The sequence below is a fragment of the Drosophila guanche genome, unplaced genomic scaffold (genome assembly GCF_900245975.1).
Source record: "Drosophila guanche unplaced genomic scaffold, DGUA_6, whole genome shotgun sequence".
In the NCBI taxonomy this organism is placed as follows: Eukaryota; Metazoa; Arthropoda; class Insecta; order Diptera; family Drosophilidae; genus Drosophila; species Drosophila guanche.
In genome coordinates this window covers 4,920,990-5,042,885 of record NW_022995744.1, presented here as the reverse complement: position 1 = coordinate 5,042,885, position 121,896 = coordinate 4,920,990, and the positions used below count along the sequence as shown (strand labels likewise).

The window sequence follows — 121,896 nt, the reverse complement described above, 5'->3', positions numbered from 1 at the left end:
GCGGCGCTGCCATTCTCCCACAACCGGCTGAGGAATCCATTAGCACCAGGAGGGGTCCACATACAGAGGAACTGCCGCCCCTCATCGTCTGCTTTTCTGGCTTTTCATTCATAAATCCAACTTGCACTTTTGTTTACGTTGCCCCCAAGCCTGCGCAGGCGCACTGCGTCTTTGCGAAGGCTCCTATCTCGCCCCCACATTTTGGGGGACACCTGTTGGATCTTTGCTTCTGAATTTTTGGGAATAGGTAGCCCAAAATTAGCTGTGTTGTCAATCAAAATTCAAGGCAAATGTTGAAGCCAAATGACTTAATTGGCTTACATTTCGGACAGCCCAATTTTTGGGCTCTATAAAAGGGGCAGCCGCCTGCCTGAAATCGAAATCGGAAGAAGCCTTCAAGTTGAGATGACGACAAACTTGGCACTTTATCGCCTGTTGGTGTTCAATTTGCTGGAAATCAATTTGAGAAATGTTTTGGTGTTCCACTGCTGGTCGAGGCCGGGTAAGCAAAAGCAAAATTATGCACAAATTTATTTGTTTCCATTTATACTTCGTTATTTTCTAGACGCCTATCCCTTGGCTGTGATGATGAGTGAGAGCCACATCTATTCGCAATATATTGAACTGCAAGAGAATGCTGAAGGCTTGGCCAACATACACAAGGACTACTTGGACAGCGAAAGCGATGTCCCCAGAATGGCTGTGTTCCTGGACTTGGGTTGTCCTCTTGCGGATTTCATAACAAATAAGGTGAGGCATTGCCATTTAATTCCTACTTCATAATTCTGTTCGTTGCAGTCCAGTCGTGCCCGTCTCTATAACCGTCGCTATCATTGGCTGCTTTTCGATCAAATGGGTAACCTCTCGAATCTGGCCGAGCTCTTTGTCCGTGCCAATATCAGCCTGGATGCCGATGTGACCTTCATCGAGCAGCGGCAGGAGGAGGACGAAGGAGAACTCTTTGTGTTGCATGATGTCTACAACAAAGGCTGCCACTTGGGTGGCGTGCTCAACATAACCATTGATCAGAGTGTCCAGTGCAATGGCAGCAGCTGCTGGGTCAGGGACCACCTCAGCGATCTGCACGAGCGGACGCGGCTGCAGCAGCGCATGGATCTGACCAACATCACCCTTCGAATGGCTGCCTTGGTGGGGGATAACAAAAATAGTTGTATTTTGCAATGCATTTCTTTTTTATATATTCATCTTTAGGTCTCTGTGTTGCCGCTCACTTCCAAGGAGGATATTCTTATGGGATTCCTAAACAGCGAGCAGGATGCCCATTTGGATTCTTTTTCACGTATGGGCCATCGCCTCATCCTGCATATGCAAGAAATGCTCCATTTCAAGTGAGTTCTTGCCAAGTCTCAAGCCCTTCCTTTGAGGTTTCTATTCGTTTTCAGCTTGAGCTACATTTGGGTGGGTGAGTGGAGCATCCAGGATGCATATGGCGGAGCCATCGGCTTGCTGGGCAATGAGTCGGTCGAGCTGTGCAGCACTCCGTTTACTCCCAGCTGGGACCGCATGCACTACGTTCATCCCATGGCCGAGCTGGCCGAGTTTCGAGCCGTTTGCATGTTTCGTACGCCACACAATGCCGGCATCAAGGCGACCGTGTTCCTGGAGCCCTTCCAGCCCAGCGTCTGGCTGGCCTTTGGGGCTGTGCTGATGCTTGCCGGCTGCCTGCTGTGGCTGATCTTTCGCCTGGAACAGCACGGGATGCAGCGGTGTCTGGAGTTTATGCCTTCCCTGCTCAGCAGCTGCCTGATCAGCCTGGGTGCTGCCTGCATACAGGGCTCCCACTTGCTGCCCAAGTCCACGGGTGGAAGACTGGCATTCATTGCCGTCATGCTGACTTCCTTCCTCATGTACAACTACTACACTTCGATTGTGGTATCCACGCTCCTCGGATCCCCAGTGCGCTCCAACATAAAGACCGTGCAACAGTTGGCGGACAGCTCCCTGGATGTGGGCGTCGATAATGTTCCATTTACCAAAGCATATTTGACGGTAAGTTATCTCCTGAGTGTGGAATCTCTATACAATAATTCCTTCACAGTCCTCGCCCCGTCCGGATATACGCAGCCTGTACAGGCAGAAGGTGGAGAACAAGCGGGATCCCTCGACCGTCTGGTATGAGCCGGAGGAGGGTGTGATCAAGGTGCGCGATCAGCCTGGATTTGTCTACATCTCAGAGGCTTCCTTCATGTATCATTATGTGGAGAAACACTATCTGCCCCGGGAGATCTCTGACCTCAATGAGATCTTGCTGCGGTACGAAGGCGCCGTCTACCACATGATCCACCTGAACAGCAGCTATCGGGAGCTGATCAGCCAGCTCGAGATTCGTTTTGTCGAGTGTGGCCTGATCTCAAAGCAGCGGCGCTTCTTCACCAAAAGCAGGCTGCAGACCTACACCAACAGCTTTGTCATCCAAGTGGGAATGGAGTACGCTGCTCCACTCTTTCTCTCCCTATTGGTTGCGTATTTCATGGCTCTGCTCATTCTACTCTTGGAACTGGCCTGGAAACGAACTGAAAGACAGACCTTGACTCTGGGCAGCAATCTCTTGCCCCACGAGCAGTGAAACAGCAAAAAATCAACGAACAAAATACTATATTTAATCGCGTAAGTACGAGAAGTAGGAGTGGATATCCCGACCTAAAATTGTATCGCTTAAGCCCGGTTATTATCCAACTCAGTCCAATCCATGCATGTCCGAATTGGCATGCCTGTAATTCGAGTATTCCTATTAAGTTGTCAGTTAAGGTTGTCAAGTGCATGTAGGGCTAGGCCAAAACGATGAGCGTATTGGGGCTAAGAACTTGATTTGGACTTTCAACTGTGCACCAGAGTGCTAAGAATGGAATTCCACAGTGGAAAAATACGATAGCTGGGACTATTCTTTAACTGATTCCGATATGCATTATACATCCGCCTACTTGATTGATTGATTGCTTATGTCGCATTATGCTTGGCTCATATATAAACCTCTGTGAATTGGTAATCTAGCTCATTAATTCTGGTCTAGTTTTGGTTTCGTTTTCTGATAGAAATAACTCGTAGAAATGTGGGAATTGCACAGTTTCATGTTGTATAATCTTTTGCACATGGCCAAGATAAATCATGTCCTGATCTTGCACTGTTGGTCAGGGGAATGTGAGTAGTCCTGACATCAAATCGATTAGTTCCTTCTTTAGTTCATTTTTATTACTCTTTATGCACAGCCCTCGCACATTTTGCACTCTTAGCCAACACGCGAAATGTCTTTACACAATTCGAGGACCTCAGCACTAGGACTCCACTGGAGGTTCAACTCCTCAGTCACAATGTGCTCAAGTTGGGCGTCTTCATGGACAGCAATTGTGGACAAAGCGAGAGTATTTTAGAAGTGGCAAGTATTTGATAATTTTCGGTTTCTAAATCTGATTTGTTTCCATTTTGACAGGCCAGCCAAAAGAAACTCTTTAGCCATCGGTATCACTGGCTCATCTACGATCGTCAGCCGAGTGTCTCCAGAATGGAGACTCTCTTCCGGGAGGCGCAACTCTTTGTCGATGCTGATGTGACCTATGCCCAGCCTTCTCTCAGCAGCTCCCTCTTCACTGTGACGCTCTACGATGTGTACAACAAGGGCAGACAGTTGGGCGGAAAGCTGAACATCACAGTGGACCAGGAGATTGTTTGCCAGGGTGTGGAGTGCCGTGTCCAACGATATCTCAGTGATCTGCATGCCAGAGCTCGACTGCAGCATCGAAAGGCTCTAACTGGATTGATCATGAGAGCCACAGCAGCGGTGAGTAGTTCGCCCAATCCATTGCTGGTCCTTATCTGATTTTAGATCCACCCAAAGGTCAACTCTTTGCCTCTGAATACCTCGCAGGAGAAAATTCTCGCGTTTATGGAAACCAGAGACCAGATTCATCTCGATACATACGCCCGACTAGGCTACCAGTCGCGTCAGCCACTCCGTGAAATGCTGGACTGCAGGTGAGAAATTTAGAGAGCTATTAGAAACACAATCTACCACAGGGGTTTCCGCTTCTCCCTCTCAGCTTTGAGTACATCTTTCGTGATCGCTGGACAGACGATGGCAATGTGACGGGCGGCATGATCGGTGACTTGATCACCGAGGCGGCTGATCTATCGATAGCTCCCTTCATCTACTCCTTTGAGCGGGCTCTGTTCATAAAGCCCCTGACCAAGTTCAGCATCTTTCGCGATGTGTGCATGTTCCGTAACCCGCGATCGGTGTCCGCTGGCCTGAGTGCCACCGAGTTCCTGCAGCCCTTCAGCGCTGGTGTCTGGCTGACATTCGGCCTGCTGCTGATTGTTGCCGGCTGCATGCTCTGGGCTACGTTCCGCATGGAACGAGTCAGCGAATGGAAACCCTCGTTGCTGACCAGCTGCCTCATCTCCTTTGGGGCTGGCTGCATACAGGGTGCCTGGATGACGCCACGCTCCACGGGCGGACGCATGGCCTTCTACGCTTTGATGCTGACCTCCTTCCTCATGTACAACTACTACACATCGATTGTGGTGTCCAAGCTGCTGGGGCAGCCGGCCAAGTCGAGCATCCGCACGCTGCAGCAGCTGGCGGACAGCAGCCTGGAGGTGGCCATCGAGCCGACACCCTACACGAAGGTCTACGTGACCACCTCCGATCAGCCGGACGTGCACAGTCTGTACCTGAATAAGGTGGCAGCAGGCAGCAGGCAATCGCCCGATCGCATCTGGATGCAAACAGAGGCGGGTGTGAAGAGGGTGCGCGATAGCGAGGGATTCGTCTACATTGCCGGAGTGGCCACGGCCTACGAGTTTGTGCGGAAATACTTTCTGCCCCATCAGATCTGTGAGCTGAACGAGATACCACTGCGAGATGCCTCCCACACCCACAGCGTGGTACTCAAGAGCTGCCCCTATGCGGAACTCTTTAGATTAAAGTAAGAGCAGCCAAAAGGATCCTTTGGGCTCTAAAGTCTATTCCATTTATGTACTTCCAGTGAACTGCGTATGCAGGAGACGGGAATCCACTTCAAGCACGAACGCTACTGGATGCGTACCAAACTCCATTGCTATCAGCATAATCACTCGGTGGCCGTGGGCCTGGAGTATGCCACTCCACTGTTCATTCTGCTACTGGGATCGATTCTGCTCTGTGTGGGTGTGCTGGGCCTGGAGCTGCTCTGGCACAGGCACAGGCACAGGCACAGGCACTGAGGTGAGACGAGGCCCGACTTGCTGGCAAATTGGTGCAATTTGAAAACAAACAGCGACCGAATGTGGACAGGCAAATTGATTGAATGGCAACGAGACTCCCCCACCTATAAAAGGAGCAGACACTGCCCAACCGCTCAGACAGAGTGTCAAAGTCAACAAATGCAGCTGCAAGTGCAATTGGCCAACTTTCTAATGGACAACCTGGTCCAGTCGCGCATCGGTTTTATTCTGTTTTTTCACTGCTGGCATCCAGATGAAAGTGTGGCAAAAATTGAGAATTGAGAATCCCACAAATGGTGAATCTTCTTCTCTCCTTCTCCTTGCAGTTCGTGAGTTTGCCCAGCAGTTCATGAAGCCCCTGCATCCGCACCTCATCTACCATCAGTTCCAGCAAATGCACGAAGTTCGGGACTGGCAGGATCTGGAGTTGCGTTTCCTGGACCATTTGCAGCCCACACTGGCCATATATGTGGACATGAAGTGTCACAAGGCAGCAGGATTGCTAGAGGAGGTAACAAATCTATTTATTGTGGATTATTTTAATCTCAATTCTCATTGCAGGCTAGTCGTGAGCAGCTTTATAATCAGCATTACCATTGGCTGATTCATGGCAACGTATCGGAGATGGATTTCTATAATTTCTTTGCTCCCTTCAACATTTCCATCGATGCCGATGTCGGCTACGTGAAGGAGGTACCTGAATATACTTACAGCAACTCCTCGGTGGTCTATGCCAGCTTTGATGTCTACAGCAATGGCAGAACCATTGGCGGCCAGCTGAATATGACAGCCAGCTATGCCATGGGCTGTGACCTCAGTGGTTGTGAGAGCAAACGATACCTGAGCACATTGCATCTGCGTTCCAAGTATCGCAACAGAGAAGAGCTAACCGATGTGATACTCAGAGGTAGAGAGTCCTTAACGAGGAATGCTTTGTTTCTAATGTTTCTCTCTGTCTCTCTGTCTCTCCAGTGGCAACAGTGGTGACCCAACGTCCGCTCTCCTGCCCGGATGATCAACTGATTATGTTTCTGAGTCAAGAGAACGACACACACATCGACTCTTTAGCCCGTTTTGGATTCCACTTGACGCTGATCCTTAGGGATCTGCTGCACTGCCAAATGAAGTTCATTTTCTCGGACAGCTGGAGCAAATCGGATGTGGTGGGTGGGGCCGTGGGCGCTGTGGTCGACCAGACGGCAGACATCACAGCCACACCCTCGCTGGCAACTGAGGGGCGGCTCAAGTATCTGTCGGCCATCATCGAGACGGGCTTCTTCCGCTCGGTGTGCATCTTTCGCACTCCTCACAACGCGGGCCTGCGCGGAGATGTGTTCCTGCAGCCGTTCAGTCCACTCGTGTGGTATCTGTTCGCTGGGGTTTTGTCTCTGATTGGACTCTTGCTCTGGGTAACCTTCTACATGGAGTGCAAGCGAATGACCTGGGGCTGGCGGCCACTCGACTATCTGCCCTCGCTGCTGAGCACCTTTCTGATCAGCTTTGGAGCCGCCTGCATACAGAGTTCTGCGTTGATTCCACGCTCCAATGGGGGACGTCTGATCTACTTTGCCCTCTTCCTAATCAGCTTCATCATGTACAACTACTACACATCTGTGGTGGTGTCCTCGCTGCTGAGTTCGCCGGTCAAGTCCAAGATCAGAACAATGCAGCAGCTGGCCGAGAGCCAACTGACAGTGGGCCTGGAGCCATTACCCTTTACCAAGGCCTATCTGAATGTGAGTTTTGCAACTCTACTCTACTTGCCCACTCTTAATCTTTGATTTACTTTCCTTTCAGTACTCTAAACGTCCCGATATTCAGCTGTTTATCAAGCGCAAGATCGAATCGCAGTCTCAGAGCCACGACCTCTGGTTGCCCGCCGAAGAGGGAGTGCTGCGGGTCAGGGACAATCCGGGCTATGTCTATGTCTTTGAGACGTCCTCGGGCTATGCCTACGTGGAGCGCTTCTTTACGGCCCAGGAGATCTGTGATCTGAATGAGATATTGTTTCGCCCCGAACAATTGTTCTACACGCATCTGCATCGCAACTCCACCTACAAGGAGTTGTTTCGCTTGAGGTGAGCTCCCAGTGTCCTTCGATACAAGTATCCTGCACGGTTATATCTCCTTAGACTTTTGCGTGTCCTGGAAACGGGTGTCTATCGCAAGCAGCGCAGCTACTGGGTCCACATGAAGCTCCATTGCGTGGCCCAGAACTTTGTGATTACCGTCGGCATGGAGTACGTTGCACCACTGCTCCTCATGCTGATCTTTGGCTACATCCTGGTCGTTTTTATCCTCTTGCTGGAACTCGCTTGGCATCGCTATCTCACCCGGAACAAGCGACTCACCCTTTAAAGTCCCCTTTAAGCTGTTATTCAGAGCACGGCACACGGAGAGCACCTAGAGCACCCCGGCAACAAAAATAAAAACACTTTGGGCTCAACTTTTCGCCACGTCCCACGACTGTAAAATTATGCAGGGGATAGTGGGTGTAGGGGTAGTGGGTGAACGCTTTTCCATGCTTCCTGTTTCCCTGCCCTGAAAATTGCCGCACGCCTCGTTGAATGAGAGGAAGGAAGGATGATGCTGTGAACGGGGCGGCAAAGGACGTTGTGGCTATGTTTTCATGCGATTTTCGTATTTGCATTAAACAACTTTTCGTGTTTGGCGGTTACATTTTATTTTTCATTTTCACTTTTGGCAATGATTTTATTCATCCTTTCCTTCGCCTTTTATTTGCATTTTTATGCGCTTCGAATGGAAAACTTTATCCCCCCCCCCCAGGTCGCCATAGCCCATGTGTGGGCCTAGCAGATAACCTGATAATGAGGCCTATTAGGCAGCAGTTAACTATTCCTTTTCAGCACCAAGTTTCCCAGCCCACAGAGTGTGGGTGTGGGTGTGATTTTTGCTCGAAATCAATCATATTGCACCCAGACCATGATTTATGTCGCTTTAATGAAGTTGCCCCGCGGCAGACAGAAGATATTTGGAGGCGGACAGCTAAGGCTTTGTGAGATTTGCAACATAAAGAAAAAAGAAGACTCCCAGTAGGAGATGAATAGGCAGGAGCTTGAACAAATAGAAAGAAATTAAATGTCCGAGTATTGTCTTTAAGAAATGTAAACAGATTTGCGCTTTAATATAGTTTTATAGTTTATAAATTCTTTCCCGAAAAACCCTTTCTCCATTGCTCTTTCTCACTACAAACTGCAACTGGCTAAAGCTAGCAGACGGCGTTAAGCCAGAGCAGAATTCTTTGCCCATTACTATAATAAATTGGCTTGACAAATTGTCAACTCAATCTTGTTGTCAATGGGCCATCACTTGGGCCCACTTGGTTAATATCTCAAGGAGCACAGTGCTCCCTTGCTCCCTTACAACTTTACGGTGTCAGTGGAAATTGACAGGCAATTGTGAATTATTTACAACATTGAACAGAGTTTTCCGCTTCAGCCCTGTAGTCATCAAACCATTTTATTTTTCAATTTGTCAGCAACATGTTTTAACTTGATTTTTTTTCTATTTGTAACTATATGTTTTGGTTGGGGGAATGAAAAAAGAAAAAAAAAAACCACTCCCTGCTTTGCGGCTGCTGTGTTAAAATTGGTTTTGGCGGTTTCTGTACGTGCTAAATGAGCGCGAAACGGATTCGAATTGCCACATGAGGGAGGATGGGTAAAAGGAAATAAACCTCAATGAATTTATTACTGGGCAAAACCCTCAACTACATGTGTATTGCAATAAATAGATTTAACTGTTTGCAGAGGGGAGAGAGTGCATTTTCACAGCTCTCTCTCTCTCATCATCAGCAGCGCCCTGATTGTCAGTTCTCATGTCTGCGGTCTCCAGTGCGTTGCCTGTCATATACTCATATTGCCCTGACTGATATCTTAAGATTTATATGGCCCAATGCTGGGCACATCTTATCTGTAATTTAATCTGTGCCCCCACTTAACGATAATGACGCTGTCGATGGCTGGCGCTGGCTGACTATCCGGCTCTGTTCTAGTGGCTTTGTGTCCTCAGTTGGATTCCATTCCTCAAGCTGGCGGATTGAGTAGCAGGCGGAAATACCCGTACTCTCGTCTCGAAAGTGTGCGTATCCATAAGGTTGTTGTTTTTAGGGGATACTTTACAGCACTTCACCTCGGATTTATGGCAGCGAAAGTGTCTCGTCAAGTGTTTGCCTTTGCCGGGTGTGTGTCTGTGTGGGTTTACGTTGTTCTTAAATTAGCCAGAATTTCCAGTTAATCGTGTTGGCGAAGTTCAACTTAAATATGTTTGCATAACTGAACAGTTTGCGTTGTATTTACAACGTGGGTTAAATAACCTTAAGAAATATTACAAGTAATATTGATAATGATAGCCAGCAAGGTTATTTATTGGGAAAATAGATCCTTAACAAAGTGTTTACTTCTCTGTTATAGTAACTCTTGATATCTCAGTCCTGGCCCTCGTTCACAGGTTTTCTTTTCATTTGAGTTTTTTGCCATATAACGCATACGCCACGTGCGCTCACCCGATAAAGGCAACAAAGCAGCTCAGAACGCAACAAAAATTATTGTTGTTGTTGCTCGTATTTAGCGGCCAGAACAAAAGCCCTGAAAGAGTTCAATACTGGCATACAAACAACAAAAACAAAAGCGAAATGCAATTAACATTCGGTTTAACTTTTCATTAACGGCAAGCAGCCGCTCGCAACAACAAACAATGAAATATCTGAGAATTAGAGAAGTTTGGAATACCTTAATATGATGGAAAAGAATTTGGAAAGATGTCAAATGATTGGCACCTTTTCTGATTGCCTTATTAGCTTTAGCTTTTGACCAAATTGAATCGTTCTGTATCTATCTAATCGATGGAAAATTCCTGGGTATACTTTATCTTTGCTCGTGCAAGAAACAATCGCCAGCTCTGGGGGGGACCTACCTATTCTAAAGAGATTATCAACGAAACACTCACATGTTGCAGAAATCTTATCACAAATTCTAGAATAAACTTCCAGTAGAAACACCTCTGATTAAGGATGCCTCTCTCTTTAATCAAAGTGTGATATACCCTAAAAGCGAGTGTATTACCAGATCAGGAGAGACATTTGGCAAAGCAAAAAAAAAACGTGACGCTCGCTGACCGGCCTCAACTCTCTGCGGCTCCCCGAACGGAACCGAACCAAATTGAATCGAATCAAATCGTACAAAAATACTATATCTATACACATAAACCGACTGATCGGCACTTTGGCACTCGCCACTTGTGGCACTACTGCTAGCTGTTACTCCTCTTGTCGTCTGTCGTCTGTCGTCTGTGGGTATTCTATTCTGCTGCCTTTTTTTATGCTGCCTGGCGCTGGCAACTCGCGTGATACCTCGCACTTTCGGTCTTTGACGTCCATCATTGTTGTCGGTTGTCGGTTGTCGCTGTGTGTTGATTTGTTGGGGATTGGATTCGCGTCGAGTGTTGGGGAGGGCTCATTCAGATTCAGTCGCTCATTGAACGCCCCAACGCGCGAAACGTCGTCGTCGTTTTCGTCGTACCGCCGACACGTCGCTATCCAAACTTCTAGCCAATTGTTCTCCAAGTGTTGGCCAAATAGTGCAAGCAAAAAAGCAAGTGAGTGCCACACTCGAACGTGCTCTTACAAAATAATAGATACAACGAAAACCATTTATCAAAAGGTTTACCATTACAATATGAAATTATGAGTTAGAGAAGAGTTTTTAAAGCGGAGTTTAGGTTACATTTACGACTGTACAGATACAAAAAGTGCAGAGAACGAAAAGCTTTGAGCTAAAAAAATTAATTCCAAGTGTTAGGCAAGGACTAAGATATACTGAATTGTTTTTAAAATGTTTCTGAATGGGTTTATCATCCAGTCAATAACTTGCAGGTCCTCGCAAATGTCGTTCCTTGTTTAACTTTCAACAGAATGTTTTAGAGCTAAAGCTAAAGCTAAATGCCTCAAGGATTTCTTTTGAAAATAGGCAAAAGCCTCGACAGAAGTGAATGACACGACAAAGTGCTGTGCCATTGCCTTTGCATTACTATGCAAGCGTGCACAATCCAAGGTAAATGCTGCTGCTGCTGGTTTGGGGACTTCTTCTATTATCAGTTTACTTTCGATATTTCGAAACGTTTGTGCTTCGGTGTGGTGTCGAATTGAATATATTTTGGGTACTAAGCAAATTCACTGGGATAGCGTCGCACATCGAAGTGGGTCAACAACATTATAACTGCGCAAATGGATCGAGTACGAGTGCATCGATGCGTCACTTCCAAGCATAAGTGTACTCGTACTCGTAACCCTAAGCAACTCTAGAGAACTCCATTTAGTTGCTGATTTAGCAAACCCCTTGAATTGGTATTTGTTTAATTATTTATTTGCCAGTTGGCTTCGTCTCTTGTTCCCACACCGCACACTACTAATTTGAATAGATTTAATTTGTAATTGTTTTTTTTTTTTAGCTAAAACAGGTGCAAGGTCAACTCAAATGATCTGTGCAAATTATAACAGTCAGGCAGGGCAGACTAAGGTGTTGGATTGAGTTTGTTCAGGCAGAATGGGGACATATTTATATGCCCAGAGCGAATGAGGATGTGTTTGACTTGCAGACAGAATGGTTTCCGGTTGTACATCCCCCTGTACTTCCCCCTCTATCGATAAGCGACAGTCACAAGTTCTGTCGGATGTAAACAAATCAAACGATTTGCACTTTGTACCATATACATCGTTGCCAATAAACCAATGATCTATATATATATATATAGTATAGGTGAATACATATGGTGGTGACCCACTCAGTTTATTTCCCCTCGATGGTTTGTGCAATCTGTTACCAAACGGTGTACAATCTGTACAGCAACTGAAAGATCTATTTATCATAAATGTATCTATTCTTCTATTTAAATATCTAGTTTTTTATATTGAATGATATTTAATATTGCACATACAAATAGGGATCTGAAACTGCAATTGTTTACACATTTTGATTAAGGAAAACATATGACCTAGTGGAACAGTTGCTTCGTTCCACCTTCAATACTACAATTATTATTATTTGTTGCACGTATTTCTCGAGAAAACGTAAGTTCACTTTTTTTTACGTACTTCCCCAAAATGCCAATTGTGTTCGTTCAAGTTCAAGGTACCAACCACTACGACAGACATGCACAGCTTAACAAATTAAACAATTTGTTTAAATTCGACTCAAGAAAATATTAAGACATAGGAAACGAACAACGAACCACAGCGAAAGAGACGCTGCTGTTTGCTAAGAGAGAGCTCAAAAGAGTTACAAAAGCAAAGAGAGGAAGAGTGTCAGTTGAGCAAAGAGAGAGGGCAAGAGGGAGAGCGTGGAATTGCCTTACAATAACTGTTAATGCACTGAGGCAAAGCTGCAAATATTGAATTTCAGCATTCGTAATATAATAAAACCAAAATATAATTGAAAATAATTGAACTATTTCTCAGTGTAGTTTAGTTCAATTAAGTTCAAAGCGTCTCCGTGACATGAACAAATGCAATAGTAGATACCGCACTGGAGGGAACCAATTGAGATGCAGCGGCAGGTGTGGACGGAGCCACAATACATTATACATTAATTATTTCAGTTATTAATTAAATGCATTCTATGTATATGTATAGCTTGCGTGCCCGTTATGACGTCCAGCAAACAGCAAGAGGCCGAAGCGGCCGAGCACGATCCTCAGGTTGTGGTCGCACCTGCAGGTGGCCCCCACAGCCCTCGAAAGGATCGTGGCCTTTGGCGTGACCTGACATCCTACTGGATCCTTGGCTTATGCAACAACTACGGCTATGTGGTGATGTTGAGTGCAGCCCACGACATCATCAAGCAGTTCAATCCGGTAGGCAGACAAATGGCTGCGGGACTACCGTGAAGTTCAACTAAAACTTTTCGCTTTCCTTCCTTTTCACAGACCGATGACGATGAAGCGAGCGCCACGGGCAGAAATTGCCACTTGGTGTCCACTGGTGCCATTCTACTGGCCGATGTGCTGCCCTCGCTGTTTGTCAAGATGCTGATGCCCTTCTTTCCCTTCTGGGTGAAGTGAGTAGATTGAACTTGAGGCCTTTGCAGAATCTACAAATGTTTTGGCACCTTGCAGCTTTCGCATAGCCATTGCGGTGGCCTGCTCGGCAGCGGGTTTCCTGCTAGTTGGATTCGCCCACGCCGAATGGATGGCCCTGCTGGGAGTCATCATTACGTCGGCCAGCAGCGGCATCGGAGAAACCACATTCCTGGCATACTCTTCGCGATATAACAAGTGAGTGTGAAGAGTTTGTCCAACCCTCACTTGACCCTCTAAAATGTTGCTTTAATTCACTTTCAAGGAATGTCATATCCACCTGGTCATCGGGCACTGGAGGTGCCGGCGTAATTGGTTCCCTAAGCTATGCCACGCTGAGGGATCTTGATGTTAGCCCCCGCAACACCATGCTGATTATGCTGGTCTTTCCGGCCATTGAAGCCTTCGCTTTCTGGCTGCTGCTGCGTCGCCCACAGGTAGATATTCTGCCTGTGACCGCTGTGGAGTCCACCGAGGTGCTGATTAGCGACGACAAACCACTGGTTGGCTTTAAGGAGAAGCTTTCGTACATCAAGCATCTGTTCAAGTATATGCTGCCTCTGTGCCTTGTCTACTTCTTTGAGTACTTCATCAACCAGGGATTGGTGAGTGACACATGCTTAGAGAAACGCGGGAGGGACCTTCTTAATGCTTTTCCCTTTCAGTTTGAATTGGTTTACTTCGAGAACATCTTCCTGGACAAGGACTCTCAGTATCGATGGTTGAATGTGGACTATCAGATTGGTGTCTTCATCTCGCGCTCTTCGGTCAACATCTTCCAGCTGGACAAGATCTGGCTAATGTCCATATTCCAGTTCATCAATGTCATCTACTTCCTCACCGAGGTCATTTTGTGGTATACGCCCAGCATCTGGATCGTGTTCGTCATTGTCCTGTGGGAGGGACTGCTGGGTGGCGGCGCCTACGTGAACACCTTCTATCGCATGTCCAAGGAAATATCACCGGAGCGACAGCAGTTCGCCATGGCCATGGTGGTGCAGTCCGACTCCTATGGCATTGCCCTTGCCGGCTTCCTAGCCATTCCCGTGCACAATGCCATCTGCGGTCTGCCGGCAGCGGTGCGGAGTGTTGTCTGGTGATCAATCAGCCGAGAGGAAGCGCATCTGGGATCAGATTATGCCTTTAACGTGTCTGTCTGACTGTCTAGCTAATGAGTGTGTTTGTGACTCCTTATAGTATTATTAACTCTGTGTGACTGCAACCAAGCTGGCTTAGATGTTATGTAGTTATGTAGCCTCTGTTCAATTACTCTGTAAGCTTTCACTTAATAAATCGTTTGACTTTTAGTAGCAATTCGATATCAGGTTAACATTAAACGCATATGCCCGAATTTATCTGGGCAAACCGCCTTGATCTGTCAAGTCTTGGTTCCAGTTTACTCAACAGTAGCCAATAAAAAAGCTGCTTAAATGTCGTGCATTTACAGCTCTCCCTGCCTTAACATTAATTACAGACTCCAATCAAGTTTGTTGGTGGCTGCTAATTTGGACGAACACCTCGCAAACTGAACCTGAAATCGAGTCGAGTCGAGGCAAGATATTATGTGGATCCTCTCTCAAGCCGTCAGTTGCTTCAGAGCTGTCGGACAGCGTGCAGAGCGGTGCGCAGCACGCGATTAAAATTAGTTCATTAGTTTGAAAATTCAATAGCTCACAATGCGGGGCTTATCAGCATTTCTAGTACTTTTACTCTGCCTTCAACGGGTGAAGACAAATGAGACACCAGCAGCAACATCTTCAACAGCAGGGCGTCCCAATATAATCATTATAATGGCCGATGACATGGTAGAACAAAAAAAAAAGATCATTTTAAAAATAAAACCATATTTGTAATATTTTGCAGGGCTTCGATGATGTCAGCTTTCGCGGTGGACGGGAGTTTCTGACACCTAATATCGATGCCTTGGCTTACCATGGACGGATTCTGGACCGCCTGTATGTGCCACCCATGTGTACACCATCGCGTGGAGCTCTCCTCAGCGGCCGCTATCCAATACACACAGGTAAGATCTGCCTTCTCCGATACCAGGTGTCTTTATTGATCATTCAATTTGGGCAACAGGCACTCAGCACTTTGTTATTAGCAATCAGGAGCCATGGGGACTGACTCTGAATGCAACTTTGATGCCGGAGATCTTTCAGCAGGCCGGCTACTCCACCAATCTGATAGGCAAATGGCATTTGGGCTTCTCCCGACCGGAGTATACGCCTACACACCGGGGATTTGACTATCACTATGGCTACTGGGGCGCCTACATAGACTACTATCAGCGGCGATCGAAGATGCCCGCTGGCAATTACAGTCTCGGCTACGACTTTCGTCGGAATATGGAGCTGGAGTGCAGGGATCGCGGTGTCTATATCACAGACTTGCTCACCAACGAGGCGGAGCGTGTGATAAGGGAGCGGGAGGGGCAGGAGCGCCCTCTGTTCCTGCTACTCAGCCATCTGGCCACACACACCGCAAATCAAGATGATCCCTTGCAGGCACCTGAGGAGGAGATTCGAAAGTTTGCCTATATTAAGGATCCAAACAGAAGGAAGTATGCAGGTGGTATGCAGCCATGGTATGCAGCCATGGTCTCCAAGCTGGACCAGAGTGTCGGGCGCATTATCAGCGCATTGAACAGCACGGGTCAGCTGGCGAACAGCATTGTGATCTTCTACTCCGACAATGGGGCGCCATCGGTGGGAATGTTTGCCAACACCGGCTCCAACTGGCCGCTCCGAGGCCAAAAGAACACTCCCTGGGAGGGAGGAGTGCGCGTAACCGGTGCTATTTGGAGTGCACAGCTGCAGGGACGCGCCAATGCGTTCACCCAGCCAATTTATGTGGCGGATTGGCTACCCTCGCTGGCTCATGCCGCGGGCATCGAGCTGCCGCACACCCTCGAACTGGACGGCATAGACTTGTGGCCGCAGTTGGCTGGCCCTGCGGATGCACCGCATGTGCCGCGTGAAATTCTGCACATGCTGGACGACGAGTGGAGGGTCACTTCGTTCCTACTGGGACAATGGAAGTATATTAATGGTACCACTTCGGCGGGGCAGTACGATCAAGTGCTCACGTACCGTGAGCTGGAAGATCTGGATCCTCGGGAGACTCGCTATGTGGTGGAGGTACGCAACTCGCCCACGTCGCGCGTCTTGTCACGCCACGACATTCGACGCATGACGCAGCAGCGGGTGATGTCTTTACGGCGGTCAGCTTCCGTTCGCTGTGGAGATCTTCAACGTGGCTGCAATCCCTTGGTGGAGGAATGTTTGTTCGATATCTCGACTGATCCGTGTGAATCAAACAATTTGGCCTATTCCGAGAGGCACTCTGAAGTTTTGTCGGCGATGCGGCAACGCGTCAAACTCCTACGCGAAGGAGCCTCTCCTACAGGAAATCGGAAGGGCATTAGGAAAGCTGATCCATCGTTGCACAAGTGCGCTTGGGAGGCATTTGACGTGGAGATACCTGCATTGGGTGAGCACGACCTGCTGCAATTATGAACTATGGTTTATTTTCCTTTCTTTTCTATTAATTTCGTAGCGCCCATGGAATGCGATTATCAGGGCAGCCCCTGTGAATAACCGTTACCCGCTGTCTGCGTGATTGCGATACTATCGGCTAAACCCAGTCTGCCAACACTGGCTCACACGATTTTTTAAATACATTATTAAAAGATTAATAACTTTAGGATAATCATACTCGTTAATATTGTAAATTATATGTAGTTAAGATAAAGTTTTACAAACGCTCACAGTGTGCTCACATTCAAACGCCCCTTAAGTGGCGCCCGAACAGCTGACAGCCTGTTAGCATACACATGCGTGTGTGTACATAAATTTCCTTGAAGCCAAAAAGGGGGTTGTTGTTGGGCGTCGTTGTTGGAACAACCACAAAGCCGGAGAATCACACGACAGCAGACAGAAAACAAACACACCATGGAGGAGCGCGCTGTTTTGGCCAATATTGCTTCCATAATTACTAAGGATATGCTGATTGATCAGCAGCCCAGGGGCGAAGGCCAAACAGAGATTTCATCAAATAGTTACCCTCTGCTGGCGGCAAGTGATGACGACGAGGCGGAGATATTTGCAATGATGCAGCAAAAACGTGCTTCGTCTTCAGATCTGAAACGTAGAGAGACGACGGAGCCAGAGGAGCCACAGACACGCCACAAAGTTGCCAAATTGGAGTGGACATATGGAGATCTAAATCTACTCCATCGCTATGTGGATGCTCAATTCGAGTCTTATTTGCATATGCGCAAGCTATCGTTTCTGGTGAGTCGCAGAAAACACCCACCTGCCCCCTGGATGTGTCACTGAGTAACGCCCACCAACCCTTTGCAGAGAATTCAACAAGCATTGGAGGAGATACTGCAGAATATTACGCTGCCAGGGTACCCGAGCCCCCCACCACAGACACTGGTGTCGCTGGCCATGTGGAAGCTTGCCACCGACGAGCACTTCGAAGAGATTTCCAGGAAGTATCAGTTACCGTGGGCACTTTGTCAACAGGTGGTCCGCAGCTTCTGGAGCGTTATATCCGACAACTATGAGAGCTTCATCAAGTGGCCCAATTCCCTGGCAGCGCAGCAGAGCACTCTGCAGGCCTATCAAAGCCTTCCGCAGCTCAAGTGCTTCAAAGAGCTTTTTGGCATCATTACGCTGAAGCGCCTGGATGTCTTTCTTGAGTCGGAGCATGCCGAGGTTCCCGTGGTCCTGCAACTCATCTGCAATGCCGAGAAGAAAATAATCGACTGCTATGTGGAACTGGCTAACGAGTACACCTTCGAGGAGTCGCCAATTGGCCAAACGCTTGCGTTGAATCCCAGGACAATGCCAGCGGGCAGCTACCTCATTGGCAACAGTGTATTTCCGCTCAAGTCGTATCTGATGCGACCCATCGAGTCGGAATGCTTTCGCAAGGATGCGGTGTTCAACGATCTGCTGAAGCCTGCCTTCCAGCTGGCCGAGGAGGTCCTCGACGCACTGGCTCGTCGTTTCAACACTCTCTACGCCCTGGAGGCGCGGGATCTCAACGAAGTGCGTCTCATTATGGAGAGCATTTGTGCCATGCACAATCTCTGCGAGGAGTTCAAAGATGATTACTTGGTCCAACTGGCTAATTCGGAAGGGCAGATCAACTTCACCTGGGGCGGCATAGTGGACGACATTAAAGGGAGTGAGAGTAACACTAAAGGGTTGCGTCGGCGTGTTGACCTCATGGATGAGTTGGTGGCCATGGAGCCGGGGGATTAATAATTCCAATATCTTTGTAAGAAATTAAGCTAAGAATTATATTTGATGTCGTCCAACAGCTGTTTATATTTTCAACCATCGATAGTATCGATAGCGCTATCGTTTTTTCCTATCGCCGTTTGGCAACTCTGGTCTGAGGCAAAACAAATGCACGTGCGAAGAAATAATTAGCAACAAAATGGACGAGCATGACATATTTAAGCTATTAACGGCGGGAGTACGGTTTACCAAGAAGCCAAAGGTACGTATAAATTGTGCAGGTATAAATCAACACGCAGCGACTAATTTGCGCCCCCACAGAACCCTACAAAACCAAGCACAACAGTGGTCAGTTCTCAGGCTGATCAAGAGCTACAGCCGCAAAAAGTTAAGAAAGCAGAGGAGGAATCGGAAAACACAGAATTTCGGCTTCTGGGAGATGCAGCAGGCGCTCTTGGCACTGCGCCCAAGCGCAAAAAGGCCAATGGTGAAAAAAAACTATCGGAAGAACAGCAGGAACTGCAAAGGCTGACGGATCAGGCGAATGCAGCGAGAAAACAGCACAGCATAACAGCGCTGGGCAAGAACATTCCGGCGCCCGTGTTAAGCTTTGATGAACTGATTAGGGATTACAAGCTATTGCCGCGCCTGCAACAGAACGTTCTCTCGTACGGATTCTCCCAGCCCACGCCTATACAAATGCAAGCACTGCCGGTACTGTTCCAGAAGCGGGCTCTGATGGCCTGTGCGCCCACTGGCTCGGGAAAGACCTTGGCCTTTCTCACGCCCATTATCAATGGCCTGCGCTCTCACAAGACGTCCGGGCTGAGGGCCTTGGTATTGGCCCCAACGCGAGAGCTGGCGCAGCAAATCTATCGCGAGTGCTCGGAATTGACGAGGGAGACGGGTCTGCGCACACATTTCATTAGCAAAGTGAGCGAAGCCAAACAAAAGCATGGCGCGGAGTGCAAGCAAAAGTATGATATCCTCATCTCCACTCCGAATCGGGTGAGGTTCTTGCTACAGCAGCAACCGCCCCTGCTGGATCTGAAGGGTGTCGAATGGTTTGTGCTGGACGAGGCGGATCGACTGATGGAGGAGGGCCAGAACAACTTCAAGGAGCAGCTGGATGACATCTACGCGGCCTGTTCACATCCCCAGAAGTGCGTGGCGTTCTTCAGTGCCACCTACACGGTCCCAGTGGCCAAGTGGGCGTTGCGGCATCTCAAGAACCTTGTGCGGATCACAATTGGAGTGCAGAACAGTGCTACGGATACAATCCAACAGGAACTGCTCTTCGTTGGGTCTGAGAGTGGCAAGTTGGTGGCCATGAGAGACCTAGTGCGCCAAGGCCTTCAGCCGCCTGTTCTTGTTTTTGTCCAGAGCAAGGACCGTGCAAAGCAGCTGTTTGAAGAGCTGCTCTATGACGGCATCAACGTGGACGTGATCCACGCCGAGCGTTCCCAGCATCAGCGTGATAACTGCGTGCGCGCTTTCCGCGAGGGAAACATTTGGGTACTGATTTGCACGGAGCTCATGGGGCGCGGCATTGACTTCAAAGGCGTTAACCTGGTGATAAACTACGACTTCCCTCCCACGACCATCTCGTACATTCATCGCATTGGACGCACTGGTCGTGCGGGCCGTCCAGGCCGTGCCATTACCTTCTTCACCCAGGATGATACGGCCAATTTGAGGAGGTAACTCGGAAGCTTATGCTGCTACAAGGTGCACTCTTTTATAACGATTGGTTTCTTTTTCTCAGCATTGCAATGATCATTAAAAACTCTGGCGGTTCTGTGCCGGAATACATGCTGCAAATGAAGAAAGTTCGCAAATCGGAGGCCAAAATGCGGGCCAAGAAACCGCTGGATCGCGAGGATATATCCACAAAGATTCGACCAGAGTCTAAGATTGATGCGAAGACCCAGAACTCCGCAAAGCTGCAGAAGGTCCAGAAAACGGAAAAGTTTCTCAAAAAGCGAGACGGCAGGGAAAAGGCCACCAAAACGACAAAAACAATTGAAAATCGTTCAAAAAAAGCAAAGAAAATGGCTGTTGAGCCGAAACTGATGAAGCTGAAGAAAATGAAAAAAGATTTAAAAGCCTAGAAAGTTTACGTAGGGTTTGAATTAAATATAATTGTATAAAATATAATTTCGAAATGAGCGCTAAATTCTTCTGTATGCTTACAGCTAAGTGTACCAGTGCTGGTAAATACTTATTTTGTTCGTCCTACCATCCAACTATCGATATATCCAACTGAGATTTCGGTATATTTCTAAGGGGCAGAGGTATTTTTGAAAATGAGGAGGTATGTTTCTGAGTGTCAAGCGGTATATTTTATCGATAAGTCCGCGGTAACAATTGCAGATGTTGTTGTTAATGGACGCTACAAAAAAATTATGGACGATTTAAAGAAAATGTGTCGCATTTGCCTAAAAGAGGCAACAAAGACGCCTGTGGACATTTTTGCTAGACAGAAACCCGATGAGAGCTTGCCCTACGAGCCGGAAGACCTTCCGGCGAATCTCATAAAGGAGTGCACCGGTCTGAGTGTCGAAGAAGGCGACGGCCATCATCAGCATTTATGCGAGCCGTGCTTCAAGCAGCTGCGAAAGGCATTTCGATTCAAGCGCAGATACTGTCGGAGCATGCAGAGCCAGGCACCGGTGAAGAGAGAACCAATTGAAGAGGAAATATCCACAAGTCCAAACGACGCCGCCTGGCAGCCGCCACCGGTGCAGGTGATGAACGAGGCAGAGATCGAGGATGCCGCTTATCCCACTGTGCCCGTGATCAACGAGGTGTACAGCGAAAACACTGCGGGGGAATATTTTGAGATAATCGAGACAGAGGACTTGGATGTAAACATAAAGACCGAGGAGGCCGTGGAGGAAGAGGAAGAGGATGAGGACGAAGAGATTACCCCCAACCCGTCACGGAAGAAGAGACCTTTCACCATGAGGGTGGTGGATCAGGCGGAGGATACAGAGCCAAACGAGGCGGGACCACCGCCGCTCCACTTCCAGTGCATACACTGTCCAAAGACATTCCCCAAGAGGGCGCAACTCGTTCTCCACAGTCGCGCCCACAAAAAGAAGAAGCTGGCAGAGGCGGACGAATAGCCCCGCCTAGAATGGAAGTCGTACCAAGTAATCTGAAACAATATGTTGTATTTTGTTAGAGCTAGGAGAGATAAATGTTTTAGCTATAAGGAAGAAAGGAAGGATGTTGTCCTGTCCCTTGGACTACAGGACAAACTGACATGCTGGAATGCATATTTGGTGCGGGACAGACAATGGGAACGAACCCACAAATTATTTAATTTACATAAATATCTTTAAATGTTTTACGTTTTGTCAAACTAAATGTACTGGCTTCGATAGAGACCCCGCCACGCTCCGATAAATATGACATGGAAACACACTCAGTTTTATATCAAATAAAATCTTGAATATTTCTTAATCTTAATCTTAATCGGATCTTAAAATTACTAAAAAACGAGAAGGGACGTGTGAGACGCTTCTTAAGCGTTTTATACCCGGCACTCAGTACTACATCTGCACCTTAGCGGTGTTGCCAAATTTTACATATTTTCTTCATCTGTCATCTACATCTACAACACTTCTCACACTAACACGCTCCGTTAGCTCGCCGCCCTTCCCTAGACCCACACACTGCAGACTCGCGGCAGACACTGCAAAACGCACACGGGGTGGGTTAAAAGTCGGCAGAGGCAGGGGCCGAGGGAAGCAGAAGCAGAGTGTGAATGAAAGAATGTGAAAAGAACAACAAAAGCTGCGGGACAGCTTGGGTTTAGCCACTGCATATTAATTTCTTCATTCTGGCTATAATAATGATGCAATCGGATCCCAATTTGGTGATCTGATAGATATGGCCATTCCCTACGGAATGGCGTTTTTAGTTTTCTTTTATCTTCAAATTTGTAGATTTGTGTGAGCATGCAGAAGTCTGGATGCAAAATTTGGTGGTACTAGCTTTTATGGTCTCTGAGATCCAGGCGCTCAACAAGTCGGACGGACAGACAGACATGGCTCAATCGGCTCGGCTATTGATGCTGATCAAGAATATATATACTCTTTCCTTCTGTGTGTTACATACATTTACTTTGTGCACAAATACAATATACCCTATTTACTCTTCGAGTACCGGGTATACAAAAATCGTCTTTGGTTCGCTCTTCGAAGGCTGGTTCCCCAGCGAAGGGCACTGCATTCTTTATTTGTCCCACAAGACTCCAGTAATTAATGCACAAGCGAATTATACAAAAGAAAAATAAGACTACGCGAAAGAGTAGGTAGTGTAGTGTTTAGAAAATAGAGATCTTAAAATTTTTTTTTTTGTGTTTTTTTAATCGCTACATCGAAATTGGATGGTCGTACGACGATTAGTACGCATTGACCAGGTACTTTAGTTTACGTTGGGAATATATAAGAAGAAAAAAAAACGAGAACGGACGTGTGAGACGCTTCTACATTTTACATTGTTTCTTTAACACTTCTCAGGCCAACACGCTCCTTTAGTTCGCTCCACTCCCCTAGAGCCGCACACTGCAGAGTCACAGTAGAAGCAGAGACGCGGCAGAGGTAGAGGCCGCACATTTAAAATATAAAATTAAACCATATCATGAAGGACCCTTAAAAATACTCAAACTACTCAAAGACTAAATCAAGAAAGGAGGGCACGTTATGGTCCTGTGGCCCGAGATCGCAGCTTGTATTCGCGTGTGGTCTTCACTTCCTCGATTTTCTTAGTGTGTTGGCGCCTGATGTGCCCTTCTAGAGCGACCTTCTCAGCATAAGAATTGGAGCAGAGGGAACACTGGTACGGCAGCTTTTCAGGGTGGTGGTGCATGAGGTGAAGATTGAGACTAGACATTTGGACATAGGCACTGGTGCATTGGGAACACCGGTACGGCCTTTCTCCAGTGTGAAGTCTCATGTGAGCATCGAGATTGCCTTTCTGCGTATACGCCTTGGAGCATTGGGGGCATCGAAAGGGCCGTTCCCCAGTGTGAAGTCTCATGTGAGAATCGAGATTGCCTTTCTGCGTATAAGCCTTTAAGCATTGGGGGCATCGAAAGGGCCGTTCCCCAGTGTGAAGTCTCATGTGAGCATCGAGATTGCCTTTCTGCGTAAAAGCCTTGGAGCATTGGGGGCATCGAAAGGGCCGTTCCCCAGTATGAAGTCTCATGTGAGCATCGATATGGACTTTATGCATAAAAGCCTTGGAGCATTGGGAGCACCGGAAAGGTTTATTTCTTTTAACTGGCAGCTTCGAGTCGTTACTGTTCCCACTTGCGAATTTTGTATGCAGAAGCGACTTTGTCTCATCTTCATTCTGGCGGTGCGTGTCGTCGGCTGGGAACCCTTTGCACTTTCCAGGCCTTAGTTTTTTCGCTGGAGTGGATCCCTCGTTTGTTTTATTGCAAAGTCTCCCTTGTCTGGTTCTCTTTGGTTCTTCAATGGGTTCCATGGCTTTTTCTACTGGCTCGAGTAATTCGTAGTTGCCGATTCTGTCGTCTCCCATTGCCTTATTAGGCTCACCCAAAGTGAGTACATCGCCTTCTGGTATTCCTGGTCCCTGAGACTCTTCGTTTACTTCTGTCAGAATCCACTCTTCCTCCACCAGCGCGCAGAGTTCTTCTTCCGCTTTTATCACCTGTGCAAAGAAGCGGCGACTCTCCTCGAACTGGCGCTTCCATCTGAAAGCAGCTTTGGTCGCCTCAATGCATCCCATGCACATGAGCGTGGGGAATCCATCACCCAGCCTCAAGTTGAAGTCAGTGCACTTATTTATCATGTTCGCCAGACACAGCTGCTGCTCCTGCTCCTGTCCGTGCAGCTTAAAGCGCGTTTTCGTATATATGTTGACCATTGAGTCGGAAGTTGCACGGCATGCGATACACATCTTTGAGGTGTCCACTAACAAAACGTCAGTTAATGGTTTGACGTCCATATTAACATCAACAAATAATTTTGTATTTTGTAAAAATTTACCGCACACCGAGGTGGCCGAGAAATTATCGATAGAATATACCGTCAGGGCTTCGTAAACATACCAAAATATACCATTGCATCTTCAAAAAATACCGTAAATATACCGTAGTCTTAAATCAGATTCCTCGATTTTGATGTTCTATCTGATATTACTAGCTAGCAAAGACTTTCACCACTGAATAAATAATTTAATCCGATTGAAGAATCGATTTTGCTTATTATAAATACTCCTTTTCATTGGATTGTATACCTTAAGACCTTATATATTAAAATTTTGTTTTATTTTGTAATTTGCTTGTACAAATTTACCGCACTTTCGCTGCAGTGTGACCGTGGATTTATCGACAAAATATATTGTCAGCCCCTTATAAATATATCGAACATACCGAACATATAACATCCGTACACATTCCGTACATACCGCAAATGCTAAGTCGTCTTCCTCGACTTTGTTATTCTTTTTAATATTACTAGCTAGTTAGACGCCCATCACTAATACTATAATTAATAGAGCCCTTAGAAATATACCGAAGCTGCATAAACTTATGTATATTGATACTTGGGATATGGGTTCATGAACAAAAATACCTACTACAGCGAATGAGCTGAAAAAGTTCACCTTAACCCATTTATATGGGTGCACAAGTCTACTTTCAAAAGTAATTGGCGGGCTTGCATTGAAATTGCTTTTAAAAAGGAAATTTGCTGCTGCAAATCGAGCAATAGCAAGGCAGGGCACAAGTGTCATTGGTCTTTCCCGCTTATCGCTTCGGCTGAACTTAGCCAATAGAACTATGGAGCCATACCATAAGAGAACCGATAAGAAGCAAAGCCTGGGATTAAAAAAGAGCACATATCAGCTCATTTCAATTTATTGCATATTTAGAGCCCGTGGGGCGAGAAAATAAAAAAAAGGTATAAAGATACAAAGCAAAAATATAATCGAGCGATGCGAGAAGCGTTCTACATCTCCACATAAGTGGGCATGGTCATTACGCCGCAATTGTTCTTGCGTGCTGACATCAGGATGTAACCATCGTTGCCCCAATAGGTGGACCAAGAGTTCTTCACCAGCCAGTAGTCCTCGCCCTTGATGGTGCCGAAGCCCACGGCCAAAACGGCATGATCCAGGCCATCCACATCGTTCTTGCACTCCGGCTCGTAGTACACGCCGTTCGAGTAAAAGCTGAAGGTCTTTGGTGAGGCATCAATGGCCACGGAGAGGGGTCCGTGCTTCAGGAGGGCCAGCTTGAAGGCATTCGGATCATTGGAGGTGACATTCACAAAGCCCTTGATGGGCGCCACAAGGGTGACGTTGTTGATGCGACAGTAGCCGTCCTGTCCGAGATACGGTCCGTACTCCTCCTCGGTGGGTACGCCGCCCACCTGCATCATCCACTGATATACACGGAAGTCCTCACCGCCATCGCAGCCATTGTTGCCAAAGGGCCAGGAGCAATCGATCAATGCCTGCTGCGAGAGACGCACCAAATTGCCACCGTTCTTGAGAAAGAAGGCGCCCTCCAAATGGCCAATGGTGCCAAAGGACCAGCAAGATCCGCACACCGATTGGTCTGAAACAGAAACCAAATTCAATTTTAATTTAAGGATGAAGAAACGCCAGGCATTTGGGCCTACCTTTGACTGGGGTAACAGCACCGAACAGACGCCAATCGTACTGGTCGGGAATCTCATCCCGGTGCTTCGACACATCGTAGGGGAAGGGCTTGCCTGTGTTGTAGCCGCCAGAGGATTTGTAGCCGCGTCTGGCCTTCAGCTCCTCCTCGGTCTTGTCGGCCAAATGATTGACGGCCAGCGTGTAGGGCAGCTTAGCGCGGTTCTTCGAGTGAATGTAGCGCAGGTTCTGGCGGAAGATGTTCTTCCTGTGCTCGTGCTCCTTCTCAGTGCGGTAGCTCATGCCGTGCTTGTGCTTAAAGTGGTGGAAGGCCCTCTCCACGTGCTCATCGGTAGGTGACATAAACTCTTGCATCGGATTGAAGGTGGCATAATGGCCAGTGCCCGGCCCGGGGAAGCCCACGCACGTCAAGCTCTCGTCGATCTCGAACACCTCGTTGGGGATATCGTCGTGCTCGTAGCTGTCGTAGTCGAGGTAGTAGTGATCGTAGTGGGAGCCCAGGAGCGTGTTGTAGCCGCGCATCTCGTAGCGCACGGGGATGGGCATGCGGCTGGCCGGGTAGTGGGGCGACTTCTTGTAGCGCACCCACAGTGTGTACACGTTCTTCTTCTGGCCGATGGTCTCCTCCAGGCGGAACTTATCGCAGGTGAAGCCCAGGAAGGTCTCGGTGCCGATCAGCTGGAAGGGCTTGGCGTCGGGCAGAATGCTCTGAATCTCCACCTTCTGGTCGGATGTGCCGTTGACCTGCAGGCAGGTCAGCTTGTTCATCTCCTCATGCGTGGTGATGGGCGCCAGCTTCAGCAGTGTACCGTAATCGCCCTCCCCCGCCAGCTGGTACGTCTTCACCATTCCCCCATAGTAGTCGATGCGGGATCGCTTGGTGTTCTTATCATACCAAGCGTAAAATGGCTCCGCAATCTCGGCATATGGTATGTACAGGGTGCCCTTCACAATGTAGTTGGCATCCCAGCGCGGCGGGTTAGTGGCCTGACCTGAAGTAGCGGTTGTTGTTGTTGTTAATGTTCATGGAGAGAGAAAGAGCAGGAGTTTATCAAATGCAAACGGTAAAGGGCAGCCATTATTGTCTTGTCAGTCTCACGCCACTTTTCGCATACATACATATGTACATCGAAGTATTTACATATGTGCATACATTAAATTAGTTCTCTCACTTTTTGCAACCTTATATTTACTCACCTGACATCGCCAGGCCCGCCAGCAGCACTAGCACTAAAAACACTTGCATTCTCCGGAAATCTGCACTGAATAATCTACACTTTAATCTGAGTTCTGTTTCGATTCTGATGTTGTTATTTGGAAAGCTAAGCTCTTCTGCCGGCTTAACTTATTGTCTGCTCCGACATAAGCTTTCTGTAGCAAAAGCGTGAAAAACGCGTTTTGGGATTTCGCATGCCTCACGTTCACACTTGGAAGAACATTTAAAAACATCGCCTTCGTTCGATATTTTAATTGCAATCAGCTCAAAATCGTTGGCTCACATAATTGAGCCTGGTACTGCAGCTCAAACAACTTTATTAGATATGATTGAACTTAAATAAACATCATTGAACATGATTGAAGAACTTCACCAACTTGATTGAAAAGGACCGATCATGATTAAAAATGCTGGCACAGGCTTGAAAATGATTAAATATTATTAAATATGATTGAACACTTTAATTGAACATGACTGAACCATCATTGAATATCATTGAAAAACTTGTAACAATGTGTTTGAATCTATTTGAATATAACTGAACAAGTTGATTGGATCGGATTGAACTAGCATGAGGCCAACTATGGATATGAATCGAGAAATGGAAGGTAAGCTAAAGTTTGACAAGAACTTTTAGTTTTCACATTGCTGGTATGAGAGCTGCCGGCTTATAGAGAAACGATGAATCTACAAAACAAATTTAAAAACCTCTTTATCGCGGCTAAACACAATTTGTTCGCCTATTTAATAAAGGCATCCAAGTGGGTTAACTTCGTGTTTTCTTCGGTATATGTACAGTATTTCTTGAACATTGGCGGGTGGTCAGACGGTATAGTTGATCACGGTCACACTTTTTGTTGCAAAAGGCAAAAGGAGGAAGTGCGTATACGTATAAGGACAAGTGCCCGTTGCAAAAACATATTCGTTACGGAAGTTCGCATCGTACATGGCTCAAAATATAGTGTTCTATAAATGTTTAAGTGGTGGACGTGGTAGTTAAATGTACTTACTGCACCCAAAGAAGTGTGCGTTCATGATATCGAAGTTAAAATTGCATTACTATTTAATTGAATCGTGTGCACTAAATGGAAAAAGTTAAGTGATTAGAGGCACACAAAGTTAGGCAAATTATGTGAAAGTTTTAATGCGAATCAACGGGCGAAAGAGGCAAATACAATGTGCCGTTAATTGGAGCATCGACAAGAACAGGAGCTGGAGGACACACAACGAGGTAAAGAGTGCCGGATGCGAAAAATGCTGTAAATCAAATCAATCGTTGATTTTTCCTGATTAGCTTTCGGTCGTTTTTTTTTAGACTCTTTAGATTATACGTAGAAAGGATGGGTACATACGTATGCATGAATCTATGTGGACACATACATACAAAACCTATTATGTAGCTCTATGTTGGGGTAACACAATTGTTGGTACATTTTCTTCCATGGTCCCACATAGACACAGAAAAAGTCAACAAAAACAATTTATATCGTATACATACAACATACATATGTACATGTAAATTAACAATGAGCTGGAGCAGGATGCCGCATAGCCTTGAATGGCTTCTAGATTAAATTGCGAATGAAATGTAAAGAAAATTATAGTGATAAATATTTGAATAGAGGTTGGAATTACAATTTACCATGGACCATGGAGGTATTCACTTAAATCTAATGGGAATTGAGATTTGCGAACACACATTTGAGCCTCGGGGAGACCACAATTTTGAATTAGTTAAGTTCTGCTTCGGAGAGCCGAAAATGTAAATGTATTAGCCCTGTGTGCAGGCCAGAACACACAGGTAAAAAAAGAGAAAGAGAAATTTTATTGTGTGCACGTGTGAATGCATGCATGTGTGTATTTTTGCACAAATTCACTCGTACGTATGCATGTACGTGGGTGTGTGGGTTTCTACGCGATTTTGTCGGTGCTGTGTGTAACCTACATTTTTAACGGCAGTGTATGTATGTTGGTGAGGAGCCGAAAGCCGTTGCCGAACTCTCAGATGCAGAGGTTTCGAAATTGAAGTGGGAGGGCCCGCGGCATATGAAAATTTGCCTTTATCAGTGCCTAAAAGCAGCAGCAGGGCACACACACACACACACACAAACACATCCAAATACATACAAATAAAAGTGCATGCTTGCCAAAGTCTGCTTTTATGTGTGTGTTTGCTCGACTGACTTTGCTGCTTTGTGTTTTTGCTTTGCTGCTTGCTGCTAGAAGAATTGTTTAAACAAAACATGCCAGACTCTCGGATTTTTCTTTTGTTCAAAAAGACAAACAAAAGCCATCGTCCGAGACTCGGAGAGAGAATAATGTAAGCAAAACAAACATTAACAGAGAACAACAAAGCAAATAAGAGAAATAAAAAACATAAGAGAGTCAGAGCGAAAATGTTCACACAAAAACAAAAAGCGGGCTCTTTTGATTTTGAATTTTGATTGTCGGAAAAAAGTATTAAAAGTATTTATTTTCAATATAGAATTTCAAAGTACATGGCGGGAAATAGGAAGAATCTTAAATATTAAGATCTGTGCCTCTGTGTTTGCCTCTGCCCTCTGTGACTTTGCGGCGGCAAGTCGTGACTACATAAGGAGGCCACGCAGCCGAAGAGCCGAAGCAGTTTAGAGCGGCGATGCAGAATGCAGCAGGATGATGTTTGCGTTCGTTGCTTCCGTTATACCGTTACTGTATCATCTCTCTCTCTCTCTCTCTCTCGTGCTCCCTGCCCCCCTGTCGCTATCCACTAAGCCCAAGCCGTCTCGTCTAACCCTTTTCGGCCGCCTCTCTTCATCCATTGGACATGCATTTCCGTTAGCTGCCGCTGACTGAAAATTTATATGCAAAGAGTTGGGCACAAATTGCATTATGCAGTCCCCTTAATGGCTCGTTGGGACATAAAAATATCTCGCACTTACATAAATTGCTCTGCTCTTTGCTATTTGCTCTCCCTCTCTCTCTCTCTCTCTTGACCTTCCTCCGCCTCCTCCCGAAGTCCACGAACCGGGCCCGTAATTACATAAACACTTTTGCCCATCGCCAGGTTGGTTGGATATTTGTTGGGCCAGCGAAACGAAACTTTTGATTCTTCTACTCCACTCCTCCTCCTCCCCTACTCACCACAAAATAATGCGAAAATAAAGCATTGAAAGGGAGCTGAAAATTAAAATTGTTTTCCATTAACGAGTATTTATAGAAAACTACACAACAAATTAGCATTGGCAGGTCTACGAGTATACCTTTTAAATATCCTCCACCATCAAGTTGCTCCCATTTAAGCTGTGTAAATGTCAGGAGCAACATCTAGATTTTGATGTGTGCCCATCAACTCAACGTCAGCAGCCACACCTACATGCATATGAACTGTAGGGGTCCTTGTACATATAGAGTACATCAGACACTTGCCATCATCATTCACATCATAAGTGCCAACAGCAGGGATACCATCATCCTCAGACACCAAGGCGAAGCCCATTCTCCATTATAATTTCTGTCATTCAGCGGCGCACCTACCCACTCCACACACATATCCCACTTCTGGCTATTTTTATGCCATTTCTGCATTGTTCATTGTTTAGCTCACATTATCGCATTTTCCTCTTAAGGCATCAGCTACAGATACTATTAACATTGCCACTACGCCAGTCTGTCCTCCCCCTTCTCTTCCTTCTACTGCTGCTTCCAGTTACGCTTGCATCCACAGCACGTTGCCAAGTCAAATGTACCCTGTACGCCTCAGACATGTGCCTGTCAATATTACTCGACAGTGAAAGTAAGCAAAAGACGAAGAAACTATTGCAAAAGGGAGCACAGAAAATCGATTAACAGATTATTAGAATTGTGTCTTTACCCCTGCCACAAGACTAGGCTGATGGATCGGGAATAAACGAAATGTCTTACATGGTTAAGGTGTTCCTGCATTTGGATCGATTTATTTATCCCTTCTGGTAATATAGCTAGATGTGCAGAGGTTTTTAAGATGTACCGTAAAAGCTGATGTAAATATCCTTTGTGATGACCTCTGCTGGTTACATGTTTCGCCACCAACTGGTTGTATCCGGACTTCTCTCTGATTTGAGCGCGGATGGGAATGAGTTGGCAAAAGGAATAGCTAAAAGGATGATTCAGATTCTTGCCACACTTTCTGCCCACTAAGCTGCCGCAGCGGGTGACGCGCGCGTGTGTGTGTGTGTGTGTGAGTGGTGGCGGTGGCTGCCACTACTCGTGCATGGGAACTGGCTGCTATCTCTCCTGGGCACACAATCACTTGGATGCGAAGTGGCTTTTGCGTGTGCGCCGCAGTGCAATGGCTACACGGGATTTCTAGCTGGCAATGCCGCTGTCAGGATGTCAGGATGTTGGGCTATGAATTCGAAAACAATGGACCCATTGTGCCACCCGATGACGCTGTCTTCGGTTGCTGCCGTTGTAGTTGCTGTTGTTGTTGCCCGTAAACAATTGTCGCCCTGATGCCTGCTCTTTGCGCATCAGTAATTAAGAGTCTGTCCCTGGGCGTGGGTGTGGGTCGGTTCTAATTACCATTTATGGACACTATTGGTTCCCCTCTAAGCATGGCCAGAAATGGCGCAGAGCTGCTGCGCATTCAAGTGTTAGACCCACTGCCTGAAAGTAGGCACCGCAAACTGAAAGTCAGCCTTGTGTGCCTTAGGAGTAGGGCCAATCCTGCTTCGTCGTTATTCTTAATTTATGCGTATAGCCGGCAGATCTAAGCCAATAAACCTCCACACAATAGTCACATATTTACTGCAGTTCAAACTTAAGAGTATTTTGAGCATGTGATTAATCTTGGAAAACATTGATATTGAAATATCATTTTTATTTAGGGATTTTCCATATGTATTATGGAATAATGGATAGAAATAAGGAAATTCGTATACAATTTCCCTAATTTAACCGGAAGTCCGCTTACGTTTGTTTGCTGCCACGGTGGCTCGCTTCTTGGCTGCCACAGGTGTCGGCTTCTTGATGGGTGCGGCAACTGGCTGGCGACGCTTCGGTGCCACTGTGGTGCGTCGCTTGGGCGCTGCTTTGGTTCGCCTACGCTGCTTGTTCTTCTTGTTGTTGTTTTTGGTGGCGGCAGGCTTCTGGGTTTTTTTCGGCGTGGATGGATTTGCCTTTGGGGATGTTACTGGAGTGCTTGATCCAGCATTAGTTTCCGCGGAAGTATCTTCAGAGCTCTCTTCGGATGCGCTGCTGGCAGAGCTTTCATTGCTCACTCCCGAGTCGTTGCTCGGACTCGTTCCCGTTGTAGTTTGATTCGAGTTATCACTTGAACCTTCATCTTCAGATTCCTCAGAGCTATAATCTTCGTCGTAATCATAGTCATCATCATCATAGTCATACTCGGAGCTATCCGATGCATCTTCAGCGGCGAGTACAGAGGCACAGACCAATATGCCCACGGTTAGCACTAACAAAAATCTCATTTTGTTCGGGATCTTTAAAACGTTTTCAATTCGAGAATATAAAGTAATGAAATGGGCCCGACTTCGTGTTATTTATAGGGTTTTCGAAGCAGAGATACATGTTTTATCTTTTATTCTTTTATTTGTTCCAACGATTTAGTTTGCTTTTCTTTCAATTGTTCATAAATTTGTGAATTTTTTATATGGAGAGCTTTTCTATTGTTTAAACATCTGTGTGTGTCTTTTCATTGTTGATGGTTTTATCATTTGAATCAACTGCAAAGTGTTTTCAATTCTTTCTTGGAACTTATGCTAAGGCAAAGATCGAAGCCAGGAAGTATAGATTTAGGGTTTTCTGGATAGCTTACCATTAAATAAACAATTAATTAAAAGACATTACGTAAAACAACCAGTGAGATATTAATTATCTAAGATGAACATGTTCCCTTATTTATTTCAGTTTATTTACACACAATTACTATTATATTTCAAGCATCGTAGATCCCAAAATCCATAAAGAGGAAAAGCTTCTATTGGTACTAGTTATAAGAAAACATTTTTGATTTTTCTAGAACACTTAATGTTCATCCATAAACAGACATTTATGCTGGAGAACGTGGAACGATTTCTCAGTAAGTTTTTATTTAGATGATTCAATTATTATTTGCATTGAAATGTTTAACCAGAGCGCCTGCGATTTTTGGCAGCAGCAGCGTTGGTCCGCTTCTTGGCTGCAACAGGTGTGCGCCTCTTGGCAGCGGCCTGCTTCTTGGCCTGCTGCTGCCTTTTGGCCGCTGCAGCGCGACGCCTGGGTGCCACCTTGTTCCTCCTGTTGTTCTTGTTGTTGTTCTTTTTGGCGGCAGCATTTTGCTTGGGCTTGTTTTGGGTTTTTGGCTTTGGCGTGGGGGCAACTGGGGTGGCTTCCGATTCATAATCATCTTCAGTATCATCAGAACCGCCGTCAGTGTCGTCGCCATCTCCGCTCTCTTCTACGCCAGTGTTGGAACCATCAGCCGAGTCCTCAGGATAGTCACCCTCAGCCAAATCCGATTCATCGTATTCATAATCAGGATCGGTCGTTACTTGAGCCACCGCCACGTGGGCAATTAGTACAGCCAATGTGAGGACCAATAAGAACTTCATTTTGCTTTTTGTTTCGGGAACTTTGCGAACTCAAAATGAGCTTTCCTCCGTTCGCGCTTCTGGCATTTATAGTCTGGCCCAAAATTTTTATTTTGCATAGATCGTGGACAAATATTGTGGCACAAAAGTAAAGAGCAAACAAACACTTCTTCAGTTTGTCTTTGAAGCCAGCTGTGTGTGGATTTCTTTTGTTAGATTTGTGCTTTGTCGGGACTTTGTGATGGAAGAAACTTTTGGATGAAGCAACTTTTGGATCTCAAGGTGGAAATTGTGCGGAATAAATCTTGGAAAAGTTACTGGTGGATTGCGTGAGTCAAAGGAAGATTAAAAATGTTATCTTGAGCTGGATATAAATACTAAGGATTCATATTATGAATACTTCTGTGGTTTGGAGCACCATAACCATTGGTATGAATCAGAGGAATGCAGTGAGTTCTGATTGCCCGATCGCTGCATGAGATGATCCCATAAATTGGGTCCGTGTTCCATGGAATCAATCAGTTTCGCTTTAGAATCGTTGGAGAGAATGCAGCTCCAGGCTTTGATTGTTTTATTTATCCTCCTATCAATCGTCCATGGCATGGCCGTTTGGTCGGAGTGGGAGGACTTCCAAGTGCACCACAACAAGAGCTACCATTCGGCGGAGGAGCATCGCCTCCGGTTCCTCATTTTCGTGGAAAACAAACGGCGGATTGCCGAGCACAATGAGCGCTGGGCCATGGGTCAGGAGAGTCAATCAGTTTGCGGATATGTCGCCAAAGGAGTTCAGGGAACGACTACTCCGTGGGGTACAACCTTCCAAGGGCTTGGGGGATGTCTACTTTATGCCGCCGGATGTGGAGCTGGGAGCTCTACCAAGAACTGTGGACTGGCGGGCCCGTCATGCTGTGACCGATGTCAAGGATCAGGGGAATTTCAACACCTGCTGGTCCTTTGCTGCCACGGGAGTCATCGAGGGTCGTTACGCCATCAAATACGGTCATCTGCAGTCGCTGTCTGAGCAGAACCTCGTCGACTGTTGCCTGGGATCGGAGCAGGGCTACAGTACCTGGAGGTCCATGGGCTGCACCGAGCAGTTGGGCGGCATCGACACCGAATCGTCCTACCCTTACCAGGGAGACGTCGACGTCTGTCGCTATCGTCCGCGGGCAACGAGCGGTAAATGGCGCAGGCTCTGCTTCGAGGTCCTCTGGCGGTGTCCATCGATGCGCACTCGATTCAGTTATACAAGGGCGGCGTTTTCCACGATTCCTCCTGCAGCAAAGTCAACGTTAATCATGGCCTTCTGGTTGTGGGCTACGGCACCGATCCCAACACCGGCGACTACTGGCTGCTCAAGAACTCATGGGGCAGTCAGAAAGGCTACATCCGCATGGCACGCAACAAGAACAATCAATGCGGAGTGGCATCCGAAGTATTGTATCCCATTGTCTAGTGTGAAATTATTTCAGAATAATAAAGAATAAAATGAAATTTATTTGAGTAAAAGTTGAATATGGAATGGGCATTTACGAGTAATTGTAAAGCGATTGAAATTGTGATTAAATAACCACGAATTGCTCTGCTTATGTACGATTATATTCGAAACATGCCACAAATATTCAAATGTAAATGCTTGACCTTTTTTTCCGTTCAATTTCAGGCGGGGATAACGAGCAGTAGTTGCAGTGGCAGAAGACCAACCTAGATTCAAAGTTCGTGCCATAAATCTGCAACTTGTATGGAATTAATACCCCACCACCAGCGGCAGAAGGGGGTGGCGCAACAGGAGGCAGTCTAGGTGGTGCGGCGGCGTTGCACATGCAACACACACACACAACATTAGTTAGTGGGTCACTCGAAGATGATGACGTTGATGACCGCAACCGCAGAAACAACAGAAATAGCAGCAGTAGCAGCAGCAGCAGCAGGAAAACAAGCAAGCGCCTTGCAGGGTAAAATTATATAAAATTATCATGCAGGTCGACGGGTCACAGCGAGCAGCAAGTCGGCCCCTTGACGGTGGCAGACGGCAGGAAAAGGCAAAGGCAACGCTGCAGCGGTGGGTCGCATGACGTACACGACCGTAACGTGTGCACCAGGGGGCTGCTGGCCAATTTGTCCGAAAAAGGAGGAGACAAACGGAGCACCCAACCAACCGAACTGAGCCACTGACCAAGCGGGAACTGCAAGTGCAAGTGCAACTGCAAGAGAAACAGAAAACTGAAACAAAAGCGACATCAAAAGTGCACACAACAATTGAAACTTTTCGGCCCGAATGGCAAAAGTTTTCGAACAATTGCCACGGCGTTGGGGCGGGCAGCGTTGAACAGCGACGACAAAAATGTCAAAATGGAGAAGTTAACGTTGCCGCGTCTTTTGCAGCGACTGCAGCTGTTGGCGTTGCAACTGGCCACCACACCCAGCAGGCAGCCGCCACACCAGCAACAGCAACAGCAGCATCCACACCCACACGGCTGCCATCTGATGGCCATGCAGCTCTGTCAGGCCATGCTCCTCTATGGCTGCCTCCTGCTCCTCCATGCGTCCGTCTCCGTGTCTGCCTCGGCCTCGCACACGGCGCTGGCTCTGAATCTCTCATCAGCCATTGATCTAAACCAACTCAAACACCATCCAGAGCAGCAGCAGCCGCAGCCGCAGCCGCAGCCGCAGCCCGAGTATCCACAGACGGCACAGCAGCCGCAACAACCACAACGCGCACAGAAACGTGACGCTGCCAATGTGCCTGACGATGACTATGATGGCAGTTATCCGGACGATATCGACGAACTTGATGCCTTGCTAAATAATAAGTCAGGTGAGTGTGGGGTCAAGCAGCTAACTAAGACGCCCTCGGGCTTTTGTTTCAAAATTAAGGTCAATGCAGTTGGGTGCCTTGGGATGCTTTTGTGTGTCGAAATCCATCACAGAAATGTGTAAGGACTGCTAAAAACAGACTTAATAGAAACTATATCCTTTTGGCATACATTATTTAAGTTAAGTGTAAATATTGTTAACGAATTTGTTCCCCGATAACCAATATTTTCCAATATTTTATCCAGAACGAATTCCGCAACGTTTTAAATTCTTTGGCAATAAAAAGAAAACAAATTTCCTGAGTTTGTGGCTCTCTAAAAACGAAGTTAAAAAGTGTTTTTTTTGTGAATTTATTTTCACTCTTTCCAACATTTTTACGGTGTTTCCTTTAGCCAGACTTCCGTTGCGTTTCGGTTGGCTTTGCCATGACATTTTCCCGGAGCAAGCTGCAACTGGAATCCCCCAGAGATCATGAACGCCATAAATTGCACAACATCCAGTCTGTCTGCGTGGTCCAAGGTTTCCCCGTGGCTGTTGGGTTTGTTGTTGCTTAACTTTTAGATTTTGGCATGCAGCTTCCCTTCCACCTGGGGACTGCAGCTGCCGCAGCGGTGGGCTTGATGATTCATGGGCAGTCATGGGTTCATTTCATACGTCTTTAGGCACAGAATCACAGCAAAACAGCAGAGGGTTGGCCCCACAATACTGTTAGATTCAGTTTAATGTAACAGAAAGTAACGATTTCATCAAGAGCAGAATAATCTGACATTTGTATGCCAGCAGAATTTCGAACTTTATTTCGAATTATAAATGCAAAAGCTGCCCACGTCCTAGCAATCTGCATAACTGCTGGGGAGGACTTTTACTGCACATTGATGTGGATTAAATTGCATAATATTTATTATTGATGCAAATGGGTTTTTGTTTTCCGCATTGCAGCAAAGGGGAAGTACATTGGGGCGCCGTGCAACGAGCTGAAGTGCGACGTGAAGCTGCTACATGTGGCCTGCGACAAGGAGACGCAGACCTGCACATGCGAGCGGAACTATCCCGTGCAGCTGGGACCGATAAAGGGTTGCGCCAAACGTAAGATCAGAACTAAGTATTTACACACTTCTTTCATGGCATTTAATGATCGTTTCTTTGACAGCTAAAAAGCTGGGCGATCAGTGTTTCTACGATGAGACGTGCACCTACAACGACGAGAACTCCCTTTGTGTTCAGGTGCGCCACAATGCAATGTGCCAGTGTGCCAGTGGCTTCCACTCGGTCAGCTACACGAAGCCGACACGGCGTGTCTTTTGCACGCCAGGTAAGACCGACAGGCTCCGAGGCACTCCACGTCTGCAGCATAACGATTGATGTGTTTCCTTTGATAGATCTCAGCGAGCTGAGCTCGGATCTGCCCACGCTGCTCGGTGTCTCCACGGGCATTGCCGTGCTGGCAGGGCTCATCTGCATGGTGCTGCATTTGTTCAGCAAGACCAAGTATCCCAGGCACCGCAACTACGGGGATGCCAGCATTCCGCCGCCCATTCTTTACTCCAGCGATACAGGTTTGAGATCTTCGCCGCAAGGGCAAACGATTGGATTGATTGATTCTCTTGCCTTCAGGGATACCGCTGACAGTGCACTCGGCACGGCCGTCGTCGCGGTCTAGCATACGTTCGACGGGATCTATTGGCTCCTTTGGGCAGCGACGGGCTTCGGTGGGAGGACAGGCTAGCGGAGCAGCAGGTGGAGCTGGTGGTGGAGGTGGAGTTGGAGGAGGTGTTGCTGGAGGTGGAGGTGGAGGAAGCGGCGGCGGCGGGTCGAAGGGCATACTGGTGTCGACGTCTCGTACAGGTGCGGCTAGATCGGCCGCCATATTGCTCATATCGTGTCACATAGCGGCCGTGTCCAAACAAAATTCTCGCGCCTCATCGCGTCACACATCCGGAGCGGGTTGCAGCCAGCATTCGCGCGACGATCTCGACGAGAACAGTGGCGGAGGTGGCGGTGGCGGTGGCGGTGGCGGTGGCAGTGCGAGCGGTTGTCGCAGCTGCGAGAGCTCGCTCTCGATGAACCGCCAACTGCAGAAGCAACTGAACCATCAGCGGCATCTGCTCAGCTTCGAGCTGTCGCCGGCCAGGTCGAAGAATCAGGATAGATTTAGGACCCTCTTGGGCATGAATGGAATTGATAATAATTATAGAACCCATGACGATGATGACGACGACTACGGTCCCCATAGCATAGATCCCAGCACTGTCCCAGCACACACACACGCCGCACATGGCCATGACAGCGATGTCCATGGTGGTGTCGTTGTTGGTGGTGGTGGTGGTGGTGGTGCCAGCGGTGCTGCTGCTGGTTATAGTTACGGTTATGGTTATGGTTATAGCGATGCCGATACCTATGGCGACACCAACGGCACTGACGGCGCCGAGCTGCATCATTTGCAAATTGGCGCACTCCCCACGCCGGCGAGTGAAACGCCCCGATTTGCGGTAATTCAACTCAATCATCAGTCGTTCAGTCGCTCCTCCTTCAATCGCTCAACATCCACATCCTTCGTTGCAGCAGTTCAGCATCCATATCCACATCATGGTCATCTTTTCATGCTCCATTTATCCGTATCTGTAACCACAAAACAGCTCCAAACATCACAATGGAAACTAATTCTAAATTATGTACCTGTTCTCTCTGTATCTGTATCTCCACCCCACACACTCTCTCTATGTCTCCATCAGTTGGGGAGATACTCGTCCACCCAAGTGTGTTCTTTACCGTTGGATGGAGTTACATTTCTTTCATATCTAAATTCTGTTTGTTATTGGTAGAGCTACACTGTTCAGAGACTTGTAGAGATAATATTCATTGTACCCATTGGATGGTTAAATTCCCCATCTCCATGTACGACTTTCACACACATACCACATGAGGGCCTTGATTACCTTTCGAATCAGATTTAATTATTTCTACGTGTGTCCCAAGCTCATTTCATTTCACCATCATATTAGCCACATCCCAGATCTATATATCCCTCCCTATACGATTCAGCGCATTGCTTGCATAATTAGTGTTTAAATCGGTTACAATTCTATCTCCCGAACTAGTTGAAAAGTGAAACAAAATTTTATGTTCTCTTGATGATCGATGTTAAATGTGCTTTCGAGCTCTCCCTTCTGTTTCCAAATACAAAAGTTGTTTCTATTGTTATAATTTCTAAACTATAACCAGACACACACACACACAAAAGAACGCAGATACACACACACATACACGCAAGCCGATAATGATGAGGGTTCAGAATAAATTCAACAGCAAACAGCAAACGACCGATATTTTCCAGCTAAAAAATCACAGAAACTGAAATGATAATGAAATGTTAATCATTGTTTCGTACGAATATATATCATGGTTCCATTTTGAGAGGAGGATTGTTACCAATCCACAAAGCGGTGATCTGATGCTATCCAAAGATACCTAAGAGACAACCTCTGACAAGATGATATTGAAGCAATATGGCGGTGACTATGTTCAAAGCAAATCCTTCCCCTCCCCCGAACTTCCACACACTAACAATTTTGCCAATAACTATAACTCAAATGCAATGCAAATTAAGAACAAACACACACACAAAAACACACACAAGTACACTTTATGCATGCATTGAGGGGGCTCCTCCTGGTCCTGCCAGCAGCAGGAAGACAGCCACTCGGCGGCTGCTGGTGCTGGCCGGGCACGGAGACTCCCTTCAACTTATGGCTGACCTTTGCCCAAAACTATTTGATTGAGTTCACACACACACACACAAGCTCTATGACACACACACCCAACCAATCGATACTTCCACACGATATGGCCACTGTTCCTTCTACCTTCTTAAACCTTAAACCTTATACTATGTATCTGTGTCTGTTTGCTCGCTCGAATGTTCTTCTAGTTTATCCTTACTCTACTTCTTGTGCGCCTTGAAATCAAAATTCGATTGCGGCTTATGGCTTTTTGAAACCAGCAACAAATAACTTTGCCTGTGTGGACTCTCTGCATCTGCATCCTTCTCTTCCCTACGCGAGTATAAACGAGTACGAAGCTTGGCCAAACATTAGATATATGACTTGACACCCAAATGAGAAAGTTGTAGCATTATCTGAGCACTAGAGCTACAAATCTTTGGCGAAACTTTGTCCAGCTTGAACTCTTCTCTGCCTCTCTCTAAACTCTGAGCTAATCGCACTCGTTTAGTCTTCTGCTTCTGCTTTTCAATCGCTTCGGAATGAACTGTCGCTTACTCTCTCTATATCTTCTCTCTATATCTTTCGTAAACGTGTTACTCTCTTAAGCCGATGCTTCGATGTTCAATCAATACTTGCAAATACTTTTAAATATACTTTCTACTTACTACTTTCCATCCGTTTGTAGTTTGTGGCTCATTTGGTTAATGACTGTCTCCGGTTCTGGTGCTTCCTTTTAGGTTCTCGAAGACCAAGTCTAGCATCGGTGCACAGCACGAGTTCCTCGGTGCGCAGCTACAGCATGATGCGGTTCGAGAAGGAGGCACAACAGAAGGAGATCCGGCAGGAGATGAAGCTGCGGCTGGCCCGCCTGCAGCAGCAGCAGCATCTCACGCAGAACAAACCGCAGATAGTCATCGGTGAGGCGTTGCTTCAGCATGGGGCCTTGGGTCGAGTAACCATCCCCACGCCCAGCCCACTGACGCCCAACTCACTGGACGAGCTGCTGCCGTCACTGGATGAGAATCAAGAGGTGAGTTTTGATCACTGATTGAATCTCTTGCTAAACTCTCGCATATCTGTGCAGTATCCACCCAGGCTGGAGGGGACATACAAGCAGCTGGTGCAGCCAGGAGCCTCAGCATGTGGCGGCGGAGGAGCTGGCGCCCTGCGAGCAGCTGCCGCCCAATCGTCTCCGGCCAGTGCAAACGGCTACCATGGTCCCTGCAGCTCATCGACTGAGGCCCTCTAAAGCTAACCCGGTACCCCGTGAACCCGGGGGACATCCATAAATACACACAAGTATTAAAGTTTTCAAGTAGATTGTAAGCGAAGAAAAGCCCAAAGTTCTCATCTGGTTTGCTGTAGCAAATTAAATTGAACGTCAAACGTGTTGTAGATTCAGCTTAGATTATGTGTAACATAGTAAGCCCCGTGCCCCATGCCGCCTAAGCAGCAGCCTACCCCTCCTAGGCCTAGGCTAAGTTTCGTTTACCGACTAAGCGAGTTCTCAAATTAGTATTGTATTATATATAGCGGTACTTAGCAAGAGAGAGAGAGAGAGAGAGTGGGAGCGAGAGTTAATCGAAACATTTTATACGTGTGTGTGTATTGTCATACAGTTTTGTAGAAGTTATTTACAAATTAATTCGATGGATTATGCGATGCGCCTGGGGTCCGGGAGCCTTCTGCAGAGAGACTCGAATCGTTTCCACCCTGACCCCACTCGTTCCGATTTGATGGATCATCATGAATTGATTAGTTTAAAGTTAGTCTAGTCTAGTGTTTAGTGTTTATCGTTAGGGTGAGATAGTACTGATAAAATATACGCGAAATGAATTTATAAATTGAAAGTTTATGAGCAAACCATTCATTGTTTGTTCACTCGTACCGCTCACTCCCGATGAAAATGAACCTCTATGCAAGGAGACAGGCACCAGTCGCGAGATCTAGCTAAATCAATAATTATGTTAAGCGATAAATCAAAACAAAAAGTGTTGATCCAGACAAGGAGGCTCTTGAGTTCTTTGTAGTTGTTGTATCCAACGTAGAAATGATGAATCGAATCTTTGTGGCAAGTCAATTTTAGTTTACGACTAACGAATTTTTCTACAAAAGGCGTTTCAAGTGAATACAATAATCGAATAGATCAAATGTGTACATACATTAACTTACCCTTACCCTAGAAGAGCCCAACTCGATCGATCGATTGATTGTTGTAATTAACTAATAGCTAACGAGTATTTGATACCATGGTTGTTGACTGTAGTTTGGTTCCATGATTTGTTGTGTCCCTACTATCTATACATAGAGCTCTGTTCCGTTCCGTTCCGTTCCGTTCCACAAAAATACAAGCTATAGAAGACGTTAAAGAAAATTCACTATATACACCTATACACATACATACTATCCCGTATATATATATATATGTATACTTATGTGTATGTACATACCTATGCTATATACTTACGAAAAGGTAGACAACATATCTAAGGTTCAGTGTTGGTTGCATACGGGAGTAAATAGAAATAAATGAAATTTTGTGTTTTCAAAATCACTTCGTCTATCCTCTCTACAGCTCCTACAGCTCCTACAGCTCTCCATTGATATTATTTGCCTTGTGTTTGGTTCTTTATTTGCACTGAAGGAATAGGTGAAGGAAGGAACATTTCAAAAGGAATTTCAATTTGGAGAGTCTTTTGGGTAGTACAGTCAATTTGCATTGTTTCGAAAAGAGAACAATCAAATTCTCTAATCAACTTCCTCGATGGTGGGTCCAGCGCTGCCGCCGCCACCTGTTGCAGGCCCATTGGCGGAACCACCACTTGGTGGTGGCTGCTGCATGCCAGCACTCTGATAGAGTCGCGCAATAATGGGACTGCAGATGCGCTCTAGCTCCTGCTGGCGATGCTCGTACTCCTGCCGCTCGGCCAACTGATTGGCCTCCAGCCAGGCGATGGTCTCGCTGCACTTCTGGAGCACCGTGTCGCGGTCCGAGTCGCTAATGCGGCTACGCAGCTGCTCGTCTTCGAGGGTGGAGCGCAGCTGGAAGCAGTATCCTTCCAATTGGTTCTTGGCATTGACGCGGTCCCGCTGCTGTTCGTCCGCCTGCCGATACGCATCCGCCTCGTTGACCATGCGCTCGATGTCCTCCTTGGAGAGGCGACCCTTGTCATTGGTGATGGTGATGCGGTTCTCCTTGCCCGTCGACTTCTCCAGGGCATTCACATTGAGGATGCCATTCGCATCGATGTCGAAGGTGACCTCCACCTGGGGCACACCGCGTGGCGCCGGCGGAATGGCCGACAGCTCGAATTTGCCGAGAATGTTGTTGTCGCGGGTCATGGCGCGTTCGCCCTCGTACACCTGGATGAGCACACCCGGCTGGTTGTCCGCGTACGTGGTGAAGATCTGCGTCTGCTTGGTGGGGATGGTGGTGTTCCGCTTGATCAGCGTTGTCATCACACCGCCAGCCGTCTCGATGCCCAGCGACAGGGGAGTGACGTCTAGCAGTAGCAAATCCTGCACAGCCTCCGACTTGTCGCCATGGAGGATGGCCGCCTGGACGGCTGCGCCGTAGGCCACCGCCTCATCCGGATTGATGGACTTGTTCAGCTCCTTGCCGTTGAAGAAGTCCTGCAGCAGGCGCTGCACCTTGGGTATCCTGGTGGAGCCACCGACCAGCACAATGTCGTGGATCTGGCTCTTGTCCATCTTGCCATCGCGCAGAGCCTTGGCCACCGGCTCCATGGTGCCACGGAACAGGTCTCCGTTGAGCTCCTCGAAGCGAGCTCGCGTCACCGAGGTGTAAAAGTCGATGCCCTCAAACAGAGAGTCGATCTCGATGCTGGCCTGGGTGGAGGAGGACAGCGTACGCTTGGCCCGCTCGCAGGCGGTGCGCAGGCGGCGCAGGGCCCGCTTGTTCTGGCCGAGATCGCGCTTGTGCTTGCGCTGGAACTCCTGCACGAAGTGGTTGACCAGGCGGTTGTCAAAGTCCTCGCCACCGAGGTGAGTATCGCCGGCGGTGGCCTTCACCTCAAAGATGCCGTCCTCGATGGTCAGCACGGACACGTCAAAGGTGCCGCCGCCCAGATCGAAGATGAGAACATTGCGCTCGCTGGTGCCCTGCTTGTCCAGGCCGTAGGCAATGGCCGCAGCTGTCGGCTCGTTGATAATCCTCAGCACATTCAGCCCGGCAATGGCGCCCGCATCCTTTGTGGCCTGGCGCTGCGAGTCGTTGAAGTAGGCCGGCACCGTGACCACTGCATCCGTGACGGAGCCTCCCAGATACGCCTCGGCCGTTTCGCGCATCTTGGTGAGCACCATCGAGGAGACCTCCTCCGGGTAGAAGCTCTTCTTCTCGCCCTTGTACTCCACACGGATGCGCGGCTTGCCGTTGTCGGAGACCACCTCGAAGGGCCAGTGCTTCATGTCGCTCTGGACGGTGGCATCATCGAATTTGCGTCCAATCAGCCGCTTAGCATCTGCAAGTCAGAGCACAGTAATCTAAAATGAAACACCCTCGGCGCACTTGGACAACAGATTCACTTTATTATCTAACACATATATAGAGAGGGGTAGGGCGGGGACAGGACATGGTTGTGGTCTGGTCTGGTATTTGTATCTGTGTGTTCTTTTTGGCAGTTCTGGACTATTTTATTCTATTCGGTCCCTGACACTGAAATGAAAGTACAAAAGAGAAGAGAAGAAGACTTGCATTAGACCTGCTCCGCAAATCTCTCAAAAACTAGAGCGATGGGGAAATGAAGAGATAAAATAGAAGAAGTGTCTGAAGATCGGGAGGAAGTTTCAGAGAAAGGTATTTTATATGTAAGGAAATATATGGAAATACCCCAGAAATGTATGCAGAAAATAGAGCTTAAAGCAGCAAGTTTGATTTTAATTGGTTAAGGTTTTCCCACTACTGCAAAATCTTTGAACATTTTCCTAGACATTCCAATGCATCCCCTAGAAGTATTTATGTTTTTTCCCGCTTCTCGGACATTCCACAAGATACTTTTCTGCTTTTGCATTTATTTGGCTGACACAAATTATGCCAATAAACATGGCAGCAATTTTTGTTGGCACACGAGCGAAGGTGGCAGCCATTTGGGGCACCAAGAGAGAGAGAGCGAGAGAACTGACACAACAAGTGGATATGTCAAAAGACCAAAGGAGAGGCGCATCACAGGAGGTGTGAGACGGTGCAGAAATGCTCATGAGCTGGCCTGGCCTGCATTTTGGCGCCAGCAAGTGAGAATTTCTTTAAATAAATCGAGAAGCGAGATAATAAACAATCTCTGCGCGGAATTCATTCATGAATATTTTGACAGTAATTAAACCAGATCGCGGATACTCAATATAGATCAAGAGGCTCAAGAAAAGGAAGCTGGGAGAACAACAGACTCGATGCTAGATACGAAACAAAGCAGGGGAAGGGCCTTGGGGGAGACTCACCGAAGATTGTGTTGTTTGGATTCATGGCCACCTGGTTCTTGGCGGCATCTCCGATCAGACGCTCCGACTCCGTGAATGCCACATAGCTGGGCGTGGTGCGGTTGCCCTGGTCATTGGCAATGATCTCCACTTTGCCATGTTGAAAAACGCCAACACACGAGTATGTGGTACCAAGATCAATGCCAACTGCTGGTAATTTGGGCATCTTTGCTGCGGCTTTAATTAGACCACGTCAAGGTCCCACCCAAGAGCAGGCAGCCAGAAACAGACAGATCATAGAGAGGGCGAAAGAAAACGAATCGAAAATGAATTTAAAGTCACACACAGAGAGAGAGAGAGAGAGAACTCTATGTATTTGTGATTGTGATTACACAATCAATGAGAGGGTGTAAATTTTCTCACCCAAATTCCCCTAGACAGTCTCCTTGGGCGATCCTAGAATGCAAATCGATACAGGTACAAGGAGATGATGAGGAACAGCAGCACAAACGTCAAAACTCGCAGGAATTCCAGCGTTTTCTCTCTTTGCAGCTCCACAGCTCTACTGTTTATTCTCCCTTGGCCGCAATGAAAACTGATCCAACTCTCTGCTCCTGTCTGCTATGGTCTGGTCTTGTCTGTCGCTCTCGCTGGGTGTTGCTGCTGCTATATCCAAATTCTCGATCTCAAAAGATGCACGCGCCACGACTGCTACAAGAAAACTGCCAGTCCGAATGTTGCGACGCCTTTCCCTTGCCAAGAATTCCCCAATGCTATGATGCTGTGTGTTTTAAAAGCAGCATAACCAGAGGTGCATATACACTTTCTATGTGTGCAGTCGGCCAGTGGGATATAGGAGCCGAAGATACATTTGGATAAAGGTGCAGCATGGTAGGGTCACATATTTGAACAGTAAGTAAACATTATGCCATAAGTTACCAGCAAAATCTAGCTTACATCAGGGTTAGATGCAATGCTATCGGAAATGGTTTAATACTTCTTCCAATCATTGGCCTTGTGTCACAGCTGTTTACCATTTATTTGCTGACAAAACATAAGCACGCTCAAGCTGTAAATCGTTTGGTATAAATACCCGTGGCATCAAAGACTGAAGACATTATCCACTTAGACAACAGCAATAATGAAACACTTTCTGATCTGTGCTTTGGCTGCTCTCGTCCTCATTCACGTCGCCTCGGGGTTCAAAATCCGTCGCGTTGTCTATGTGGTACCAGTGACTCCAGTCCCCTCAACAGCTGCAACAGATACCTCGTCTGTTGCGCCAACAATAAGCTCAGTGGCTCCACCGACGGTGATTTACTGCTCCTGGAAGAACAATTGGTGTCGTCCCGCCTCGGACTCGGTGCGGAAGTGCAAGTGGGGCATCTGCAATTACACTGGATAAAAATGTTAACAATAATTGTAACAATTAACCCAAAACGTTAATAAATAATCATCAAACATATTGTAGCACAAAGTTGTCTGGTTTTTATTTTTATTTGAAAGTCTGGCTTGGTCAAAAAAGACTGGCTGGAACGGTTGGTTTTTATTCTTATTCAAATATTATGACCAATCCTAGACGGATCCCGACCAGAACTGACTGTAGGGGGTTCATACGAAAGCGTTGGCAAAAAACAACTTATAATCCATAGTGGGTCTTAGAGGCTAACTAAATTCGATCCAGGAATATCATCGCCTAATCGGGTTAAAGCTTATAATGGGTTAGCGCTAGGATACAGAGTACTTGCAGAAGGCTTTTGCATTGCCTGGGGTTAGTAATGTTAATATGATGAGAGGGTAGAAAATGCGTTGAACCAATACAATACTTTTGGTTAAACTAAGGCTACATTAGGGTTAGGCCATGACTAAACTTAACTTAGGATATGCATACGTGGGTGATGTGAAGCTTTTGTCGATAGATCGCCCAGGATTTATACTATTTTCTTGCATAGTTAGCAATTCATTTTATTATGCCATTTCACGTGGATAGGCTACAAAACATATTAGTTTCACTTTCAACTTAAACTCTTTTCACTATAAATGAAAATGATAGAAAATTCTGTGATGGTTTACAAGAATAAGAAATTATTATGATCGTTTTCACTTTGCGAATTGTGGGGGACAATTTAGAAAATTGGAAAAGATATCAAAATAGAAACAGTTGATAGATAAGCCCTCTCGTCGTGTAAATATTCTGAGTAGACAATTCATATTGCTGTCGTTTAGTATTCTTTATATTGTTTATACTTGCAAATATATATGTGATAATGTTATACAGTAATAATATAAGTTCGATTTATAACACTTTTCGTCAATACTCTTGTCTTAGAGTTAGGTTTCTTTTCTTCTCTTTTGTTTTCTTTACTTTGAGTCGCTTCGTTTCGTTTAATTTTCATTTGTTAATTTTTAATTTTGTGTGGTCCATCCACTGCGGGGGCCACTGAGCAGAGCTTATTGTATATTTGTATTAATTATAGTAATCTTTATTCGATTTCGCTTCATCTCTAACTTTTGCAGCAGCACTCAAAACGCTACACAGCAAATAACGTTAATAGAATTTTTGCATTGATTTTACAAAAATATACAGCTATTTATCTCTCGTTTACAATCTTCTTTCTCTCTTTTCAATCGTCTTTCTATTTTTGTGTGTTTGTTTATAATAATTCGTAAGGCAAAGTTCGTGTGTGTGTGTGTGTGTGTATTTGTTCTATATATTAGGGTATATGTTCTGTTTATGTGTGTCTGTTTTGTGGTTTATAAGTCGCCATGTTCTCTGGTTCTTTTTCAACTAAATGCATTAATTTTCGTAATATTAATTCATAAACATAAATGCTAGTGCTTCGAACTCACTAGGCATGTGGATCATTCGGAAATGTAGCGTGTGGGGGGGCTGATGGATGGTACATAAACACAAAGGGAGCGGAACAAAGACCACAAAAAAGGGATAATTTACGGATACGGATACGCACATGGAAACATGGAAATGAGTTAAAACGCGAGGGGAGGTGGCTGGCTGGTTAGGTGTCAATCCTAACGCCTAACAATGCTGGAGGGTCGTGGCAAGCCACTGCGCTTCATTTGGGAGGGCGGCCGTAGTCCTGAAGGCTTCGGTATGCCCGTGCCACCCGTTGTCACTTGCGTCAGCTTTGAGGTGAGCACCTGGGTATCGAACATGTGTGAGGGATTCGGCTGAGGAACATTTCCGCCATTGGAAGCAGCAGTAGCAGCAGCCTTGCTGGTGTCCTTGTAACAATAGAGACTGCCGCGCGAGGAGGCCGACGAAAGACTCTGAAATGGATAATTTAAATTAAGAAATAACAAACGAGATAACTGGCTAATTTTATGTTAACTAACCTCTGGAGTTTCTGCCTCTGGGGCCGCCTTAACGCTTAGGCTGTAATATCCCGAAGAGGGACGGGCCAGCCCATTGCCCACAGTTCGTTTTGCACCTGACAGCGGAGGACCACGCAATCCGCTCACCAATTTGGGCACCTTGAACACCGCTGCTTCTTCCTGCTGGAGAAAATCAGACATTCAAAAATATAATCATCAAAATATGTCCCACTGAGTATGCGAATCTGTGTACCCACCTCCTGTGCTTGCACGGGTCCACGCAGTCCGCCCATTAACTTGCTGGGCTGTTGGCCAGGTCTCCGCAATCCGCCACCCAAGCTGGGCCGTGGAGCACTAATGCCGCTCATGGTGGAGGATAAGTTGTGGAACGACTTGGATTTAATGCCCATGGGACTCTTCAGCTCTCCACTCGATGTAGCTGCCTCTGCGACCGTAGTCGGGGCTGCAGCTGCTGGCGTGGCATTCAGTCCGGCTCCGGCGGATGTGGCCTTGCTAACCATCGAGAATTTCTGCAGACCGCTGATGTAGCGCGGTCGTGAGAGGGAACGCGGCTGGGGTAGAGTGGAGGTTGTGGTCGTGGTGGAGAGGGCTTGTTCCGCTATCTGCGCCTCCTGCGGCACTTGTCGACGATTGAGCAGAGATTTATCTTTGGGCTTTTTATAGGTCAAATAGTTGCTCGAACTATTTTCCGCTTTGTTGCTGTTGTTGTAGTAGACGGACGGGTTCTGATCTCGCCGGGACAGGCGACCTGGCGGCGAACCCTGTCTCTGCGATGGCAGATCCTCTGATTCCGCTGTCTGTTCTTCCGCCAACTGATCCTGCGGCTCGTCGTCTATGCAAGGCACTATAATCTCCTGCTGCGAATCATCGCGCATCCGCATTTCCTTTGTTATCTTGATGGTCTTGAAGCGGTCGCGGTCTCGCTCACGGCGCTCGGCCAGTTTGTAGCTGGTAGGCGAATCAGTCTGCTGCTGCTGCTGCTCCTCCTCCGGCTTGGGCATTGTGTCAGAAACCGGCTGATCCTCTTGTGGCACCTCCCTGCGCTGCACTATAAACGAAGCGGAGTTGCAGCTGGCAGAGCTGCCGTTGCTGCCGTGCATGACACTGAGATTGACATCATCGTAGAGGCGACTGCGACGGCTGAGGAGGCGCTCCCCTGTACTGCTGCTGCTGTTGTTGCTGGAGTGACTCTGATTGAGCGTGGGAGTGGTCTCTACTTTCTCCAACTGCTGCTGCAGTGGCTGTTCGGGCTGCTCGGCAGGTTCCGCCTCCAGCTCATCCCTGTGAAAACGTCGCTTGATGGTCTCCAGAGATTTCTGCATCTTCAGCTGAGTTTCATTCAGGACATTCACCTTTCCCAGCTCGGCCAGCATGTGCTCGAACTGCTCCTCATCGCCCTGCTGGGCCAGCATTTCCACCTCGGCCTCGGCCAGATCCATCACGCACTGCATCTGCCTGTGCTGCTCGGACATTTGCAGGCTATAGGTTCCATCCAGTGGCTGTTCGATCTGCTCCAGCATCTCCATTGTGTCCAACACAAACTTTTCCCCATCGAATGGAGCCGCTGTCTTGGGCGTCGGCTCAAAGGTGTTGTTCAGTCGCCCACCGGCCTTCTGGGGCGTGGTGCCTACTATGGGTGACAAGTTCATGTCTACATCAACAATGCCGCCTCGCCCCTTCAGCGTGGGCGTGTACCCTTGCTTGTTGTTGTTGTTATTGTTGTGGTAGTAGTGGGAACGGATGTTTGTGGTCAGTGGCGTGGATGATTCCATTGTCAGAGAGGCCAGCTTCCTGTCGATATTTTCGGGTGTCTCGCACCGGGCCTCTGGAGTATTGCAGCCATCCGTGAAGGTTGTGTTCATCTGGCGACCAGCCAGGAGCAGCGTCTCATCCGACGGAGTGGTAACTGAAGTTGAAGTCGAAGCTGGCTGCGCCGGCGCCGGCACCCGCTTGAAGGTGGCATTGCCGTCGATCGACAAGGATTCAGACTCGGATTGAAGCATGGGCGTACAAGTGGTGAGACTATCCACCAGATTAAACGTTGTATCGCCGATCATTTCCTCGCCCAGGACCAGGGACAGCGCAGGTGGATAGAGAGCAGGGACAGCTGCCATCAGGATGGTGCGATCTGCCGCCAGAGGATTGGACATGCTCTCCGTGCTGTTGTCCATTGTACTGCAGCCGGATGCGGTCTTGCTCAGTGTCAGCGATATCTCATCGATCTGTCCAATGTGCGAGTCCTTGATCATAGTGCCATCCTCCTCACACATTGTCAGCGATTCCAGGGCCTTCCGATCTCTGATCATGTCACTGAGCGTATAGCCGCCCCCTCCATTAACCAGCCCCCCACCACCGTTCATGCCGTTGTCCGTCTGGTTGGTCAGAGTGGTGGTGAGGCTCATCTCCGATTGCAGGCTGAGTGTGGATTGGAGAAAGTTGAGATTGGTAAAGTCCGCTGAGGTGATCAGCGAGTTGTTCATCCTCTCCGTGTTCATGGAAGAGCAAATGGAAGACGGCGGCGATGTGTCCTGCAGGAAGGATTTATGCATGTTTGTGGTAACCAGACCGCCAATTTCCAGCTGCAGCATCGACGGTGTGCCGCTAACCGCTCCTGTGCCAGCTCCACTCTCGTTGATTGATGATACATTTTGGGTCTGCAGAAGTACGGATGGGATTAGATGTGGAAACAACTTAAGCACAAAGAATTCAAGGGAATTAGTACTCACGAAATCCAGATTCCGTCGCTTGGGGCGGGTGAAGGTCTTCGAGTTGTGTTTGTAGGCTTTGTAGGGGATACAATGATACAAGTTGTTTATATGGATTAGGATTGATTGGGCGAACACTGGCGACTTCTTATTTTTATTAATTATATTATTATATTATTGTGATTTTGTGAGTGTAATGACTTATAATAATAGATCAAAATCGCCAAAGAGCACATCTTCATTGATGACGAGCTCATCGGTATCATCGGACAATAAAGTTTCATCGATCTCTCGCTCCAAGTACGAAATATCATTTGTTCCTGGTAGCAGGGTAGCCTCTGATTGCGACTCGAGAGGTGGGATAGGCACCAAACGAGGCATAACATCGAGTGAATTTATTTCTGGAGATTTCTTTGACATTTCCTTCAGTACAGTATCTTCGCAAAGTCTTTCGGGAGTATATGACATTTGGGGTGACGCCACGTTGATGTTCATTTGCTCCACAGCCATTCCCAAGGTATCCAAGCACGACAATTCTTCTGGCTCCAAGTGTTCGTCCATAATCTTTTCCTCAATGGGTGGAATGATGCAGAGCATGTCGGTCTTTATCAACCAGACAGAGGATAATTCTTGGAGTTCCAATACAAAGTTGCGCTGGAAGTTTCGCAGATCCCTGCCAGTCGGACTGTGCTCTATAAAGTGGCCAGTCAATGTGACATTGCGCACGTGAGAAGTGATCACCTGGACGTCTACTGTGGCACCTGGGAGGTTGGTTTCCATCTTGGGGAATCGACCCAGGGCATGCATCACAGCATTACGACCAACCTGCAGCTTGGACGAGCGGGCAAACATGGACTGTGTGGTCTTGTAATTACGATTGTAGAGTCTGTACGCATAGACCTGCTTCATCGTCTCTGGCACACTCAAGGACAAAGTGGCTCCCTCATGGTAGTATTGCTCCAGCTGGGAGCGTTGGTTGGGCTGATCGAAAAACCGGTAGAAATACTTGATGAAGTCTTTGACAAACAGCACGGCATTGGCGTCAGTATTATCGAATAGCTTTAAATTTGGCAGAGCTATGGGTACTTCCTGCTTGCACTGGGATTGCAAACATCCCTCCAGTTTGTGGAGTCGGGGAAGAATGGCTAGAATCTCATCTTGCTTTAGTTTGGCCATCCCATTCCCACGTAGGATTAGACTCTTCAGTTTCAGATTGGCCAGACATTGTAGATCCGCCAACTCGCGAATTTTATTCGAGCTAATGTCCAGACACTCCAGGCCGTCTAACACTCCATTGGGAATGACTTCAAATGCCTTCAGCGAGCACAAGTAGTTGTCGCTGAGTATGATTTTGGACACCCGAGGCGTTTGCTCCAGTATTAAATGCAGAACGCACTCAAAAAACTTGTCCACGTACAAAGGGCAAAAGTGAGGGCCCAGTTCCGGCTTGGCGTGAAAGCGTGAAAGGTTGAGAGTGCGAGTGTCGGCATCGTAGGAGGAATGCAGAGCACATTTGGCTGCCTCTATGAATTCCGAGGTGATTTCGGTATTTAGTGTGTGTTCGGGTAAGCCCTCAATGACGCTTATGCGAATGTTCTTGCAGCTGAACACCAGGTTCAATTTATCGCGCAGCCGCCTCAAGCGGTTGGAACTCAATAGGTTGTCCAACGCAAGTGATCCGCATGCGCCATTGTCCTCCACGCTGCTGCGCTTAAAGTTGAACGGCTCAAACGCCTCTGGCGTGATGAGATATTTTAGAGCCAGGAAAATGTACGCATCGGCGACGCCCTCGCAATTTAACAGTACCACCGTGGACCAGCTCACAATGGCTTTGTTAGCCGTGCGGTACTGATTACAAATGGTATCCAGCTTTTTTAGGATGATTGAGGCAGTCACGTGCGAAGGTTCGGACATCAAAAATTGTATGTACTCATTTAGAGTCTCCTTGTTTTGGAAATTTTTCTTCAAGTCGTTCAGCCCTCGGTTCTCGGTTCTTGAGAACGCGGCTCTCGGTTGCGCCTTCATTTGCACGCAACGGGTGGTAGCCGTTCTTTTCTCATTAGTTAGGGTCCTCATCGTTTGTTTAATTAAACCAAAAACCGTAAATTGCGCAGAAAAACTAGCGTCGTAAAATGTATGTATGTAAAGATCACTGAATTACGGTTAATGGCAGGGTTGAGAAATTCCGGCAGGATTGCTGTCTGGCCACACTTAAGCCTCCCAAATTGGATTATCAGCCAAAGTATTTTTAACTTCAATTTACAGTCACTGTAATGGTGTTGCTACTCTTCAAGATTAGGAATTGAGACAAGACATGGGGGACAGTAGGCGCTTATTATGGTTTGGATTTATAATCGATCTGCTGGCAATCTATCATCTGCCCTTAAGCCAAGTCAGGACCTGAAGTGCAGTGAAATAAATCTATAAATGTGAGAATATATGTATATATGTATATTCTTTGCTTTGAAACTACCGCGTTAACGATTCTCAATCTTTGAATTACAAGCCAATATATCGATTTCAAGTGCTGTCTTGCGTGCTAGAGTTGTTGCTCTTGATCAAATCGTATTATTGTACAGGAAGTAATTGAGAGTCATGAATTATTTAACTTATTACACAAGATTCTAGCCATATTTGCTTGGCGAGTTTTCGTAGACCACGCACAGCTGTCCACTTGTACCGCATATGGATGTGACGGTATGTGTGTGTGGATGGTTGATTAATTACCGTAACAATAACATTGGCGCTTGCCAATTAAGGCGAAAACCACTTGGAAGACGACGGTATGTACGGAAACGAGTACGGCCCACCTCATATAGTCCAAATTTTGTCAACGTAGCCGCCAGTTTAACCTAATTTTGTTTTTAGAAAGCGCAACTGCACATGACTGCATGGACATGAGTACCCATTCGTACATATTTACATGCATATGGCCGAACGTGTGTGGGTTTGTGTGTGTGAAATGCACTATGCATAGGTATGTATGAAAGGCTTACTCTGCTCATTGTTGTACTGCGAGTGCAACTGCGGCTGATTATTCGTTTTCCACTGCTGAAGTATATTGGAGACATCGTCATGGTTCTTGTCCGCAAGAAATCTGCCAAGGAGTATCATAAGTATTTATAGCATTATGTCTCCTGCTCAGTCTGTGCAAGTAGCAGCAACAACAACACCACTGCAGCACTTACATATATGAATCATCCTTTAATGCCTCATCGATATCCAGTATATCCATGTCCAGCGATGAGAAAAACTTTAGGCGTAGCTTTAAACACTTTATTGCAAATACACTTAAATCATTGCAAGAAACGACAACATAAACCCTATCTATGGTCGTTTCTCTGTTTGGCCAATACAAGATATAATTTGCTCAAAACATAGAGATGTGAGTGAACCGAAACCTGTTACTTGTCACGGATATTTTTAAGTCACGACAATATGTGCATTTTCATAAATATTTAAATAGATAACTAATAATATGTCTGCGTAAAACTAGAGTTTAACGTAAATATTTTGTACACAACAAAAATTCAGTGCACTTTACTTCAATACCCTAATTGTATGAATAACAACCAAATCGTATAGCTACCAGCTGATCGAATATAAAAAAACCATTAGAGGCTAGTATAGCCTATTTGCACAGACTATCGATAGTTGAGTTAACTCAATAACTTATTCCTCTAGTGTTACTAAGCTGTATGCTTTTCGCATACGATCATTATATTTGGTCTAAAATTCTTGATTTCAAGTGTGGTGGAACAGGAACATGTGCAGTCACGGATACTTTTACACTATCGGTGACTAAAGATATTCCCCCAACTATCGGTTTGATGGTGGCCAGCTGACAGACCTAAATGGCTGCAAATACGTTCAAACTGACATTGACACTTATCGTCAGGTCGCTCTTTTGAATTGTTTAATGTTCTTTTTAGTATAGCTGGCAAATAAGGCTCTCAGCCCACAGGCAATGATTAATGAATCGGTTAAATTATAGTTTTGGTACATTCATTAGCGGTACATTCTGAAATTGAGAAGGTATTTTTCGGTATATTTTTGTGGGTCATGTGGTATCTGTTTATGTTTATTGTTTACAATTAAAAACCTCCAAAAGAATGAAAACTCCCACAAATTCCAGCATTTTGCAGCAATGTCGCTTCTGCAGGAAAACCTCGGTAGCATCGGTGGACATCTTTTGCAAGGGGACAACGGATTCCAGCATTTCGGAAATGGTGAACGGTCTTTTAAGCGAGAACTGCCAGGTTAAACGGGATGCACTGCCGCAGTGTGCCTGCCTGGCCTGCATACTGGCCACCAAAAGTGCCTTTAGCTTCAAGAGAAAGTGTGAGGAGAGCCATCGATTCTTTTCTGAGCTTCTGCTGATAAAGAGCCCCACTCACCTTGGAGGAAACAAGCTTGCCGATGAGGATGAAAGCGACGAAGATGAAAGGCTACCCAGTGAGATACCTTTTGAAGAAGCTGTTTGTGAGATGCAGCTAGACACAAAGGAAGGATTGTCAACGTCGCAAGAGGTAGAAGATCGCCTTGAGTTGACACAGGAAGGAAATCAGGGTGAGGGCAAAGTGGGCGTCATAAAATTGTACTACAGTCAATGCTCTGGTTGCAGAAATACAGAGGGATGTCGAGGAGCTAGCTGAAATGAAGGAGGATCCAGATGGATTGCGGAATGCGAACGTTTCTCCTGAGACTGATTCGAGAACAAATCCATCAACCTCTTTCCTTTGTTCAGAGTGTGGTTTGACTATAAAGTCGAAATACACGCTGGCCCAGCACATGGCCATTCACAAAAAACAGTTTCAGCGATCACATCTTTGCGAGACCTGCGGCAAGGACTACAGAAGCAGGGCTCAACTGGTAGTTCATAAGAGAACGCACACCGGCGAGCGACCCTATCAATGCACCCACTGCCCGAAGACATATTTTCAGAGCACGGCTCTGAAGACACATTTGATAACCCATGGCAAGGAGCGACCGTACAAGTGCTCACAGTGCCAGAAAGCATTTTATCTGCCGAGGAATTTGAAAGACCACCAAAAGCTGCACAAGGGAGAGAGACCCTTTCAATGTGCCAATTGCCCTTTGGCCTTCACCAAGAAAGCCAACCTGAGGACACACATGCGTCAGCACACAGGAGAGCGACCGTTCAACTGTGATATATGTGGCTTGACTTTTGTCCAGAACCAGCATCTGACAACCCATCTTCGTGTCCACAACGAGGATCGTCCCTTCAAGTGCAACGACTGCGATAAATCATTTTTCGTTAGCGCCAATCTAAAGAAACACCTCCGCGTCCACACTGGCGAGAAGCCCTTCAAGTGCTCTGTCTGTGGACAGGACTTTAAGCACAGCCATCATCTGAAATCCCATGTTCGCAGTCATACGGGGGAGCGGCCCTACAGGTGCAACGAGTGCGAAAAGGCCTTCGCCTCCAATCAGTCGCTGCAGAAACATATTCTGTGGCATGCCAGCAATCGAGATCGGGCCTTCAAGTGTTCCGACTGCCCCAAGGGCTTCGACAGCTTACGCGGCCTTAAATATCATATGCGTTTGCACAGCTCCTCGTCCTCCTCAAAGGAGATGGCGAAGGTGGAGGCCCTGCACATGTGTCCGATCTGTAGCCTGAGCTTTAGCCTGCAAGACGCCTTGGAAACACACATTGCCATCCACAATAAGGACCTAAATTGAGCACAGTCGTACCTCCAGAAGCATAAGTGTACATTAGGATCTTGATGATCCCATTTGTTTATTTATTTATATGCTCATTTGCTGCCCTTGATGGAACTTCTGAGCAAATTGTGTTAATTAAAAAGGAATGAGCGATGGGCACTTGTTGTAAACGAGTGTACAAGAATAAAATAGGTATACTAAAAGTGTATAAAATTAATAGATATTGTTAAAAGACATGTAGAACAGTTTAGTGCATGTCGTCGTGCAGATCTACTTCTTCAAGCTGCTAAATGTTGGCTCTACAGGAATTGAGAAACAGATTAAATCCTTCATCGTCGTCTAAGAATATGTCATCAGTATCACCCAAAAAGGTATCTTCGATCAGTCGATCACTTAAGTTTAATTGCTGTCTAGCTCCTGAATTGGTGTTGGGAATTTGTTCCTGGTCATTCAAATTTGAAGGCACCAAACGAGGCGTTTCCGCGTATTCATCACTTTGTTCTTCCATTGAATGCGTTATTGAAGCTTTATCGTTTACAGGCGAGATCGAATTAAATTGGTCAAAATTCATTGCGTTTGGTGGTATATTTGCCGGGGATTTTTCAAAATGATTGGTGATGCTCAATTGCTCCCATTTTCCGGCTAAAGGCTCTGCGCTCTCATCAACAAGGTTTATCTTAATGGATGGAATGATGCAGAACATATCATTCTTTATCAACCAGAATCCAGATGGTTCCTGCATTTCCAACACAAAGTTGCGCTGGAAGTTACGAAGATCTCCGCCGTTGGAGCTGTGTTCCATAAATTGGCCAGTAAGGGTGATCATGTGCATCCGTGGAGTGATAGTCAGGACATCTTTCCATACAGCTGACAGGAAAGTTTCCATCTTGGGCAAGCGGGCCAGGGCATGCACCACTTCCATTCGACCAATTTTCATTTTTGACGCGCGTGCAAAAGTAGATTGCGGGGCCAGAAAATTACGATAGTAGAGTCCGTATGCATAGACCTGCTTCAGCGTCTCTGGTACACTCAATGAGAAAATGGCCCGCTCATGGTAGTGTTTCTCCAACTGAGAGCGTTGGTTGGGCTGATCGAAAAACTGATAGAAATGCTTGATGAAGTCTTTGGCAAACATCACGGCATTGGCGTCAGTATTATCGAATAGCTTCAAATTTGGCAGAGCTATGGGTACTTCCTGCTTGCACTGGGATTGCAAACATCCCTCCAGTTTGTGGAGTCGGGGAAGAATGGCTAGAATCTCATCTTGCTTTAGTTTGGCCATCCCATTCCCACGTAGGATTAGACTCTTCAGTTTCAGATTGGCCAGACATTGTAGATCCGCCAACTCGCGAATTTTATTCGAGCTAATGTCCAGACACTCCAGGCCGTCTAACACTCCATTGGGAATGACATCAAATGCCTTCAGCGAGCACAAGTAGTTGTCGCTGAGTATGATTTTGGACACCCGACGCGTTTGCTCCAGTATTAAATGCAGAACGCACTCAAAAAACTTGTCCACGTACAAAGGGCAAAAGTGAGGGCCCAGTTCCGGCTTGGCGTGAAAGCGTGAAAGGTTGAGAGTGCGAGTGTCGGCATCGTAGGAGGAATGCAGGGCACATTTGGCTGCCTCTATGAATTCCGAGGTGATTTCGGTATTTAGTGTGTGTTCGGGTAAGCCCTCAATGACGCTTATGCGAATGTTCTTGAGGCTGAACACCAGGTTCAATTTATCGCGCAGCCGTTTCAAGCGGTTGACACTCAATAGGTTGTCCAACGCAAGTGATCCGCATGCGCCATTGTCCTCCACGCTGCTGCGCTTAAAGTTGAACGGCTCAAACGCCTCTGGCGTGATGAGATATTTTAGAGCCAGGAAAATGTACGCATCGGCGACGCCCTCGCAATTTAACAGTACCACCGTGGACCAGCTCACAATGGCTTTGTTAGCCGTGCGGTACTGATTACAAATGGTATCCAGCTTTTTTAGGATGATTGAGGCAGTCACTTGCGAAGGATCGGACATCAGAGCGTTTATGTACTCGTTTAGAGTCTCCTTGTTTTGGAAATTTTTCTTCAAGTCGTTCAGGGCGTCTCGCGGTTGCGCCTTCATCTGCGCAGCACGGCGACCGGCCGGGGAACTATTGGATTTGTCGATGGGTACGATTTTCATGGTTTATTACACTATTCTAACAAAATAAAACAAACTTGGCAAAACGTTGCAAAAATATTCGGCAGTGTGGAAAAACCGGAAATAAGGTGAAAAGTGAACAGTGTTGAAAAATGACAGCAGGGGTAACATTGAACAGAACACTGGAACGAACAGAATTTGTATGTTTATGTTTATTGGTAAGTTATGTTAATTAAACAATCTAAAATGTTAAACTTTCCGTTTCATTGTCCGTTCATTAAGGCAAGTTTTGTCTGTTGCACAGTTTTAATTATCAGCTGCGCCCTCTACGGTTGCCAGTATGAAAAATACATATATTCATGGTACGAACATATCTGCTATAACATAAATGCTTCACTTACACTTAGATTTGCTTACGTACAGTTTCTGATGAGTCGCCACAGTTCCGTCCTCTATTGTCTCTCAAGGGAACAAATGCTGCGACTCATCAAAGGCAAAATGTGTAAACATAAACGAACTTTTAAAGCCCGCGAACAAAAAGGCGCGATATGTTTTCATTTTTGAATATCAGTTAACAATTAAGAAGGAATCTGGATAAACTGAAAGGGGTATGATAGAGCAGAGGGGTAGAGAGTGTTTTGTGTTTAAACATAGGTACGAGAGTAAGGTCTAAATTACAATAACTATCATATAATAATCATATCGAAGAGTACGTGGTAAGTTTTGTTTAAAATTAATAAAGCGTAATTAGACAGATTTCACTACGAACAGAAGAAGGGCGATGCAATGCCTCAATTTACATACAAATAACAATCAATCAAGTACAATAGATAATACATTTAATAGATAGATAGATCGATCGATCTCCATGCCTATGTCTATGCCTGGACTCTCGTTTTTGTGTGTGTCTGTGTTGGTTGGTTGGTTGTGTGTATAAATATTAAAAATATATATGAATGTAGCTTATTCACTGCACTCTCTCTACATTAAGAATATGAGAGTGGCATAGACCTTCCAGCGCGTCGTCAGGTTTGTCCAATTACCGCTGAAATAAACTCCAGAGCTTGTAGCTAGAGACGCGCTTGGCCAGATTGGCTGCTGCACTGCTGCTGGGCGGAGGCGTGGAGGTTTCTGTGGCCAGGACGCGACGATTGTTTATCAGCTTGGAGCGCATCTGCTCGTCGATCAGCTCATGCATGTCCATCTGCCACTGCTCCAGCTGCTGCGAGAGCTCAACCTTCTGCTGGATGGACTCCAGCAGCTGGCTGTTGGCCTGCATCAGTTCGACGCGGGTCCTGGCCAGATCCACCTCGGCCTTGGTGCGTCGTCCGTTGGCCGCATCGCGCTCCGTTTGCGCCTTCGTCAGCAGCTCATCCCGATTCGTATCATCCTCCAGATCGCCGCGTGCTTGATCGCGCTCTTCCTTCACATTCTGCAGCTCCACATCGGTCACGGTCACCTTCGCCTCCAGTTGCTGTATCAGCTGATGGCTGCGCTTTATCTCATCCTCCTGCTCGAGCACAAGGTTCCTTGTTTGGTCCAGCATCTTCTTGAAGTTGCCCGCATCCAGGTTCAGCAGCAGCCGCGTCAGCTCATCCGACATGGACGAGAGCATACCCTGTCGGAACTCAATGGCCATGTGCCCGCCATCATTGCGCTCTGTGCTCGAGATCGTGTTGTCCATGGACTCCAATTCCAGCGATATGTCCGAGTTGAGACCTATGCAGCACGAAATGGTGTTAGCTGATGTGCAGAGGATGGAGTAGAACTTCCTGGTACCCACCTGAGTCATCGTCATGGCTGACTTTCAGAGAGTCCACCAGGGACTTGAGTTGTATGTAGACGGAGCGTGCCTCCACCCACATATGATTGGGCTTTCCCGTTTCCGTATAGCTGCCATCGTCATCGTCGCACTCCATTTCAAACTGCAGACTCTTTTTTCCAGGCATGCTGGAGCTAGTGTCCTGTAGGGTTAGGATTTGGAATTGAGTTAGTATTTTGTACGAATCTCTCCAGCTATGGTGGAGCTTGGTTAGTTTCCGTGGAAAATGTTAGAGATTTTAGTTGGGGTTAGTAAGGGTTAATGGTTGATTAGTTCATGTGGCCATGAGGTAGAAGTTCAGAACTTACGGCGCCCAAGCGTTCGCTAAGGACATTGTTCTCTCGCTGGGAGCGTTCCAAGGCCTGCAGGGTGGTCTGTAAGTAACAAATATATAAGTGTGAGTATTGCCCATCCAAGTTCATTCATTTGTATACAGTGAAGTTTAATCTGAGCTGCAGTAAATAGAGCAAAAAGAAAGTTATGTTCTTTGACGTGGAGACGAGATAAGGCTTTCCAGGCACTTGAGAAACTGCGCAGTGGGTGCTTTTTGGCTCATAAATTATCTTCAGTCAACTCCAAACTGATCACGATTCCGTGGCTGGGACGTGATAAAGCCAATTCTGATTTGTTGTTCTCTCTTTTCTTTTCTTTTCTTTTCTTTTGTTAGTTTTTTTTTTATTCGCTCACCTCTAATTTTGTTTCCTGCTCGCGCGCGTGTCGCTCCAGCATGTGTATTCTGTCGGAGGCTTCCTCCAGCGATGAGGTGAGGCTCTCCTTCTCGTCCTGGGCGTGCTGCAGGCGACGTTCCAGTTCCTGCCGCTTGCCGGTGGTGAGGTTGAGTTCGGTTTTAATGGACTCCAGACTGTTGACATGATCCTGGCAAAAGAAAACGCAAATTAGTTAAGGAACCGCGCTACGCCTGGTACTTTTTCCTCCTGTACTAACCTGCAGGCTGCTGTTTCTGTAGTGGTACTGATCCTTTAGCTCCTGTATCTGTGCGCTGAGTTTTAGTTCGGTGGCATGTGCCTCCTGTATCTGCTCGGTGAGCCGTGTGTTCTGATGCTGCAGCTCGTCGATCAGTATGGTCTTCTCCTTCTCCGCCTGCCGAATGGCCATGTCCTGGGTCTGTAGCTTCTCCTTCAGCTCGTTGAGATCGGACTGCAGCTCCAGCACACGCTGATCACTCTCATCCTCGGCAATGGACAGCTTCTGCCGCAGCATGTGCTTCTCCTGTTCAAGTTTCTGCAAGAAGGGGCAACAAATGAAAGTTAATTAGTAGCTGCACTGCACAATCTGACACCACCACAACCCTCTTGACTATTGTTTATTCTATGACGTAGCTATTGTTGATTTTGCAAGGCGAGAGACAATGAAAGTAAGGCAAACAATGTGCACGTACCAGGCAAAACCGCAAGGTTAACGCGGCAGCGGCTGAGGCTCTCAGCGCTCTCGACTGCTAATTGTTTAGCTGCTTAGTTATTTGCATTTTCAATTAGCCGCAGGTTGGCCGAAATGTAAGAGTTGGCCCTGCCAACACCAGCGCTCCTCCCGCTCACTTAATTTATTTAATTGCGGCCCGCCGCCCGCTTTGTCTGCGGTTTTGCATCAGTTTGGCCACACTGTGCACAAAAAAAACTCCTAATACAATTTCCCAAACAAACGCCGAACAATGCCAACGACTCTTGACACCACCGACAACAGGCCACAGCCAACAGCCAACAGCCAACAGCAGGCGGAGGCATGTGGCAGTGGCATCCCATCCAAAGCAATAAATTCCCACTCGAATTAAAATGCAATTGGATTTTCACTTCTTCTCTTTTGTTAAGAGCCAGATGCAGAAAGCGGTGCAATAACACAGAAAAAACTAAAACAAATAAATCAAAAGCACATCAGCTGGCCTTCCCAGTGGATCAATCGATAGATCCTGCTTGGAACGACGATAGCCGATCAGTTCCAGTGCTACCCATTTCATTGGGCAACTAATTTGAATAATTGACAGGCAGCAGGCGGCAAGCGGCAAGCGACCTTTTTGGATCAAGGTTTGCGGAGACATTGAAAACTTGCATGCAAAGTTTAATCGATAATTGGACCTTCAATTCGCAAGCAGTTGCCAGCCCTGCGCCGTTTGAATCGCGAGCTAAACACGGGGCAAAACAGTCAATCAAATTGCAGCTTCTTTATCGCGCCACCAACCCACAACTCAAAGGCGGAAGACCCGGAGCCAACACGTAGGGGACTGGGAAAAATCACTAGCTGGCAATAAATCTGAGAAGTCAACAGCGAGTTGACAGAAAAAAAAAATACGAGAAAACTGAATATAAACAGAAACCTAATAAAGTGGAGCGACAAAAGAGTAAATGAAAAGCTTAAATAAAATGGCGAGCAATTTGCATAAACTGCAGAGAGTCAAAAACTCAAAACAAAAAAAAAACCACAAGAGTCGTTGCAAGGCAAGCACAAAACCAAAAGGAAAACTGCAACAGCAGTCAGCCGGCCCAGACAATGGAAAACTTTAATAAGAAAAGCGAAAAAAAAAAAAAATACAATTGCAATTGCCAGCGACAGAGAAACAGAAATACAATTATTGTACATACTTTCTCTGTTTCTATTTCACGCTCAATGAAATGTTTTGATGATGGCAGCACCACCGCCACAAACACAGGCAGCACCACCAGCCAACAACGGAAGTGGCCATCAGCCATCAGCCACAGCAGCCGCCGGCCGCCGGCCGCCGGTTACCAGACGCCACCACAGAGAAAATGAGTTCACATATTCAAAGCAAAACAAAATCATGGGGCAGACTTTAATTGTAGGAAAACAAAATACGCAACGCAACAAAATCAGCCTCAAATATCACGATGGACATGCCGAGAGTTTTGTTTTTGCGTTAATTTTATTACGTATTTATGTATGTGTTCGGATCTCGTTTTCTTTTATAGCTAATTACACTGCATTGCATGATAACAACTCGCTATGGTATCCCATCCCCATCCCCATCTCTGTAAACACTTGAGGCAGTCCCCAGAGCCGGTATCTAGTTTTTGGTTAGTTTCTGCCACTGTTTCTGCTGTGTTGGTTTCTTATTCAAATGCGACGTAACTCGACCCACTTTGCTGTCAACCAACCAACCAAGTATAGAGGCGTTTGAATTGTTGTTGATTATCTGCTGATTTTCCTTTTGGTATGAATATGATAAATATTTGTGCAGCGAAATTGTTGTGCAGGAAATGCCAAAGCAATTGACACGCTTAGGTGACATCGAAAGCAAAACAAACGACGAGCGACAGGTGCCTGCTCCCAGTGACTCATCAATGTGCGGCACAGCATTGCAGGAAGGCATTTTGCATTTACATATTTTTTGTGTTTTTGACGACTTAAGCAGTTGGATATGCAATAGGAAATTTAATGTTGTACCCATTCAAAAAATGCAATTAAATTGACAAAGAGTGGATGTTACCAAACAGATCCTAAAAAGACATTTCTGGTACATTCTGTATGCTATTTTTGATCGTTTTGTTGCGCACTCTTATGATTGCGTTCAAGTGTAAAATATGATGACCAGCGATTCTTTTCAATACACTACTCAATCGACATGTTTTGTGCTACCATAATTGCTGACTAATTTCCACTCAAAAATCTTTAAAATGGCCAACTTTGGGTATTGCAGAATATTGCTTGTACTTTTCAAGTGTTTAAAGCCATCATCAGGTTGAATGGCTTCCCCTCCGCTGCACTGATAAGTGGGGTGTTGAAAGCAGCGTGCCGCCATAGCTGCAAAATGCATTCGATAATTATTTTGAAAATAATTAGCTACATTGCTGGCACCGTCACGTTGGCCTGCCTAGAATCGTGCCAGGGGCGGGCGGGCAGACTCGAGAAGTGACTCACTCGATGAGTTGACAAGGCTCCAGCTCCGGCTCCGGCTCTGACTCTGACTCTTGTCTTGTTTCGAAGGTCAAATGAATGGATATTACCTAAGCGACATACGAGTACAACTATTAATAAACATTAGGTTTTAAATTTGAATTGCTAAATTCTGTGCACAAAGGGAATGGAGCAGGCGCCTGATGTCGTCTCTGCAGTGTTTGCGAATTATAATTTTGAATAAAACTTATATAGAGAGCATAGAGAGCCTTTGCATATCGAATCCCGGGCGTTGCACATCCACCAAGCAGCCCAAAACCCATACAACTAATTAGAGATCAAAATCAAAATAAATTATGTTGTGCAGTTTTAATTTCTTCAAGCTCCAAGGCGCAAAAGTAATCATCCTAATTGTCTTTACTTGTTAGATGTGGCCGCCGCCCATATTGTTGTTTTAATTAATCTCTCAAATAAAAAATGTTTTTATTGTTCACGCTTCCCGAACCAATTCATATTCATTGTGCAGCCTTGACCATGGTATAAGGAGGGGTTTGATATGTACATATGTTCATATACACGCTCATATATGTTGCAGTTGCAACATTCCCAAACGCATTTACCTAGAGTCTTTGGTAGCATTTTCCGCCTCTTTGGTCATAGATCAAACAGCTGCATTTCGCTGCAGCGAAATGGCTAGGAAAAACGTTCAACTTTCCGTTTTCACAAGAGTTTTTCACAATTAAAATTGTAATTGTTAATGGCATATTGCATTTTATTGGCATGCCACACAACACAACAAAATGTAGCGCACAAAATTATGCAAATTGCACGTTTAGCCACACAAATTTGTAACTAATTTCAGCTCATTTAAATAGAGAGACCGATTAATGATCGCTGATATCAGCAGCAGCAGCAGCAGCAGCAGCAGCAGCAGCTACAACAGCAAACGGGGGAAGCGTCTTGTGAAAAGTCTCCCCGTTGTTTTAGCTAATTTATTGCAACACTCTTGGCCAAGAAGAGCGGGAGAGCAGAGCAGCCATTTAGAGTGTGAAATGCTGTAATTAGTCTGGGTTTCGCCACACTGCAATCGGATAGCAATCAAACAGTAAATCAATTCAATTGCAAGGCACTGCTGAACACTCAGCAATTAAATTGTCACCATTATAAGTAGGAAAGGACTGACTGGATTGGAGTCCTGAGTGTATTTTTGAAGCTATCGTGTTACCCGGAACCAAACTTCTCGGAATTCATTGGCAATGCACCAGAGAACATCATTGACCCCCCGCATACGCATGCACTTTATGGCTCACAAATTTAACTTTGAAGTCATAAAACAATTATAGACCAAGTCCAACAATCGTGTTGTGTGTGGGTATGTGTGTGTGCTGTGGCCCAAAAGTTTGTTTATGCGCCTAAGGTCATGTCGCAGTCAACAATGGGGCGTGGCACCCCTTGGAGCCTCTGCTCCACAGTTGACTGACAGTCAGAGCTCCCTCCGAATGGTAAAAAGCCGCCAAAAGAAGTAGCAAAAATAAAACGAGCAACTATAATAATAAACAAAATAATGCCACAATAAGGCAAAAGGCTGATCTTTGCCATTGTTCGGCGGAGGTACGGTTTGGTTTTGGGTTGCTTGGCAGATAGGCAATGCAATTTCGAGTGCCCTTGGATTTGGATGGGGTACTACGGGCGACCAAACAAAACGAAGACCTCTGAAAGTTGGTCATGGTGAGTGGCAAAGGGTTGACAACAATTGCAGGGCTTAGTGGGGGGACTGTACACTATTTCTTCATACTCGTACTCCTATTGCTTGGCATTTGATCCGCTCGAATGCAGAATTGGCAATCCATCAAAGATTGGCAAGATTGGTCAAGCCCGGATCGAAAGAGTTTTCCAAACATCCATATGGGAATTAGCAAGATAATATATTTTATAATATTTGTTTGCCAATTATCTCATCAAAATAGCCATTAATCCCATTTCATGTACGTGGTTTTAATGCAGTGTTTGATTTATTAAAAAACCACAAAACCTCTTTTAAGCCCTAATAAATATGGCAATATTTTGCCAGACATTTTCTGCTCCAGTTTTTTGCACCACAATACGAGTACTTTTTGCAACATCATGCCCCTAGGTCTCAACCCCAACCCAAAGCCACTAATTTCAAATTAAAATGCAAAGAAATCGACATTCACTGTTTGTAATGTAATTTCAAGTGTTTGGCATTGACAATTTTTTGTAGCGATTTTCAGGCATATCCAAACCCGTCCCATTGTTGAGGAAATTGTGAAAACGCCAGAGAATTGGGCAAGCAAATTTCGTTTGTATTTATCTCGGGGTTTGGAATGTCTCAAAGATGACAAAGATTTCGAGAGACAGTTAATTAAACCGAATTCAAGATGAGTGGGTGGAGCGTCTGTCCTCAGGTGATTGCATTTTTGTGGGTTGGTTTTGATTGGCGAGACAAACAAGCGGCAATGACAGAGAAAGACATGGGACCATACCATGGGACAGGCAGAAATAAACTTTAAGTGTCGCAATTTTGGCGGCACCTTAAATGTGACACGAAAAGCAACTAAACTCGGAAACGGTAATTATGATTAATTAACAAGTCTTTATGTTTTGTTTGCCAAATATTTGGATATTTATACACACAAGCATATGTATGTATGTATATGCCTTTCCCCACTCGAATGACTCACTGCCACAATAACTGGCGGAGAATCGAAATCGCTGCACTTGTCTCTCGTTTGGCTCTTATCTTATCGCCGACACAAGCGAAACATGGCCAAAATGAAGTGGAAAACTTATCGCCTCTTCCTCTGATAACGCCCAACAGATAGCTGACGGAATGACAGAGTATACTCAACCATATGTCTGTAACTGTGCAACGGGAAATTCACTCACTTACTTCCACGAGTTAGATCCAGATTGTGTGGAGGAGCAAAAATTATTAGGCCATAAATACTCGTACTTGCGGCAAAATGTGACGCCCACTGCGCATGCGCACACATCTGAGACGATCCAGACGTTGAAATGGGGCAGGCAGGGTATACATACACTCTGGATATGACAGTGAGTGGGCTTTTGACTTTCTGTTTGGCCGATCTCGTGTCGAGTCAACAAAGCTTACACTCAGCCAAAAAGAGAAAAGTCTGAGGAACATCAAATATGGCAGAGGAGAAGAATGTTGGTGTCGAGGGTTGCCTTCGGAGAAGGCTTTAACAATTAGTCACCGTTGCGCATTAAGCGCTTACAGAAGCTCATTGAAAGCAGATGGAGAAGTACACTTGTAGAATGAAATAAGTATTAAAAAAATTGCAAAATTAATACAGCTTCTACAATCGTTGTTAGGTGAGGGATTAGTATTTCTGTCTGTAATTTTAACAAGCATCTTCATGTCCAAATCCCCAAACAATTCTTGAAATTTGCACATTCTAATTGTTCGTCATGTCATTAAATATTTCCAAATAAGATACTCAACATGGTTTTTTTCGATGTTATTCTCTTTTAGTTGTTTACACAATATGCCGTCTCTTGTTTTTCAGCCACAATTCTTTTGTCTACCCAGCCCACACTGCTCAAAACCCCCCCTGAAGACCTGCCGGTTAAGAGGTTTTTAATTATGCTGCCTCCGCTAATGACGCGCTCGACCAACAACAAAATAATATTGCGAAAATTATTATTAACCAAAAAATGAATATACATATGTATGTGTAAACAGAAAAAAATGCTTGGGCTATATATAAAAACAATTATCACTGTACGCAAGTAAATGAACCCCGAACCACACAAAGGAGAATTTTTTACAGCAGTTGCTATAATTGCCCTCAAAAATCTGTTTAGGTTGAGGGATTTCACTTTAAATACGATCAAAACTGATTTAAACTGATATTTATTTTAAAGTTATGCAAATGTATTGAAGATTTCCCTGCTGCTCTCTCCTGCTAATTCTTTCACTTCCTATTCATATGCTAAATGACTTTAAACACACCCCATAAATGTGGCGCTGTTTTAAATTTGGAAAACATTTCACTCTCTCAAAGTTAATAACTCTGTAAATAAAAACGAAATTTAAAAATAAATAAATGTATATTTTTGCACCACGAGAACTTCCTAGTTGAATGACAGATGTTTTCAGTGGTGTCATTAATCTTTTAGTTATACATATGTACATACTCGGTATGATTAACTACCACAAATAAATATAAAACTGAAACTATACAAGCTATGACATACTATACCCGAAAAAAAGATTTCCAAACAGACCATCAAGCCATCAAGCCATCAAGTCAGAGCCAGCCAAGCGGTCATCTCAGGGTCTTCAAAAGAGAATACATGTAGTGCCCCCCGCTCTATTCCATAATGAGGGCTGCTCCGAGGGTAACTGGTTGGAGATTTAAGATTATGACTCCCCTGCTACTGTTGATGATGAGCTCAGGCCAAGAGCAGCCGTCAGCCCAAGAACAATGGCTCAAACATTTACTTCAAGATTATTTCCATATAATTCCTTGTCTGTGGCTGTGGCTATGGCTCACTAAGAAAAAATCTTTATATTTATGGGCTAATTATGGGGAAGACATGTTTTATAGCTTTTCTCGTGTCTTTGGCTTTGCTACTGCTTTCCCTGTTGTAAAAACGAATATAAATATATATGCAATAAAAATATTTCTTTGTTTTGTGGTCGCTTTGCCACAACTTATTGTAAGGTTGAGTTTTGATCCAAAGGCTATATTGATTAGCATATTGCACTAGCAGATTTTTGGTTGTAAAACGCAAAAAAAACGCATGCGTTTCTTTTTTTATTCGTTTTACATAGTTTTTCTATTTTTTTGTATTTTTTGGGGCCGGGGGGCGGGTATCTTCTTAACGATGTTCAATTCCTGAACGCGAATATAATCCAGTTTGATCCATCTTCAAGTGTCCCCTATTTTATCCTCCTCCTTTTTCACTCAAGCTTAACTTCCGCCCATTGAAGAAGCGAGAGCACTCCAGCATCATGGTTGCCGAGTCCGAAAATTCTAAGCAGGCTGCTTGGGACATGCTGTTATGTAATTATCATTATTAGCATTTGAACCACTGACGTTTGTTTGGTTCGGTTGTGGCAGCCAGATGAGAATTAACGCTCAGCACCATGGCGTGTGCCGACAGACTGGCAGGTTAATTGGCAATAAGGGTGGGACAATTGTTTTATTCGAAAACTGTTCAACACTTGTATTATAATTTTTCCAATAACAATAACATAACTGCTATTTCCGGATATTTGTAAAAATACGATTGGAAGGAGGACTTCAACATTTTGGTGAAGTTTTGTTTATTTTCAGGATGTTTATCAGCACTGACGCAACTTGCCACAGCTGATTTTCAAAGTTGAGCAACACTTACCGATAAAGACACATTTTCATGCCGCTACAGTGTTTTATAAGAAGACACTTTTAACTTTGATTTTCATTAGGATAAGAGACTTGAAAACAGTTCCTAGTCAAAGAAAAATACACCGCGAATGTCGTACCCATTAATTTGTTAGTGTTTTGATGTTTTCCAACATTTTGCAGCTCCAGCGAAGAAAAAGAGGGAGCGCGAGCTCCGCTCCACCACCAGCTAAGGAAATATACATAGTATGAGGCAATCTGTCCATAACTCAAACAGCCTGCGCTTACACGATATTCCGTACAAGCTGCAATAGCAGCTTGCAAGTGCTACGTACTACTGCCTCGTACCTTTTATCCAGTTAAAAACAAATTGGAGTGCCAGTGCCCCAAGACAAAGTGACAGGCGACTTAGTTCTCAGGCTGTAATGCTAAATGGTTTCCTGGGACTATGTATGTTGTATGTATGTACAGTGACGGGCAGAGACAGAGAGAGAGAGAGCTTCATACGAATGTGGGTGAAACATTTACTCAAACAATGGAGCAGAGGAGCGAGCCGCTAATTGCAACGGCAATGTACGAGTATACTTATGTCGGTGCAAAGAAAGAAAAAAACTGACACAGAAATGCACGGAAATGTGCGGGGTATTCCCGGTATTAAATCAAAGGAAAGACAAATGCTTCAGCGTTGGATGGTTGTTCCTATATTGGGTGTAAGGTTCGAAAGAACCTTCCATATGTGAAAAGTAAACACATATTTACGCTTGTCCCGCCATAGAGGTGAGCACGCTGAATTTGTTTTTGTCTATTTATCTTCAACTGACAACAAATAAGTCGCCCGAATACCCCTAGTGTGAATCACCGAAAATAAGCAACAAATGCGAATAAATGTACTGTTAAGCCGAAAGAGCCGTTACATAACAATAGCACTTGCAAAAACACACAAACACACACAGAAATCACACTTGTAGAAAAAATCAAAGACAAAAACCGTTTCGATTGCAGCTTAAAGTGTTTCTACTTCAACTGCTCCATTCCTCTCTTTCGATCTCTCTCTCTGTCTATGCTTGGCGTTGCGCATGCTCAGTAGAGCGATCGTTTACCTGTCTCTGTCGGTCGTCTGAGTCACCAGCCGACACATTGGTTAAATTCGATCTTTGCTGATGTTCAGCATTGTTAAAAGCGGCTTACGAGTGATTTGTTCGTTCGTTCGTTCGTTCGTTCGAGATGCGATTGTGCAAGATCTGCAAGGTTCATCAGTTTGTACAAAAGTATTGGGATGTGTTGATCTGTTGATGATCTGTTAATTGGTCATTAAATTGCCTTTTAATCGTTGCTGACAATAACGACCTTGGGAATGTATATTGTAAATAATTTATAACTAATATCTAATCTTTTTAACTAGATGGAAGTATGTATAAATTAACCTCTCGTATTCCCACAGTGTGCGGTGAATAGGGTATGAAAACTCCACATTTGAGTGTATCTTCGATCATTGTTCTCGGGCGGATATCCCTCGTAGTACTGCAACCCGTCCCAAGAGACTTTTCGTATACCGCCCCCCAATAACAAAACATTTATCAAAATATGCCCTACATCTCTGACACATTTGCGGTTTATCCCTAGAACTTCTGTCGTCGCCTCTCACTTCTCCCCAAGATAGATAACATTGTACATATCAGCCAGTTTTTGCAATTAACAATTCCCTAGTCCTGGTTATAGTTTAGTCATTCGAATCGAACGTTTCGTTGGGTGCATAAATTACTGTCATTGGCATGAGTCCCCCTCCCTGCCGTTCCCATCACCACCAGTCCACCACCGAGGCAGAAGAGCAAAGAAGACCGCGGGGGCACATTGTTTATGCCACTTTGGCCGACACTCGAATTCGTTATCTGATTTGCGTGAGTCTCTGGAAAAGTTTTTGCCACTTCAGCTGGGTTCAGGCCTTTGGATTTTGAATGAGGGTTCAGCCTCTGGGCATTACGAGTATCGTATTTTGTGAAATCGTCTATTATTGTCATCATGCTAACGTTCGATGGCCATATGTACATGAATATTTTCTGTATATTTATTTGCATTTGTATTGGCATTTGAAATTCGCCAATTGGCCGATTCGTTTTCAGGCTCTTAGTCACACAACACAAAATTTGTATATATTCAGGCATGTATATATTTTTATTATTGCAATGAAAGCTGGTCAATTAGCAATGTATACACATGCAGAGATACATACAGATATTGATATGTATATGTGAGATATGACAGAGCAGGGACTGGGTGGGTACTCTCATATGTGGAGAGATATTGCTAATTAATTGTCAATGAGTCAGCTGCCAAAGAAAAGGGCAAGTATTGGATTTGCTTCAAGGCAAACACTCAACTCAACCATTGAGTAGTACATATATTCTTCATAAAAAAACCATCCAGATATGTCAGATTTTAACTCCTATATCATCATTTACTAAACTCAAATTCAACCATAAAATATTCAAGGTGGAGCTTGATTTTAATCGCGATTCCACACAGACTGGGAGACTTTTGGCGACATTATCAAGTCGGTTTCTATTGTTCCCAAGCATCGCTTTGACACCGAAAATTGCTTTTTGGAAAGTGAAAATGCTTTCACCTTCAGCAATTCATTAAAACATATCTTTCCCTCTGTGTATGTCTGCCTGGTGTATCTGTGTGTGTATCGGTAGGGACGGATGGGCACAACAACAAAAAAATATTTTATAAAATTATACGTATGTACATGTGTACATGCAACATCAGTACATACATACGAATATCTACTGTGTACTTTGTAGCATTGTGTGGTTGTCTTGCAACAACAATGGGCTGTTGGAAGATGCCACAAACAACTGTGGAAGCCACAAACTGAGAGTCCGCTCTCTTTCCGTAGCCCTAGCCAAAGTCAAAGTCAGGCGATCGTTTGCTGGTTAATAATTTTCTTGTCAGTCCCGCTACGAATCGAATTAATTCCTTTGCAGTTACTCTTATTAATTTTGTTATGCTTATTAGACTTAATTTTCACGTCAATGGACTTTGACAGTGACGAACGATGGATGCCGTTGGTTCATGTACTCCACGTCGCTCTGCGATTAATATGATGGGTAAGTGAATCGCCAAATCGATTATGTAAACCACAAACCAATATTAAATATAATTTGCGCTCGATCTGCTTCCTGGTAGCCCCCAATTTGCACATACAAGAACAGTTAGCCGATCGTGAATGAAGCCTGAAGGCCGCCGCCTCCCTTCTTAGCCCAAGACAGGCAATTTGATGAGCCAGAGACTGTGACAATTAAATTGGAGTTAATAACTGACCGTCCAATACATGCCATGGGCACAGCCACATACACAACAAAAAAGCGTGAACGAAGAACATTAAGTATACGAGTATTTTTCTGAGATGAAAGTTTTAAGGCATAGGAAAATATTATCCCCCGTAAGATTTGAACCAAGGGACAACTTATTTGTAATTACAGGCAAAGTTTTTGTGCATCTTAAGAATGTTTACCAACACTGACACGACCAGTGCAAGCCCTGACCACAGCTGATTTTAAGCGTTGACCAACACTAGCCGAAAAACCACGTTGCGAGTGAACAAAGAAAACATTGATGGCCAAATTTCGTAAATAAGAACTATCCAGGTAGAGATATTTACATACGGACCATCCCAGAGACCAGTTCAAGCGCCGCTTGAAACAGTTTTTGTCAAGACTTACCATAAAGCTCATTATCAGGCATATGGAAAGGAAGAGGGTACGTACGTACCGTGCCCACCCGGAAAATCCGCATTAAAAACTCAATTTCCCCCCTATGACACCAACAGCAACAGCAAAAAAGCATGGAATGAGGAGCAGTAGTGAAGAAGTGAGAAATAAGGCAGACTGACCAATAAGGAAAGTAATTTGTCGTGGAATAACATGGAATGAAAGAAGGTAGCAGAAGGTACGAGTACGAGTACGAGCAGGCACGCAAGAAGCAGACGAGGGGGAAAACGAAGCAGTCATCCATTCCATCCATAAATCGAAAAAGAAATGCTATTACTGGCCAAAAGCAAATGCGAATGCGAATGCGAATGGGGTGACGTTGCTGGCTAATGTCCAATAATAATCAGGGCAAACCTATGTCGAACGACCTCAATTTCCTACCTCGAAGGGTCATACGCATACCCATACCCCAGTTTGATCGTATATACAGCCAAAAAACATAAACTAACAAGAAAACAATCCAACAGAGTTCTGTGGCGTGGCGTGAAGTGAATGAATTTGCATACGCGAACAGCGAATCGGGCCAAAAGGAGAAGAGGCCAGTGGGTACTTGAAGAAATGCTCAGTAAGTTCGTTCCCAATGAGCTCCACTCAGTCTCGGGTCTCGGTCTCAGGTCTCTGACTCATCAAAGAAGATTACAAGCAGCTCTGTGCTGGAGTGGATTGATCAAACTGGTTTTTGCACCAAATCCGATGGACACGATATACGATATATATGTATGTATGTATGTGGGAATATGTGTATGTATGTGTGGATTATAGCCCGTATTATTCGCATGCAAATTAGTTAATTTTGAAATTTGTTTTGCTTGTTTTTTGCAGTCGATAAATCGATGGAACAGCAACCACAATGTGTTGATGACTTCACCTAAAAATCAGAAAAAACCTGACTCGTGGACGGACGACGTGAGGAGAGTTTTTATAAATTTATTTTCGTATATGAAATTTACTTTTGGCAAGCCACTAACTCCCCGCAGCATTTGTATGTAGAACGCGTTTCGGTTATCTAACCTTTGGAGAGGCAGCAGGTGTCCAGTAGGTGGATTCGATTGAGAGGCAACACCATAAGCATAATGGGCTTTGTTCTGAGGCGCCTCAAGAGATCCGCCCCCACGGTCGGCATGGTCAGTCGAGTGAGTTGTTGGGCGGCGGCGTGTGGGCGTGTGACTCGATCGAAAGGCGGAAGAAACACGCAGATATTATACGAGTAATACTGAGGTACGTGATTCGTTCAGATTGGTTTTACATTTGTAACTGCAGATATGCAGCGTATGCGATTGCACATTATCGATTTAACTTGTACGGAGTGCATGATAGATTACAGGAAATGATAATTTAAGATTAATTTGAAGCGAAAATATGATTGACATCCGATACTATCCGAGTATACAGAAACAACTTAAGTAGTTGCTAGTTCTTAGAGAAACAACTGCACATTCCTTCATGGAACTTCCTCTCATTAGGACTTTAATTATAGTTCTTCACTTCCATTTTCTATAACTTATATTTAACCATATCCTGCTCGGGGAGAAAGACTTGAGCAATCAAACCGCCAATTGCCCATCAAGGCCAATCAGAGAACGTTTAAATGAAATTACCTTTTCATTAGCTTTCCATTCTTTGTTTAGAGGGGTAGAAGTTTTCAGTTTAATAACGTAATTGATACAAAGAACAAATTGCAATCAATTGTCTCTTTGCCGTTCTACTAAGAGCAGTTAAGTAAATTGCACCAAAACCAGTTAAACCAATGCCAGGCTAGAGATATATAAATATAAATCAAACAGAAAACCAGTATGAAAAATATCTGTGGTAACGCAACGAAGTTTATACACCCTTCGATGATCAATAAATGTTGGGTTTTTTTTTTAGCAATTGTTTCTGTGTTCTGATGTTCTGATGAATACAAAATGCATTCCGAAAGACAAGTTCGCACAGAAACAAAAGAAGTTTCTTAGAAACTGCTGAATAATTGTACAAACACCTTCGTCTTGAGTACAACAATTATTAAAGCTATTAAAGTCTGAGTGAGTGGAGGTGACAGAGTCAGGGGCGTAGACTTTCGAAAAGGCAAGCAAAGATTTGAATTATTTAAATGCCCCGTAACCGTACAACACAGACGCCCACATAGAAAATTATATATTTTATTTTCGGTTGCCATTTGCAACACTTTTGAGTCGAAGTTAGGGCTTAAATTTCTCAAGCAGTAAATGGCAACAATTGGTAGATCGTGATAAACGAGCGATTTAAAATAAACTACAAAGGGATGCCTGGCTCCAATAGATTTCATTTTCCCCTTCGCTCAATTGTTCCTTCCCCCGCTTGAAGCGAGTTTTAGAGTCAGACTTGGGCGTAGCAAACACGTTTTGGTAGCCAAACAATGGTCAACAGTTGGGTGCTATTCGGGGTGATTGTCTGTGAACTAGATAGGATTCGAGAAACTACATAAATGGCTTACAATATTGTCAAAGAATTTTGGAACAAAAAGACAAAAGCGAGCGCGTTTCGTATTCTGTATATAGGTAGATATTAAACTGTTTCAACTGATGTTCTAGTGAATGAAACTTGTGGGATTTTCTTTATAAATTCTTTAAATTACCAAAAATCTATGCTCTATATGCCCCAAGGCCTGTCTTGGCTAATTAACATACAAGAATGGGGCACAGAACAATATTATAGTATGGTGGCATATAAAAGTTAATGCTAAAACAAATCCAGAATCGCAGCTAAAAATAAAAGCCAATGCTCGTAAATTGGCACACACGCTTCAACAGACCGCAAAAAGCAACAAAAAAAAAAAATGGGCGAGCTTCGGACCACATCGACAACAACTAAAAAAAATGCTACAACTAAAGTTATAGCCAAAGCCAGAAACACCTACAACAACCGACCAACCGACCAACCGACGGAGCGGACCACCAGTCTAATTACGTCAGTCAGCCATATAGACTGGGCCTTCCACTAATCGTTGTGTATGTAGATGGGCCTGGCTGACCAAACACAACACACAACTGGCTGGGAACACTGGAGTGACATTGTGGGCTCCAAAACGTTATAGAAATTAATTAGATAGACCAACAAAATTTTGCATATTGCCAAAAACACGCGAATAAAAGTGAGTCAAAGCGAACAAACGAACAAAGTTGTGGCCGCGTCACTTGCTATATGAAAAGACCGACCACAGACCACCATAAGGTAAAGTCAAGGTGACAAAATCCAAGGGATTTATGCGCCAGCCACACGACAAACAGAATGAGACAGAGAGAGAGACAGATCATACAATAATGGAATGGACAACGAAATAATTTAAATGACAATTGGCTGACCTTTGGGACCTGCCTTTTTCATTAGGCTAAAGCGAAAAATGGATCATGGGAAATGAATAGGTATTTGGGGAATTACAATGAAAAGGTTGGCAATTAAGTTAAAAGTTTCGGTTTGAATGCTAGGATAATTGAAAAAGAGCTTAGAATAAAACAAACTCCTGAAAGTTGATCAATGTCTAAGCCACAGTTTTAAGTTCCCCACTGACTTCATTTAAAAGGATATTACGTGGGCTTCATCCACTTTCATTTCCAACTGAAGATGAAGTCACGCAGGAAAATACAAAACTCTTTTAGAGTGACTAAGCCAGCAACTACTCGCACAACTACGTGAATATGTGAACGAACAAATTAATGTGTACGCAGTACAGGAAAGTGGATTCAAGTTCAACGCATTGCCGTGTCCTCTGTTTGGGTTACTGACACCATCTGGTGGTGTGTCTCCACCTCCACTCCAGGCATTTCCTGGTAGTCCGTTTACCTTTCGGTTCCCTCCATTGAATTTCCATTAATTGTCGTAGGAGGTTTGGAACGAGCGAGCAGCGAGCAGCCAATGAATGTAGTTGATAAGAAAACATTGTGGGTTCGGTCAACAAAAGTACATTAGCCCAACTATCTGCTGTTAGGGATAGGAAGTTGGTTATACGGGGAAAACTGGTGGTAGTAATATGCTAATGAACGTCCCCGAACTTGAGCCCTGACTTGAACCTTACTTCGAGTGATAGCTGGAGCGGGTGTTGTTGTTTGTGTTTGCCTATCGGGAATTTCTATTTCTTTCTATTGGCATTCTAGCATTCGAGTATTTCAGGGTGTATGAACAGGTGCAAAGCAACCACCCACACTCGGTTCAAGGTCGAGCAGCAGACAGAAAAAACTTTGGCCATTTGAGGTGTTATGAACAGACTTTGCTTTGCTGCTCCGCTATCAGCCAAGTGCCTGATAAAACTCTTGTGAAAAGGTAAACTGAAGAAAAAACAATGCTGCGACGTTTCAACTTTAATTTTACTGTTCCAGAGAGTGTTGCTGTTCAACAAAAAAAATCGATAGCCTTACGTGATATATATAGTATATATAGTTCAGTAGTTTACTGCGCACATTTGTCATCGTCCAGGGACCCGTTTGGGCGCCATGACATGCCCTGGGACAATCCCCAGCCGTATTTGTTTGTCTAAATATTTAATGGTGCACTCTCCTCCAGCCCCCCCGCTCAATTGCAGTGGACAGCAGTTGGGAGCTGCACTCGTAGACTGGTGGGCCAGAAGGAACACAGGTGTGTGGCAAAAAAATCAATATCAAAATGAATAATTTAATTCCCGTTCTGGGAATATGAGCAATGTGTTGCGGAGAGGTCATGCATGTATAAATAATATCTATGGATTATTGAAGCCATATGTCTGTAATCATCAATGCAAATCGCCCGATGAGTCAATCAAAATTACTCAATTAAAGGCTATTTTTCAATGGCAGGGACACAAGTGGCAAGAGCCTCAAAAGGATTGAATATAATTTAAAAATATTTTAGTTACTAGTCAAAGCTCACCTCAATTTTGGCTGAATAATCCTCAATGAGTTTCTCCTGCTGCTTGACCAGCTCCTCGTTCTTCTCGAGCAGCGCCTTGCCCAGCTCGGCGGCGAGCAGGATATCCGACTCCTTCTGCTGGAGTTGTGCCCAAACATCCGGCTCGTTGTCGTGTCGTCGAGCCTCCATGGCGCTGATGTAATGTTCTAAATCAATTGAGTCGCCAATTAGTGATGAATGATGGTCGTAGAGGGATTCACTAGCAGCCGCTCCTCCCCCGCCAATCAATGATGATGGCTTGCTGAACTGACGTGCCCGTTTCGATTTGCTGCTGCTGTTGTTGTTTTTGGTCGATATAGATGAGGCAATGGCGGCAGCAGTTATAGCATTACCTAGCTTTGGTTTATGCATGATCGTTAGCGGGCAGGCAGGCAGGGTAGTAGTGGTGGTGTATTACGAGCAATAATGGACCAAGCAAACAGACATAACACACACACACACGCACACAGGGGAGAGCGAGTCAAAGTTAGATGCAAGATTTGTTTCGGTTTTTTCGGTTTTTGGTTTTTGTTTTGGATTTATGTTGATTTCCTGGGGTGTTATTTTGATCGCTTTTCTTTCGAGGTTAGGTATTCAGATGACTTTGTTGTTGTTGTAGTAGTAGTAATTGTAGATGTTGTTGTTGTTGTTGGTTTTGATGTTGCAAGACGATGATGGACTCAGTACCAAACATATTTCCATGGGCAGCAGCTGCCCCCAAATGCAGCCCAGCATAGGTCGAGATTTAGCTACGATTTGAGTGATTCCAGCACCCAAGTACGACGATATTAACTGCAGTTTGAATACGGGTTAGATATACAAGTAAGTACATAGCCTTAATGAGAATTATAGCATTCGTATGTATAGCATGGTGGGGATATTCGTACAGACAGAGAGGGGGGCTAACCATTTGAGCACATTAACTGGGCTTAAAGCCAAAAGGAGCGCTGGTCACGTTGAACAGTAGCAAGCACGTTTTCGGTTACTTGAATTTTGGTATGGTTAGGTGTGGCACAGGGGTTGTCTCAGAAGGGGGCAGTGAAGGGGGCTATGGTGATGACATATAAGTATCTACAGTGTTAAGCAAGAGGGTTAATATAAAATGGAATTTCTGTTTAGCCCGTCTTTAGTTAACTAAGCCTAAACTGCATGCGTTTTGGGTGTCTCTGAGGGGTTAAGTTCCCATCCCCACAACCAGGAGAGGGAGTTTTTTATGGTCTTAAGAAGGTTGGGGAATTTTCACTGTGTAAGGGTTGGGTTGGGTTGTTTTTTTAGGGGTATATTTATTTTATTACAGATATTATTCTGATGCGATATTAATGGTGAGCTTGGAAGAAATAATATACAAAATGTATGATTTAGTGTAAAGGGTTATTAGTGGATATTTAGTACTGCCTTGTGTTAAGCCTAGCCACGTAGGATCAGTGTTCTATATACAGGTTCATGGGTGGGATAATGGGGAGTTTACAGACACCATTTCAGCACACTTGTCACGTCAATAGAGCAATTTGGGGCTAAAGTCCTCAGTATTATCTGCCTCAACAGTTTAAGCGTTGTAAAAATTTCTAAATGGTTTATATTTGTATCACAGCTTTGGATTTTTTAAATGGAAAATTCATTTGGCAAGCACTTCACGGTCTGCTGCAGTTGGCAGCAACACAGCAACAGCAGCTTTGTTGTTTAAACCAATATTGCATATAATACGCTTGAAGCTACGTTTTTGGCCAACATTTATACATCTATTTTTTGTTGTAGTTTTTGTTTTAGTTATTTGTTTGGTTAGCAACACAAACACACAGTTCACAAATACACACAGGCACAACAACCGTTTTTTGTGTGCATTTCCGTAATATGTGTCAGATTTGGGTCCGACTTTGGCGTATTATTGACAAAACAACAAAATAAACGCGCTTTGCATGAGATTTACTCTAATTAATTCATCCAAAACGGAAAGTATCTAAGAGATACTTTCCACTTTCGCAAATGAACTTCAGTTTTGGTTTATTTTTCAATATGTATATATATGGACATAAGTAGGTACATGGGCAGGTAGGGGGCAGAAACCTCGGTCACGATGAACGCTCCACTCCAAAACAGAACAACTTCCGATTCTCCGATGCCCGATACCGTGTAACGCGCACTTCGTGAGGCCCAGCTCAGCTCTCGATTTGGCTAGCTTCGCTCCGCTCGGCTTCGGTTCGGTTCTCTGGTTACGATTTTTGAGGCTTTCTTTACTCAAGCACAATGCTGGTGTCGACGGACGAACGACGCGTGGGCGTGCTGGTAACGACTGACTGGCGCGAAAGTTCGGTTTTAACTGAATCGCGCGTTGCTCCGCTGTTGGCCAGAATGCTACGAAAATTGGCAAAACAAATGAGTAACCAAGCGACGAGCGACAGCGACAGCGAAGCACCTTCGTTGGGGTAAACTTCGTAGCTTGGCAACAACAACCAACAACGCATGGTATAATTTACAGTAAGTTATCTTATCTCGCTCTTTGCTTGCCTAAGTTGTACTCTCTTACGCTCGCTCTCTCTCTCTCTCTCTCGATGCATGGCTTTAGTCTTGGCAGCTGAAATGTTTTAAGTACTTAACAAAGCAATTTAATGATTGATTTGTTTATCACAGTTTCTATGAGACTTAAATTTGGTAACTGAAAAAGAGGTCAGCCTGTGTAGTCCCATACCTGCAGTAGTTATGTCATGCAGTACCGCCGGATACTCTCTTAAGTTTGCAAAGAGAGACAGATAGGGCCCTTAGCTAGTTCCGGCTTAGAGCTGTCGAGTGCATGGCAGATATTAGATTCATCCAATGAAGCAACTTCGAGTGCATTATTGGTTACAAGGTACCGATAAGCGGTAGGTCGTAAATGTGCAAGGGGGTGTTGGAGATAAAAGTTAACTAATTTTTTAACGGCGATTGAAGATAAGATTTATATTGTTAGGGCTGACATTCTAATAGGAATGCGATTTGTACTTATTTTAGTAGTATTTAGATTTTTTAGATTTTCTGGTTCAAGAATAATGTAATATTTTAACACAAAAAGTGTACAAAACATACATATGTATGTATGTATGTGTATACACCTGCAAACATCATACATACAAATATGTTCCTGATGCATTTCAGATGCACTGACAACTCTGTACAGTTTTACCTGCTCTCTCTCTCTCTCTCTCTCTCATTCTCTGTCTGTCTCTTTGAACTGTGTTTACTTTTAAGAGTTAAGCTTTTAACTCTCTTTCCAATTCGCTCTTAGCCGACACATACTTTGTTTGTAAGCTAATGCTCTTTGGCGTTAGATTTTCATTGAGACTGACTTACGAAAGCGGCCAAGTGAGCAACAATGAAGCCGAGCCGAGCGTAGCTTCGCATAGGGGGCCCTATGAATCGTTGTAAGGGGAGGTAGGTGGAGAAGATACAGACCTGGACCTCCAAAAACCACGATGTGCATGCGAGTAAATACATTTGTATGCATGCAAACATATGTATGTACTATGTACCTACATATTTCAATGCAAAATTTACATACAACGGCAAAGCAACAAGAACTCAAAACAAACAACCACAAGATGGTAACTCTGGCTATAAAGCCCGAAGCTTGCGATACACTTGCAAGATTTTGTATGTATATAAAAGAATTCGATTCGGTTTTAAAAACAACAGAGGGCTGGTTTAAATGATTCGATAAAGGAAGTTTCAGCACATTATAGCTGTCGTAGATGCAAACTTCTCATAGTGCTCATCAAAATCGTTGTTAGCTTCGAAAGGGTATACCATTGGGCACCCAAGAACCGCAACAACAATGGAAAGAGAATGACAGCGAGCGACCGGTGTGAAAGGAAAGGAAACAGACAGACATAGACGGACGGGTCTAGTGCGTGATACTAAGCCAAAACATAGCCAAGGGCCACTCTCCCCCACCAGCATAACATGCACAATGAGCGCCTCAAGTGGCCCGACCAACCTACCGACCGGCCCAAAGTGAAGATGAGCGAGCCCATTGTTCTTAGTGGCCATCTCAAGCTTCAGCTTCAGCTATAGCTACAGCTCTGTCTACGACTACGGCCTCAAAGCACCATTGAAGTGGGGGCCAGGCCCACCTCCTCGTAATGCCGATGTTGCGTGGTCTTCAGTTTATGTACGTCGCTGTCTAGTGGCTACTGTTTGGCCATTTACCAAATTGAGCTTTCAGATGGTGGCCTAACCAGGCGTAACTAACTTTTTCTGGCTTGTGCTTCTGGCTGTTTCCTTTGCCAAAGAGTTAAACTTCCGCGCTTCCGCCGAAGATCAATCTCTTCTGGGTTCGTTTCTTAATGGTCACTAATGAGGAGGGAAGGAAGGGTTCGGCGGGGTCTTCCTTGATCATTTGTGGGGCATCCGCATGGAATTCTTGCATCTCCAGTTTCCAGTTTCCTCCACTCTTTGGTACACACACTTGCAATCGAGTGTTCTTGAGCTGCTTTATTGTCTTACACTCTCGCTCTTGTTGGGGGCCGGGGCCCCTCCACACAACAATCCATCGTTCCATCCATCCATCCATCTTGGGGAGGGGACCATGCATGCTCCACCTAAACTGGTTTCGGTCTTGCTCTGCATTGTATCGCAGTTTTTTCTTTAATTATTTCTGTTGTAGCTTTTTTTTTTGCTCCAACTCTTATGGAAGTTGATTGACTATCCTAGGATGTTAGTGCTTCGTTTTTTTTTCGAGTTACTTTTAAAGAACAGACAATCTGAAGCTGTGAGCAAAGTTTACAACTTCCAATATGTTTTTCTTTTTAGTATAAGAACCAACAACTGATGTCTTTAGAAAACATTGTTTTAATGTTTTTAAGGTTTAATGGTTTTAATGGTTTCAAATAAATTGTAGTATTTTAAAATGTGTTTTAGGGTATTGCAGTTTCAGTGTGAGTTGGGCAGTACTGCTTCCCATATACACCTCGTATCTGGCTATAATATGTACAATAATTATGTTGTTTTGTAGCGCTCTACATGAGTCAACCAGTTGGAGGGGTCTTACTAGTGGCAGCAGTTTCTGGGCCGAATGTGTTTCTGACAATTGTTGTCGAAACAAGTACGTGAGTGCAGGAACTGGAGAACACCCTATGGTCAGTGGCTTCAGTTATTGGATATGTGTGTCAGGATCTGATCTGTCACTTTGGCGGCCGTCAATGAATGCCTCTGCCTCTCTCTCTGGCTTTTAACCCAAAACTGAAATTAAAAATGAACTGTAACCGTATTACAAAACCCACACCGGGCACCATAAACGAAAACACACCTAAAAAACGAACAAAACAACCGTAAAAAGGTCAGCCACTGGGCCCCAGTGCTGGGCGTGAGAAGAATGGCTGTAAACGCGCTCTGGATACCGGAACCATGGCGACACACATCAAAAGCTGCACTATAAAGCTGAGTTCGAGAACCCTAGAAGTCGTATGGGATCCAGATTGTTCCATAGGAAGTGCAGCCAGACGTAGCAGAATCGGGTCAAATGAACCGCCAGTTTCATGTTTTAGCGTCTGGTCAGGCAGCAGGGCAACGGAAAATTATTTTTTGAATTGAAAATTTCCAACAGCAAACCCCTTGCTAGATGGAAGGGGGGCTCCCGTTTTGGCCATCATGGTTTATGGTCGGTCTAATGTAATAGTTGCTTGCCATTGCAGCTGTTGTTGCTGCAACCAAGTGGCATTGAAAACGTTGCTTGAGCCCCACCACAGTCACTTCAGTGACTTCTTGATGGATCTAGAAAGTTAAACGCAGCTTGACAAAGCTGTGATTAAATTAAATGGAGGGAAACTTCCCTTGAGCGCGCTGTAATGGGAAGATCGTTTCGAATGTGGAAAGGAAGGGAAACTGTCGGGCATCAACAGCGGTGGGTACGTTTTTTGTAAGAAGTTCCACTAAGACAAAATAATCGAGCCCAAGTTGATTTTGTATTGGCATTCTTGATATCAAATCTCGTCACGCATGCGGCATGTATTTTGTTTTCACTTTTAGCTTCTAGAAACAGCTCTGCTGGTACCAGTTGCGAAAGCATAAATCTTAAGAGATACAAATTGTCAGAGTCGTTGCTCGAAGGGACTTGTCTGGAATACCTCATAGAGCTGGTCCTTAAGGGGAAGGTTTCTTTTCAACTCTCTCCCGTTTCTCAGGCACTATGGAGCTGCCCAAAATATTGTTGCATACATAGGTCTTTGTTTTTTCCAAGCGTAAGTAAAGGATAATTGTTCGAAGAATGCTAATGGTATGCATTTTTCACAAGTAAGCGGTTTTTGAAAATTTACTAAATATTTGGGGGGTGTATTAAAAACTTGAAGTATGAGGAAGTGATCTACAACCTACAACCTAACCTACCAACTTGTCTCGTGCAAGGCTTGCCTGGCCTAATGTTCTTATTGAATCGTTTATAATATTCCCCAACAAAACTCTTGTTTTTTTTTTTAAAACAATCAGCAAAATATATTTATACTTGAAATATATATAATTATTTATTGATCACTTTTATGCAAATAATCTCTGATTTCTTTCTTTTTTTGTGTCTTTCACATGCATATGTAGATACTCGTAGCTCCGTTCATAGTGGAATCCCTAGATAATACAGGTATTAGTTCGAATGAGGTTAGTTTTGCAGAAACAGATGTTAAAACGTTAAAGTGTATAATCTTTATAGCTTTTGGTTTATCTCTATACAAAAAACATAAATTAATAAGAGTAGAATTTCGGTTTTTCAGTTTCAGTTTCATTTTTAAACCATTCATTTTGGGATGCCATCACATGTGCAGGGGTGGAGTGGAGTGGAGAGAGTCTTGAGTCTTCGTTGGGATGGGAACTCAAAAAGGGTGAATGAAGAAGCTTGGGCTGAAGCTTTGAGTTAGGTTCCCCCAACCGAAATTTGTGCTAGCAATACAAATACAATTCTATTCTATTCCGATTGCCCCTGGCCCCGATATCGTTCCCGCATCCGTTCCCCATTCTTTTGGCGACTCAAATCTGCAGAACTTGCTTCACATCGACGGTGGGAAAGGACGCAAACTGGCCACGCGCGGCCCGATGGGGCTTCCTCTGCAGGTACTCTGTGAGGATGTCGGAGGCCAGCTGGGAGGCCTTCGAGCTGATCTCGCCCTTGGGCGGCAGCGGCTGGTGGCGACGCTGCAGGGCCACCGTGTTGATGCTGCCAGCGGCGACGGCATCCTTGGAGCGCACCTGCAGCAGCGACAGCACCCAGGCGTGCTTCATCCTCGTCAGCTCCGAGTCCAGGGCATTGATGCGCTGATCCTGTGGCTGCGGCACATGGATGGGCTCAAACTGTGAGAGCTTCGCACGCATATCCTGCGCTTGCAGGCGCAATCGCTCGTTGCGCTCGTTGGTGAAGGCGCTCTTGAGCAGCTGCACCTCCTCGGCCACGGCTGGAGCGGTGCCCGCGGGTGTGGTGTAGCTGACATTTGTGCTGCCGGGGCCGGCGGAGGCGGCTGTGGACAGACTGTGCTGGGAATGCGAGTCGGAGGATTGATTCTTGCCGGTACTGGTGTTCAGCTTGAGCTTGTCCCGCAGGTCGCTCTTCTCGCTCTCCAGGGCATCGATGTCGCTCTGCAGATGGTCCATGGTCTCCTCGAACTCCTTCTCCTTCAGCGAGAGTTGCTGGCGCGTCTCCTCGTACTGCTGCTTCCACTTGTCCACCGCGTGCTCGTACTCGTTCTGCAGCACGCTCAGCTTCTTTTCGGCCAGATCCTTGCGTATCTGCATCTCGCTGAGCTCGTTCTGCTTCATCTTGGCGGCCAGCTTCAGCTGCTTGATGTCCGCCTCGCGGTTCTCTAATGTGGCGGACAGCACGTTCTTCTGCTCGAGTTGCTTCTTGATCAGCTGCGCTCGCTGGATGATGGGTGTGCTCTGGGCCGCAGTGGGGCGCTGCTGTCCGCTGCCGCTTGTGCTGGTGTTGGCTGCCGTCATGATCTCGTACTCCTTGTCCAGCAGATGCTGGGCAATGTGCTGCAGATCCGTGTTGGCCTGCGCCAGCAGCGCCTTGAAGTTGTGGGTGGGTCCGCGATCATCCTGCTCGTAGATGCGCTCGCAGGCGGCGGACAGGAGGGACCAGTACTTGTCCTGCGGCAGAGTATGCTCCGCGGCATTGTCGCTCTCAATGTTGGCCACAATGGCGGCCAGGGACTGGCGGGTGGCCAGATGCATGGCTGACATGATGCGGCTGATGTTCTGGGCGAGGGCGCGCATCGCGTCCACCTTGTGCTGAGAGAGGCCGCACTTGATCACGTGCTGGTCGCTGGGCAGGCGACGCTTGATCAGCTTCACCTGCTGCCTGATGCTCTCCATCTGCTCGTTGAGGTACTGAATCAGCAGCATCGAGTCGCTGGTGGCGCCCGCCTCCTGGATGATCACCTTGGCAATGGCCGTGTCATTGAGGATGCTCTCGCAGGCGGCGCCCAGCGAGGCCACGCAGTCGCGGATCATCTGGATCTCGTTGAGCAGCTGCTCGCCGGCCAGCAGCACCGAGTTCATGGCATTGAAGAACGCCACACACTTCTCGATGTTGTCCGTGGTGCTGTTCTCGTCCAGCTGGTTGGACTTGAGCAGCTCGATAATCCCGTCCACGATCTTCTCCTGCGCCACCATCTCCGGCAGCGAGCTGCCCGCCCGCAGCAGCGTGTCCGGCTGGCAGCTGTTCAGTCCGTACAGGATCTGGTGCAGAGCGCACTGCAGATTGTGGATGTAGTGCATCAGGCGGCACTTGAAGGTGTACTGCTGCACGGCATGGCCCTGGGTGACAGCCTCCCGCGTGACAGCCTCCACGGCGGGGAAACGCTCACGCGTCTGCGACACCACAATGCCGCACTTGAACACAATGCGGGAGATGAGCAGGATGACCAGAATGGAGTCGTGGTCACCGCCGCGATTCATGAACGATTCGGGCATGAAGGCCGTCAGCATGTGGACATGCTCGTTGGCCTGACTGAGCTCGATCTGCCGCAGCTGTACATCGATGGCTCGCGTGTAGGCCTTCGATTCGGCGAACATTTGCTTGTAGTCGATGGTCTCGGTGGCCAGCTTGAGGCTGGGATCCTGCAGCGACTTGTCCTCATTGCTGGACGTTCGCTCGCGCAGCTCCGTCAGCTGTTCGTTCAGCTTCTGGACGAGCTCCCGGAACTTGGTGATGGTCTGATCGCGATCGTAGATGGTCTCAATGGCCGCATCACGCTCCCTGAGCACATCCTTCTTGGCGGCATTGGCCAGGTCCAGCTCCTCGCGCAGATCCAACTCCAGCTCATGGTTGCTCTCCACCAGCTGCTCGTGCACTTCCTCCAGGGCCTCCAGTTGGCTGATCTCCTCCTCCAGCAGCTTCACTTTATCCTCCAGTTCCATTTTCTTTTCCGCCAGCTGCTCCACCATCTCCTCGGCGCCAAGTGCAGCATCGACTTGTTCCTGGGGATACATGAAGTGATTTTTAATACAACTTTCTAAGGGATTACTTGGGGGGCAATCAGAATGGGGGAAACGTGGACTAAATTTGCCTGAGGGAAGGGGAATGTTCAGGGGGAAATCGTATACAAAATTTACCTCCTTGAATTATTGCAAATATTTTATGCGCGCCAGCGAAAAGTAAGATAAAAATGTAATGGACAAAGAATTCGTTTTAGATTTTCCATGAAAATTCTTTTAGAAACAACCAAAAAGCAAGTGGGAAAAATTGCAGAGCCACAAAAGCGGTAAAGCGAGAGCCAAAGGCAAGCCAATAAGGTGCAGGAAAAGCCATGAATCTACGTGGAATCACACAGAGAGAACGCGTTCTTATGTCTAGGACTTCGAATCACCTGCAAGTCGGCGACTGTGGCCTCCAGTTCATCGATCTTTGCGCTCAGCTTCTCCTTGGTGCGCTCCAGTTCGGCCACCTCCGAGCGCTTCATCTCCAGCTCCTTGCTGAGCTTCTGTATGTCGTGCTTGTCGTGTGCCGAGAGATCCCTCAGGCGCACCAGCGTATCCTTGAGGCGTATGTTCTGCTGCTCCAGCTGCTTGAACTCGTAGGTGGAGAGGCCACCGCCGGTGGAGCCATCGGCGGCAATGTTGCCGATGGTGTTCTCTGCCTTGTTCTGCATCTCGGAGCGGAGCAGATCGAGGTCCACCTGCAGCTCCTCGATGCGCTCTTTGGAGGACTCCAGCTCGAGCTGGAGAGTGTCTGCCTTCTCCTCGGCCATTTCCTTGTCCAGGGTGATCATTTCGACGCTGTCGGAGAGCTCGGCCATTTCCTGGGCATGCTGCTCCTTGGCCTCGATGGCGTCCTTGGTCTCCTGCTTGGCCCGCTGCAGCTCCTTCTGCAGCGAGGCCTGGGCGGCCATGATCTTGGTGCGGAACTCCTGCAGCTGCTCGAACTGGATCTTCATCTTGTCGAACTCGCGCATTCGCTCCTTATCCTCGTTGCGGCGCTGCTTGAGCGTCTCCAGCTTTTCCGTGAGATCGGCCAGCTGCGTCTGCAGCTCCGCACTCGTCTTCTGCGACTCCAGCAGCGCGGCTTTGTCCTCCGACGTCGATGCGACGCCCGGGTTGGGCAGCGTCGTGAACGAGGGCGAGCGCATCGGCTGGGAGGGCGTAAACTGCGGCTTCAGGATCTCCAGGAAGCCCGTCTCCACGAAAGAGGCCCGCTTGGAGGAGGCATGCGAGCCGTTTCCCCCTGCCGCTGCCTCTGCCAGGGAAGCGCTGGACGATTCCCTGTCCTTGCTGTTCTGCGGGGCCAGGGACTTGCGGGCTGCTGCAATGCTGCTGCTCGAGCCTGTCCGCTCGCTGAGGGACGCGGTGAGTTGGGTGCGTGAGCCTACCAATGATTGCCGACTGGATGAGAGTGAGGTGCGTGAGCTGCTCAGCCGTGCCCTTGTGGGTTGGGCCGTGGGCGTCACCCCGCTGACATCCTCAGAGCTGCGCTTGCCGCCCGAGTCCCCGGGCGCAGGGGCCACCACACGCAGCTGCGTGGGCCGCACGAACATTCCGCAGTTCTCGTCGCACTGGAAGTACTGCTGGCCCTTGATGGAGCCGCTGTTCTTGCCCTTCGGCTCGTCCAGCACGACCCCAACCCACTTGCCGACGGCAAAGCTGGTCATGCCAACGTAGGCCACCGTGCCGAACAGATCCTTGCCGGTCAGTTCGACCCGGGCGCCCACCTTGAGGTTCTTCTCCGACATCTTGCCTGTGTGTGCGCGTGTCAGGTGGCCAGGATTGGGTGCGTGCGTACGTGTGTGTGTGTGAGAGCGTTATGAATGCTGCTGTCTAATGAAAGTTTCGAATTGTTTTTTGCAACAGGTTTGCACATTAGTTTTTCTTTTGCATTGTGATTATTTATTGTATTATGCACTTACTTGGGAGCAGTTCCAATGTGTGTGCCGCTGTCCAAGTCTGACGTCTAAGCTAGCAAAAAATGGCCGTCTAATTTGGGGAGAAAACAGAACAGAAAATGTTGACATCATTAGTCACCCGTACAGACGGGGGGCCCAGACAGACCCCGTTGCCTTAGCTTTTACATAGCGTTCTTCAGCTTCAGACCCGCTGCAATTTCTGCACCAGCTGCTTGTGTCATTTTTTCATGGGTTTTGTCGTCTCCTGCTTACCATTGGCACTCTAATTTCGTTGCAGGCAGCTTAAAATTGCAATCAGTTCGTGTTTGTAAAATATTTGCAGTGTTTCAGTGTGAACGTATTTGAAAACTAGAGATGAGCGTGGTTTCGCTGCAGTGATTATTTTTAAGTCACGAGTAAATGTGGTGACTGCAATATGTTTGATGTTCGTTAGATATTCTTAATGCTGTTTAGATTAATTTAAAATAAATAGCGAGAGGCAGTTGCAGCTATAATTTTGCGCTGCAGTTACAGTTTCATTTTAATTAATATTTCATTTGATGTGTTGCGATTCCAGTCACTGTTATTTTTTCATGCAGGGCCAAAAAGGTTGGCATCCCTCTCAGCTGTTTTCTGCTTTCCAGCGGTGTGCACACACTGTTGGCTAACCCAAACAAATTTACACGCAAATAAATGAAATTTAACAATTGAAATGGATGATGAAGAATCCCTGCACCGTTTCGGCACACCGCTGCCGACGCTGGAGAAGGGTAAGTTATAGCAGCAACAAATAGCATCGAAATTAACACTTTAAACATCTTCTCCCAGACGTTGTGCCGGCCAAGAAACCGCTGGCCATCGAGGACCAAATCGTAAAGGATGAGAATGGAAAGCGGCGATTCCATGGCGCCTTCACGGGCGGCTTCAGTGCTGGATTCTGGAACACTGTGGGCTCCCTGGAGGGCTGGACGCCGCAGACTTTCAAGAGTTCGCGGGCGGAGAAGGCCACGCCCAGGATGCAACAGCGTCCCGAGGATTTCATGGACAAGGAGGATCTGGGGGAGTTTGGCATTGCGCCACAGGGGATACGCACCCGCGAGGAGTTCTCCAAGGAGAGCGAGGAGGAGCAGCGCACGGGTCAGCGCAAGAGGAAGCTAATGCAGCCCGAGCAAGTGGGTCCCATTCCGGGAGTGCCCGTGCTGGAGCATCTGCTGCGTCCAGTTCGCGACAAAGTGGCCATGCGGATACTCAAGAGCATGGGCTGGAAGCCGGGCCAGGGCGTAGGTCCACGCCAGACCAAAAAGGAAAAGCGTCAGGCCAGCGCCAGAAACAAGCGGGAGCAATACCTCCTCGAGCACTACGGAGCTGAGGGATTGTCCAGCCTGGAACAGCAGCAGGTCGCAGCTGCCGAGGAAGGCCGCGCCGATGATAATGATGACGATGAGGAGGATGAGGACATCACCTTTGCCCCCGATGACTATGAGCCCATCTTCTACACGCCCAAGGAGAATCGCTTTGGCATGAGCTACTCCGGCCTCAGTCGGGATCCCATTCTGTCCAAGTCCTCCACCGCCCATCCAGCAGCTCCCATGCAGCACATCAATCTGTTTGGCCAGCTGGAGACGCAGCCCAAGCAGAAGCCGCTCTCCATACGCGGACAGGCCTTTGGCGTGGGCGCCTTTGAGGAGGAGGACGACGACATATACGCCCGCGACGACATGACCCGCTACGATTTCTCCCTGGCGGACAAGAAGCCCAAGCAGAAGAAGATCCAGCACGTGCAGCAGCGCAACGTCATCGATGGCTTCAGCGAGGACAAGTCCGGCGCAGCCCTGCAGAAACCCTACGCCATAGATCTCCCGCGAGACTTTAAGCCCAGGAACTGGCTGCAGCGTCGCACTCGTTTTGAGCCCATGGACAGGGAGCGCACCAAGAAGCTGGAGGCGAGGAACGAATACAAAAGGACAGGCCTAGGCAGGCACGACCTCAATCCGGAGCAGCGGGCCCAGCTGCTGGGGGAGCAGAAGAGCCAGAAGAAAGATCAGCAGCCAGAGCAGCCGCCAAGCCGCAATCCCTTTAAGGAGCGCAACAAATTATTGGATCTAATAAACGCAAAGTCCGAGGGCTTCACCAAGGGTGGACTGATAGTCGACGAGGTGCTTCCCCAAGCAGAGGCAGCGGCAGAGACACAAACGACAGCCACAGCAATGGCCAAGCAGGTGAAGGATGCAAATGCAACGATCCAGGAGAAGGCTGTACGCAAGACCAAGGATTTAGGTAAGCAAAAGCGCACTGGCCTTGCCTCTACTGACCTCTCGATTTGCAGCCTCCGCTACTCCCTCTGCTGGCTTCAAGCCCTTCCTGGCGGACGAGGCCAAGCAGCTGCGGTACGATAAATTTTTGGAGGCACAACTCAAGACAGATGCGGAGATAACAGAGTTCCTGGCCAACATGCAGCCGGTGACGCTGTCCCTGTGGGATCGAGAGATGGAAAAGAAGGAATTTATCCAAGCAGCCAAGATCTATCGACCGCTGAACGGCCTCATGTACGACAGGTTCGTGTCGGAGGCCACCGTTCAGGCGGAACAGATCAAGGAGCAGCAGAAGCCGCCCGAGGAGCGAAAGGTGGTCATGGAGCGGACCAAGGCCATGTGGAAACCCGCCTCGCTGCTCTGCAAGCGCTACAACATTGCCGAACCATTCGGTGGGTCCATGCTGGAGCCGCCAAAGGAGCTCAAAGGAAGGCCCAAGATATCAATATTCGACTACCTGGAGACTTCCATCAATAGCAAGGCTGATTTTCAGACTCCAAGCATCAGACCCAAGCACATGGAGAAGCCCAAGCCAGCTGTACTTGTTCCGCCTCCTTTAGCTCCACTACCGCCTCCAGATGCTGTGGTGCCAGAGCCGGAGAAAGAGAAAAAGGTGGAGGAGCCCACGACAGTCAAGCCAAGTTTTGTGCCTAGAACTCCCTTGGAACAGGCGGTGGACGAGTCCCGCGAGAAGCCCATATCGGAGAAGAAGGATCTGTTTAGAAGCATCTTCGAGGATAGCGACGAAGAAGACCCCGTGCCGGTGGCTGCGCCTGCGATAACGTCTTTGTCCACGCCGCAGGAACAACTGGCAGCAATCAATGAAGCTTTGGGTCTGCCCTCCACTTCAGGAGTCTCTGCGTCATCTCTGAATGTGCTGAGAAACAATTCACCGCCGCGCGGGATCTTTGCGGCACTCTTCAAGCCGATTGAGGAGCTCAAACCTAAAGAGGCAACGGCGCCTCCAAAGTTTGCGCCCATCGAGGGGAACAAACTGAAGATTGCCTACAAGTCGCGCGAGGAGCGGCTGAGGAACGACAAGGAGCTGGCCATGGCTGAAGTGCCAGTCGAGGATATCTACGGACCCAAGCTGCCGGAAAAAGGAGCGGCTGCCAAGACCCATGCTCCGGAGGCCGACCATGTTGAAGTTGGCATCGAGGCGAAACTTCAGCACCTCTGGCAGAAGCACGCCCCAAAGAAGCGCTCCGCCGAGAAGTGGGTGGAGAAGAAGGCTCTCTCCACGGACGATAGTGATAGCGATAGTTCTAGTGACACATCCAGTTCCTGCTCCACCTCCTCCCCTGCCAAGGCCAAGAGAACTAAAGTCAGCAAATCGAAAAAGAGCTCCCATCGAAGTGCCAGCTCGAAAAAGTCTAAGAAATCCGAAAAGAAATCGAAGAAAAAATCAAAATCAAAATCAAAGAAGAGCAGCGACAGATCAAAGCCGAAAGCAAAAAAGAAAAAGAGCAAACATTGAATGTAAATAATAAATCAATTAAAGGAATGTAAATGCAACTTTGCAACTTAATGGTTAATCAAACAATTGCGCCGCATTAGGAGGTTAAATTAATATTTTAAGCTGAGCTAAATATGTTTCCAAGGGGTGTCAGGTATGCCAGTACAGTGCATTGGTTAAGTTAATATTTTTAGTTAATATTATTATTTTAGTACGATATTCTCTAGAGGCGAGACTATCGGCCTAAATCATTAATCTTGTAGCTAGCGAGACGCTGCATCTCTTTACGATATCTCCAATCCCTTACCATACCTTACCTTGCGATATAGTCGATCGCACCACTGCCGGTTGTGAGGCACAGTTATACCGTGTCAAGGTAGAGCACTCAAGCGAGGCAACTCAAATCTGCAGTCTCTCTTCATATCGTTTGAGTGCCATACGCGAATACCTCACCTTGAATTGAAATACCTTGCACACAGGTAGATCGTATGGTTAAATCTGAGCCAGCCAACGATCACTCTCTTTTGATTTTTCTCTCTCTCTCCCTTTGTTGGCTGTGTAGCGGAGCCAGCTTCTCGGGCCTGAAGCTGAGTTTTGGCCGCCTTGTCGCAGATACGACAAACGCGTTGCCAAAGATAGACGAGTCGGCTCTCCGGTTACGGGCAGCAGCAACAATAGAGCCATCATCTTGTCGGGAGATTGCTGGTGGTGTAGGGTGCCGAGTGGGGGTACGACGCGGATGCGGAGCGTGGCTCGTAATGTCTGCCAAAGCGTAACGAACGGTTTTTCAGTGCTCAAGACAACAGCAACATCATATCGTTAATGGTATTTTCTGTTTCGTGTTTCTGTGTGTGAAAAAGTGCACAAAAGTGGCCCCTAAAAAGAAAAGCGACAAAAAAACAACCACAAAATGAGTATCTAAAAGGTATACAATGAATATTGAAATTAACCCATAATATAATGGATACAATTCGTAAATAAAATCGTACGAATTCAATGGAAATATATTTCTAAAGAATTAAAGTAAAGGCCATAATAAAATTGGCATTTACACACCTGCAGCGTCCCTTTGCCAGTGTATTGGTGTCTTGCTAGGTCTGTGCATGTGTGAGTGCGTCTGTGTGTGTTCTCCTCTCTTTCTCTGTGTGTTTGCCGTTGCATAGCTGTAAACCAGTTGCCAATTGCAACGTGTTTTGGGCCAAAAGAGAGCCAGCGAACAGCAACAAAAAATATAGGAAAAACCCAACTGCAAATTAATAATTAGAAAAGTGTAAAGCATTGTATGAATACCTAAAAAGGTGTCCCCCTACACAGTTTTTAGGACTCCAAACCTTTCGAAAACACAGTAACTATTTATAACAGATCACTTCCATCCGGTCCCTACAATCTATGATCTGATTTATAATACAAGCTTGTTCATAAATAAATAATTATCTCAACGAACATTGTTTTTAGAGTCTGAAACTGATTACTTCTTTGCGTGGCAGTGAACGTTACAAAAAAGTAATTTTGGAAACAGCTCGAACCTATCCAAAAAGCAGATAAATGTGTATCAACAATTGTCTATAAAATATAGAACTGCTTGCGTGTGCCTCACAGAAACACGTCCGAAACGAGTGTCAAAGCGACAGAGCAGAGAAGAAATCGCACAGACAAAATCGACAAAAAATAGGAAAAAACTAAACTAACAACAACAAGGAAAAAAAAAAACAAAGCTTAAGAATATAAAAAGATTTAACATGGCCATGTTTTTGCGTTATTTTTGTTTTTGGCTAATAAAGCAATTTGATATCGTAAGACAAAAAACATGAGAGTGAGATCATGGCTGAGAGCGGTAGTCGAGAGAGATATAGAGAGGTGAGGGCCAGGTAAAGAGAGCGAGTGCGCGGCTCTCACTCAGCTGTGCTCTGCTGGAGCGTTACCAAAATTGACTGGTACCGATTTGTAAATATTGACCAGCAGCAAAAACAAGTAGACCCATATATCACTCGGACATACCATACGTATAAACATGCTTATACCGTTTATGGATCCCCAGATCTCCACAGCCCAGCTGTGTGGAGGTGTAAAATTTCGCAAAAAGCTCATCCAAGCTGACAGAACAGCAAAAGCAGCACCTGAAGAAAAAGAGCACCTGAGAGAGAGAGAGAGAGAGAGCAGCGTTGACTGAGACTGCGACTGCAACAGCGAAGCAGCGACTTAGCGCTGGCAGCGCAGCTACGCCCCTTAGTATACCCTAGCATAAGTAGAGTTTATTAGCTTCTACGGATATTTTCAGCGACCTACCGACTCTATGACTATTTATAGAGACTTTTGTCAAACTAGTTGCGAAAGGGTATCAAGTGGTCGAGTGCTCCTCAAACTAGTCTGAATTCATGTTCTAAGTTTTGTTTGAAACTAAAATGCTAATGAATTGATGAGGTCTTTTATAGTTCTGAGAAATTATAAAGAGGGACAGCGGATGATGGAAGATAGATAGAGGGAGATAGAGGGAGGAGTTGGCAAGACAGAATGAAGACCTCAGTTTGCTGTTTTCCTCTTCTTCTTCGTCTGCTTCTTGTTATGGCGCTTGAAAAAGGACCAGTCAACGCTCAAGGTAATCAAGGTTGATGATCGGGCAGCCAGAGTGCCCTTAATGAGATGGGAGGGCATTTATATTGCATATTTATGCATACATTTTTATGGGTATATTTACTTGCGAAGAAGAATCGTCCAACTAGTAATTGGAAACGTTATTAGACACCACAAACCAACCCTTTTTTTAGTCGATCTTTCTCGAATGGCACAGGTACAGCCAAATAACCGCAAACACCTGATTTACCATAGCCTATCTCTCTCCCTCTCTCTCTCCCTCTTTCTCACTCTTTCTGACTCTGTCGTAGTGTTTGACCAGCCTCTCTGCCTATTCTTTGATTTGTTTTGTGTTGCATAGAAATTTTCAGCATTTTTTCATGTTTGCCTGAGACCTCTCCCCGCTCAAAACAAAGCCGTTCAGAACGCATTCCAGCGCATAGAAGGAACAGGTAGAAGCAGCAACTCGCAAAAAGAACAGAATGAGCTGAAAAAACTTTCATTAATGTTTTTTTCCTTTGCTAAATATTTCGAGAAGATCCGCTATCTTTTGTCTCCTTCTGTCTCCTCTCTTTGTCACCCCCCTCGTTCGTGCCTGGACAGGGGGTAACTGTGATTACGAATCGTAAAAAAGAAATTCATCATTTGAGACTGAGCGAGTGACAAGCAGCGCTTTCAGCGTCGCAGTTGGTCGCGCAGTCATAGCTCGGCACAGTGGGGCTGCTAGTTGGTGTTTGATATGTATTAGGATTGGATATGGTTACATCTTAAGACAACGGGAAGTTATAAAACTTTAGAACAAAGCTTTAGACATTCTTGTGTATTAATCGTACCCAAGCCAACATCATGCTTCACATGGCTTTTAACTAGCCACCAGCCCACTGTGGTGTCGCTCATGTATCGGTCCGAATATCGTAAATCAGTTGCGAGCTTTCCTCTGCTTGGGTTTTGTTGTTGTTCGGCGGTCGGTCGCTAGGTCTACGGTCTTTTGAACGGTCTTGGGTCTCCTCTTGGGGGGGTCTTAAGGAATGCCAGCAATGTGTGGCGTTTGGCTCTTAACTTTTATTGACCGTTTCAGTTACGCGCTCCACTGCGGCGGCTGTCTGTCGCACTTTCCATTGCTTGGCGCGCTGAAACGATTTTCACTCGAATGTTTTGTCGCTTTCTTACAGTGTTTGGTAACGCAGGGGAGCAGAAGAAAAGAAAACTTGAAATTTGTGGCGATACGATTGCAAGTTTGGTCGCGTATCTGCCAGATACATCCGCTTGTCCGGCACAGCCCGGCCCAATTGCACAACCCAAAGAGAAAAACATAAATACGATTAAATATAAAACGCCTTGCACGTGTGTGTGTGCCACAGAGTGTGTGTATTCGAGTCTTTGTTCGTCGTTAGTCTGGCCAAAATGCGCGTATCCAACAGACACAAGTCATTATCTTCCGCTTCAGCTTCAGCCTCAGATACAGCTACAGCTACGGCAACTGCAACGCATTCGAGTCCCCGCAGCACGCACCTCCATGTAATTGCTGCATCTGGAATATAATGAGTCAAAGTGTGGCCGATAGTCTGGTGAGTAGCCAAACCCATTATCTACCATATATACAACCTATGTATTTAAGTTGTACGAGCATATACTATGCATAACTGCCCTGTAGAAAGTAACGGGCCAACTGCATAGAAAGTCATTTTGAAAGTATGTATCTCGCAGGGCCTTCAGGCAAGAGGTTTGTGTGTGGAGTTATTGCCCACCAAAACAGCTAATTGCTTGCTAAAACATTTTCGTAACTCATTAGCCGTAAATTGTGGTTAGGCTAGGAGAGCCATAATGTGCTATAAATAATTAGCGGAGTTCGTTTCTGCATTGAAAATGGAACTAAATATTTGCTTTGAAACTCATATTTGTGATGTTATTTATAGCGTATCAATAAGCTACTTTTATTTCGATTTAGCACTAGTAAATAAACCTTTCCCCTGATATCGCTTTCTCAGTTTCTTCATTTAAGATCAAGCGATAACGCTTTTCTCATTCAATCAAAACTCTGAGAGAGAACATCCTCCAAACAATTGTATTTCCTCTTAGAGACCTTATCAACTCAAGCATTGGCTGCAATAAAGCGATAATTTAGCGATCATCAAATTAAATTTCCAAAAATGTTTGATAGTTAACGCTGAGACCTTATCATGTACATAACTTTCAAGTATTACCATTTCCTCCCCCCAATCTATTTCCCTCTTACGAGTATGTACCTTATCAATTCGTTTTGTCTGGTCTTTTGCTAATTGATCGATCAATTGCCTTGCTTTGGGTTCCAATATTTACACAGCAAACAAAACATTTTATGGGGGCTCTTACGCAAATTCACGTTTTATTAATAATTTAGCGCATTGATTTCCCTCTTCAGCTCTCTCTCTATCGCTCTCACTAATTCGTTACCAAATAATACCCAGGTATTCCGATTTGCATAATTATGTCACTGAAGGTGGTCAATGGCACACAAACAATGGAAGAAATTTATTTAAATTTTGTCCCAAGCATAAATCAAACATCAAATTCGGGAAAAAATGCCTAAAGTGTCTTCAGGTTTTGGGGGGGCTAATAAATTTCGTTAATAAATGTGAAAAGATAATTAAAACACAAAAATGTACAAAAATACTGAATAAGAAAGATACCAGGCAGAGCGCGAGAGCATTATCTACATATTCTCGAGAGAGCCAAACAAATGAAGAATCAGAGAAAAAACATAAACAGAGCGAACGGATGAAAAACATAGTGGGTGCTAAAATTCCCACGATCCCACGACTGGAATACCTGTAATAAATAGAGAGAAAGAAAAATAGAGAGAGAGAGCGAGAGAGAGTGTGTACTAGAGCGTAAGCAAACTTGTGCCCATGGCATAACTATGAGAGGTATGGAAATTTTTCTCGGCAAGGAGACTATTTTGTCTCACACAAAATGTATTATGTAAAAATATGCAAGTACTCATAATTAAAGGCAGTGACAGGAGAAAATGAAACAAACATAAAGTATACGAGTATAATAACATTGGCAACACAAACAAGGGAGCGGTCACTGAGTTGCTCATACCTTGTATTTCGAATACCTTGGCGCGAATATTCTGTTCTGAGCACCGGGCGTGAGAGCAAGAATTGGGGTTGGTTTTGTTGTCGAATGGTTTGCTCTGCCCGTGCTTGGCTTTTTTATGACCCGACGAGATGGCAGCACTGGCCCAAGTGCGTTTTTAACTGTTGTTGGCGGCGGTTGTGTCGCTCTGCCAAAGAACTTTTCGTGTGTGTGTGTGTCTCGCGCGCGCGTTTTCCCCCCGCGTAACGCAAGCGTTTAGGGAAAACCCCCCGCATGTGAACTTTGTATAATGTTTTGATAATTCCATGCATATATTTTTCATGCTGAGATGTTCAAAGAAACACAGGAAAATGCGTACAAAATCTCGAAATGTTAAGCTTGTGTATGCAAAAGTGCAGCAGTAAAAGTGAAACTAAATAGTTTATAGAAGTGCAAGAAGGAAATAAGTAAAGAAAGTAAAGAAAGAAGGCAAACGGAACGGCGTGATAGAGTTTAATCAGCCGTAAAAGGAGTAAGATACAGACGGTCAGACGCCAGACAGAGACGACTGTCTGCCAATTGAACGTAGTGCAACGAACCCAAGGATTGACTCTCAGTAACCACCAACCCAACTACATCCACCACCACCACAACCTGCTCCTCTTGCTGGGTGTGTGTGTGTGAGCGCAAGTGTGTGTTTGTGTTGACTCATCGCCATTCCCAGGAAGCTGGCACTGGCTGGACTTACCCAGAACCCACAGAAGCTCAAAGAAAGAGCAGCCAGAATATCGATTTTACTTGTTTCCACTCATCGGTTAAAGGAGTGGTGAGGTGTCAATTAAAGGGACGAGAAGGAAGAAATCCAATAAGAAATACCATAGGACAACAGGAACGGAATCTCAGCAACATTTTTCAACGAAACAAAACCCAATCCTCAAATGGTAAACCACCAAAAACAGATAAGCGCCCAAAGGAAAGAACGAGAAAGGCTGCTGCTGATCTATTAGTAGAGAGAGAGAGAGAACTGAAATATTGCAATGTGAAACCGCAAAAGAAACACAGAGAAAGAAATTTGCATGAGATCTAACGGTGCTGGTAATATTCTAAAGCAAAATAAGTTATCTCTCTCACGCAGGTAGCCAAATACGCACTGAAAGGGATAGTCAGTCGTAGGAGGCTGCACTCAACCTTTTTCGTACTTTTCTTCCACGACCCAAAGAAATCTGAACCCTGAATATAAAGTGTTTTGTACTTGATCTGGTTAATTATTGGTATTGATTAATTTAGCTGAATTATTATGGAATGTTGTGGAAATCAAATGGTGTGGCTAAAAATGTTTAAAGTGAGAATGAAAGCAGGATAAATGTGAATCATATTTGAGTATCCATGATCATAATCCACAAAACAGATTGAATGACCCATCAAATGAGATGGAAAGGTGATATAAATCATATCCAATCACAGACCTGGTTCTCTTTCATTCACTTATTTTGTGAAAGGCAGCATTTATTCCTACACATTGTATGCAAAACAAAAGCTCTCCGCCTCCTCCCGCTGCCACTACTGAATCAGCTTCTCTCCAAAGATTCCACTCCCCTATGTATGGAAGAATGGAGAATGTAGGAGAACGCATACAAATAATTAACGTTGCTAGTTATGTTCAGTGGCTCAAGCTTTAGTTCAAGTTGATATATTACTGTATTGTTTGAACATCATCTCTGCTGCACGGCGGATGTGGTTTGATAATAGCCAAAGAGAGGGACAGCGGGCGAGAGAGACATACAAATACAGTGCGAAAGAGCAGAGAGGAAGAACAACTGCTGTCAAGCTGAGTGCGTCGGATGCAGATGCAGTCACATGTAACTGGCAGTCGTCAAAGTCATTTAGTCAGTCAGTCAATCGGAGCAGAAAAGGTATGGGTGGACAGGGAGATTAGGGGAAGAGAGCGACAGAGGGACGCCAGTTTTAGTTTCAGTTTCTGTTTTACTTTTACCTTTTCAATTTTGTCAGGCATTGTTTGTGTACCCTACACATGCTGGGGGTGTGCCCGAACTTGCAAAAAGTAAACAAATGTATTCCATTTTAGGAATGTTTATCATGAAGATCCAAACATACAACAAGTATTTATGATCCCTACGGGGTATTCTATATTCGTGATAAGCCCTTTGCATTTATTTGATTTGCTCTTGTTGCAATTCACTAACTCGTGCCAGGGGTCGACGATTTATAAATAGATATGTATTGTTGTGTACCCAGATACATAAATACATATATACAAATGTATATAAAAGCACGAGAAAAGAACAAACCCCCCAAATGACCATCCTCTTTGATGATGTTTCTCGCATTGTGGGTGGTGGGTGGCTCATTTCGTTCGATTTTCCTTTGTTTTGACCGGGCCGGGGCTATTTTTGCAAAGATCTGTAATTGAGAAAACAAGCCCCCACCCGAGAAAGCCCCACAAACACCCACGCGCACTTTCGCTGCTGGAAAGAGCCAAAGAGGAAAGGTCACCTGCTCTATATATAGACAGATGATGTGGGCAGCGCACCAATCATCATCCCCCACCAATCATCATACTTGGTCGTAGTTTAGTGCTGTTATTTCTTTATAATTGAGTCGCTTCCATATACAAACACGAATATGTTTGACAATTGCTCGGCTGGATGGGTTGTATGAGATGAATGGGTATGTGCCCGTAATACTATAATAATTCATCATTTATAATGAGCTTTGTTTCTGTTTATGTTTTGGTCTCTTCCTTCCCTCCCATTTTGTGTGCTTGGGTTGGGTATTTTCTGATGAATCATGGCGAATCGAAAATGAAACTTAGTATTTTTGTTGTTGCATGCAAATGTATTCGATGCCTCCACTCAGATTCGTATTCTCATTCTCGTTCCGTTGTTCTCGTACTCGTTTAGCATTCGCTGCAATAATAAACGTGAATGAAATGAGTGTACCCGGCTCTCGGTGCCTCTGTCTCAGAGAAATATGTACATATGTGCATATTGATTAGAGGGAGGGCATCTCAATTGGAACAAATAGGTGCGAGTACATATAAATATATATTTCTACAGAGATTATGTGCATATGCATGTAGCCCCCTTAAGTAGGTCTGGGCTGGGTCCAAGGTTTGGAAGGATTTATAATCAGCTTTCGCTTCAATGTCTCAGTTATAGAAATTGTATAATTTCTTGTCAGCAGCTCAGGGCGGATTTAAATATTTCATAATAAATAGCAGAACATATTCTTCGTACATTAATTTGTGTGTATATATTTATTGGACATTTATGTGTGAAAGTATTTATTTGAAGGCTTGTTGTGGCAGTTCTATTGATTTAATAATCTCAAGGCTTTCAATTTATTTTATATGTATTTTGATGGGAGTAGAAAATGTAAACATTTGAGTGTTTATTTCTCAAAAACTATTTGGAGAACCTTCTTCCCATTGGAAAATTTCGATCAACGCTTTTAGAAATGGAACAATAATAATTCTTTTTCGAATTAAATGCTATTTCGAGGCAATCCTAGACCTCCCTCAATGCCAAATGCTTAGTTTAGGGACGTGCCCGAATTAAAGGGAATTTTTGTTTGTATATTTCAAATCAATCATTATGCCGGAATGAAATTTTCATGATGCGCATTTGATTGCGGTGGTCTTTCATGCATTTCCTTGGTAATTTAATTTCGAGGCCTTAATTCTCATTTGTTACACTTTGCCACAGAGAGAAAGAGAGAGAGAGAGAGACCCGCAACCTTTTTCTGGCTGATGCCGAGACGGATGCTGACCTCTCCGACGAGATTAACTGGCTCAAAGACCTGCACCGACCAACCGAAATGACATTTCTGTACACATGAATCTCCGGCCCCACAGGCCTTAATGGCAGAAACAAGTTATGTAATTGTATGTAACGGAGTCAACTCGGTCTTTGGTCTGTAAAATTGCCAGAGTTGGCCCCGATTCATGGCTAAACACAACACGAAATGGGCTGGCTCGGTTCGGTTCATCTCCGGCCAGCTAAATAAACGCCACAAAATTGCTGGAGAGTAGAGAAGAAAAGCAAAACGCAGTTTTCCAAAGACACAAAAACATTTACAAAGACAAATTTTTGTAGAAATTTCTGCGTGCCCAATCGAATGACGAAAGCAGGATGCTCTAATGGGGTTGCAGTTTTGATGGAAGATCTCAAAACATATGAGAATCGCTGACTGAAGAAATGTATCATAGAAATGGTAGACAAAATGGGCAGCTTGCCTTCTACGCTTGCATTCGGAACTCAGGATATTTTTTCTTAGTTAGGGTATCGTCGACATTCAATCAACATTTCTATGGCTAAACGTGTGCGCAGCTGTCAATTGGCGTGAAATACTAAACACCAAGCGAAACAACAAACAGGCCCCAACTGCACGTATGAACATACAAACAACTTCCTGGTAAAAGTTGTACACATCTCGGATGGATAGTTGTGGCTGTGGGGGGATAGCTGGGCTGATCATCATCCTCGTACTTGGGGATGTTGTTTATGGGTACAGGCCGGCCGGGAGCCACATCGTGCCTAGCACAATGGGAAATGGTTAAACAAAGATTGCCCGTAAATTTCGCCTCAAGTGAGAGAGAGAGGGGGAGTGGTGGGGCGTAAATACTTCCCATTTCATCAAACACGGATGGAATGGGATGGGATGAGTCGACTCGAGTGGAGAAGCGCCTCAAGTGAATGGAGCGCCACTTGAAGTACAAAAGTCGCTTGTCAAAAAATATTCACTCGCATTTTGTCTGGGGGTTTTGTTCGATGTGTTGTCTATTTTCGGCTGTTTTGGAGCTCATAAACACATAGACACAGCTGAACAATACGAGTGGATTGTGTGTGCGTGTTGTGTGTGTGTTTTTCGGAGGCAAATTGTAGCCAAGGTCAGGGGCTCTGTGAATGAACTGAAGCGATGACAGCTACGGCTGAAGCTGAAGCTGAAGCTGAATCTGAAGTGGGTTGAGGGCCAAAGGCAATCAATGAACCGCAGCCAAAGACCAAGATCAAGTACAAAACAGCCCCGAGAGGTTCAGTTTGGAGTCCCAAATTTCTAAGTAGAGTCTCCGAAATCTCTGCAGAATTTCACAAGCCAATCCAACTGTAAATGCCCGCATAGCCAACATCCGCACCAGCAGTCGAAGCCCACGCTTATCAAGAGCCACACTTGTGCTTATCAGCTGCAAGACTTGGCCGGCTACAATCGCGCCCTTATGCCGCCGCTGGACAACACCGACTTCAGCAGTGCCTGGCGACATGTCAACAACAATTCGACCAGCAAGACCTGCGCCTACCACCACCAGAAGCCGTCCCACCATCAGCTGTACCATCACAACACATGTCCGCGTCAGAAGAAGGCCTCCGGGATGACGGGGCCGGCTGCAGGGATGTGCCAGCACCAGCAGCACCAGCAGCACCAGCAGCAGCAGCAGCAGCAGCAGCAGCACCGGCGATCCCGCTCAGCATCCGCCAAGACGCGGCGCAATAGCTCGTATCATCCGTACGATGATCTGGATGCTTCCTCGGCGGTGGCCAATGCGGAGCGCAAGGTGGTGGCCAGCCTGAAGTACCTGTGCGCCTGCACGGGGGCCACGCTGCGCAATTTGTCGAAGAAGACGAAAGATTTACACGCCAAGAACTATACCTACACCAAGGTAAATAATACTGCAAACACACAGGGGGAGATACAAATACAACAACCAAAAACAATTCAATATTTTTCCATATTTCGCTTTGATGTTTACCCCTCGTTTCTTATGAGTGTGTGCCAGTCGCAGACTGTCGCTTGGCTCTGCTCTGTCATGTTTATACAATTGTTTGTTTAATTGACACTAATTAATTGTTTCAAATTGCAAGCAAGAATACGATGCGGAATCGTTTGGGTCTAGGAAATCGATAAAGCAAAACAAAATAGGTCCACTTCAGGACAGGATGCACACAATTAATCAATATACTTCGATGACTTGCTCTTTTCGACTTTAATCGATTTTTAATTAAATCTATCGACGAGTGGTCTAAGCAGTAAGCTGAGTGTTTTGTGAATAAGTCAAAGATCCATCCTGTAAGATGATTTACCACCGAAAACACTCAGGTAAATCATACTTAAGTGGCAGTACGCACAGTTTTTCCTTCACTTTGACGTAAATGTGGATTGTACAGAGCTGCTGCTGCCATAATGCGTCATTAATTAAACAACCAAACACAAAAAAAAGAGAGCAACAATTTAAACAACACAAAAACATACCAAATAAATAACAAATAAATTAAATAAATAAGGGAATATACATTCGTATGTACAATACAATTCGAGAATAGCAACAAAAATATTTTTTGGCAGATGCCGCTAAGAAAAAGTCGCTGCCGACTGAACGGATGATCGTGAATCGGAATTGATTAAATGGTTGCCTTCACATTGTATATGCATAGCCGTGTATACATACATATATGTATGTATATATGGATAGATTGGGGAAGGGGAAGTCGAAATCAGCCAGCCGAAAAAATAAACCAAAAAGCAGCAAGATCACCAGAGGCAGCGGCAGCGGCAGCGGCAATTAACCTGAAGCATGCTACAATTAAATAGAAACAATTGCAATTTTGTTATGTATTTTGTATGTCTGTTCGCACGTTTTTTTTTGTACACGGTATAATGCTAGAGGACAAGGGTATATTACATTCGTATACACAGGAGTAGACGTATCGCCTTATTACATTTTCCTGTGGCATAAGGAATTTGATTTCCCCTAATTGGATCTTCCGATTCAGCACTCTCGCCCAGTCGTACTTTTTTACGTAAGCGGAAAAATGTAAATCCCCTTCGATGGTATGCCATTTGTCCGAATACCGACTGTTTCATTCGTGCTTTCTTTTTATTTAGATTTCTGGATTTTTAGCAGGAAGCTGCCAAAAAAAAAAAAAACAACAAGAAGAAAAGAGAATGTTTTGCCAGCTGTTGTTATTATAAATTCTGTATTTTCTTTAATGAATTAAAGAGATTCTTGAATCGCAAAACATTGGAATTGCTAAAGTTGCCTTGTCGAAAGTGTAAACGGGGGTCGCAGGATTTTCACATTCGCTGTGGCTTTACCCTTACCCCTAATATTTCCACATCTTTTCTCGTTTCTTATATATATTTTTTTGCAAGGCCATTTGGAAAAGTTTCAGCTGTTTCCAGACCAAAAATCTCCACGAAACCAACGCAATTTATGCACAATTACACAAAGCAACAACAAATTACAATACGGTGGGGCATGCGGCATGCGGGACCGCCACTTAACGCCCCGAGAGAAAAAAAGAGATTTTTTGTTGTTTTTGTTTCATATACACTCGTTGAGAAGTATGTACATAATTTGCTCTTTACGAAATATTAAAGTACTTCAATACAAATTTACGAAATGCGGCCAGAGTGAACTAAACATTTGAGCAATTTCTGTGTTCCCTTGTTGTTTGTTGTAATTAAAGCGCATGCGGGCAATTAATTGGTTCAACATGAAATCCGTGCCTGTCTGTCTGCCTGTCCATCTATCTGACTGTCTGTCTGTCCGTCTGTCCGTCTGGGTGTCTTGCGGGGCAGGGTAGGCGTGTGACCCCACGTATCGGCGCTTTGCGAGTAATGTTTATGTTTAGGCATTCCTTGTAGCGAATAATCTCACTTAAAGTGTGAGATATTTCAATGAAACTTTACACAAAGTCTCTAAAGTTTTCTGAAACAGAAACACGCTTCTTAGGGCAGGGAATGTCCATCTTCGACTTTTATTCTTTCCTGGTTTATCTGTCATTTTGGGTTCTCTTTGTTTTGTAAGTGTTGTTGTCAGTCAAATATCTTTTTATAGCTTGTAAATACTCGGCTCTTCTGTAACGCCACCGAACTACGCCCCAAGCCCCACCCACTAATGCGAACCTTGCGTGCCCTTCCCTTTGTGGCGGCTGCTCGTTTATGTATTCAATTCCCTCTACTCCGAATGCTGCTTATTCATTCACTACTCGTTTAATGCTTTCTTCACGCTTTGTGTGAGTGTTGTGCTGTGTTTGGTATTTACATAGTTTTTACATAAACACAAAAGGTATTTAGTAAAATTCTGCCCTCTTTTTTGTTCGCTGCTGCTTGTTGCATGATTTTCTAATTGGAATTTTAATGCTTGCGCGTTGATTAAATGCGAAAAAATGTAAGGAATTTTTAAGGGGGGAAAATGCTCTTTCACAAAGGTGTGTGAAACACAGCAATGAGTGGCAAGACATAAAATTAGTGGATATTTAGTGGAGCGTTTACCATTTACGAATTAAATTTTTTTTATATTCTAAATACTTTTTTTTTAATGTTTCATAAAACGTAACAAATGCACAATATTCTCATTAAAAAAAAAAAAGAAAACCAAATCTGTTTAAATAGATAAATGAATTTATTTTAAGTATTTTCTAAAGTGGCTGGGATGGTAATACATTTCCAGAGTTTCTTGAAAAGTTGCAACAAAATGAAATGTATAAAATTAGCTTAAAAAGTGAATACAAAGCATTTTGAAATTGATTTCTATAATTCGAAGCAAGTATTTAAATTATTTAAATATAAATTATGTTCATATATATTTTGGCGTCAGATTCTCCTAATAATTGAGAATAATTAAACTTTTTAAACTGGTTTACTTTTACTTTTTAGGCCGTTTAATATATTTATGCTTAGGAAAATATATTTTATTCACACTAAAATATAAAAATATCGTAGCATGTCTTTTTCGAATTATATTTAATTTTTGTTTGCTGCCAAGAAATTAGCAAGGAATTTATGCGTGTACCAATTAAAATAGCAAGACCACAAAGGCAACAAAAAGTCCGACAAGACATGAACAAATGCCACACGAAACGGAAATGGAAATGGGAAATGCCAGACAGCCGCATTTCCACAAAAACAAACAATTTCCATTGCCTCTTCCATATACAAAAAAACACAAATTATTTTGCACAAATTGAACAGTGGGAAGGAACGACTTCATGTTTATATTGAAAATATTTAAAAATTCCTTTGGGACTTGGGTTAAGGGGAAATAAATTAAATATACATATGTCGGAAATCGGTGGCTAAATTTAGATGAATGATAAATGATCGGGCCCAGGAATTGGCAGCGAAATTTGACTTTGACTTTGCCATTAGATTCCAGAGATATTTATAATGTTTATTGGGTGCAGGTTTCAGGGGTAGATACTCGCTGTAGTTTGTAAGAAAATAGTTAGCCTTGACTTCCATTTAATTAAATTTCCTTTCTCTCCTCTTTATATTGCAGCCCACGTGGCGCCTGTGGGGCGAGGAGCACGAGAAAAATGCAATTTTCACGGTCTACCTGAAGAAGGTCCGTTACCATCGACCCACGCCGACAGCAAGCAATGTGAGTAGCAGCTCCTAAATCACCTCCTAAATCAATTACCTAAGTGGCTAATAACATTCTCTACTCTACTCTGACCTTTTAGCAGGACTCAGATGATGAGATTTCCCATCTGGAGTGGGAGACAGTGCGAGTGCGCTTTGTGAAGGCAGCAACGCTGGCCCGCCTGGTGGAGGCCCTGGCCACAGACGACGGGGAGCTGGAGTCGACGTTCATCAATGTCTTCCTGTCCACATATCGCACCTTCTCGACGCCCAAGCAGGTGCTCAGTTTGCTGACCCAGCGATACGATGCACTGCACGACAAGCATCTGGAGGAGCTGGAGCAGGCGCAGCAGAGCGGTCAGGTGGAGGATCCGGCCTACGATCCGCATGCGTCCATCCATGAGCAGCACAAGAAAACTCTAGTCTCGGCGTTGCATGTGTGGCTTGATGGGTTCCCAGAGGACTGGCACGAGGACAATCTGCAGCAGATCCTGGCCTTTGCCACGAAGCGGCTAAAGCGATCCGATCTGCACATCAAGGTGCTCAATCGCCTGGAGCGTCTCATCCGGCAGTCTGTCTATGGCAACGGAGGCGGAGTAGGCGGCGGCGGCGGCGGCGGCGGCATGGAGAACAATGGTTTGCCCTGGCTGACGCAGGCCCAGCAGGCACAGTTCATGATTCCCACGCACTATGGCTCCAGCTACGACCTGAGCGATCAGTTCAATGGATTGTATCTGACGCCCATGGGCCATGGACCCATCTACCGTGGACCCACACACTTCCTGCAGGCCTTCCGTTTCCCCCATGTGCCCGTCAGACACTTTGCCGAGCAGCTGACGCGCATGGACACGGACCTGTTCAAGCGTCTGATTCCCCACCAATGCCTGGGTCACACCTGGGCACGCCGTGACAGCGGTGGATCGGAGACGGTGGTGGCCACCATCAATCAGTTCAATGCGGTTCTCTTCCGTGTGGTCTCCAGCATTCTGATTGATCGTCTGAAGCCTCAGGTGGGTTTTTGGACAGTTTTCATTTCCCCGCAGAAACTAATGTTGAAAATCTTTTTCCAGGAGCGTGCCTTGAATATTTCCCGCTGGATTGATATTGCTCAGGAGCTGAGAATGCTCAAGAATTTTAGTTCCCTCAAGGCCATCATTTCGGCACTGAATTCCAATTCGATTTATCGACTCTCCAAGATCTGGGAGTTTCTGCCCAAAGAGAGAGTAAGTCCAGCCCCCATCTAGAGGGATACAAATGTGTGCTAACAGATTTATTTTGTATCCTATCCCCGCCAGATGGAAGTCTTTACGGAGCTCGCTCGCATCTGTTCGGAGGACAACAATGCCTGGACCCTGCGAGAGGTTTTAAAGCGGGAAGGAACGGCCAAGAATCCCGATCCGGGCAGCGATCAAACTGATCGACATCTGCAGAAGCTTATCCTGAATCTGGGCACACAAACGTCCCACGGAACGATACCCTATTTGGGCACATTTCTCACCGACCTGACCATGATCCATACGGCCAATCCCGATTACCTCACCGAGGACAAGCTGATCAATTTTGACAAGAAGCGCAAGGAGTTCGAGGTCCTAGCACAGATCAAGCTGCTGCAGGGTGCGGCCAACACATACAACCTGCAGGGGGATGCCCTCTTCGATCACTGGTTCGCCTCGATGCCGCTCTTCGACGAGCGGGAGGCATTCGAACTGAGCTGCCGCCTGGAGGCACAGCCGCCGGCACCGCGCAAATCGGTGGTGAGCACAAACACCTCGCTGACCAACACGACGGCCTCGTCCACGGCCTCCATTATAGGCCACCGCAAGACTGACTCCATTCACTCCAACTCGAGCAGCGGGGCCGGTTCACAGTTCTACTGTGAGCTGAACAGCAGCACCAGCTCCCGGCACAACTCCCTGGACCGGGATGCCCACCATGCCTCCCTCATGTCCGCCTCGAGTAGCGTGTCCAACCTGTCGTTGGACTCGAGTAACTCGGGCGGACGCCAGTCCGGCAAGCTGACGCACTCCCAGTCCATGGGCAACGGTCTGAAGTCGAATGGGAACGGGACCACCATCAATGGCGTGGGATCGCCTCACATCAATGCCCAACTGGTGCAGCCGACTGGCGTCCCACCGCAGTCTGCACCGGACTTTTACATCATTCGCGTGACCTACGAGACGGACAACATCGAGCTGGATGGCATTGTGCTCTACAAGAGCATCATGCTTGGGAACAATGAGCGCACACCGCAGGTGATTCGCAACGCGATGCTCAAGCTGGGCCTGGAGGATGATCCGGATCGGTTCACGCTCGCCCAGGTGCTGCCCGACAAGGAGCTGGTGATGCCGAAGAACGCCAATGTCTATTATGCGGTGAACACGAACTACAATCTCAACTTTATACTGAGGCCGCGCAAGGACGAGGGCGTGGCTGGCAGCTAGTCCACAGCGGTGCCTCTGTCCCAGTTATGGTGCTTGGGATACGAGGGCCAGGAGTGAGGACGCAGCACGGAGCCGTGTAAATAGTTGGAGCTCGATTCGCACATGACAAAACCTGGAGAAAGAAAACCAATTCATATTTAAGTTATTTATTTGAGAAGAGAACGAGGAGGAGGAGGAGAAGGCAGCTCTCTGGATTACGCGTAGATTGTTTTTGATTTAAATCCTCCCGTCAATTAGTCCGTAGGCAACTTTTGTAATCTCTTATTTTTCCCCGGGAGTTTGTTCATAGAAAGCCGAACACCCAAAACAAACACACATATTATATAGAGACTCTACTGGAATATTTGCTGATATTTACATGTATACTTAACAATATTTATGTATATAAAAAGTATATAGAGGAGAGATGTATACAAAAACATTGATATTCTAAATGTGGTACAATAATTGTTGTATTTTGAAGACGGTATTTAGTTCATCCAGGACTCGCCTTGTCTGTACTTTATTTTGAGAATCTTCAAAACACACACAACACAACAAGACGTACTCCTACTCGTATTTGTATAGATGTTTTTTACCCACTGTACGTGTATTATAAATACAAGAATACAAAATACTATATACATTATATATAACTGAGCAATAAGTACGATTTGTAACCATTGCCGGAGTGGAAGTGAAGTGCGCAACTACAACTACCCACAATTATCGTTAGATAACTTTATGTGGTTAAGAAATTGTATTTGAGTTTATTTCTATGTACACTTAAGCCTTCAAACGAGAGGCAGCGACAATTAACAATTAGTAGTTATACATATGCGATATACACACTAAGGATCTACATGCAACAGATGTATACATAGTAAATATGAGAGCTATTTCGAATGCAACATTGGAGTAAATTGCATACCAAGTAGGAAAACCCCAGAAGAAAACCGATTAAATTTGTAAATATATCAAAGAAATGCGTCAACTTGTGTTCTTCTTCAAATAAATTGTACCAAAAGCAAAGACAAACTGACATTTTACTTGGATGTGTTTTGGAAATATTATAGCTATAAAATAGTTAGAGCTTAATCGATTTGTAGAATAGATTTCTGAAGGTATTTAGTCATGTTTTCTCATAGTTACCTTCAAGAACACAACAGTATTTAGTATAATTTAGATGAGAAAATCCTTAAAAACTCTACAGACCAGAAATTCGTCATTCCATTCAAAGAATTATCAAGCGAACAGAATTAATTTACAACTTTTGATTAGCCCTTAACCCACAGACAAGTCAACAGAAAAGTTTAACCCATTTCCCTGCAAAAGGAATCAGACAGATACTTGCGAGAGAAAGAGCGAGAAGCCAAGAATAGAAAAATCCGATTATCAAGCAGCTGATGCCAACAGAACTTGGCCAAGGCTTCAAACCAAATCAGCATCTACAATTCTACAGTGGCTAGAGGGCAGGGCGCTGAAACTGCTGGTGGAACGGGTACTGCGGAGGGGTTAGAAGAAAAGACCAAGTTTAGCGGGTCAAAACATCTCATTACATTTGCCAGGGATAGAACCCAAACTCAACCCATACCCAACGAAAACTGGAGGCAGTAAAACTGAAATAAATTACTTTTTTGGCTTTTTAACAACTTTGGGACGTAAACGAAAACAAGTTGCACCTCTAGCACAAGCGTGACCCTGTGCCAGCTACACCTCCCTTTGTGCTGGACCACTTTCTCGGCAAAACAAATTTCTGGTTTCCTTTCCCTTTCCTCTTCTATAATTTTTGGTCCACACAAACTTTAATTAGATCACTTCAATGACAAAAAATAAATCTTTTGCCGCAATAATAAAAGCCAAAGGGAAACAAATTGAGATGGAACCGAGGGAGAAGTACGACTGGGGAGAGAAAAGGGAAAGGGAGAAAAGCTCTCTAGAAACAAACTTTCACGAAACTAGTCAGTGAAAATCCGCATCAAGCATCAAATGGAAATGGAAATGAGTTGACTTGACTTGACAGGGGGCGGTGGTTTGTCAAAGAGGTGGAAAACTGAGACGGACGGACCCTCCACAGGGTCTGGTCTGGGGGATGGTGAATGTGCGACAAGTTGACATCAAAGTCGAGTTGAGTGGGTGAGTGTGATAGGGGGCGTGTGTGCGCGCGCTAGTGAAAGCTCCGGGGTTAACAATGACGTCATAGTTGTGCAAGTCAAGAGCGAAGAGCAGCAGCAGAAGCAGAATAAGAGGAATAGAAGAAGAGTAGCAGCAGACGCAAAATAAGCTGATGCTGTGTGGAGGTGAAAGCAATTTAAATTGCACTACAATGGCATTTCGTCATAAACGAGTAGAAATAATCAATAGAATAGACCACAGGCAGACACAATGACGCAGCCAGAATGACATAATTTCAGACAGACACTCACACACACACACACACACGTGTACTCGTAGATATCCCACTCTGATAAGACAGGCCAGGGTTGACCCTGTAGGTCAAAACATGAAATTCAATTAGAAAAGTTCTCAGCGAGAGAGAGAGAAAGAGAGGTGGAAGCTGGAAGCAAAGCGACCTGACATGACGACAGTTCAGTTAGCCTTCACAGCCCCCCTCCGCACCAATCCAATTCTCCCCCTTTACTCATCAATAACAATTCCCCCACCGTCTGCCACCTACTAGCGCACCAAAAGCACGTGTACGTTCCCTTTAACGCCAGGGTGAAGAGAAGTAAACCTTCAAACAAGAAGCAGCTAAGAACACAAGAGAACCGAACCGAACGAAACGATAGCGATATTTTCAGTTGCCTTCTTTTGTGTGCCCGCAAATGCAACAACGTGTCGTGCTCGCACTCACACCTCCAGGCCTCTCTCACACACACATGCACACAGCTTCCTCTTGTGCTACCTGACAAGACTCTTTTCGTTTTACTGCTATTTTTTCTACTTTCCTTTCGTGATTTCTTTCGCTCTGTCCCTGTCGAACACAAAGTAGTTTGACGTTACTCTGCCAGCTGTGTGGAAAACTTGCGTGGGAGAGACAGCAGACCAAGAGATAGAGAGAGAGCGGGAGACAAGGAGAGAGCTTTTAACGAAGGCTCGTTACCTGCTGCTGCTACTGCTGCTGCAAAACCATAGCGGATGGGTTGCTGGTGCAGGGTGTGGGCGCTGTCTGGGGAGGCTTCAGATGGGTGCGGGGTTGCTTGGCTTACTTGCTGTTTGTTGGATGGGTTTTATGACTACACTGGGAGGAAGGTCGACACGCATGTACAATGTGTGAACGGCAGAAGTACATATTGCTAGGAAACTTAAGTAATTGAGTAATTATATTGAATGAATCATTCTGCATATTACAAATGGCCACTAATTGTTTAAAAATATTTTTTTTGTTGCAGATGAACCATTTTGTAGGTGCTTCCCCAAAGAGCAATAATTTCTATTTACATCCATTTTCTCACAGTGCACAATTACGTCTCCATTTGAGGCACATGGCTCGCTCAGTGGCTCTGGTGCCCATAACAAACGTAACAAACGTAACGAAAACAATTACACGAAAGAAATCCTCAAAAAGCACACGGGAAACGAGACTCTGTCCCAGTCCCACCCACACACGCCAGTGCTAGTCCCAGTCCCCTGGCTACAGCTCACCGAGAATTAAAACAACAAAATCCAAACAACGCAAACTTTGAGTGCAAAAAGAGTGCAAAGCTCGCCCGTCCTGTCCGTCGCCAGACAGTCTCGGCGGGGACTCTCTCTCTCTCTCTCTCTGCTCTCTTTCTGTCCGCCGCGTCGCGCTCTCTCCTTGTGGAAGCCTACCAAATGAAGGAAAAGCTTTCAGCCGAATCAGAGGCGAATCCGAAAGCAAAGCCTCCCAAGTAGTCAAACGGTCAAGACGCGGAGCTCCGCCAAAATCCAGGGAGCGAGCGAGCGAGAGAGAGACTACAAGTCGCGCTTTGTGGAAAAAATATTACCCTAAAATTAATTGCAAAAGAAAATCGGAAAAAAACGCGAAAAAACACAAGTGTGTCGCAAAATGCAAGCCCAGCGGAATCGCCAATTATGGGCAATCTGAGGCGGAATATTAACGCAGAGAGAGAGAAAGAGAGAGGGCAGCCCTGGCTCTTTCATGTTGTTGAGTGTAATGCGTGCAACGGTATTTCAGCTTGAACCGTTTTTTTTTCGTTACGGGAACATGCCTAAAGCATGTAGATACAGCGTAGACCAGGCCAGCGGATGAGGGCCCCAATGGATTTCAATCTAAATAGAAATTGGGAACCACCAGGCAAATAAGAATAACCTTGAAGGCTTCTTCTGGCCAAGGCTCCTTTTTGCCTGTAGTACTTGGGGCTCTTTGGAGGGCTCTTTCCGTACAGCATGGCGTATGGCCGTCGATGTGGTGAAAAGTATAAAAATAATTAAACATCTGTGCGTGTTCCTGTGAGTGTGCGTAAGTGTGTGTAGGTGCCAAATAAAATAATAATAAGCAAATAAATACGGGAATAAGCAACCCGAATCGACTCCCGGACTCCCGATTCCCGATGACGCATTCGAGAGAGTAGGGCAGAAGGTTAAATTACACAAAACGTCAAATTCGCCACGTACCACACGTTTCGGAGTGGTTAAGTCCGAATTCGGTTGTTACGGTATTCGGACTCTACGGAATACGGAGTACGCAAGTTTGCCAGATTATAGGCGCAGCCGAGCAGCCGAGAGGCAGGCGTAGGAGAGCGGAACACCGGAGAGAGGAGAACTAGAAAAACAGCTAAATCAGCTAACGTTACCTAGTCCCACCCCCACTCCCGCGTACTCCCGCCCCCCAGTACCACAAAGCACCATAACAAAGTTGTTGTCGCTGCTGGAATGCAAGTGAAAAGGCGCTTAAATATTCAGTGCATAAAAACCCACGAAAAAAATCACTAAAAGCAATCAGAAATCCTTTGAAAACAAAACATCCTACAAAAACTGGTGGAACACAAATATTTCAAAATTTACTCAACCTGAAAATGTTTCTAGCTCGTTGAGAGTGAGCGAGGGAGAGTGTCAGCCGAAGAGAGCGAGCTTGGAGAGCGAGCTACTCCGAGGCGAAATTCACCACGATAAAATACAACAAAAAAGAGACAACAAAAAATACTTTCACTCTCGCCACAACGCGGCGGCGGGCGGCAGGCAAAGGCAGGAAGCGCATAAACTGACATACAGAGAACAGAAAGAAGGAGAAAGAGACTAAGAAGAAGAATCCGCAGAAACAGTGCCGGAGAGAGAGAGCGAGGGGAAGAGTTAGTGAAAACAAGGAACACATCCGCAGTGCAAAGGGAAAACTTTTTGCATGCCACAAGCAGCAGCGGCAGCGGCAGCAGCAGCAGCAGCAGCAGCAGCGGCAGCAGCTGACTGTTGCAGGAAGCCTGACAGCGGGACGGCTGCAGCAGGACCCGGACAACACTGTTGCGGACAGGACACGCGTCCGGTCCTGTCATAATCAATTCAATAGAAGCCTCTAGCAAACAGCGGCCCAGGATACGTCGGACACACCCGAACAAGCGCAGCAAGAGGCGACTTTAATGTATCCTTAGAATTCCAGACAGGTAAGCATACGCGTACTCACCAACACAAAAAAAAAACCAGAACAGGGGAAACTACGATAAGAGCCGCTCTGAAAGCGCTTGAATGGAGTTGATTTGGGGCATTTATAATTTATGCCACATTCATTGTGCAACATATACGCGTACCCGTAGTTTCAAAGCGAGATAAAAGTGAATGCGTGAGCTCTCAAAAGATTGCTATGGAAAAGTTTGAAAGTAGTTTAGGATTGACTTGTGCGGCTCTTTATGGGAGTGTTTTTCAATCCATTTTTTTAGTGCTTTAAAATCGTTATTAAATACTTTTCGAGAGTATTCTGCAAGTGGATTTATTATCTATTATTTCAATAAATAAAACTTAATAGAGTGGGACCATAGAACCATCTAAAAAAGGAAATTCGATTGATTCATAACATAATTCTCTGTTTCGGCGAAAAGTTCACTTCTCAAAGACTAACTTAAATTGACATTTTTTGTCTGCTCACACTCGGTCTGAGGTTTATTTTGATTACTGTTTAAAGAACAGAATTTCCTTTACCATTTATTAAAGTTTTCAATCGCAAATCGGAGTGGCCTTCGATTTGTGCAGCTTAAAAGAATCAGTGGAGAAGCCGTAGAGGATCTTCATGATGCATATTTTCATCCGATTTTATTACCCAAGCGTGCGCCAAAAATCAATCTCTCAAAAACTTTATACACCTTCAAGGACACTTGCACCCACCCCTTGTGATATCTCAAGCGGTGTTCCAGCACTTGCCTCCTTCAAACGCACTTCAATTAGAGCGTTTTCATTCTCTTTTTTCTGCGTTTTCCGCTCGCTCGCCCTTTAATTGTGGACGCCCTCGGTGCAGTCTTAATTTGCATAAATTTTGGCCCCATCCACCCCGCACCACTTACACCCGTAATAACCGCAACTCAGCTTCAATTAAAAGCTCTGCCATCAATTATGCAGAGCAAAAATGCTCTGCCAACGAACCGAAGAGGGAAAACGAAAATATGTGCTGCATTTTTGTGGGCCTTCCCCGCAAGATTCGACGGCGAATAATAACCGGAATAATAATTGCGGAAAAATGTTAGCCGTGGAATCAATCATGCATCAATCATGCCAAAAATCAAATTTTCATTTTCATTTTCATTTTCAATTAGTGAAAAGCTGCTCTAAATTCAAACATCACTCATACGCCCAGTAATGTCTTGTCAGACCGTGCGCTCCCGTTTTTCGGCAATTAATTAGGCGCCAATTTTAATTAAATGTCAGCCGTGAATGGAAATGTTCTGCCAGCACTTGGCGCTGCCTCGTTCTGCTTTCTAGGACTATGAAATAACCCATTAAATATGTAGTTATTACGTATACTTGGCCCAGGTCCCAGGCAAAGTGTCAGCCACGAATGTGTTTTTTAGTCAATTAATTTATCACACGAATATGCTGTTGGCACTGTATCGTTAATAATAGTTTGGGGACAACACACATTGTAGGTCAAGCCTGGCGGGTAACATCTGGTTGGATTTATCCTTGAGGCTGTGAAGGAATTGTAATCAGAATTGTGAGAAGAAACGGCATTAAAAGGAGTTCCTCCACAACTGACAAACACTTTGATATCTACAGGAATCTGGAATTAAAAACCCATTGGCAACCGGAGCCACATTCAATTGGAAAATTTGTAGTCTCTTGTTCCATTCACCTGTCTAACCTTCACCTGTACGAGTTGTTGCGAAAGAGGCTCTGGGCTCTCCTTTTCAAATATCGATTTGATGTGCCCCGAGCCCCATTGCCATTTCCACAACTTTAATTACGAGCAACATAAACTAAGCCCCCAGCCACAGCCACAGCGCCAGCCCATGACCAAACCCAACCCGAAAAAGAAAGGAAAGTGGAAGAAGGAAATTCCGATAATTGTTTTATGCTATATCAAGGTGTGGGTGAAGCCCCAGTCCCCACTGCTCAGTCCGAGTTACAGTCCTAGCACCATCCTGTCCTGACACCATCCACAATTCTTTCTTTTTTGGCTGGCAATCATTAAGTGGCCAAAGCCGAGCCTTTTCTCTATAACAATCAATCTTTGAGCAGGGGATTGGGAGCACGCACAGGTGTCCAGTAGTTAGCGTGGGGAATGGGGGCCTGGCCTGTCATATAAAGTAATCCTTTTTTTTTTTGTTCATCTATATATTTACTGAGCTCAAACTTGAACACTTCAAGAGCTCATTAAGTGAAGAACCTTGAAGTTGTAGGACAGGGCAGTGGCAGGTGCATGGACAGGGGAGGGACAGGAGAATGAGCAGCGGTAGGACTGTCTGGGGAATGTTGCAAGTTTCCCCTCCTAATTCACTTAAGACTTTCAGTTTGAGTTGGGCAGGACTCACACAGATATACACGCACACACACACACACACACCCGCAGATGGAACATCCTTCAGGCAAAACGTGGCAATTGAATGTCGGACATTGCTTCTCTCGCCCTCTCTGTCTGTCTCTCTCTCTCTCTGTGTCCTTTAAGTATCTTGTATTAAGAAAGTTTCCTCCTTCCTACAGCCATTGAAACGATTGCGCACCAGGGAGGGGTGAGCGGGCGGTGGGAGGCTCCTGATAAAGGACCATTCAGTAGTTTTCCATAGGCAAATAGAAAAATATTAATAAAACTGAAATTGCGATTTGTCCCCGCCACTTTTCCTCCACTTCACTCCCTTTTTCCCAATTTCAGCCAGCAGCTAAAAAGGATATACTCTTGCAGGATAATAGATGTATGTGCGTCTGTCTGTGTTAGCGAGCGAGTGCCTCGTTTAACCTTTTTTTTTTTTGCATTTTGCCTTCAGTTCTGTGTTCCTTCTGTGGCCCATCCTCAGTTAAATTGCTTTAAATGGCGGTGCCTCGGCTTTGGGCTGTGTTTCTGTTTGAGGCCTCAGCAAGTCTTTCGGTGACACTAATTGCTGGCTTATTATCGTTCGGGTTCGGGCTGCAATTGTGATTGGGCCATCCACGCAATCCAACGATTATGATGAGTCTGATAAGTTTAAACGGGTATACCCTGCTTTAAAGACGAGGGAAATACCCGAAAACTATAAATATTCACCGATATTACACCGACTTGCTTGATATTTCTTCCACTTCGTTCTCGATATCTTTCATTCTCAACTCGAATTCGTGAGCCAAAAACAATTGTCGCAATACTTTATTGTTTGACCATACTATTTGTCATTTTGATGCATTCATGTGTAAGCGGAAAATATATTTTTCTGTTTAATTTTCATTGTTGAAAACTTTTTGAGTGTTCTAAGCACTCAGCTTTCTTTTTGTAGCCTCAATACAAAAGAGGGGATATTGTGGCAACATGAATAGATTTAATCCCTAAGACAGCACTCATCGGATTTAAGTCTGCAAAGCCTTAGTCTTTGTATTTATCACAGAACAATATTTTCTATGCTGTCCAAACTAGGACAATTTTCACTCTGGCGAATGGAATTTTAGATTAAAATATACCCTACAATTTTTGGTGTGTGTTTTAGGTCATGGACCTCTGCCTCAAGGGTATTCCGTGCCCCATCATGCATGCCCCATCTTCTTGTCTGCATCATTTGTTTGGGCTCGTTTATGTATTTATTATTGATTTTGCCATATGCCCCCTTTTTGGTTCGTTTCGTTTATTTTTGGCTTTTATTTTCATGACAATGAGTGGTTTATTCACTTTCAGTTAGCTGACACAATAATTAAGGGTCTTACGAGCTGGCTGGAAACTTCCATTTGGCAGGCAGTCATAAAAGTGCCCTGCTTCATTTTTTTCCTTGAATTTATGGCAAACAAAAACGGGTAATTCGGATCACTTTAATAAAGGGAGAGGGAGAAATGTTGGTATCTTTTCAATTACTGCATTCCAGGAGTCTAAATGGAAAGGAATGTGTTACATTTCAGCTATTTTCAAGATATTCATCATTCATTTCCATCAACACATTGCCAGTTTCTCGATTTGCAGTCATAAATTTCCATTTTCAAGTGCACAAATTCTCAGTGCTGGCTGAATTCGTAGAACATTTGCAAATGGCATAAAGAAAAACAACGAGAAATTCCTGCCAGGGCTCAAAGCATTTCTCTAGGACTCTACTCGCACCGCTCGCACTTGCCTCTCCCCCCTCCTCTTGGTACATGTGTATGTTGCGTGAGTTCTTCATTCAACTTGAGACTTTGTCGACTCGAGTGGTTCTTGCTAACCTGAACTCGCGTCTGCTGCCACAGATATGCACGGTACTCGTGTAATTCGA

The 121,896-nt window shown here is 45.4% G+C and overlaps 25 protein-coding genes across 49 annotated transcripts in view; 15 read left to right on the top strand and 10 right to left on the bottom strand.

Moving 5' to 3' along the window:
- The first annotated feature begins 358 nt into the window (after positions 1 to 358).
- Positions 359 to 2,587, top strand: LOC117580495 (ionotropic receptor 75a). Its single transcript, XM_034267083.1, has 6 exons — positions 359 to 502; positions 566 to 750; positions 799 to 1,149; positions 1,213 to 1,349; positions 1,404 to 2,010; positions 2,060 to 2,587. The coding sequence occupies exons 1-6, from the start codon at positions 406 to 408 to the stop codon at positions 2,585 to 2,587; spliced, it is 1,905 nt and encodes a 634-aa protein (XP_034122974.1). The 5' UTR covers positions 359 to 405.
- A 443-nt stretch (positions 2,588 to 3,030) lies between these two features.
- LOC117580494 (ionotropic receptor 75a) lies at positions 3,031 to 5,220 on the top strand. Its single transcript, XM_034267081.1, has 6 exons — positions 3,031 to 3,159; positions 3,228 to 3,394; positions 3,449 to 3,796; positions 3,854 to 3,990; positions 4,056 to 4,943; positions 5,004 to 5,220. Exons 1-6 carry the CDS (start codon positions 3,069 to 3,071, stop codon positions 5,218 to 5,220), a joined length of 1,848 nt encoding a protein of 615 aa, XP_034122972.1. The 5' UTR covers positions 3,031 to 3,068.
- A 159-nt stretch (positions 5,221 to 5,379) lies between these two features.
- Positions 5,380 to 7,578, top strand: LOC117580493 (ionotropic receptor 75a). The gene is made up of 6 exons (XM_034267080.1): positions 5,380 to 5,440; positions 5,547 to 5,731; positions 5,782 to 6,127; positions 6,193 to 6,956; positions 7,018 to 7,298; positions 7,353 to 7,578. The coding sequence occupies exons 1-6, from the start codon at positions 5,380 to 5,382 to the stop codon at positions 7,576 to 7,578; spliced, it is 1,863 nt and encodes a 620-aa protein (XP_034122971.1).
- Positions 7,579 to 9,238: 1,660 nt separating this feature from the next.
- On the top strand, positions 9,239 to 14,625 carry LOC117579771 (battenin). 2 transcript variants are annotated; one of them, XM_034265824.1, is made up of 6 exons: positions 9,239 to 9,321; positions 12,869 to 13,089; positions 13,162 to 13,292; positions 13,351 to 13,509; positions 13,577 to 13,916; positions 13,977 to 14,625. In XM_034265824.1, the coding sequence occupies exons 2-6, from the start codon at positions 12,883 to 12,885 to the stop codon at positions 14,409 to 14,411; spliced, it is 1,272 nt and encodes a 423-aa protein (XP_034121715.1). In that variant the 5' UTR covers positions 9,239 to 9,321; positions 12,869 to 12,882; the 3' UTR covers positions 14,412 to 14,625. The 2 variants fall into 2 exon arrangements, with proteins under 2 accessions (XP_034121715.1, XP_034121714.1); XM_034265823.1 differs by lacking the exon at positions 9,239 to 9,321 and adding an exon at positions 10,694 to 10,836.
- Positions 14,626 to 14,908: 283 nt separating this feature from the next.
- On the top strand, positions 14,909 to 17,078 carry LOC117579480 (arylsulfatase B). The gene is made up of 4 exons (XM_034265375.1): positions 14,909 to 15,116; positions 15,175 to 15,334; positions 15,394 to 16,803; positions 16,870 to 17,078. The coding sequence occupies exons 1-4, from the start codon at positions 14,988 to 14,990 to the stop codon at positions 16,908 to 16,910; spliced, it is 1,740 nt and encodes a 579-aa protein (XP_034121266.1). The 5' UTR covers positions 14,909 to 14,987; the 3' UTR covers positions 16,911 to 17,078.
- Positions 17,079 to 17,126: 48 nt separating this feature from the next.
- LOC117579481 lies at positions 17,127 to 18,643 on the top strand. Its single transcript, XM_034265376.1, has 2 exons — positions 17,127 to 17,606; positions 17,676 to 18,643. The coding sequence occupies exons 1-2, from the start codon at positions 17,265 to 17,267 to the stop codon at positions 18,585 to 18,587; spliced, it is 1,254 nt and encodes a 417-aa protein (XP_034121267.1). The 5' UTR covers positions 17,127 to 17,264; the 3' UTR covers positions 18,588 to 18,643.
- A 41-nt stretch (positions 18,644 to 18,684) lies between these two features.
- LOC117579479 (probable ATP-dependent RNA helicase DDX52) lies at positions 18,685 to 20,742 on the top strand. Its single transcript, XM_034265374.1, has 3 exons — positions 18,685 to 18,828; positions 18,888 to 20,266; positions 20,332 to 20,742. The coding sequence occupies exons 1-3, from the start codon at positions 18,766 to 18,768 to the stop codon at positions 20,675 to 20,677; spliced, it is 1,788 nt and encodes a 595-aa protein (XP_034121265.1). The 5' UTR covers positions 18,685 to 18,765; the 3' UTR covers positions 20,678 to 20,742.
- A 167-nt stretch (positions 20,743 to 20,909) lies between these two features.
- LOC117579965 lies at positions 20,910 to 21,788 on the top strand. The gene has a single exon (XM_034266139.1). The coding sequence runs from the start codon at positions 20,972 to 20,974 to the stop codon at positions 21,692 to 21,694; it is 723 nt and encodes a 240-aa protein (XP_034122030.1). The 5' UTR covers positions 20,910 to 20,971; the 3' UTR covers positions 21,695 to 21,788.
- A 1,381-nt stretch (positions 21,789 to 23,169) lies between these two features.
- On the bottom strand, positions 23,170 to 24,919 carry LOC117579216 (gastrula zinc finger protein XlCGF48.2). Its single transcript, XM_034264983.1, has 2 exons — positions 24,869 to 24,919; positions 23,170 to 24,562 (listed from the first exon to the last, which is right to left on the bottom strand). Exon 2 carries the CDS (start codon positions 24,546 to 24,548, stop codon positions 23,277 to 23,279), a length of 1,272 nt encoding a protein of 423 aa, XP_034120874.1. The 5' UTR covers positions 24,549 to 24,562; positions 24,869 to 24,919; the 3' UTR covers positions 23,170 to 23,276.
- A 588-nt stretch (positions 24,920 to 25,507) lies between these two features.
- Positions 25,508 to 27,576, bottom strand: LOC117580097 (digestive cysteine proteinase 1). Its single transcript, XM_034266358.1, has 3 exons — positions 27,423 to 27,576; positions 26,228 to 27,217; positions 25,508 to 26,163 (listed from the first exon to the last, which is right to left on the bottom strand). Exons 1-3 carry the CDS (start codon positions 27,469 to 27,471, stop codon positions 25,553 to 25,555), a joined length of 1,650 nt encoding a protein of 549 aa, XP_034122249.1. The 5' UTR covers positions 27,472 to 27,576; the 3' UTR covers positions 25,508 to 25,552.
- Positions 27,577 to 28,321: 745 nt separating this feature from the next.
- On the top strand, positions 28,322 to 42,389 carry LOC117580095. Of its 5 annotated transcripts, XM_034266357.1 has the most exons (9): positions 28,326 to 28,672; positions 35,656 to 36,646; positions 36,704 to 36,810; positions 37,749 to 37,895; positions 37,960 to 38,121; positions 38,189 to 38,365; positions 38,424 to 38,555; positions 41,269 to 41,561; positions 41,616 to 42,389. In XM_034266357.1, the coding sequence occupies exons 2-9, from the start codon at positions 36,345 to 36,347 to the stop codon at positions 41,778 to 41,780; spliced, it is 1,485 nt and encodes a 494-aa protein (XP_034122248.1). In that variant the 5' UTR covers positions 28,326 to 28,672; positions 35,656 to 36,344; the 3' UTR covers positions 41,781 to 42,389. The 5 variants fall into 5 exon arrangements, with proteins under 5 accessions (XP_034122244.1, XP_034122248.1, XP_034122247.1 ...); XM_034266356.1 differs by having other exon boundaries at positions 35,656 to 36,810; positions 38,424 to 38,546; XM_034266355.1 differs by having other exon boundaries at positions 35,656 to 36,810.
- On the bottom strand, positions 32,355 to 32,891 carry LOC117580492 (histone H1.3-like). The gene has a single exon (XM_034267079.1). The coding sequence runs from the start codon at positions 32,889 to 32,891 to the stop codon at positions 32,355 to 32,357; it is 537 nt and encodes a 178-aa protein (XP_034122970.1).
- On the bottom strand, positions 33,472 to 34,060 carry LOC117580098. Its single transcript, XM_034266359.1, has 2 exons — positions 33,926 to 34,060; positions 33,472 to 33,895 (listed from the first exon to the last, which is right to left on the bottom strand). Exons 1-2 carry the CDS (start codon positions 34,011 to 34,013, stop codon positions 33,549 to 33,551), a joined length of 435 nt encoding a protein of 144 aa, XP_034122250.1. The 5' UTR covers positions 34,014 to 34,060; the 3' UTR covers positions 33,472 to 33,548.
- On the top strand, positions 34,594 to 35,448 carry LOC117580485 (cathepsin L-like). The gene is given in 3 exon segments (XM_034267067.1): positions 34,594 to 34,742; positions 34,744 to 35,153; positions 35,198 to 35,448. Coding segments are annotated over 3 exon segments (810 nt in total).
- A 751-nt stretch (positions 42,390 to 43,140) lies between the features above and the next one.
- On the bottom strand, positions 43,141 to 46,706 carry LOC117580093 (heat shock 70 kDa protein cognate 1). 4 transcript variants are annotated; one of them, XM_034266351.1, is made up of 4 exons: positions 46,476 to 46,706; positions 46,388 to 46,420; positions 45,986 to 46,195; positions 43,141 to 45,012 (listed from the first exon to the last, which is right to left on the bottom strand). In XM_034266351.1, the coding sequence occupies exons 3-4, from the start codon at positions 46,188 to 46,190 to the stop codon at positions 43,280 to 43,282; spliced, it is 1,938 nt and encodes a 645-aa protein (XP_034122242.1). In that variant the 5' UTR covers positions 46,191 to 46,195; positions 46,388 to 46,420; positions 46,476 to 46,706; the 3' UTR covers positions 43,141 to 43,279. The 4 variants fall into 4 exon arrangements, with proteins under 4 accessions (XP_034122242.1, XP_034122241.1, XP_034122240.1 ...); XM_034266350.1 differs by having other exon boundaries at positions 45,986 to 46,201; positions 46,476 to 46,705; XM_034266349.1 differs by having other exon boundaries at positions 46,388 to 46,706.
- Positions 46,707 to 46,958: 252 nt separating this feature from the next.
- On the top strand, positions 46,959 to 47,435 carry LOC117580099. The gene has a single exon (XM_034266360.1). It carries the CDS (start codon positions 47,106 to 47,108, stop codon positions 47,367 to 47,369), a length of 264 nt encoding a protein of 87 aa, XP_034122251.1. The 5' UTR covers positions 46,959 to 47,105; the 3' UTR covers positions 47,370 to 47,435.
- A 632-nt stretch (positions 47,436 to 48,067) lies between these two features.
- LOC117580092 lies at positions 48,068 to 55,397 on the bottom strand. 3 transcript variants are annotated; one of them, XM_034266344.1, is made up of 6 exons: positions 55,212 to 55,397; positions 55,020 to 55,120; positions 52,045 to 52,100; positions 49,555 to 51,972; positions 49,319 to 49,480; positions 48,068 to 49,252 (listed from the first exon to the last, which is right to left on the bottom strand). In XM_034266344.1, the coding sequence occupies exons 1-6, from the start codon at positions 55,256 to 55,258 to the stop codon at positions 48,995 to 48,997; spliced, it is 3,042 nt and encodes a 1,013-aa protein (XP_034122235.1). In that variant the 5' UTR covers positions 55,259 to 55,397; the 3' UTR covers positions 48,068 to 48,994. The 3 variants fall into 3 exon arrangements, with proteins under 3 accessions (XP_034122235.1, XP_034122236.1, XP_034122237.1); XM_034266345.1 differs by having other exon boundaries at positions 49,319 to 49,477; positions 55,212 to 55,396; XM_034266346.1 differs by lacking the exons at positions 48,068 to 49,252; positions 49,319 to 49,480 and having other exon boundaries at positions 50,297 to 50,505; positions 50,562 to 51,972.
- On the bottom strand, positions 52,107 to 55,001 carry LOC117580094 (nuclear RNA export factor 1). Its single transcript, XM_034266352.1, has one exon. The coding sequence runs from the start codon at positions 54,097 to 54,099 to the stop codon at positions 52,225 to 52,227; it is 1,875 nt and encodes a 624-aa protein (XP_034122243.1). The 5' UTR covers positions 54,100 to 55,001; the 3' UTR covers positions 52,107 to 52,224.
- Positions 55,398 to 56,093: 696 nt separating the features above from the next.
- On the top strand, positions 56,094 to 57,925 carry LOC117579133 (gastrula zinc finger protein XlCGF57.1). The gene is made up of 2 exons (XM_034264874.1): positions 56,094 to 56,592; positions 56,648 to 57,925. Exons 1-2 carry the CDS (start codon positions 56,136 to 56,138, stop codon positions 57,724 to 57,726), a joined length of 1,536 nt encoding a protein of 511 aa, XP_034120765.1. The 5' UTR covers positions 56,094 to 56,135; the 3' UTR covers positions 57,727 to 57,925.
- Positions 57,844 to 69,314, bottom strand: LOC117579131 (nuclear RNA export factor 1-like). The gene is made up of 3 exons (XM_034264870.1): positions 69,308 to 69,314; positions 63,906 to 63,908; positions 57,844 to 59,815 (listed from the first exon to the last, which is right to left on the bottom strand). The coding sequence occupies exon 3, from the start codon at positions 59,813 to 59,815 to the stop codon at positions 57,995 to 57,997; it is 1,821 nt and encodes a 606-aa protein (XP_034120761.1). The 5' UTR covers positions 63,906 to 63,908; positions 69,308 to 69,314; the 3' UTR covers positions 57,844 to 57,994.
- LOC117579132 (bicaudal D-related protein homolog) lies at positions 60,031 to 81,870 on the bottom strand. 2 transcript variants are annotated; one of them, XM_034264873.1, is made up of 7 exons: positions 81,607 to 81,870; positions 79,525 to 79,709; positions 62,601 to 62,897; positions 62,343 to 62,531; positions 61,964 to 62,029; positions 61,617 to 61,797; positions 60,031 to 61,552 (listed from the first exon to the last, which is right to left on the bottom strand). In XM_034264873.1, the coding sequence occupies exons 2-7, from the start codon at positions 79,690 to 79,692 to the stop codon at positions 60,873 to 60,875; spliced, it is 1,581 nt and encodes a 526-aa protein (XP_034120764.1). In that variant the 5' UTR covers positions 79,693 to 79,709; positions 81,607 to 81,870; the 3' UTR covers positions 60,031 to 60,872. The 2 variants fall into 2 exon arrangements, with proteins under 2 accessions (XP_034120764.1, XP_034120763.1); XM_034264872.1 differs by lacking the exon at positions 81,607 to 81,870 and having other exon boundaries at positions 79,525 to 80,318.
- Positions 81,871 to 86,036: 4,166 nt separating this feature from the next.
- On the bottom strand, positions 86,037 to 91,247 carry LOC117579203 (dynactin subunit 1). The gene is made up of 4 exons (XM_034264971.1): positions 91,146 to 91,247; positions 90,897 to 90,963; positions 89,364 to 90,807; positions 86,037 to 88,974 (listed from the first exon to the last, which is right to left on the bottom strand). Exons 3-4 carry the CDS (start codon positions 90,720 to 90,722, stop codon positions 86,527 to 86,529), a joined length of 3,807 nt encoding a protein of 1,268 aa, XP_034120862.1. The 5' UTR covers positions 90,723 to 90,807; positions 90,897 to 90,963; positions 91,146 to 91,247; the 3' UTR covers positions 86,037 to 86,526.
- A 244-nt stretch (positions 91,248 to 91,491) lies between these two features.
- On the top strand, positions 91,492 to 94,747 carry LOC117579659 (G patch domain-containing protein 1 homolog). The gene is made up of 3 exons (XM_034265642.1): positions 91,492 to 91,642; positions 91,701 to 93,149; positions 93,199 to 94,747. Exons 1-3 carry the CDS (start codon positions 91,585 to 91,587, stop codon positions 94,659 to 94,661), a joined length of 2,970 nt encoding a protein of 989 aa, XP_034121533.1. The 5' UTR covers positions 91,492 to 91,584; the 3' UTR covers positions 94,662 to 94,747.
- Positions 94,748 to 95,248: 501 nt separating this feature from the next.
- LOC117580280 (ral guanine nucleotide dissociation stimulator-like 1) lies at positions 95,249 to 113,058 on the top strand. Of its 4 annotated transcripts, none has more exons than XM_034266752.1 (6): positions 95,249 to 95,565; positions 98,384 to 98,779; positions 109,570 to 109,671; positions 109,754 to 110,662; positions 110,723 to 110,875; positions 110,948 to 113,058. In XM_034266752.1, the coding sequence occupies exons 2-6, from the start codon at positions 98,753 to 98,755 to the stop codon at positions 112,091 to 112,093; spliced, it is 2,337 nt and encodes a 778-aa protein (XP_034122643.1). In that variant the 5' UTR covers positions 95,249 to 95,565; positions 98,384 to 98,752; the 3' UTR covers positions 112,094 to 113,058. The 4 variants fall into 4 exon arrangements, with proteins under 4 accessions (XP_034122643.1, XP_034122642.1, XP_034122641.1 ...); XM_034266751.1 differs by lacking the exons at positions 95,249 to 95,565; positions 98,384 to 98,779 and adding exons at positions 100,440 to 101,212; positions 105,376 to 105,948 and having other exon boundaries at positions 109,757 to 110,662; XM_034266750.1 differs by lacking the exons at positions 95,249 to 95,565; positions 98,384 to 98,779 and adding exons at positions 100,440 to 101,212; positions 105,376 to 105,948.
- A 2,882-nt stretch (positions 113,059 to 115,940) lies between these two features.
- Positions 115,941 to 121,896, top strand: part of LOC117580279 (whirlin) — a 36,727-nt gene continuing 30,771 nt past the window's right edge. For 6 of the 11 annotated variants that reach the window (XM_034266749.1, XM_034266743.1, XM_034266742.1 and 3 more), the window contains exon 1: positions 115,941 to 117,651. The gene's annotated coding sequence lies outside the window, so the exon portion shown is untranslated. The remainder of the gene's footprint in view (positions 117,652 to 121,896) is intronic. The other 5 variants (XM_034266748.1, XM_034266746.1, XM_034266747.1 and 2 more) reach the window with 2 other exon arrangements.

Bases quoted from the DNA above. Each gene is read 5' to 3' on its own strand.
- LOC117580098 (XM_034266359.1), bottom strand. From the start codon at position 34,013: ATGAAGTTCTTATTGGTCCTCACATTGGCTGTACTAATTGCCCACGTG. The intron at 33,896-33,925 runs ATGAATCGGATT...AGGGTGACTATC, and splicing joins CGATCCTGATTATGAATACG to CTGAGGACTCGGCTGATGGT.
- LOC117579771 (XM_034265824.1), top strand. From the start codon at position 12,883: ATGACGTCCAGCAAACAGCAAGAGGCCGAAGCGGCCGAGCACGATCCT. The intron at 13,090-13,161 runs GTAGGCAGACAA...TCCTTTTCACAG, and splicing joins TCATCAAGCAGTTCAATCCG to ACCGATGACGATGAAGCGAG. The intron at 13,293-13,350 runs GTGAGTAGATTG...GGCACCTTGCAG, and splicing joins TTCTTTCCCTTCTGGGTGAA to CTTTCGCATAGCCATTGCGG.
- LOC117579203 (XM_034264971.1), bottom strand. From the start codon at position 90,722: ATGTCGGAGAAGAACCTCAAGGTGGGCGCCCGGGTCGAACTGACCGGC. The intron at 88,975-89,363 runs GTGATTCGAAGT...ATGTATCCCCAG, and splicing joins CCACAGTCGCCGACTTGCAG to GAACAAGTCGATGCTGCACT.
- LOC117579133 (XM_034264874.1), top strand. From the start codon at position 56,136: ATGAAAACTCCCACAAATTCCAGCATTTTGCAGCAATGTCGCTTCTGC. The intron at 56,593-56,647 runs GTGAGGGCAAAG...CTCTGGTTGCAG, and splicing joins GACACAGGAAGGAAATCAGG to AAATACAGAGGGATGTCGAG.
- LOC117580280 (XM_034266750.1), top strand. The intron at 109,672-109,753 runs GTGAGTAGCAGC...CTGACCTTTTAG, and splicing joins CCACGCCGACAGCAAGCAAT to CAGGACTCAGATGATGAGAT. The intron at 110,663-110,722 runs GTGGGTTTTTGG...ATCTTTTTCCAG, and splicing joins TTGATCGTCTGAAGCCTCAG to GAGCGTGCCTTGAATATTTC.
- LOC117580493 (XM_034267080.1), top strand. From the start codon at position 5,380: ATGCAGCTGCAAGTGCAATTGGCCAACTTTCTAATGGACAACCTGGTC. The intron at 5,441-5,546 runs GTTTTATTCTGT...TTCTCCTTGCAG, and splicing joins CCTGGTCCAGTCGCGCATCG to TTCGTGAGTTTGCCCAGCAG. The intron at 6,128-6,192 runs GTAGAGAGTCCT...CTGTCTCTCCAG, and splicing joins AACCGATGTGATACTCAGAG to TGGCAACAGTGGTGACCCAA.
- LOC117579131 (XM_034264870.1), bottom strand. From the start codon at position 59,815: ATGAAGGCGCAACCGCGAGACGCCCTGAACGACTTGAAGAAAAATTTC.
- LOC117580492 (XM_034267079.1), bottom strand. From the start codon at position 32,891: ATGAGATTTTTGTTAGTGCTAACCGTGGGCATATTGGTCTGTGCCTCT.
- LOC117580099 (XM_034266360.1), top strand. From the start codon at position 47,106: ATGAAACACTTTCTGATCTGTGCTTTGGCTGCTCTCGTCCTCATTCAC.
- LOC117580095 (XM_034266353.1), top strand. From the start codon at position 36,345: ATGGAGAAGTTAACGTTGCCGCGTCTTTTGCAGCGACTGCAGCTGTTG. The intron at 38,122-38,188 runs GTAAGACCGACA...TTCCTTTGATAG, and splicing joins GCGTGTCTTTTGCACGCCAG to ATCTCAGCGAGCTGAGCTCG. The intron at 38,366-38,423 runs GTTTGAGATCTT...TCTTGCCTTCAG, and splicing joins TCTTTACTCCAGCGATACAG to GGATACCGCTGACAGTGCAC.
- LOC117579481 (XM_034265376.1), top strand. From the start codon at position 17,265: ATGGAGGAGCGCGCTGTTTTGGCCAATATTGCTTCCATAATTACTAAG. The intron at 17,607-17,675 runs GTGAGTCGCAGA...AACCCTTTGCAG, and splicing joins TGCGCAAGCTATCGTTTCTG to AGAATTCAACAAGCATTGGA.
- LOC117579480 (XM_034265375.1), top strand. From the start codon at position 14,988: ATGCGGGGCTTATCAGCATTTCTAGTACTTTTACTCTGCCTTCAACGG. The intron at 15,335-15,393 runs GTAAGATCTGCC...TTTGGGCAACAG, and splicing joins CCGCTATCCAATACACACAG to GCACTCAGCACTTTGTTATT. The intron at 16,804-16,869 runs GTGAGCACGACC...TTAATTTCGTAG, and splicing joins CGTGGAGATACCTGCATTGG to CGCCCATGGAATGCGATTAT.
- LOC117580094 (XM_034266352.1), bottom strand. From the start codon at position 54,099: ATGAGGACCCTAACTAATGAGAAAAGAACGGCTACCACCCGTTGCGTG.
- LOC117579965 (XM_034266139.1), top strand. From the start codon at position 20,972: ATGGACGATTTAAAGAAAATGTGTCGCATTTGCCTAAAAGAGGCAACA.
- LOC117580495 (XM_034267083.1), top strand. From the start codon at position 406: ATGACGACAAACTTGGCACTTTATCGCCTGTTGGTGTTCAATTTGCTG. The intron at 503-565 runs GTAAGCAAAAGC...GTTATTTTCTAG, and splicing joins CCACTGCTGGTCGAGGCCGG to ACGCCTATCCCTTGGCTGTG. The intron at 1,350-1,403 runs GTGAGTTCTTGC...ATTCGTTTTCAG, and splicing joins CAAGAAATGCTCCATTTCAA to CTTGAGCTACATTTGGGTGG.
- LOC117580092 (XM_034266344.1), bottom strand. From the start codon at position 55,258: ATGGATATACTGGATATCGATGAGGCATTAAAGGATGATTCATATAT. The intron at 49,481-49,554 runs GTGGGTACACAG...GATTTTCTCCAG, and splicing joins GACCCGTGCAAGCACAGGAG to CAGGAAGAAGCAGCGGTGTT. The intron at 49,253-49,318 runs GTTAGTTAACAT...TATCCATTTCAG, and splicing joins CAGAGGCAGAAACTCCAGAG to AGTCTTTCGTCGGCCTCCTC.
- LOC117580097 (XM_034266358.1), bottom strand. From the start codon at position 27,471: ATGCAAGTGTTTTTAGTGCTAGTGCTGCTGGCGGGCCTGGCGATGTCA. The intron at 27,218-27,422 runs GTGAGTAAATAT...CCGCTACTTCAG, and splicing joins GGCGGGCCTGGCGATGTCAG to GTCAGGCCACTAACCCGCCG. The intron at 26,164-26,227 runs GTAGGCCCAAAT...TTTCTGTTTCAG, and splicing joins TGCTGTTACCCCAGTCAAAG to ACCAATCGGTGTGCGGATCT.
- LOC117579479 (XM_034265374.1), top strand. From the start codon at position 18,766: ATGGACGAGCATGACATATTTAAGCTATTAACGGCGGGAGTACGGTTT. The intron at 18,829-18,887 runs GTACGTATAAAT...GCGCCCCCACAG, and splicing joins GGTTTACCAAGAAGCCAAAG to AACCCTACAAAACCAAGCAC. The intron at 20,267-20,331 runs GTAACTCGGAAG...TCTTTTTCTCAG, and splicing joins GATACGGCCAATTTGAGGAG to CATTGCAATGATCATTAAAA.
- LOC117580494 (XM_034267081.1), top strand. From the start codon at position 3,069: ATGTGGGAATTGCACAGTTTCATGTTGTATAATCTTTTGCACATGGCC. The intron at 3,160-3,227 runs GTGAGTAGTCCT...CTTTATGCACAG, and splicing joins GCACTGTTGGTCAGGGGAAT to CCCTCGCACATTTTGCACTC. The intron at 3,991-4,055 runs GTGAGAAATTTA...TCTCCCTCTCAG, and splicing joins CGTGAAATGCTGGACTGCAG to CTTTGAGTACATCTTTCGTG.
- LOC117579132 (XM_034264872.1), bottom strand. From the start codon at position 79,914: ATGCATAAACCAAAGCTAGGTAATGCTATAACTGCTGCCGCCATTGCC. The intron at 62,532-62,600 runs GTTAGTACAGGA...TTCTTTTGCCAG, and splicing joins ACAGAAACAGCAGCCTGCAG to GATCATGTCAACAGTCTGGA. The intron at 62,030-62,342 runs GTGAGCGAATAA...TGTTACTTACAG, and splicing joins AGCAGGAAACAAAATTAGAG to ACCACCCTGCAGGCCTTGGA.
- LOC117579216 (XM_034264983.1), bottom strand. From the start codon at position 24,548: ATGGACGTCAAACCATTAACTGACGTTTTGTTAGTGGACACCTCAAAG.
- LOC117580093 (XM_034266349.1), bottom strand. From the start codon at position 46,190: ATGCCCAAATTACCAGCAGTTGGCATTGATCTTGGTACCACATACTCG. The intron at 45,013-45,985 runs GTGAGTCTCCCC...TCTGACTTGCAG, and splicing joins TCCAAACAACACAATCTTCG to ATGCTAAGCGGCTGATTGGA.
- LOC117579659 (XM_034265642.1), top strand. From the start codon at position 91,585: ATGGATGATGAAGAATCCCTGCACCGTTTCGGCACACCGCTGCCGACG. The intron at 91,643-91,700 runs GTAAGTTATAGC...ATCTTCTCCCAG, and splicing joins GCTGCCGACGCTGGAGAAGG to ACGTTGTGCCGGCCAAGAAA. The intron at 93,150-93,198 runs GTAAGCAAAAGC...CTCGATTTGCAG, and splicing joins ACGCAAGACCAAGGATTTAG to CCTCCGCTACTCCCTCTGCT.